Raw genomic sequence first — 144,179 nt, forward strand, 5'->3', positions numbered from 1 at the left:
CTCATTTGCAAAGGCTTTAAAATTGAAGTTGCAGAGTTCAGAGAAACAACAAAATCCTCAAAAGAGAGGTAACAGTTCTAAGCATTTAAAAGATCGCCTATCTGTGCTCACTCTCTGGTGTAGCAAAACGTGTTTATTAAGTCAGTGAATTCCTCTCCTCACTCTCAGCAAATGAACAGTCTCTCCTCAGTCGGAGTGGTGATTTCCCAACTGAGATGGGGACCAGGCATGTAAACTGTAATGTTTGATATCCCAAAACTTCAGCTGGGTGAGGGGGCAGAGCTGATTATAGTTGCCATCAGCAAGGACAAGGTGCTAGAAAAGCCGAAGGTGGATATATCACATTGATGACAACCAACCGTTTGAAGGGAGATAGCTGAAGAAATACTGGAGGCAGTTGTGGTGAGGCTTCAGGAATCACGAGACTCAATGAGGATCTCAGAGGACTGGAAGTTCACGAATGTGACTCCCTTGATTAAGAAGGGAATGAGGCAAAAGACGAAAATTAGCCTAACTTCAGTCGTCGTTAAGATCCTGGAATCCATTGTGACGGATGAGATTTCTAAATACATGAAAATGTATCACAAAATAGGACAAAGTCAGCATTATTGAACCAAGAGGGGCTCATGCATAATACATCTGCTGGACTTCTTTGAGGAAGTAACAAGCAGGTTCGACCAAGGAGAGCATATCAATGTTACCTACCTGGTTTATAAGAATTCCTCAGATAAAGTGCCACATGGAATGTCACTGAATAAGATAAGAGTCCAATGCGTCAGAAAAAAAAGGTATTGGCATCGATAGAAGCGTGGCTGTCTGGCAGAAAGCAGAGAATGGGAATAAAACGGTTCTTCTCAGAATGGCAGCAGGTAACAAGTGGTATTCCACAAGGCTTAGTATTGGGACCACAACCTTTCACTTTGTAGGTGAAATTTCTAGGTGATTGAACTGATGGCATTCTGGTTCAGTTTGCAGACAACACAAGTGTAAGCAGAGGGACAGTTAACATTGAGGAGACAGAAGGCGACAGAAGAATTTGAACAGGTTAGAAGAGTGGCAAATAATTTATAGAAGGAGTACAACGAGGGCAAGTATGAGGCCATGCACTTTGGTAGGAAGAATTGTGGCATGGACTATTTTCTAAATGGGAATAAAAATCAGAAATTTGAAGTGCAAAGTCACTTGGGCGTTCTAGTCCAGGATTTTCTCAAAGTAAACTTACAGGTTGAGTTACTAGTTCGGAAGTCAAATTCCATTATGCCATTTAGTTTGAGAGGATTTGAATATAAAAGCAGGGATGTAGTTCTCAACCTCTACAAGGCTCTAGTCAGATCATGTTTGGAGTATTGCATACAGTTTTGGGCTACATATATCAGGAAGAATTTATTGGCCCTGGAATGTGTTCAGAGGGGGTTCATGAGAAAGGTGCTAGGAATGAAGATCCTTAATTAAATCCTCCTTCATCCTTCTCAACTCTATTGAGTTCGGAAATAATCTTCAGACATTAGAAAGATGAAGAATCCTGAATGGCCGGGCCAGGGTAGATGTTGGAAAGATGTTTCTATTGGTAGAAGAGACGAGGACTCAATGGCAAATCAGTCGAGAAAAGGAAGACCTTTCAGAATTGAGATAATTAAAAACCTCTTCCGCCATAGAAGACTGTGGAGGCCAGGTCATTGTGTATATTTCAGACTGAGATAGAAGTGTTCTTGAGTATCAAAGGGATCAAGGTTTAAAAAGAGAACTTGGGAGAATGGGGTTGAGAGATTACTTAGGCTGTCAAATGCCTTCGGACAGTTCACTGTCCACTGAAACATTTCTTTTAAAATTTTAAAGCCTTTCTTTAGCAATTCAGTGGGTGGAGCAGCCAAACTGTTAAAGTTTCGATAAATCCACTCAATCCCATGAAAGGTAGCTCTGCTCTTTTTGTCGATGGTGTAGGATGCTCCCCAATTACCTTTGTTTTTGCATGCCATGGAGCTGTTTGTCCACTTGTCACTTTTAGCCATGTTTATCACCAAGCCCAACTTCCGAAGTCTAACAAAAAAGTCTTACAAATGTTGTAAGTTTTCCTTCAGTGTGTGACTTAAAATCACCAAGTCATCGATATAAATGACACAGATGGGTAATCCGGCAATGACCTGTTCGGTTCGTCTCTGAAATGTGGATGGCGCATTTTTTATGCCAAATGGCATGCCTGTATTCTGATACAGTCCATTCAGCGTTTAGAAACGCCGAAATTACCTTGGCTCTTTCTGCCAGGTACCTGCCGGTATCCTCTGAATAAGGTGACATTAGGAATAAAAATTGCTTAACCTACCTTCTCAACACAATTTCTAAAATGGAGAATCAATTATGCATCAGTCTTTGTAACTGTATTGACTTTGCAATACTCCACACATAACCATGGGGTATTATTTGATTTTGGTACTATTATAATGAGTTAGCTCCAGTCACTGTATCTCAATTCGATTATTTTATCTTGGAACATACGTTCAATGTCCTTTCGAACCTGTGCTAACTTGAGAAGGTCATGCTTAAAAGGATGTTGCTTAATCGGAAAAGTATCTCCTACATCTATATCATGCATTCTTAGTTTACTACGTTCCAGTTTATTTACGTTTATCTCCCCATGTGAACATAACACCTCTTTCAGGCCATTTTGATTTTCCTCTGGAAGGTATCCCAATAACTTATCCAAACATTTGACAACGTCCATATTGTCCAAGTAATTTGAGGCATGTTGAATTCAGAATCCTCTGAACTTAGCTTTTCCACCTGTGTTGTAATCAAAAACATATTCTCCTCTCGAATTCTGATACTGTCAACATGCCTTTTTTGCATATTCACACGACACAATCTGGGAGATTTCTTTCTATCTGGAGACACTTTCAAGCAGTCCACTTCACTCAATTTCCTTTCAACTTGATAAGGTCCACTAAGTTTTGATTTTAAAAATTCACCGATCACTGGTTGTAACATCAATGCTTTATCCCCATAGCAAAATAGCGATTTTAAATTTTTTTGTCAGCTTTCTGTTTAGTTGTATGCTGTGACAGTTTTTAATGCTGTGTAGCAATTCCCAGCTCCATTTAATCATTCTCTAAAATTTGACGTCTAGTCCAGAATTCTGACTGATCAATTTCTCCGTAATCAATTTTAACGGTTCTCACACTTCATGGCCAAAAACTAATTCATATGGCCTGAACTTGATCCATTCATTTCATGCACCTCTAATCGCGAAAAAAAACACAAGCAGAATTGTCTTATCCCAATCATCTAGAGAGTCTTGATTATAAGCCTTCTCTTTCAGTATCTGTATGTATTGAAAAATCCCTCTGCAATGTTTTTAGCTGTAATATTAAGTAATGTGAGAGACTCTGGAAATAACGTCGGCACATCCATTACAGTTAGAAAATGCTAATTCCCAGTTTCTGTTTACGTTAAAGGACCCATGCAATCAATTTAAACTCTTGCAAATGTTTTTTTTTCAAATTCAGGAAAAGCTATTAAATGTGCGCATATTATTACTGCTTATGGTTTTCCAATTAACTGACATGTATGACACATCAAGCAAAATAGAAATGTATCCTTGTGCAGCCCACTAAAAATGTTTTCCCTTGTATTTTCCTCATTCTTAAATTACCCCTAAATGGTATCTCACACGCCAGTCACAGCCATTCCTTTGTATACCTCACTGGCAAAATGATTTGGTGAGCATCTGCCCATTTCTCATCTGCCTGATTATGTGATGCTTTATATTAGAACATAAAGGTATCCTTTTTAAAATAATACCATTCAGGGATACACTCGGATTCCTTTTCTATGTATGCCTTTTGATACAACTACTTTAAATCTTCATCTTTCTGCTTTAACTCAGTCAACTTATATGAGCTAAAGATGTCTGTATTGTCATCTATGTGCTCCTGGTTAATGCCAACCATCTGACTCAACACTTCTGTGCAAATTTCACTTTAATGTTCTTCTCTATACTCTTTCATGTCTTCTGTTTCAGCTAGTGACTGTGTGTTCTCGTTACTAAACAGTCAGAAAGAACTTTTCGAAATGTTTCCTGAAATAAGTCAGGTACCTGAGTTTCTACTGCCTTTTCAAACATAGTAGATACCACCTCTACCAGTGAATCAACTATATCATTAGCAATGACAAGTTGTATTCCTGGAGCAGATCCTTTGTCCAGTACTCCGACAATGAATTATACACTCTTTTCTAACATTACTGAGCTTTTATTTTGTCTCAACGTGAATTCCCGTAACTTGTTCCTTTTCTGGCAATAGTCCTTCAGAAATATATATCTCCTCATATTCCAGCATCACGGACTGAGAGGATCCCGTGTCGCTTCATATTGTAACCTCTTTACTTGCTGCTCTTCACCTATGTGAATAGGTTCTTCCTCCTTAACCAATTTCCGACCAGCTTGCACATTGAATTTCAATTGGATTTTAACCATCTCTAAAGATTCTGATGTTGTTGCCAGCAAATCTAAATGTTCAGCTACTGCTGCAATTATCTCTCCTTTCTTCATGGAAGGAGGCAGCTCCAACTCCACCTTGTCTGCTAATTCTAGCTGCTTGGCCTTAATCACCTTTTGAAAAACGTCCAAAGTGACTTCTTCCAACACCAGGAAACTTTTGGTATCTGAAAGGGCCATTGCTGTGGCAAAGCACTGTTAAAATCAAATTAAAGCAACATCTGGAACAAAAGACACTAAAACCAATATTCGCTGCCTTTGAGTCCAACAACTTTAATTTTAATTTGGAACGACAGGACAAATCCCACACAGAGTCTCCGACGTGTTGTGGACCAGGCCAAACCACTTCCTTTGTTTAAAGAAGGTAGCATTTACCCTAACTTTGCTCATTGTTTTAAGCAGGTGTAAAGCATGTATTCTAGGAGACAATCAGTTGGTCAAACCACTTAATGATAAACCAAACAGAATTCATTTACAAGATAACTGAGTGAAACACAAAGGACACAAAACACAATACCAAATAACCTATCCTATCTAAAAACCTAACAGACTATTCCAAATTCATGATGCTGTTTATGATACTTGCAACAATCCCTAGAAACATCCTTTGCACTTTATAGATAAATTCAAACAGGTTCTACAGGGTGAAATTCAGGGAGACATTACCAGACTGGGCCAGCCTCTGGGTCCAGCAGCTTTTCGACATTACTGCTACAAAAACTGTAAAGCTAATCTGGGAGAACTGGCCACTCTTCTTTCATTGCATATTGTTTTTTTTTAACTTGAAAGCCTCCTGTCTGAGGAAGTATACATTTACTATTATCAAACTGGACCGAAAACCCTCAAACAACAGAATGTTCGGAGTCTGTGCAGTTTATGACCTCTCTGAAATTAAAGCCAATTTCAGCATAACATTTTTAAAGGAGCAGCATCGTCACAAATGCCTGGATTTCTATGCTTAAGTTGCATTAATTCCAGAAAATAGTTAGGAAGAAATGACAACTATGACGATAAATTAATGATTTCTGCACAGTGAACAGTCAAATAAAGCGAATTGTAAAGGACAAGTGCATCAGCACAATGTTCAGAATAAATGGTAAGAACAGTCAGGCTGTTCAGCATGGTTTACATAATTTATTGTATGGCGCACAGACTGACAGGGAGACGAAAATGTCAAGCATCGGATAGTAAAATTTATCTTTCAGCAAAAATCTGTAGTGAGGTCTTGATTGGATAAGTTAACTTGATTCAATCATCATCACTGTTAAGATGGGAAAGCCAACCAGAGATATCTGGTCCCATCATTGGATTATACAAACCATTTTCTCTCTGAGTGTCTGCGCTTGTAGTAATATTACACTTCATTATTCTCAGAATCCGATCTCATCCCGCTTCATCTACTCAGTTGCTGATCTCTGACGATCGCAGACCAATTGTTTTAGCAGTGATTCCGGGATAACCAATTGAAGGAAATCCCTAACGACATAAGCAACAAAAGCAACGCCACATCACCTCAGAGATGCAGTTAATTCCAGTTACTTAGATTAGTTCCTATCATTGAACAAGCAATTTTGGGTTAAACCCTTCAACTCAAATAATTTTGTACCTCAACAAATTGCAGTATCGACTTGTTCCCTGTGCAGCTTAGCACAGTATAAGGAATGGTGCAAGTGTTGGGAGCGCTGTTGGGAAAGGTTGAAGCATTTTTTTGCAGAAGGATACAGATTTAATTTTTTTTTAGAGTGCATCACCTGTTGTTCTCTTTTTAGTATAAAAAGCGAAAGCAAGATTGAAATCTAGAGAACAGAAAGTCTGCCTGATATCAGTGATGCTGAAAATATGCGAGAACATGATGAAGGAAAAGTATTCTGGTTATGTAAAAAGATATGAAAGAAGGAAGCATCACAGAAATAGTTATGATAAATCATTTCTAACGTTTTGACGGATTATTGTCAAATCTGAGAGGATTGACTATGGATGGACTTGTATTCTTCTTTACAAACGCCTCCAAGTGAAATCGAGTAATGCAAAATAAAATTCTAGAGGATAATAAATCCATATCAAATGGAAGTGTCTCGCTTTTCAGATTACATTTGCTATAGGGCACAAGGAAGGGAAAAGTGGAGAGTTTACGGATTCAGTCTGACATTAGTTATCGAAGTTAAAAATCACACAATACCAGGTAATAGTACAACAGGTTTAATCGGAAGCACACTAGCTTCGGAGCGGCGCTCCTTCATCAGGTGATCGTGGAGGGCTCGATCGTAACACAGAATTTATAGCAAAAATTTGCAGTGTGATGTAACTGAAATTATACATTGAAGAATTGATTGTCTGTTAAGCCTTTTATCTGTTAGAATACAGTGATAGTTTCATTCTTTCATGTGTAAATCACAAAACCCTTTTTTTAAAAAGTAGCATTGTCGGGTTAGCTGTTAACAACTGTGATAGCTAGACATTATGTTGAAGGTGTCAGCCCCCTGTGTTCTCTATCTATGACCTGATGTTTAGATTGATTCTAATCTAAAAAGTGAGATACTTCCTGGTAAGTATATCTCGCTTCATTTATTACATGTATTAACCATTGTGAACGCCGTTGCTATTGATTTTTTTTCTATTTGGCAATGGTGCAAGCAATCGTCCTCACTTGCAATTACAAACTCCATTCCTGTTCCATGAATTTCACACCCTTTACTTACAAACATCTGAGGAGGAACAGAAATGTCCATGAACACGATTGCCCCATATTGTCCTGAGCTGATTTATATCTCAACATTCTTTCACCAAACCTGTCCACTGCCGCCTCCACAATATCCCCAGTCTTCACTGTTGCCTCAGTATTGTTTCTGAATAATCCATCATCTACACCTTTCTGCATGCAGCTCTGTTCTGGTCACGATTCTACTTGACAAAATATTGATCCCAAACTTATTCCTGTCTCTACCTGGACCTATGCCAGGTGCAACGTCTCAAACCAGTTTGATCCTAAAATGAGGCAGTCACAACATTGTGATACCTCTTTCAGCATAACATGTAACTCTTAGGAGAGGACGATAATATCAGTGACCATGAAGTGACAGTCTCGTTTAACTGCTTTGGTTCTAGAACTTGCCAAGCAGGTGTAGATATCATCGGCATGTTCTGCCAAGAAAAGTCCTGCGATACTGGCGCTCAGTGACAGAGGCTATCTCTGCGTGGCTTGAGAGATGGTACAGGAGGGAAGGGTTCAGATCTTTAGAATATTGGGACCAGTTTTTGGGGCGGTGGGACTATTATAGATTGAACAGTCCACAGCTGGGCTGGACAGGATCCAATATCCAAGAGTCTGCTTTTGCTAACGCTATCACAGAGAGTGGCGGGGAGATGGTGGGAATGTAACGAAGAGATTAGTGGACAGCAACGAGGAAGGAAGTAAAGCCTGTAAGAAACTAGGTAATGCAGCCAACATGACTAAGAGGAAGAAATAGTCAGGGAGCAGATGATAAACGCAAAAGGACAAGAGGTCTGAGTTGCATTTGTTTTAATGCGAGAATAATAGCAGGCAAGGCAGATGAACTTAGGGTTTGGGTTGGTACCTGTGAGTATTGCTTTTCCTGAGACTTGGTTGAGGGAAGGGCATGATTGGCAACTAAATATCCCAGGATATCGATGATACAGGCGGAATAGAGAGGGAGGTAAACGGGGTGGAGAAGTTGCATTACTTGTCAGGGAAGATAGCACAGCTATGCTAGAGGAGGGCACTATGGAATACTCGAGCAGTGAGGCTTTTTGCGCAGAGCTCAGGAAAAGGAAGGGTGCAGTAACAATGTTGGAGCTGTACTACAAGACTCCAAACAGCGAGCATGAGATAGAGGTACAAATATATAAACAGATTATAGAAAGACGTCGGAGCAACGGAGTGGAGGTAATAGGTGATTTTAATATTCAACATTGACTGGGATTCACTCAATGTTAGAGGTTGAGATGCAGCAGAACTTATAAGGAGCTTCCACGAGGGTTTTGTAAAGCAGTATGTAAATAGTCCAACTCTGGAAGGGGCGATAAAAGACCTGGTGTTATGAAATGAGCCTGGGCAGTTGGTTGAAGTTCCAGTAGGGCATTACTTTTTGAATAATGATCACAATTCTGTTAGTTAGAGAATATTCATGGACAAAGACGAGAGTTCTAAAATGGGAAACGGTAATTGAGTGGATGAACACTTTCTCTAGTTAGCCTTCTTCCATACGAATAACAGTCTTTGCGGTTTTCCTTAACCCTGTTTGCTAAAGGTGCTTATTTACACCTTTTGGCCCTCTTCAGTCTTCATTTCAGATTGGTCCTACTTTCCCAAGATTCTTTCAAATATTTGTCTGTTTTCAGTCGCTTATCCAGATGTAAGCTTCATTTTTCCTCTTAGCTGATCTCACAGTATGCCTTGTCATCCATGGTTCCCTAATCCTGCAATTTCTATCATTCATTTTCGCAGGGACATGCATGGCCTGCCCTCTAATTGACCTCTCGTCAAAAGACTCCCACATATCAAATGTGGATTTACGTTCAAACAACTGTTCCCCATTCCCCAGTTCCTGGTGAATATTCCAATGCTTGGCTGTCAGTCTTAAAGAGGCTGCTGGAGAAGATGCTGAAGGATAGGATGTAGTCCCATTTGGAAGAAAATGGACTTATCAGTGATAGGCAACATGGTTTTGTGCGAGGAAGGTCTTGTCTTACAATCTTAATAGCATTATTTGAGGAAGTGACAAAGTTGTTTGATGGATGAAGGATGTATATGGATGTCATATATGTGGACTTCAGTAAGGCATTTGATAAGGTTCCCCATGGTACGCTGATGGAGAAAGTGAAGTCACATGATGCCCAGGGTGTACTAGCTGGATGGATAGAGAACTGGCGGGGTAAATGGAGACCGGAAATTGTAGTGGAAGGGAGTTTCTCGAAATGGAGGACTATGATCAGTGGTATTTCACAGGGATCCAAGTTGGGACCACTGTTGTGTGTGATATCCATAAATGATCAGGAGGAAGGTATAGGTGGTCTGGTTAGCAAGTTTGCAGATGACACTAATACTGGTGGAGTAGCAGATAGTGAAGGGGGCCGACAGAGAATTCAGCAAAATATTGATGGATTGGAGAGTTGGGTGAATAAAAGGCAGATGGATTTCAATCTGGGAAAATGTGAGTTAATGCATATTGGGACATCCAATTCAAGAGCGAACTATGTGGTAAATGAAAAAGCCTTCGCGATAGTTGATGAACAGAGAGATCTGGGTGTTCAGATCCATTGTACCCTGAAAGTGGCAAAGCAAGTTGGTAGAGTGCTCAAGAATTCAGACGGTATGTTGTCCTTAATTGAACAGGGCATTGAGTTCAAGAGTTGGCAGGTTCTGTTGCAAGTGTATAGGACGTTAGTTCTGCCACAGTTGGAATGCTGCATACAGTTCTGATTGCCACATTACCAAAAGAATGCAGATGCTTTGGAGAGGATGCAAAGGAGGTTCATCAGAATGTTGCCTCATATAGAGGGCGCTAACTGTGAAGAGAGGTTGAGTAGATTAGGATCATTTTCATTAGAAGAACGAAGATTGGGGGGAATCTGATTGAGGTCTACAAAGTCATGAGAGTTATAGACAAGATGGATAGCAAGAAACTGCATTTTACCCTACATGGGGGACTCAATTACAAGGGGTCACGAGTACAAAGTGAGGGGGGGAACGTTTAAGGAAGATAAGCCTGGAAAGTTTTTTTTTATGCAGAGGGTGGTAGGTGCCTGGAACGTGTCACCAGCAGAGGTGGTAGGGGTGAGCACGATAACGTCAATAAATGCAGCTAGATAGGTACATGAATGGGCAGGGAACAGAGGGATACAAATCCTTAGAAAAACAGGTTACAGGTTTAGATAGAATATCTGTGTCAGTGCAGCTTTGGAGGGCCGAAGGGCTTGTTCCTGTGCTGTATTTTTTTTTCGTTCTTTATTCTTTGTTCTTTTGGCATGGTCGCTGACAGGTGAACAAAGGAAGTTAGAGTTCATGGGTAGGGTGGCGGATTGAGATTTGATTAGTGGAGATAATACAGGGCGCAGCACTCTTTTGTGGACTGAAGGCAATTACTGCCGGAGTAACACATGCATCAGGGTTTGAACCACAGCAATTTCCATGTTGTAGAAATGATTTGGACGTGAGCAATAAAAAAACGTACATCACATTTTGTACTGATTAAATGATGTGAGATTGAGAAGTGTTGCTGTCCGAAAGGACTAGAATATCCTTGATTATGAGTCACCAAAGTAGTAGATCCTGGGGTGTCAATAATGGGGACAATGTTGTCCTTCATTGTAAGGTGGTTCAAGAATGCAAGTAAAGCCATCTTCCTGCATTTGTTGAGCGTGCATGAGAGAGTATCTGGAGCACTTTGTACAGATTTGATCTCCTTTGTAAGGAATGGTCTCCTGACCACAGACAGCAACACAGAAAATATTTACCCTGAGTTGTCAGCTGTTAAAATTCAAGAGACAAAGAACTATCCCAAAAGTCACTATTTAAAATAGAAATTAACAACTTTTGTTTTTTTATTATTCTAACCGAGAAAAATTTCCTAACAAATACTTGCATCTCCTTTTTAAAATTATCTTTTACCGTCCTCTGTAAAATACTGGTCTGATAAAAATCCAGATTAAAATTTACAAAACAAAACTTATAATCACAAAACCAGGCAGCTTTCCGTTCTTCTCTGTATTCTTTTTTTGTGTGGGGCGTGATTCTGCTTCACAGGGCTTTGATGGAAAAAGGTATCTTTCAGAGAAAAGATGTTTATGCAAGAATCCTTGCTGGTGTTGACTGCTTTTTTCCCATTCTTGGCAGCTGTGGGTAACTGTTCAAAATATTGGATATTGTTCAAAACATCGCATCATTTCATTGGTTTCAATCGTGTCAAAATACGAAAGTCAAGAATTATTGGACTTTGGTATCTTGGGGAATAATTTAAACTGATTGGCCGAATTTGAATTTGTTTTTGTTTTCACGCAACACAGCTCATAACTAGCTGTTTGACCAAACGTTAGATTGTAAATCTTCCAGCACCCTGTGAGCGTCTGTAAGTCCTGGCTAGCTTTTCAACTCTCTTAAATGCACACTACACCGCTATACCTTCATAACATCAGTTAAATACAGTCTGATATTAGGGCAAGTCCATCTTACCGAGCCCTGTGTTCACCTCTTCTGTTCGTATCAGTAGGTCATGGTGTAGGAGCAGAGAATATCTTCTTCATACAGAGAGTAAAAAGGGCCAGGAAATCACTATTTGATTGAAAGAGGGAGCCAGATCACTGAAAGTATTTGAAGAGGCGGTAGATGGATTTTGACCCATCAGGGTGTTGAATGGTCTAAAGCCTTGGACTTGAAAGTGGAATTGAGACCGACACCAGATCAGCCATACTCTTAGTGAAGTGCAAGGCAGACTTGGGGGAACAGATGAACGACCTGCTCCTATTTCAGATGTTGCCACATTCTGTTATTGGAAAGTTAGTGGGTGTTATTTTCCTGGAAATTCTGTCACAAGAGGATTTTGTGAGCCATCTCTGAGCAAAGTATGGAGGCTGTATTCACAGTGAAGCTGGGTATACAACATGACTGACAAATAAAGCACAAATTGCAGATATGGGAAGCTCTGTAAAGAGAGAAGAGGGACTTCTTTCATACCCAGCCTGGGTTTTCTAATTGTACTGTTGAATCCACCTCAAACCGTGTTGACAGTCTTGTGGGCTGAATGGTCTCCTCCGTTTCAGTGCACCTGGTTATAGGAGTATAGGCCTCCACTTGCTCCTGCTCAGCAGGTTGGAGGGGTGTAACTGCAACATTGGGAGGCATGGTAGCACAGTGGTTAGCACTGCTGCCGCACAGCGCCAGAGACCCGGGTTCAATTCACGCCTCAGGGGACTCGCTGTGTCGAGATTGCACATTCTCCCCGTGTCTGCGTGGGTTTCCTCTGGGTGCTCTGGTTTCCTCCCACAATACAAAAATGTGCAAGTTAGGTGAATTGGCCATGCGAAATTGCCCATAGTGTTAGGTGAAGGGGTAAATGTAGGGGAATGGGTCTGGGTGGGTTGCGCTTATGGCGGGTCAGTGTGGACTTGTTGGGCCGAAGGGCCTGTTTCCACACTGTAAGTAATCTAATCTATAACTTCTCAACTTCTATACTCAGTTCCCTGACTGATGAAGGCCAGTGTGCTAAATGACTTCTTCACTGCTCTGTCTCCACTTTCAGAGAACCATGCACCTGAACTCCCAGGTCCCTCTGTTCCACTACAATCCTTCAGGAACTACCATTCACCATGAATCTTCTACCTTGATTTGCCTTTCTGAAATACGAGACCTCTCACTTATCTATGTTAAACTCCACTTGTCATTTCCCAGTCCACATCCACGGCCAATCAAGGACTTGCTTCAATTTCTCGTAACCTTCCTCGCTCTCCATAATACTGCCTATTTTAGAGCCATCTGCGAAACAAACCTTGTACATTGTCATCCAAATCATTGATATAGATAACAAGCAGCAATGGGTCCAACACCTACCCATGAAGCACTCCACCAGTCACAGAACTCCAGTCCGACAAGCATCATTCCACTATAGCATCTGTGTCCTACCATCAAAACAATTGCATCTGCAAATTACTAGCTGGTCCTGGAGTCCCTGCGATCTAACTTTCCAGAGCAGCCTACCATGTGGAACCTTACCGAAGGCCTTACTCACATCGAAAGAGACAACATCTACCACCTTACCCTCATGAACCTTCCTGATCGTTTCAAAAAAGAACTGCAACAAATTTGTGAGGCACGATCTCACACGCACAAGGCTCTGCTGACAATTGCAGATCAAACTCTGCGTAAGTTTCGAGGGCAGTGAATGTTGTGTTGTACTTCATTGTAAGATTATTAAAGTACATAAGTAAAGCTGGCTTGTTGCAATTGTAGATCCTTCCTGAGAGAGTATTTGGGGCATCATGCGTATCAAGAAATAATTGCGTTGAAACTTGATGGTTGGAAGCGATTGCTTATTTCCAGTACAGATATTTATATTGAAAGGGTGAGAAAATCGATACTTTATCCAGGATTGATTGATTTGATTTTTTGTCAGGTGTTCCTAAGTACAGTTCAAAGCTTGGTTTGTGAGCAGTGCACACAGATCATAGTAAGAATGGACAGACAGATCATAGGATGAAAATAAACATGGGCAGAGTAAGGCATACAGGTTATGCTGGACAGGTAGTGCACTAGACAAGAAAAACATGAAGAAGATCAAATTCATTTAAATTTTGAGAGTCCATTTATCAGTCTAAATATGGCTTTCCGAATACATTATATGCCTCAATGAACTTTCCCCACATTAACATGCAGTTTGTGTGTGACCCTGCACTGAATGCCATGTTGTATACAATCCCCAACAGCAGTCACAATACCTTCTTTCTGAAACAGTTAGCCATTCCCACGTGTTTCTGACCTTCATAGAGATCTCCTGCTTGGAGATGGAAGATATCTCCTTGAGACTTCACACACAAAAAAGCTTCCCTCTTCATCCGAAAAACCACGTTAACGTCCCACCTGTGTACCACAAACAATGGAGTCACAAGGAAAAACTTGGAGCAGTCCATCTGTGCAGCTTCTGCTCCACTTGTGTGCCATGTTCGAACATCAATTATCTCATTCTATCGATCTGTAAGTGACGCGAGGGGTTGAATGGCCTCCTCCTGTCACTGTGTAAGTGACTCAAGGGACTGAATGACTTCTTTCTCATCCAATTGGACAGAGCTAAGGGCCTGATTGAAATACCCCGGTTCCTGTTTAACAACTAGATATGCTGACGAGTGTGATAATGCAGTAGCTTTAAGAGGTTATTTTGTCCTGGTCTCTTTTAAGAGTGAGATCGAACGAGAGGTACCAAACTGGCTAGTTAACACCCCTTGGGTATTAAAGAGAATTAGAAACCTGGAGCCAATCGGCCATGATCTTATTGAAGGGCAAGGCAGGGTTTCGGGAAGGGGTGAACAATCTGCACCTGTTTCTGATGTTCTCACATTCTGTTATTGGAAAGTTAGTGTGTGTTACTTTCCTGGAGCTACTGTTATAGAGAGAGAGAGAACATAGAACTTAGAACGCGCCATTCTTCCCTCGATGTTGCACCGAACAGTGAACTATTCTAAGCTCATCTCCCTACACTAACCCATCTTCATCCATGTACTTATCCAAGGATTGTTTAAATCTTCCTAATGCGGCTGAGTTAACTTCTTTGGCAGGTAGAGCATTCCACGCCCTTACCACTCTCTGAGTAAAGAACCTGCCTCTGTCATCCATCTTAAATCTATCACCACTCAATTTGTACAAGCTGAAGTCATCATCCTAGGAAAAAGACTTTCACTATCTACCCTATCTAATTCACTGATCGTCTTGTATGTCTCTATCAAATCTCCTCTTAGACTTCTTTCCAATGAGAACAGACCCAAGTCGCTCAGCCTTTCCTCATAAGAGCTTCCCTCCAGACCAGGCAACATCCTGTTAAATCGCCTCTGCACCTTTTCTGATGCATCCACATCCTTCCTGTTCATAATATTCCAAGTGCAGCCACACTAGCATTTTGTATGGTTGCAGCATGACATTGCGGCTCGGGAGCTCAATCCCTCTGCCAATGAAAATTAACACACTGTATGTCATATTAACAGCACTATCAACCTGGATGGCAACTTTCAGGGATCTATGTACATGGGCTCCAAGATCCCACTGCACACCCACGCTACTAAGAATCTTTCCATTGACCCAGTACGCTGCTTTCCAGTTATTCTTCCCAAAGTGCATCACCTCACATTTGGCTGCATCGAACTCCATTTGCCACCTCTCAGCCCAATTCGGCAGTTTATTGAAGTTCCCCTGCAACCTATGGCATTCTTCCACACTGTCCATTATTCCATTGACTTTAGTGTCAACTGCAAATTTACTACCCCATCCACCAATGCCTGTGTCTAAGTCATTTATAAAAAATGACAAACATGAGTGGTCCCAAAACAGATCCTTGTGGCGCACCACGGCCCACCAGTCTCCCGGATGAATATTTTCCATCAACCACCACTCGCTGCCTTCTTTCAGAAAGCCAGTTTCTAATCCAAACTGCTAAATCACCCTCAATCCCATGCCTCTGCATTTTCTCCAACAGCCTACCATGTGGAACCTTTTCAAAGGATTTACTGAAGTCCATGTATACCACGTCAACTGCCCAACCCTCATCTACATGCTTGGTCACCTTCTCAAAAAATTCAATGAGGTTTGAGAGACACAACTTGCCCTTGACGAAACCATGTTGAGTTTCTGAAATCAAATTGTTGCTTGCTGGATGATTATAAATCCTATCTCTTATAATCCTTTCCAAAACCTTTCCGACAACAGAAGAATAGCTCATTGTTCTATAATTACATTGGTCATCTCCACTGCCCTTCTTGAACAAGGACACAACATTTGCAATCCTCCAGTCCTCTGGTACTAAACCTGCAGACAATGACGACACAAATATCAAAGCTAAAGGTTCCGCTATCTCCTCCCTGGATCCCAGAGAATCCTCGTATAAATCACATCCTGCCTAAGGGACTTGTCTACTTTCAGTCCTCCTAGAATTGATAACACCTCTTCGTAACTAACCTCGATCAATTCTAGCCTAATATCTCGTATCTCATTCTTCTCATCTACAATAGTCTCCTTTTCGCGAGTGAAAACCGATGAGAAATATTTATTTAGAGCCTGTCCGATCTCCACATGGTCCACATTCAACTTCGCACTTCTTTCTTTGACTGGCCCTATTCCTACCCTAATCATCCTTTTATTCCTCACATACCTATAGAAAGCTTTAGGGTCCTCCTTTATTCTATTTGCTAAAGTCTGCTCGTGACCTCTCTTTGCTCTTCTTAACTCTCCCTTTGAATCCTTCCTCGCTGATCTGTAACTCTCCATCGCCTCATCTGTACCATCTTGTCTCATCAACACATAAGCCTCCTTCTTCCCCTTAACAAGAGATGCAATTTCTGTTGTAAACATGGTTCCCATACCTTATCACTTTCCCCTGCCTGACAGGGACATGCTAATTAAGGACACGCAACATCTTTTCCTTAAACCAGCTACACATTTCCATTGTCTGCATCCCTTGCATTTTGATGCCACATTCTATGCATCTTAATTCTTACCTATGTGCATTATAATTGCCTTATTTCATATCCAGCCTGGGTTTTCCAATTACATTTTCCAAACCACGCTGAGCCCTGTGTGATTGTCGTAAGGGGCTGAATGGTTTCCTCTGTTCCTGTGCAGCAGGTGATAAGAGTAAGTGGCCTCCAACTGCTCTTGTCCAGCAGTTTTGAGGTCATTAAACACTTTGAATCTTCTCTACCAGGCACTAAGATTCTCACGTTGTAATCTCAGCCTCACTTCTGTGTCTGTATCTCCTTATCAGTGACTCACTCCGTCAAATATGTAACTAACTTAGCTTTTAATCAATGTGAACATAGAGGCGTGACGAACTTCCTGTGAAAAGAATTCCCTCTGCAAAGTTCCTGTTAGAATTTCTCCTCATACGTCTTTGGAATCAGAGAACCATGCAGCATAGAACAGTTCAGTTAGTCCAATCTGTCCAGTCCAACCAGATAACGAAACCTGATCTGCTCCAATTTTCCAGCATTTGGCCAATACCCCTCCTCTTTCAAAAACTTTTTAAATGTGCGATTGTAATCTCCTCCACCGCTTCCTCTGACAGCACTTTCCGTACACACACCATTCTCTGCATGAAATATTTACCCCTTAAGGTCCGTTTAAAATCATTCCCTTCACATTTTCAATCTGTGCGCTCTTGTTCTGGACTCCCCTATCATGGGAAACCATGGCTATTCAGACGATCCATGCCCCAACGATTTTGTGTACCTCTATAATTTCTCCACTCAGCCTCTGGCAGGCCGGGGGAAACCTCCCAACCTATCCAGCCTCCCTCTATAGCTCAAACCCCCCAGCCCTGGAACATCTTTGTAATTATTTTCTGCAGCCAAACAAATTGTACACAGTATTCTTAAAGTGGCCTCATTGACATCCTGTACAGATGCAACATGCTGCTCCAACTTTTATACTCAGTGCTCTGACTGATTAAGGCAGATGTGCCAAATGTGCTCTGCACCACGCTGTCTACCTGTCAAGTATAGATGTACACCTTTCTGAATGTATAGTTCAAGAAACTAGACATCTGTGGTCCAAAGTCTCTTTGTTCTGCAACACGCCCTGGTACCTTACCATTATCCCTGCCCTGATTTGCCTTTCCCAAATTCAAAACCTCATATTTATTCAAATTAAACTTCATCTGTCCCTCCTTGCCCCATGGGCCTGTCTATTTGTGGTCTCGATGTACTCTGAGATACTCGATTATACCACCTTCATGATGTCTTCTGTAACCTTTCCAACCATGCCTCCGATATTCACATCCAAATCCTTTATATCAATGATAAAATGCAGCGAACTTAGACTAATTCTTGCAGCACACTGCTGGACACAAGCGCCCAGTCGAAAAAAATAACTTTTACCTTAAGCTTATTGTGAATATAATAGGCGACCTCCCCCTGTATCCCATTGACATTACTAATCTATCCACCAATTGGAATGTTATGAACACCTTACTTAAGGTCATAGTGATAATGTCTGCCAAAATGCCTTCATCAACCTTCTTTGTCACTTCTTCAAAAAAACTCAATCAAATTAATGAGACATGCAGTTAACTGCACAAAGCCATGTTGACTATATCTAATCAGTCCTTGCCTTTCCAAATGCCTGTCATTGCTGTCCCTCAGAAACCCCTCCAACAAATTACACACCACTGACTTCATGCTCACCGTTTGATAGTTCCCTGGCTTTTTAGGTCACTGTTTCCTTTTCTTGTCCCAATCCTCCACTACTCACAATACATATTAAATGTGAACAGCTTGATGATTTAGCCGATGATGTAGGTCTCAGGCTGGATCAGGATCGGTTTTAGGAACAAGTCAAACTATTTTCTTTAATCTGGTAAAACAGCACGTTTGCGATCCAAAGCAAAGTTAATCAAACTATGATGGAAAGATGTATGATAAGCTGTTTGGATATTGCAAATATATAATCGATACTCCCCGTTCAAAAACACTGACACACACACAGAGAGAGAGAGAGAGAGAGAGAGAGAGAGAGAGAGAGAGAGAGAGAGAGTTTCACTCTCGACAAAAAGAAAATTCGAGAAATTGTACGAAATATTGTTATGCTTCTGAGGTTGTTCTGCTCACACAAGCTGCAAGCAATGGGATCTCTTCCTGGAACAGTTGGATTTGGCTGATTTCCTTTGTTTCACGCAGCAAGGAGAGTCCAATGAAGTCTGTTCAGGAATCCTCCAAGAGTGGTAAAGTTGCATGGGGCCGAGAGTGTACTAAATATACGAATAGAGAATTGGCTGGGCAAAAGGAGACGTGAGTAGTATTGGAAGAAAGTTTCTCAAAGCAGAGTATGGTATCCAACGGTGTTCCCAAGGGATTCATGTTGGACGACTGTTGTTTGTAATTGATCTTGAGGATGATATAGGTGGCCTGATTAGCAAGTTCGCAGATGGCACGAAGATTGGTGGAGTAATAGATACTGAAGGGAATACAGCAGAATATAGATAGATTATAGAGTAGGAGAGAGAAGTGGCAGATGGAGTTCAAATGAGCAAATAAGAGGTTATGCATTTTGGAAGATCCAATTCAAGATCAAACTATACAGTAAATGAAAAGGCCCTGGGGAAAGTAATGTGCAGAGAGATCTGGGTACCAAAGTACCATGAAGCTGGCATTGCAGGTCAATAGAATGGTCAAAAACATATGGCATACTTTCCATCATCAGAAGGCGAATGGAGCAGAAGACTTGGCAGGTCACGTTACCTTTGTATAAAACATTAGTTTGGCCACATTTGGAATGCTGCATACCGTTCTGCTTGCCACATTAACAAGACGATGTGGATTACTTGGAGAGGGTGCAGAGGAGTATCACCAGGATGTTGCCTGGCATGGAGCGCGCTGATTAGGAAGGAAGGTTTAGTAGATTATGACTATTTTCATTGGAAAGTCAAAGGTTGAGGGGGAACCTGAAAGAGGTCTACAAAAGCATGACAAGTATAGTCTGGGTGGATCTCAAGTAGCGTTGTTCCAGAGTAGGGGGCTCATTCACTAGGCATCACGAGTTCAAAGTGAGCAGAGAAATTTTAGAGGATATGTGCATGGAACATCCTTTATGAAGAAGGTGATGGGTGTCCGGTAGGCTTTACCAGTAGATATGGTTGATGCGGTCAAGATGAGACATGTAAGATGTATCCTTCAGATGCAAGAATTAACAGGGAGCAGAGGGATTGAGAAAATAGGCGAGAGGTAGTGATAGAGTATCTGGATCATCGCAAACTTGGAGTGCCGAAGGACCTGTTCGTGTGCTACAATTTTCTTTGTTATAACGGGCAGATGCAGAAAAAGCTGTTCCCATTATCATATTTATTAGGAGGGAAGGACAAAGTGACATAATTTCTAGTTGCATATTTAAGACAGAGATGCAAGGATTGGATCACAAAATGTGTGAATCTGCAGAATTCTTCACCACAGAGGCTGTCAAAGCTTGGTCATTACGTATAATCAAGAAATGTACAATTTTCCTTTTCATTAATGAGCAATTCAAATGTCAACGGTAAAATGTAGTAAAGCGCAATCGAGGATGATTAGGTAAGCCAGGATGTCAATTAATAATGGATCAGATCAGTGACGTGATGGCCTTCTGTTTGCTCACGTATACAATGGTCTTTATGAACGAAATTTATGCTGTATTGAGAACTGTGATCTGTTGCCAGTTATTTAGACAGTTCATAGATTTGTCAAAATTATGCAGAGAGGCCAATCATTTCTGGAGGACAGCTTGAGCAGGAAATCAAGATGAATGGGACTTGAATAACATCAGAATGTAAGTAATGATGTGGGACTAAAACAATTCTGATACAGAACTAGAAAGATCAAATTTGGGAACAAACAAACTTTGTTGGACTTATCTGTTCTTTGCCCACCGGGAGAATATGACCACTTTTCCCCATCTGGATAGATTTTGCTGCTGCTAGCCAATTCCTTGCCCTTTAAGTGTCACCTCACGTCTCTCCATTCCCTCTTTGTCAGTCCTTTGTCCTCGGGCCCTCACAGCGGCTACCATGTTGGAGCGACACCTCCATCATTTCATATCTTTCTCAAAACTCTGCATCTCCGAAACCAAGAAGTAATACTTCTGCATGAAAAGGGGATGGAGGATATGAACATATTTGAATTAATAAAATATAATGAAAGAAGAGGCTGCGGAATGGTCTGTTCCTTTTCCACCTTCCTACCACTTAATGCTGTCTGGCTTGCTGTGTTCTTCCAGACTCTACCTTGTCTACCTTGGATTCCATCATTTAATGTTATTTTATAACAATTGCCGTCTTTTCGCCTTCTCCGCCCTAAATCTGCAACTACACATCGAAATAGTTGCACACGTGTCTATGTTGATGTCATATAAAATGACACACCCGTGAAATATATCGAAGTGCATTAAATGATTATTATAAATTATCACCTGCAGCTCACATGTCGCTTTTAGAAGTCACTGAGTGACACAGATTTCCATGTACACTCTCTTTGACACCTGTAATCTTCCACCTTGGCACATGACATATTTGTCGATTTCACCTGTTTCCTCTTGTTCCCTCCTTCCACCTTATAACAGTTCAAATATCCAATTTGGTACCGCCCTCTTGAACTGCTTTACCTATCCATCTTCCTTCTCAAAATCTTCTCCATCCTCCCTCCAACTTATCACGATCACCCCGCACCTGCATCTACCGACCACATTCGAGGCTACCTTTACCCCAGCCCCAGCCTCATCTCCCATCGTAATTATCTCTGAGCGTACTTGGCCACCACCACCACACTTTCCTGATGAAGGGCTGATGTCGAAAACATGAATTATTCTGCTACTTGGATGCTGGCTGGCCTTTGTGCTTTTGCAGCATCAAACGTTTCGACCATGATCTCCAGCATTTGCTGTCCTCACTTTCTCCTGTGGACTGACAAAGTCATTGCATTCGAAGCTGCTGTATACACAGTGAGACTATCACTTTCAGTTATCTGCTGGATTTTCTCTGTGCCTCAGACATGCAGTTCTACTTTATGTCTCTCTGCTAGGAACTGTTATAATAACACACAAACAAAAAAAGGGAAGATCTGTGGTGGGAATGTAACTGGAGAAGGTACTGCGGGATAATGTGTGTTTATATTTGAAAAAGAATGGGATTAACAGTGAGAGGCAACATGGTTGTATGGTGCAGATAGTACATTACCAACTAAATAGAGGTTTTTGAGGAAGTGACCAAGTTGATAGATGAAGGAGGGGCTGTCGATGTCATATGCATGAACATATGTAAGGCGTTTGACAAGGTTCCTCATGGTAAGGTTCTGGAGAAATTGAAGTTACATGGTGTGCTGAGTGTTCTCGTGAGGTCGGTAAAGAATTGGTTGAGCAACAGGAGACAGGGAGTAGTACTTGAAGGGAGTTTCTTTAAATGGACAAAGGTGACCAGTGGTGTTCCACAGGGATCATTGCTGGACCCATTGTTGTTTGTGATAGACATAAATGATCTGGAAGAGGGCATCGTTGGTCTGATCGGTAAGTTTGCAGGTGGCACGAAGAATTGTGGGCTAGCAGAAAGCATAGTGGACTGTCAAAGAAAACAGGGAGAATATAGATAGTTTGGAGATGAGGTCGGAGAATTGGCAGATGGAGTTCAATCCAGGCAATTATGAACTGATGCATGTTGGAAAGTCTAATTCACAACCTAATTGTATTGTCAACGGAAAAGCCTTAGGTAAAGTTGATGAGCAGAGAGATCTGGGAGTTCAGGTCCACTCCATCCTGAAGATGACTGCACATGTGGATAGAGTGGTCAAGAAGGCATATGGTATACTTGCCTTCATCCGACGGGGTACTGAGTATAAGAACTGGCAGATCATGTTACAATTGTACAAGACTTTGGTTCAGCAGTAATTAGAATACCGTGTACAGTTCTGGTCGCTACACTCCCAAAAGGACGTGGACACTTTGGAGAGGATGCTTCGAGATCAAGAATGTATCAATCTCTGCCTTGAAGACACCCTATGTCCTGGCCTCCACTGCGCTCCATGGCAATCAATTCCACAGGCTGAAGAAATGTCGCCTCATTTCCATTCTAAATTGATTCCGTCTAAAGTGAAGGCTGTGCCTACGGATACTAGTCTCCTCACCTAAGGGAAACAACATCCCGATCCACTCTTTCTAAGTCATGCATTACTGTATAAGTTTCTGTTAAATATTCCCTCAATCTTCTGGACTCTAATGAATACAATTACAGGATCCACAGCCGATCATCACATGTTCGGCCTACCATTCCAGAGATTATCCGTACGAATCTCAGTTCGACATGCTCCAGTGCCAGAATGTCTTCCCTGAGTTGTGGGATCCAAAATTGGACCTTAAATGGGGCTTAACTAGATCTTTATAAATCTAAGAAGCACGTCACTGCTTTTATATTCCAACTCTGTTGAGATAAATGACAATATTACCTTCGCTTTCTTAATCATGGAGTCAACCTGCATATCAAACTATAGAGTAACCTGGACTAGCACTCCCAAATCCCTTTGTACTTTGTCTTTCTGAATTTTCTGACCGTTTAAAAAATAGTCCAAGACCATGCATTTGTTCATGTGGAATTTCATCAATCATTTCCAGGACCACTCTCCTAAACTGTCTAAATCTTTTTGCAGCCTCCCCACCTCCTCTGTAATACCTGCCTGTCCGCCTAACTTTGTATCATCACTGAAATCCGCCAGAATGTTCCCAGTCCCTTCATCCAGATCATTAAAATATAAAGTGAACAGCTGTGGTACCAAAACTGAACCCTGCGGGACCCCAATTGTCACCAGTTGCCATTCCAAAAGAACTTTTATCCCATCTCTCTGCCTTCTGTCGGACAGCCAATCCTCAATACATGCCAGTAGCTCCTTTAGAACACTATGGGCCCTCACCTAACTCAACAGCCTCCAGTGAGGTTATTATCAAAGGCCTTTTGGACATATAGATAGATAACATCCACTGGGTTTTCCTGTTCTAACCTGCTTGATATCGCTTCAAAGAATTCTAACAGTTTTGTCAGGCACGAACTCCCCTTACCAAATGCATGCTGACTTGATCTAATCCGACCCTGCACTTCGAAGAATTTAGAAATTTCATCCTTAATGTTGGATTCTAGAATTTTACCTAAAACTGAGGTTAGGCTAATTGGCCTATAATTTTCCATCTTTTGTCTTGATCCTTTCTTGAACAAGGGGCTTACAACAGCAATTTTCCAATCATCTGCGACTTTCCATGACTCCAGTGATTTTTGAAAGATCACAGTCATCATCTCCGCTATTTATTCAGCCACCTCTCTCAGAACTCTAGGATGCAACCAGTCGGGGCCAGTAGATTTATCAATTTTTAAATCTTTTAGCTTTTCAACTACTTTGTCTTTTGTAATGGCTACCATACTAAACTCTGCCCCCGACTCGTGTTGGGATATTACTCATGTCTTCCACTGTGAAGGCTGACACAAAGCACTTATTAAGTTCTTCAGCGATTTCCTTATCTCCCAGCACTGGATTTCCAGCATCAATTTGGAGTGACCCAATGTCTACTTTTGCCTCTCCTTTGTTTTTTAGCTCAATTGACGAAAGCCCAAGCTTTGCGTGCTTAGTTTCTGAATTAGCCTACCATGGGAAACCTGACCTAACGGTTCGCTGCAAGCCATGTACACTATTCCACCTTCATCAACGTGTTTTGTCATGTCCTCAAAGGATTCAATTTGGTTTTTGAGGTATGACCTGTCCCTCATAAAGCTTTGCTAACGCTAATCAAGTTAGGGGCGGCACAGTGGGTTCGTTGTTAGCATTGATACTTCACAGCATAAGGGTCCAGATTCCATTCCAGCCTCGGGCTCCTGTCTGTGTGGGGTTTGCACGTTCTCCCTGTGTCTGCGTGGGTTTTAACCCATAGTCCAAAGATGCGTAATTTAGGAGAATTGGCCAGCTAACTTGCCCATACTGTTAGGTGCATTAGTCAGAGGAAAATGGGCCTGGGTGGGTTACTCTTCACAGGGTCGGTGTGGACATGTTGGGCCGATGGGCTTGTTTCCACACTGTAGGGAATCTAATCAACAATGGTTTTCCAAGTAGTCATAAATCATGTCTTTCAGAATCCTTTCCAATACTTTGCACACCACTGACATAAGACTGATTGGTTTGTAATTCCCAGGATTACCACTGTTCCCTTTCATAAACAAGAGAAAAACTTTTGCTAACCTTCAATCATCTGGCATTACTCCAGTTAGGTTGCAAAGATCATCGCCACGGTGCAGCAATCTCTTTCCTTGATTTCTGTCATAACCGATGTTTAACCTCTGATCTATTCTGTCGTAATCCTTAAAACCTGCTCTGCTATTCATCAGGATTATGGCTGTTCCAACATAACTCAAATTCACGGCCCTTCCTCTGTGACCATTTTATTCTCTGAGTGGTGAAGAATCTATCTCAGAGTTAAATATAAACAAGGATTTTACCTCCACTTCACGACATACCCCCCCCCCCTCACACACACACACACGCACACACACACACGCACACCGCCTGCCAAAACATTTCTACGACAAGGAATTACAAATATTTATAACCCTTTGAGAGGGAAACCTCCTCCTCTTCTTCGGCTTAAATTGGTCCCCTTTAATTCAAAGACTATACCTGAGGGTCCTCGACTCCCCCATGGTTGGAAACATCCGCTCAGCATTTACACTTTAAGAACCTTTCATACTTCATCTGAGATCACAACTATTCCTCTAAACTCCAGTGAGTGGTTTACTGTAGGTCACACATTTCAAGTTCTCCCCGCGCCTGAGCAATGAAAACCCTTTGTTTAACCAACACCTGTTGGCTCACAAATGATTACACATTTTAAAAATACATTTTGTTGTTTTCTTCAATGTTTACCTCTGAAGCAGAACCAGTCACCATCCTGTCTGACCTTCTGCCTCAATCTGCTTGGAATCAGGGTCCTCAATGTCAGCCAGCCTTTTGCTCACTGCCTGACTTGCAGCACGCCATGAGAAAGGCAAATGATTGTGTGTAAGCTTTCATTCCAGGACGACTGGAGTTCGCAAATCATGAAACAAGACTGAAATTTCATAGGATCTTGGTGAGATTCCCGCTGGAGTAGTTAATGTAGTTTTTATCTCCATACCTCAAAAGTCGCATGATCACCAGAGATGGACTGTTCACCATTACAGCTCAGCCCCCCAATGAGATCATAGCTCATTTAAGCATCCTCAACTTCAAATGCAGTTATGAAGTTGAGGCAGACGATGCAGTGACCCAAGAAAAGGACTGTATTTAGGGAGCACATTCCAGGGAATACATTCTGGAAAGCTATTAGTATAGCATTACGGCTGTACGAAGAGTAAATAATCCTGGGAATACATCCAAGGGAAGTTATTTCAGTGGAATGTGGAATTAAGGGATTACCATGTCATTGGGATTTATTACAGACATCCCCCAATATTCAGTCGGAAATTTAGAAACAAATCTGCAAACAGAGTGCAGTAAACCTGTATATCCCGTCCAGCCTAGGGAATTCATCGATCTTTTCAATATGTTCAGCACATCCCCCTTTCTAATATCAACCTGTTCCAGCGTATCAGTTTGTTCCACAGTGTCCTTAGAAACGTCAAGGACCGTCTCAGTATTAAGACTGAAGCAAAGTATTAAGGACTTCCCGTCATTCCTCTCACTTCAGGCACAAGCTCCTCCACTATCCTTGATCGAATCTCCCCTCACTTTGGCCATCCTCTTATTGCTCTCATGAGTGTAGAATGCCTTAGGATTTTCGCTAATCCTAACCGCTACACCATTATCGTGCCCCCTTCTAGCTCTCCTCTCACATTCTTGTATTCCTTCCTGGCTACCTTGTAACCTTCCAAAGCCCATTCTGATCGTTACCTCCTCAACCTTAAGTAAGCTTCTTTCTTCTTCTGAACTAAATGTTCCATATCACTTGGGACAAACCTGTTCCACGCTATTAGCAGGTGCTTCTGAAACAAATTCTACATTTCTGTTACGCATTTCCCTGAGAACATCTGTTTCCAATTTAGACACACCCAGTTCCTGCTGACTAGAATTGTAACCTCCCTCTCCCCAAACCAAAGACTTTCCCAAACCGTCTGCTCCTATCCCTCTCCATAAGTACAGTCAAGGTCAAGGAGTTGTGATCACCATCGCCACAATGCTCTATCACCGAGAGATCTGAAATGTGCAGTGGTTATTTGCCAAGTACCCAAATAAAAAAACTGGTCTACCCTCCAGTCCGCCTATCTGCATATTACATTAGAAACCCCACCTGGACACACCTGAAAAAATGCTAATCAATTAAGAGTGCTTGAACTAAGGAGGTTTCAACCAAAACCAATTAGCGAAGTTAAAGTCACCCATCACAACAACCCTGTTAATTCTATCCCTTTCCAAAAACTGTTTTCCAATCTGCTCCTCCGTGTCTCTGTTGCTATCGGGGAGCCTGTAAAAAACTCCTCATTAAGTAACTGCTCGCTTCCTGTTTCTCACTTCCACCCATACTCACTCTGTGGACAAACTCTCCTTGACGACTTCCCTTTCTGCAGATCTGATACTATCCCTCATTAGCAATGTCACTCCTCCACCTCTTTTACTTCCACCATGACCCCTATTCCTTTCGAAAAGTCTAAATCCTGGAACACCCCAAAAAAATACCTGCACCTGTGATATCCAAGTGTTTGTAATGGTCACAGTATCATAGTCCTAAGTACTGTTCCATTCTCTGGTATCGTCTCCACTGCTCCTGAGATGTCTTGCATTATAATAGACACAATTCAACCCATCACACCGGTTGGAAGTTTGCTCTGTCAATGGACTTTCCTTCCTCACAATCCATCTGCACACTGCATCTAGCTGTTCATTGCTTAATTCATCATCTGATCTTTCACTTCGGTTCCCTCGCCCATGCCAAACTTTTTAAAATTCTGCCAAAGATCTCTATCAAACCTCCCGCCCAGGATATTGGTGCCCTTCCAGTTCAGCTGCAACTTAACTTTTTTATGGGTCCCACCTTCCCCAAATGTATCCTAATGGTCCACATATCTGAACCTTACTTCCTACACCAGCCACGTGTTCATTTGCACTCATTCTTTATTCCAAGCCTTAGTAGCACGTAGTACTGGAAGCAATCCTCGATTACTGCTCTGCTCATTCTGCCTTCTAGCCTCCAACCTCACTCCCTATATTCTCTTATCAGGTCCTCCTTCTTTTCCAGAACTATGTCTTTGTTACTGATGTGCACTTCGACTTCTGGCTGCTTTCCCTCTCCCTTCAGAATTCTGTAGACTCCATCTAAGGCTTCCCTCATACTCACACCTGAGAGGCAATATGCCACATGGGAATTTTTCTCACGCTCACAGAATCTCCTGTCTGTTTCTCTCATGATTGAATCACTTGCTATTATTGCTCTCCGATCTTCCTACATTTCCTTCTGAGCAAAAGAGCCAAGCTCAGTATCAGAAACCTGCCAGCTATGGAAATCCCTGGTTGGTCACCACATGCACACGCCCCCTAACAGTATCCAAAATAGTATACATCTTATTGAGGTGTCCCTGCTCTGTGTCCCTATTCCTTTTGGCTCTTCTGACGGTCACCCAGGTACCTTCATCCTCTGACGTAGGTGTGACTAACTAGCTCTAACTCCTATCAACTCCTTAGCCTCGTGAATGTTTAAAAGTTCATTTAGCTCCACCTCTAGTTCCCTCATGTAGTCTGTGAGGAGGTGGAATTGGATGGTGACACTTATCTCCCACATCCTGCAACAGCAGCATGCAAACACCCTTGACGCCATCCCCTCTGCTCTAAATAAAACAAGATATGGACGCTTGGCAGTTTGTGAAATGTCCTGTTACAGTAATACAATATCTATAGTGTGGGAGAACTGCAATTGGACACTCATCTAGGTGCAGCTTGAATATTGAACATCCAAGTGCACAATGAGATGCTGTATCCTTTCCTTCTCTACCACAAGTCAATGCACCTTTTGCTGAATTCTCAGTGATTGAATAGAGCTTTGTGGTCGGTGAGATCCATGCCAGTGGCAAACATTTAACAGAACAATCCACTGTCCAAAATGATCAGGGATTATTTCCCCTCACATCCCTGAAATGGAAGTATTTCTCGCAATTCTCATCCTGAACCATGATGAGAGATTCGTTTCCAGCTGATTCTTTGCCAATGGGTTTCTCTTGAAGGTTTAACAACATCAGTCAAACTTGTGGTGCAATGGAAGTGTCCCTGTCTCTGATCCAAGAGGTCTGTGCTCATATCACATCATCAGACCTCGGATGGACAAAACTAAATTTAAACTGAGAGCAATGTGTTAATCGTAATGAAGAATGTTTGCTCTTTGTTCACGGCTCTGTCAGCATGAGGGAAAGGAACAACAGTCTGTGTTTAAACCAATGCAATTCGGCAGAGAATGGTGCATTTGGATCTTTGAAAGGGGCGGGCAGATTATGCCTACATCCTTTCTGTTTTCCCCAATTATTCTGCTGTGTCGTTCCTTCCCGATTACATGCTGCATTGCGTGACTGAGTGAGCTTCCAGATACCCTTCCTTTGTCAAGTCGCAGTTAACAAACCTTGAAAGCAATTTATCGCATTCTCCAACTCAACATTCTCTCAATTTCCATCGATGTATCTCTACCACTGAATGAACGTTCACTAACCTCAAACATTTCTTTGAAGCAGACCTCGAGAATTCGCCCAGTACTCTGGAACTAATGACCACCTTCAACCAGACCAGCTGATATTTTGTTGCTAACATTGGGAATTCACTGCATGCATTTTGGGTGCATTGTTACCATATTAAACCAGTGACAGCATTCGTGAGGCCTTACATATCTGTCTAATACTCTGAGAGGTCCTGGCATCCTGGAAGGTGTCAGTTATTTCTTTAAATTCTGCAATTACTCTCTCTCTCTCTCTCTCTCTCTCTCTCTCTCTCTCTCTCTCTCTCTCTCCTTGTACCCCGCTGCATTTCGCACAGTCTCTTCTGTTGTTTCGGAATTAGTTTCCTTGGTTCCACCTTGCTCGATTTCTATGCATGAAAGATATACAATGTGGCAAAATAGGTGTTCACATCTTGAAAAATGTCAATATTACAGAGGAGGAGATGTTGGCCGGCTTTCCTCAACTTCTGTGTAAAGCTCGAAAACTGATTGCTGGGCCCTCTTCTGAGATGTTGAGATGTTTGTATCATCAATAGCCACAGCTGAGGTACTGGAAAACTGGAGTTTGGCTAACTTGGTGCCATTATTTGATAGAGGTGGTCAGGAAAACCAGGGAAATGTAGACCGGTGAGCCTGGCATAAGTGATCTGCGATTTTTAGGAGAGAATCATGAGGAAAAGAATTTCCATGTATTTGGACAGGCAAGGACTGATAAGGAATAGTCAACATGGATTTGTGCGTGCGATATCATGTCTCATGGACTTGGGTTTTTGAAGAGGGAAAGAAGGTGAATGGGAAAGAATGGAGGAAGCATTAATGTGGACATTAGTAAGTAATTCGATGTCGTACTACGTGGTAGACTGGTTAACAAGGTTAGATCTCTTGAAATAGAGGGAAGACTAACCTTTGGATCTAGAACCTGCTGCAAGGTAGAAGACTGGAGGCCCGTAGCAGTAGTTTGTCAAAAGAATTGGTGCTGGGTCCACTGATTTTTTGTCGTTTATATAAATGATATAGATGCGAACATAGGAGGTAGAGTTAGTGTTTTTTGCAGTTGACAACAAATTGGAGTGTTGTGAACAGCGAAGACGGTTTTCTCAGAATCTAATAAGATCTTGATCAATGGGTTGTGGTGTGATAGATGAAGATTAATTTAGATAACCATGATGACTTGTATTTTGGAAAGGCAAACCAGGGCAGGACTTATGCACTTAAGAATATGATCCTGGGGAGTGTTGCTGAACAAGAGATTTTGCCGTGCTTGTTGAAAATTCCTTGAAAGTGTTCGAAGGTAGAAAGCTTAAATAAGATGACGTTTTGTATGCTTTCCTTTGTTGGTGAGAGCATTGAGTACAAGAGTTGGGAGGTCATGTTTTGGCTGTACAGAACATTGGTTAAGGCACTTCTGCAATATGGTGTGCAATTTTGGTCTCCCTCCTATTGGAAAGATATTGTGAGACTTGAAAAGGTACTGAAAGGTTTTGCAAATATGTCGCCTGGGTTATAATTAATATTTGAGCGAAACAGAGATGTTGAATAAGCTAAGGGCTATTTTTTTCTTTCCTGGAGCGTCCGAGGCTAAGGGGTGACCTTATAAACGTTTACAAAATCATCAGGGACATGGAAAAGGTAAATAAGCAAGGTTTTTTCTTTGGTATGGGAGTGTCAAAACAAGAGGGTAAACGTTTGAAGTAAGAGGTGAGAAATTTAAAAGGGACCTAAGGGTCAATCCTTTCACGCAGAGCTGCCAAAGCACATGGTGCAGGTGAGTACAAATACTTTATTTAAAGGCACCAGGATGGAACGTGAATGAGAAAGGTCGAGAGTGATATCATCCAAACTGGAAAAAAATGACGAGATTAGAATCGGATATCTGAGCAACATTGATGATTTGAACCGTGTTTCCGTGCTACACATCGCTATGAATCTAAATTATGGAAAATGCAATTAGAATGGTGTTAGCTTATTTGGGAGTAAGGGTCTAATAGTATCATTGCTACGTTTTTCATCCAGAACCCAAGTTGAATTCTGGGGAACGTGGGTCTGCCACGCAGTAGGTGGAATAGGAATTCGATAATTTAAAAGAATAGGAATGAAGATTCTAATGATGACTAAGAAACTCTTGTCACTTCTTCCTGAAGATATCCATTTGTTTCACTGCTTCTCTTTTCGGAAATCTGCAATCCATGTGACTAAAACACATCGCTGATATTGTTGTCTTAAAACTTTCTTCTGTGTAATCAAGGAAAATGATAAATGCTGGCTGAGCTAGTGACACCAAATCCTGGGGCAGAATAAAAACAAAAGTTAGTGTCTAGCTTTAGAGTGTCATAAGTTTGATGTCTTCTTTATCTGTGCTGTGTTCCTGTATTACTGTGTTCTTGATGCTGAATCTTTCGACATTTAGTGTCTTCGTGTCCCTCTTTGCATTGTGTGTGTTAAATCGTGTGACAGGGACAGAGTCGTGTAGATATCCCACTTGAAGTGTTGTTGGGAGGGTATTCGTCCAGGCAAATGGAGAACATTCAATCACAGTCCTAACTTGTGTCTTGATGTTGGATAGGCTTTGGTGATTCAGGTGAGTTACTCAGATTCCTTGCCTCTGACCTGTTCCTACAGGTTTTTGTGGTGAGTCCAGTTGAGTGTCTGGTCAATTGCAAGCCCAAAGATGTTCTTAATGGGGTACAGTGATGGTAACACCATTGAATGTCATGGGGCAGTAGCTAGATTGTCTCTTATTGATGATGGTCATTGCCTGGCATTTATGTGGCATGAATTGTATTTTCCCACTTGTCCTCCCAAGCCTGGATATTACCCAGAGTTTGCTGCACCTGAATATTGGCTACTTTGGTATTTGAGGATCAAAAATGGTGCTGAACATTTTCCAATCGTTAACGAACCAACCCCGCCGCCCCCAGTTCTGACATGTTCATGGATATCAGGCTGATCTCAGGAATGGAAAGACTTCCTTATGAGTAGAGGGTGACTAGCTTTGGGCATGTCCTCATTGGAGTTCAGAACAATAAGATGACCCCTTATGAAATATACGGTGTTTAGGGGATTTGGCAAGGTAGATATGGAGAGGTTATTTTCCCTTCTGGCAGAGTCTAGAATAAGGCTAACAAGTTGAAATGCAATCACTATGTCAGATTCAAGCTTACTTCACAGATGGACCTGAAGATTCAGTCCCAGTCCTATTTTGTAATCATGACAGTTGGAGCTTGATGCATCTTCATGCTCATCTGCGTGAGCTTTTATTTGTTTCTTATGTATGCACCATTTGTGAATAACCTCATTCGTTTCAATAATGTTCATCCAATCTGCAGTAAAGTGTGGAATAGATGGAAAGTCTGTAGCTTCAAATTGTTACATATCTCCATCTATGTCATTTCAATAGATGGACAACGTTACATACAGTTTCTTGTTAGGCATAATCAAAACTTGTTTGCCAATGGCTAAATCAGAAGAAATATCACCAATCGACACATTATATCCATTCAAAGCATACCTTTTAAGTCCGTTTGGTATCCTGAGCTATTGTGACAACACAACAGGCATTTCCTGCAAGAGCTTACTTCAGAAAAGACTTCACTGGCAAAACAGATAATAAACAGTTTTCATGAGAAGCAAATCCACAGATGAGCAAGTCTCTCATTGATCATTGTTTATGGACATGCTCTTTTATTGCGCCTTGATGGCAATGGGAAAGGTCAACCATAGCAACTTTGTCTCTGAAGTGCAAGTTGAAAGATCTGTCAGGCTGTACAATCACACAAAGACGCGAACTTTACATCCATCAAGTTAAACACTATCTGTTTGTATCTATATCCTGACACTAAATGAAAAGATTCTTCCAAAACTCATCCAATTATTCCTGTATTTCAGATTCGCAACATTGTGGCTCTGTTGTGGCATAACCTGTCATGGTGGTAAGCTGTAATATTAGGTCGGTCCTTCCTATAAAGCCTGAAAAAGGATCCTGTTAATCGACACAGACCTAAATCTTCCTCAATCTCTGAATTTTTATAGAATCCCAGACCTACGTTCCACCGTTATAAATCTCTATAAAACGTCTTCCATTTCTCCATCTTTACAGATATAGAACTGTCAACAAAAATGCAAACGTGTTTGTTTTTTCATTTTGTTCTATTCACCAGTCCTCCCTCATTTTTTTTCTTTGATACAAATGCTCTCTTAGCATCATTTGTTATTATTATATGGCAATAATGAGATGTTCCCTGTTAAATTAAATTACGTGCTAACATGGTGGAACGTTTAATTATAACCTTTTAAGTTCCTGTCTTGTCAACATCCATTTTGGAATCCTATTCTGACTCACTGGGCCATCATTAATACATCCATGCAGCTGCATCTGAATGGATTTATCTTCCAGCAAAATTGGCAACAGTTTCAAACCGAAAATCCAGATAAAACCATCAAAAAATGTCCTTCATCTGGAATGCACTCCTGCTTTGCTTGCATAAGCATTCATGAGGCACAGGCAACTGGTCTGCAATAAGATTGCCGATATTGCCGTCAGTTGCAGCTATGACCAAATGGAATTGTTCAGCTGAGTGTGGGCTTTTCAGAGAAGTGTACTCGCCATTCCCTGTTTCAAAATTATCATTGCATGTATTCTGGCTCTATTACCATGGAGTATTATTCTTTAACACAGTCGTTGCTATCGCTTCCTTTATGGCAAAGGCATCAATATGTCTCTTTAATTAAACTCCTAAGCAGTCTTACTACCTATTTATGTCTGTGCATGGTCATGGTTTAAAATGACTATCAAGCACCCTTTCTCTGTGGGTAGAATACGGTGATTGTATCATATTTTAGTCCTTCTAGTGCTTTCCTTTCTTGTGTATTCAGTGTGTTTCTTTACTTTTTCCTGCTTTATGTTGGTGTGATTGGTTGTCTGATGGTTTGCTGGTTTTCTTCTGTGAGTTCATTATCTCGCTGTGTTGCTTCTAATGCTGCCAAGGTATCCTTCTAGTCTGCATCCCAGAAGCTGTAATTTAATGCTGTCACCACGACAGCTTTGTCAGTGGCTGTTAAGGGACAATACATCCAACCTAGTAAAAGCCAATCAGAGACACGCACGAGAATTCCTTGAGGCATGACATTCCAAACAAAACTCTGTCAACAAACACTTTGATTTAGATCCCAACTACCTCCACCAAAGAAAAAAAGAGCAGGAAATGGCATCACCCAAACATGAAATGAAATCACCACAGGAAATGACATCACCAACCCACAGAAATTTAAACACATAAACAGCAAATAGGACAAAGCACCAGAGTTTCACTGGAGGCTCACTGAAAGTGTTAATTAGCATAGTGATGAAACGACTGAAAATGAACCTTCCAGCTCACTGAGCAAATGCATATCCAGAAAGTCAACCTGAGCTACAAATTTTCTCAAAACTCACTCGTTTTAATCATTTTCAGGCCTGGCCAACAATGTGCTTTACCTGGATTTAGTGTGGCACTTGATAAGGTCCCAATTGTAAAAATAGTCCAAAAGTTCAGGATGTATGACGTCCAAGGCAATTTGGCAAACTGGATCCAAACTGGCTCACATTAGCTGGCTAGTGGGACAGAAAAAACACAGCCAGTCATTAAGCGCCTGAGGTGCAGGAGAATAGACATTTTGAGGATAAACTCTTGATCAGGAATGTTGATGAAGAGCTAATGCTCAAAACGTTGATTATATTGCTCTTTGGATGCGAGCTTACTGACTGTGCTTTTCCAGCTCCACACTTTTTGACACCGGTCTCCAGCATCTGCTGTCCTTGGGTGGCACGGTGGCTAAGTGGTTAGAATTGCTGCATCACAGCAGAAGGGATGCGCGTTCGATTGCCACCTCGGGCAACTATCTGTGCGCAATTTGCACATTTCCCTCTTGTATGCGTGGGTTTCCTTCCACCATCCAAAGATGTGCAGGTTCAGTGAATTGGCCATGTTAAATTTCCCATAGTGTCAGGTGCGTTTTTTAGATGGAAATGGGTCTGGGTGAGTTAATCTTCGTCGGGTCGATGCGGACTTGTTGGGCCGAAAGGCCTGTTTCCCTATTGTCGAGAATCTAATCTAATCTTATCTCACCTTTTTTTCCTGGCAAATTGGATAGTCGAGGGCTGTTTTCATGACTGGCAGGCTGCAACCAGTTGTGTACCAATGTTTTATGCTGCTGGTTATACAAATGTGGCATATATAACTAGTAAGCTTGCAGGTGACATGAAAATTGGTGGTGCTGTATACAACTGGGAGTAAGGTCTCAGGTCAATTTTCTCAAGCCGATATTGTTTAACTGTTAAACTGGGAATAGCAACGGCAGGTGGAAGTTAATCCTGAGAAATATGAGGCAATGTAAGTTGGGAGGTCTTATAAGAACAAAAAGGCAACCTTCACCAGAACAGACCAAATCAATGGGGGAGGGGGAAACCAAGGACGTTGGGGAATGGATAACGATGGAAAACAACAGGAAACGCAAACACATCTTACCCCCTCAAAGCCCTATACTGAAACTGAGAAAGACTGCTGCATGCTGGCTACACCAGCAGTTTCTCTGAAGCCGAAGTTGTGTGGAGGAGGTCATCAACAAAAAAAAGGCAGAGCACTACGGGGGAGAAGGAGAGGAGTAGCACTCCGCCGACATGCTTAAGCTGGATTCACTGACTCGCCTGTTGAAGACTAATCTCTAACTGGTTAGAGCTCAAGCATAGCCACTGCACCACAGCTCAAGTTAACAAAGAGTCGCGAACTCTGTCATCTCCTCTGCCAAACACAGAATTGGACCTTGGTCACTTAATTCTCACGCCGAGAGAGACACCAGAGCAAGGCAATCCCTCCAGCGAAGAACAGGACAGCTACCACATGAGGTGAAAATCCAATGGTTTGCCCACACTGCGGTGGATGCAGTTAGTCCCCCAGTGATAAGACTGTGGCTGAATGGACTTTGGGAAATTGTAAAGATGTTAAAACGTCTGTTACAATGCAAGTATGAATGTTTGCAGTATTAAAATAACAATGTGATATGTTTCCACTTTGGCTAGCCAGGTCAATGACAAAGCTGATCTCCTTTATCTGCACACGTGTGGAATTACACTCCTCACATGCAACAGAATGCCGTTGAGCCTTCTGTTTGGTCAGGGGGACAGATAGTTGTTCCTCCAGCTTGTGTATTCAGCTGCAAGGAGATAACTTCAGCATCACCGAGGTTAAGGAGGTGGTGGGTGGATGCCTCATTGCAGCAGAGGTACGTACAGGTATATTCCACTGAGATTAATTAAAGTATACGACCCGGCTGTACAGGATGAAGTGTTTGCCATACTTTCCCAGCTTCCACTGCTGCTGGCAATACCTAGGCAGGTCATTCTTGCCAGACACGTCAACTGCATCAGAAATTCTGATGGACGATCCAGAAGAGCTGTCAGCAAACTGAACACTATGGAAAGGAAATGATTTGGATGAGGAGGTTGGGAGTAGGTTAGCAAATTTACCGATTACACAAAACTTGGAGATACCATTGATAACATCGAGGGCAATTGCAGACTGCAGTGCGACATAGACAGGATGCAGAGCTGGGCTGAGAAATGGCAGATGGAGTTCAAACGGACTAACCGTGAAACGATGCATTTTGTAAGGTTGAACTTGAACGCTGAATATAGAATTAAAGACAGGATTCTTGGCAGTGTGGAGGAACAGCGGGATCTCTGTGTTAAAGTGCATAGATCCCTCAAAGTTGCCACCCGAGTGGATAGGGTTGTTTAGAAAGCATGTGATGTTTGGCTTTCATTAACGGGGTATCGAGTTTAAGACCCACGAGGTTTTGCTGCAATTCTACAAAACCCTGTTGAGACCATACTTGGATTATTGTGTCCAATTCTGCTTGCCCTATTGCAGGAAAGATATGGAGGCTTTGGAGAGGGTGCAACGAAGGTTTACCAGGATGCTACCTGGACTGTAAGCCTTGTCTTACGAAGGGAACTTGTCTAAGCATGGACTTTTCTCTCTGGAGAGAAGGAGAAAGAGAGGTGACCTGGTCATTGTATACAAGGTAATGAGAGGCATGGATAGAGTCGGTAGCCAGAGACATTTTCCCAGGTCAGGATTGCCTGGCACGAGGGGTCATAGTTTTAAGGTGTTAGGAGGAAGGTACAGATGAGACGTCGGAGGTAGGTTCTTTACACAGAGAGTTATGATTACACGGAATGCCTTGCCAGCAATTTTGGTGGAAGCAGAGTCTTTCGGGGCATTTAAACAACTGCTGGACATGCACATGTGCAACTGTGTATTGAGAGGTGCATCGGTTAGGTAATTTTATTTTTGATTAGGAATAATCCTTGGCACAACATTGTGAGCCGAAGTGCCCGTTCTGTGCTGTACTTTCGTATGTTCTGCGTTCTACTACACACATTATTTACAGTTGGGGATCAAGCGTAGTGCGTCACATTTTGCGGATGTCACGAACATGAGTTGTAGAGCAGTCTTGAGAGGGCACTGGGAGTCTGTAGAGGATTGTTGGCAGGTTAAATGAGTGGGCAATGCTGGTAAATGTGTGGTCATCCAATTTGGAAGGAATAACAGCAAAAGTGACTATTTGTTAAGCAGTGATAATTTGTAGCATGTGCAGAGGGATCTGGGTGTATGTTGGGTTTCCATGAAATGAGCAACAAGATCACAATATTTTCAAATATCCAGGTTTATTTCTTCTTGTAAGTAGATTACATGGTTGCCAGTTCAGAAACTACAACCGCAGCAGGTTCTAATTGTACATTTTCTTCCTTGACCATCCCGAAACCGTAAATACTGGTCTCTACCTTATGTTAATCTGTTCCATCGTATCTTTCCTTGATATTCTACGGTAAACTCATGGAAGCTGTTCCCCACACCCAAACTACAAAACCTAGGCTACAGACTGGTTTGCATGCACGTTTCTGTTTTTGAAACGATTCCCTCATTTCGAGGGCATTCACAAGTCAGCTGTTTGCAATAACATTTGTATTTTTACCCCTTTTATGCTGTCGTTCAATCACGCAATTTTCAATAAACTCCATAACTCCATGCTTTGATTCTTTCCAAACAGAATCACACAAGCAAAACAAGCTAATAACCATGTGAAGCTTCCCTACGGTATTGAAGAGCAGTAAAATGTCGATCGCTCATCATCAATATTTTCTGAATACAACATTCAAGCAAATAAACAAGAAATACACAATGCAAAGCACAACAATAAAAAAGCCGTATTCATTGAATTACTGATGTCTGCAATGGTCATAGCCCAACTCCACAAAGTGGAAGTCATTGCTTGCTTAATGTGTCCATTTCTTTGTGGATATGTTCAGCCAAGTTGATGATTTCCTCCGATTCAGCACCTATGTGTGTGCAACATTCCTGAACGATAACGGCACAGTTGCCACCTTTTTCAGCTAAGGACCACAGCTGTGCGATTCTCCATAGCGGTGCTCGTAGAGCAACCATTTCAGCATTAATCTTATCATGTGTCCAAGTGGTATCATTGGCTATCTGTTCGAGGAAAACGGACAAATTAGTTAGCTCCCCAAAATTCCTCCGTGCTGAATATGAAGGAAATACCATCATCCAGAACATGGCGCACTCAGCGATGGAGAGTTTGAACACTTTGAAGTGGATTTCAGAGCTGTCAGAAGTATGACGTGCAAGTCGGATCATGAAAGCAAGGTAACAGGAGTCTGTCCATGGAGGAGACAAACAGGCATTTGGCTTGTGTCCAGAATGAAACAATATGCTATTGCATGAGACAAATCGAGTTATAGAGTAAGAAAACCAGCCATGGTCAAAACTTCAGGTTGACGTGAGGTTAGTAAAATCAAGTTGAGTTGGAGGACAAGCGTCATGCGTGACATTGAAACATTGGCTGCAATTACACTGAGCAGCAGACCAACCCTCAGGCCCTTGCCAAATGAGACAAATATGTTGGGAAGGGCAACAAATGGTGATGTAAGGAAGATTTTAAATTTGGTGTTGATGCAAATCTTCAATAACAAAAACATTTGTACCCTGCCGATTCCCACTTGTCTCTGTGTTTTTAATGTCGCCCAAATATATCCCTCTCTCTGCAGAAGATGTGGTATCCATCCATGCCCAATCATTATGGATTCGTCCTGTTAAATCACTCATTATACCACATCAGATATTAGTTAAAATGAATGGTTCTCATGGGTATACAGCCCTTTGAATGTATGGAAATGTGTGAGCAAACCCAGCAATTGAATATCTTGGTACATTTGGCGGAAGTGTGAGACATATATAAAAAGCAACTGACATTGAGTTCACATTTTACGATAAATCCTCCCGCAACAAGGGAGATGAGTATACTTGAGTTCAAAATTGACAGCATCTTAATAATGGATCAGGACCAATGGTTCTCCTGATGTGAAACACATGCATTCAAGCCTACTTGCCTAGTACCTTGACAGCTAATGCCGTTGTAAGCAGGATTTGATATGGGCTTTCCCACTTGGCAATGGCTCTTTGTATGTTTACTTCAGATACACCCAAGTGCCTGTCTCTATATCGTGTCCACCTTCAGGGAATCTCGCCAAGTCGCTGATATCTGTTGAGAGACGGAGTTGACAGATTGGTTAGATCCTGACAATATTTTAATAGTGAGTCATTTAGCAGATGATAAATGGCTGTTCTGAGATCTATTGTACCAGGCAAGGACATGGGCCAAACAGTTATAAAACAAAATGAATCAGGCCAGTAGTCCCTTTTCGGGAAGCACGGATGCTTCAATGGACCACAGGTTAAACTGAAGGCCAAGACAATTCCTCCACATGATACTTGGTCAGACGCTTTTACAGAGTACGATTTATTCGTTCCCACTGACCACTGGGGCTGAAGAGGCCAGTGTAGATTCAACTGAATATTTAGCAGTCTGCACACTTATTGGCATATTGCTCTGATTAAGTGAGTTCCCTGATAAGCCTCTATACTCCTCGGGATTCCCCATTTATGTATGTATTCCTTGCATAAGAATTTGGCAGCATGCTTTTCCATTGATTGTCAAGCAGGGGATGCTTCCACACAATCAGTGAATTTTTTTCAACAATGTCTAAGACATCTGCATATCTTTGGCATTCTGAGAGATATATAGTCCAACTGAACATGTTGGATGTATCCGGAAAGTGCAGGGGGTCTTAGTTGTGGAGTTACTATGGTGGGTCTGGGATTGTTCTTTTCACACAGAGACGACGGCCTGATACCAGGTGTGCATATTTCTTAAAACCTCATCCCCACCAACTCTCTTGGAATCTAGCCATCGTACTTAACGGGACCAGATTTTCCCATGAGTGGGTTTGTTGTGGTGCAATTCATTTATCTATGTCTCTTTGTTTCCTGAACCGTCTTTGCATAGTTTAATTCCTGCTACAATGCACATCAACTTCTTCTTTCGAGAGCATCACCCTCACATGGTCTTCAAATCCTGGAGCCAGCTGAGCTTAAGTTCCCTCAGGCAAACTTCCTTGTGGTATTACTTCTATAGGCTGGTAACAGCCCAGCTCACTTTTTGGATGCCATTCTGAACAAAATAAAATTCATATGTAAGGAGGACAAGATCCGGATATTGCACAGGCTCTTCTGCTGGCCAAGCCATTTCATTTAATTGCTGCAAAATTCCAAACAATGATGTTCGTCTTCAGCTTCACTAGTCTCTTCCCCCTCCCGCCCGCCCCCTCCTAATACTGACGCCTGGAAATCGGGAGCAAAGTAGCTGGATTGATTGGGCTAGCACAGACATGGGGGTGGTTGGGATCGTCTAAAACAATTCGCCAATACATCTATCATGTTCCTGTAACGTGAGAGATTTTATTCATGAACTACATGCTATGGACTGTGTGAGACCACTTAACAGCAACATTCTGATCAAGTACAATGGGGGCAGTTCCCATCACAGCTCGATGTGCAACCTCCAAAGCTCTTGTCATGAAGTTAGTGTGCAAAAATTGTAAAATGGGAGAAAGCATTGTGACATCCCTTTGAGAGATGGTGTTTTTTCCGATGCCTAAAAATGGGTGTCTGAAAAGCAATTTAAAGTGAAGGTGCACAGGATGCACCTGAATTGAAACATTTTGTATCAAAGAGCCAAGCAGCGTACATTTACCCCGAACAATACTTTAAATTCAGCCAATTAATTTAAAAAGGCAGTTGGAGACTAAGGAGCAATTGAATTCAATATTTTCACACACGGAAGCCAGTCAAATTATTCGAAGTTGATATGTAATCACGGGGATTAAAGTTGCAAGCATTTGAAACTGAAGAGAGAGCCAAATTCAAGCTGCAGTGGGAGAATGTCTGCCATCTGAGAGAAATAATAGTCTTTCGCTCAAAATTGTTAAATTCTCTACAAATTCACGTCAACTGTTCCACAGTATTTCCAGTTCAAAATTCCTCAAAGAGAAAGCATCGGGAAAAAATGGGTTTGTGACGTGAGATCAGCAGAAGGTAGATTGGAAGTAAAGCAGAGATAACATAGACCGTGTAAACTTCGAGAGATTAAGTTTGAAATAGTTGTTTTATTATTAATTGGATTTATATCAAGGGGGATTGCGTTTATATGAGAAGCATTTAATTCAGTTTGGGATTAGTTAGTATCGAGGGAAAATTGTTAAGTTTGATATTAATACTGCGAATCTGTTCAATGTTGGACGAAGATAAATACATTGTTATTATCAATTGCAGAGTGAATGAAAGGATTTATTTCATTTACCCAATCCTTTATAACAGTTTGGGGGTTGAGCGGTAGGTTGTAACCCTTGTATCACTCCTTCATCAGGTTACAAAGCAAGGTGATTTTCCCTGGGTGTTTTGCTTTTAATTATCAGAGTGGTGTCAAACTTTCAATCAGCTGCCCAAACACAGGGCCACTGTGTTCAATCGAGCGCAATCGTAGGCAATGAGTTGCTCTTGGTCAAAATGCTCTTGGATGAGTATATTCTTCATGTAGCCGCTCTTCCCGTGCACATGCAGAGTAAACGGTTTCCCGTTGTCAGGGACACGCAAAACTGGACCTGATCACAGAGTCATCTTTAATTTTGAAACATGTGGCTCTGGAATAGCACAGCGGGTTATGCAGAATCCGAGCAGCAGGAGAATCAAAGCTTTGAAAGCGGAACAGCTTCCTTCTGGATATCATTTAACGGCTGAGCCAACTGCGTATAACCATCGATTCTGTTTCGGTTAACACTGAAGAGGGCCAGAAAATATCTAATTTCCTATATTGTCACGGTCTCATTGGCCATTCGAATAGCAGCGATGTTATCCTGACTCATTTAATGTTTTCTCACTGATATCCTTCATCCCAGGTGTACCGCCTGTTCTTGGGCATTATGAACCTTTTTTTAAAAAAGCCTTATGGCCAAGGGAGTGCAGATGAACAAGGAGAATACCCTGATCTGCCCCTGTGTTGCTCTTCCATCTGGAATGCTGCTAGAATATCATCCACGTATTGGATCACCATTGATGCCATTTAAGGCAATTTCGAAAATGAATATGCAAAGCTATGTGGCAGACGTTATGGCGACTGTGGCAGACATGGTACTCTGTACCAACGAGTAAACGTGTACCATTGTTGTACCTCAGGGGCTGGAGGGACTGACCAAAATCCTTTGACATTCTCTATGACCAAAAAGTACTTGTGCTTAGCTGAGAAGAAAAAAAAAACAGGTGGGGAGATCATTCTGATCAATATATTGATTTGATTTCCCATGAACAAGCATCAAAGGTGAATTCCATCTGGGTTTTTGACTAGCCACACTAGACTATTAGATGAGCTATAAATTTTAACTAGGATGCACTGTTGCGCAATTCTCTCAATAACAGGCAAGATGCCAGTAATAGAAGCTGGAGTAATGGGGTCTTGTTTCGTGCCTAGAGGAGCTACTTTGATAAAAACGACGGGTTTCTTCTGCAACGGGGCAGACCATTCTTGTCCCTTTTCCAAATTAGACAATCTTGACATTCCTTCTTTTTCAGCTGTTGTTTCGACTTATAACATCAACATTATGAAAATATTTTTCTGAGTTAACACATCCACCTTCAGTAGAAGCTGTTACTTACGTCCAACCACACAGATGCCAGAATTTCATGTGACTCTAATCGTATTGGCAATGGTTTTGGTTTGTTCTTTTTTAGAATTAATCACTCCCCGCCACCCACCCACTTCAACTTCAGTCCTCTGTTCAACACCAAAAGCAAATTATGTAGACTAAGCAAAGGTCAACATGTAAATTACACACCAATGTCAAAAAAAAAAATCATTTTCATTGTCACCCCATTAGACAGAAACACCATCACCCATTTTATCAAGTAATGCTTTGAGAGAGGAGGCGAAATAGTCTATCTTTTTGTGATAGCCAGGAGCGCGTTCTGTTTTTCAGGGGAAATGCCATTCAGCCCAGATGGTTACGATTCCTTTCTTGGATTAAGTTTAGGATCACCTGCAGCCTTTGTCTTATCCCTGTCGCTCTTTGCCCGGTGTCATTTTCATTCAAATGTGTGGCATTTCCCTGGAAATTTATCTGTCGATGTTACTACTGCCACCGCCCTCGCCTGGATGGTTTTAAAGTTTGAATCCATATTTCTTTCCAAGTGGTCAGACTCCTCAAGGTGTTCGCCATATGTTATGTGGTTGATCTCCTTATCAGGATGATGACTTTCAACACCTTAGCTATGTCAGTTATTAGTCCCACAACAAAAGTGGACTTGAATGGTTCTTAATTGTTAATATCAATTTCGTCCAATGCTCCATCTAAGAAGATAAATATTGTTGTTGTTGGGGATGATTTATTTAGAAGCATACATACTTGTCTGTGACCAGGACTGAGAATCCTGGAGATTGTGTTGCCTACCTGGTTCTTGGGTTGGAATATCTGATCTGGGCTGCGAAGGGACTTGGAGTAGAAGGATAAAGATCTGGTGGTAATGGCCCACGTAGGCACAAAACAACGTGGATAAAACTAGGGAGAATGAACATCTAGAATCTAAATTAAAAAGAAGAAGCAAAAATGTAATGATCTCTGACTTACTATGTGAGCCTTGAGCTTTTTGGCAGAGGGTAAATAATATAAAATGTCTGGCGCAAAGATTGGTGGGGAGAAATGAGTTTGAATTCATGTTGAATTAGCACCAATACTGGGGAAGAAAGGAACTGTTCTGTTCGGATGGTCTTCATCAGAACCATGCTTGGACCAACGACCGAGCAAATCGCATAACCAGGGATGCAGACAAACCTTTCAAATAAATGAGGGGGTGAGTATGGGGGTGGGGTTTGGGGAGGATCAGTTGCATTGGAAATTAGAGTGACCGAATAAAGGAGGAGATAGAAGTGCAGAACCTAGAAAAGGTTAGTAAAATCTCCAGTACACACACAAACAGACCAGTGTGGAAAGTTAGCAATCAAACTTCAAGCCCACTGAACAAACGAATGACAATGTGAAAAGGCACAGTTAATACAGGACTGAAATTGTTATATTTGCATGCACACAGTAGGAGGAATAATTCAATGTGTTTGTGACTCAGATCAAAATTGGCAGGTCTGACGTGGATGGCATCATGGGGAATTGTCTGCAAGGGGATCAGGATTGGGATCTGAATGTTCAAGGATATGCGTCCTATCGAAAATAAAAAGGTGGGCAGACGGGGTGAGGTTGCCTTACTTGTAAGAAATGAAATTAAATTAAAAGTATAAAATTCAACATGGTCAGATGGTGTAGAGTCTGCATGAGTAGAATTGATGCAGCTCAAAGGGAAAACAGAAAGCACAGAGTTAGCATTATGTACAGGTCTCCAAACAGTAGACAGCAGTGGGGGCGCGAGGGACACCAGGAAATAGAAGCAATGTTGCAATGATCATGGGGATTTCAATATGCAGGTGGACTTGGAATATCAATTCGGCAGTGGATTGCAGGAAAAGCAATTTATAGAATGTCGATGAGATGGATTTTTGGAACAACTTGTGGTGGAGCCCATTAGGCAACAGACAATACTGCACTGAGTGCTGTGCAATGAGACTCATTTGATAAGGTAGCTTAAGGTGAAGGAATGCCAAGGAGGCAGTGATCATAATATGACTGAATTTACTCTGCAGTTTGAGAGGGAGAAGATAGACTCAGTGACAACGGCATTACAGCTGAACAAAGGCAATTACAGAGGCACGAGCGAGGAGCTGGGTAGAACTGACGTGGAAAGAGACTAGCAGGAAAAAATATAAACAAACAGCGTAACAGCAATGGCAGGAGTTTCTGGGATTAATTCAGGGGATAGAGCAGAGTCATCCGAAGGAAAAAGGCACATGGTACAAAGAGGATGAGGCAACCATGGCTGACTGGGCAAGTCATAGGTAGCATTAAATCAATAGCAAAAGAATATAATGTAGCGCAGGACAGAGGGAAACCAGAGGATTGAGAACCTTACAAAGGGCCAAGAGAGGGCAACAAAGAACAAATAAGGAGGTGGAAAATGGAATATGAAGGTAGTCTAGCCAGTAATATTAAAGAAGCATGTCAGAGTTTCTTTTGATATTTAATGGGGAATGGAAAGGCAACAGTATCTGTTGGGTCACTGAAAAATGATGCTGGCGAGTTAGTAGTGGGGGACAAGGAAACGGTTGAAGAACTGAATAATTACTTTGCGTCAGTCTTTACTGGGGAATGCACCAGTAATAGGTGGCAGAGCTGAGTATATTGACCATCACCAAGATGAATGTGCTAGGAAAACAGAATGATCTGAACGTGGATAAATCAACTGGAACAGATGGACTACACATCCCAGAGTTCACGGAAAATAGATGAAGAGATAATGGTGGCATTTGTGGTGATCTTTCAGGAATTGTTAAAGTCATGGAGCGTCCAAGAGGACTGGAAAATTGCTAACATGAAGCCCCTGTTTTACTGGGGGAAGGCGGGAGAATAGGATTGAGAAACCTATCAGCCATGATTAATTGGCAGAGCAGACTCAATGGGCTGAATGAAAAAAGTCTGTTCCTATGTCTGATAGTCTGATGCAATTAGGTCATCACAAATCTCTCCATATGCTCCTGCACTACTTCATTTACATTCTGCTGACATTATGCAGTCTTAATCCAGTCTGTTTCAGCAGGGCCATAGTCCTGCAGCCCAACCTTCAATAATAATCTTGGCCATGATTGACATTCCTGGTCATTTTCCTTCCGAAATTGTTTCCAAATATAATAGACAATACTTGTGCTCCATCCGAAGAATGCAAAACGTATGCATCTTTAAGCTGTTTCACTTCATCACATCTTTTCATACCTGCGGTTATGGGTGAGACAGTTCTTTGGACAATCTTTCCACATTTTTAAGATTTGCCGACATATGTGTCATCCATTATAAATACTTACATTTTGTATCAGGACGATCACTTTGTTGTTTTTTGCCCCATGCGGTTTCATTCATATCCCTACAAAGCTCAACCGAGGTGTTCATTCCCGTCCATAAACATTCGAGAGGCAGAGCTGCAATTGACCAGTTCAGCTCTTCTCTCTCGAATTCGTACTTTATCTTGGACGGACATCGACGATGAGAAAAGGGATTAAAATCGGACTGCTCAGGCAAGGTAAGTTCAAATTGTCTTCCAAAAATTGGGTCTTCTCTTTATCTCCGAAATTGTTAAGCAATTTTAAATTCTTAACAGTCAAGCTTTTAATTAATATTTTAAACGGTTAACTTTACGGTAATGCTTAGTTTTCTTTATGGTTTCTTGTTGCTGTCTAATTGTTGTCTTACCCAATAGAGACCAGCGAATGCCTTATTTACCTTTATAATGGGTGGTTTTGCCCGAAACACGTGTGTTATCATGCAAGTACCCTTTTTCTAAAGGAGATTCCAGGCTTTTTTACGGTTTTCTGTCAAGGTTTTCGAGAGCTCAAATTTTTGCTCACTGTATTCCAGGGACTTTTGGCGGGGCCTTCCCTCCTTTTACTGTTGTAGGAAGGTCCTGTTTCTTTTCTCCTGTCGTAATTTGTTATGAATTTCTGTTACAACTGATCTCGAGTCGAAGGCTAAGCAGGTTGCCGCGGTTTGGCGGGGCCAGGGTGTATAGAGGGCAGACTGACATGTCTATTCGGGCACTCGAGCTGTATACAACTCTGAGAATTTCAAAATTGCTTGAAAGATTATTTATGGATTATTAGTTGGACTGAGGGCTGATGAGACTCAATGAGCCGTATGCCATAGTTTGCACTCTCTTTTCGCCAAGTGCAGACATCCAAATGACATGTGCTCAATTTGGAGATCACGGGCATGGTCTGGATCGCATTGGTTGAAGTGGGTCTGAGCTTTGACTATCATCCAAGGACCTGTTCAACAAGAGGAGTCCTTACATTTTGGCGCTGAACACATGTAGGGAGCCTTCTGTGTTGCAACGTTCATCTCTGTGATCCGTTTGACGACACCAAAAATTTGCATTCCTAAGAAATAATGGATAAATCCGGGATCTTTTCAAATATCTTGCTTTATTTGTTCTTGTATGGACACTACATGGTTGCCTGATGAGAACTCTGCCGCTGAAGCTTTTCTCATGCACTTTATTGATATATTTTCACTTGATCCTCCAGAAACTGCAGGTAATGGTGAGTACCTTAAATTAATCTATTCCACGATATCTTTCCCCAACACACAACACTAAGTTTTGCAAACACTTGCCCACACATGAACCACAATACATAGGCAACAGTCGCTTTCTCTCATACTTCTTATCTGCTTCAAACCGATTCTCTTCATGTCCAGAGCATTCACACGTGAGCGTATTGCAATAAGACGTGTAAGTCTAAAATTTGGGTTTGCAGTAGTTTAACACACAACTTTCAATATGCTCCACACCATGCCCAATGTGTTTCCCTTTCAATGACCTGTGATTCCGCCCGCACTCTGTGCTCTGAGCAATGGATGAATGTGAAGGGAAGAGTGTGACAGGGTCACATGAAGGGAGAGAGAAAAGGAGAATAATGCAGAGGGGGAGTGAAAAAAATGTGAGACAAAAGGAGGAGGAGAAACGACAGGGAATATTGTGAGAGTCGGAGGGAGGTATGGAGGGAGTGGGAGAAAGAGAGTGGGTTGAATTCTGCTGAGACCAGACTGGAGTTATTGACTGAGCGTTGAAAACAAGGACCAGGCGAACTAAAACCAGCAGCAGAACCAAGGTGCCAGGAAGCAAAGTTAAATATATACTTTTTGTCTATTTGTGAAGAAGCTGAGTTGGAGCGAGGAGGATTCAACTCCAAATCCTGTTCCTCAGAGATGGAGAGGGGAATAGGGCGGACCTTCTTGCCAAGTACGCCATTGTTCACACCAAGACAAATAAAATAGACTTAACTCTCCTGCGTGGCACATCTTATTGCTGAAACATTGAACTGAAATGAGAAAATTCCGGATAGATTTATTAATGGGTGAAATTGATTGATTGATAAATTTTGCTGAAGGGATATTTCAGCACATGCTTCAGCTGGTGTCTGAACTTAGTCTGGGTCACGGCATAAATCGCGGTGTTTGTGCAGCAACCCAGGAGTTGCAGCATGAAGCCCAATTCCCGCACAAACGGATCTATATACACAGATTCATACCCAATCCACCACATCCGGTAAGATATAGAATAAAGCATTATCGTTGACCATAACAGGATGAAATTGGCTGAGATCACAAACAGTAAAATCATGGATTTTTTTCGGTTTTGCATTTCTGTGTCACACTGAACGTCCGCATTGGTGTGAGCCCATAATCTCCTGCGGGCTTTGCTGGTCACTAAAATGTGTCTGACGGTGAAAACATTGAACAGCAGAATAAGGAGAAATGGGACACACGGGGTTAGAATGTGGTGGAGGAACTCGATTGATGTCCAGACAAGAGAGTAACGAACAACAATTGTTACATCACAAAACCAGGGAGCATTGAACAAGCCATACACACATCTGAGCATAAAATACCAGAAAATGTTCTTTAAACAGCTAAGCCCAGTCACTGTTCCCAAAACCACAGCCACCGTTTTTTCACTGCAATATTTATTTTTCAGGTTTTGGCAACAAATGGCCACAAATCGATCAAAGGTGAAAGTGACGGTGAACCAGACAGAACAGTCAGTGGCTGCATAAAGCAGGACAGCGTGGACATTGCACACACAGATGTGTCTCAGGAAATAAAACTGTTCATCATAAACGATGGGAATGTGTCTCATTATGAGGTCGAGGATAACGACCAGTAGATCCGCAACTGCCATGGACACCAGGTAGCGGCTGACACATGGAGACAATCCACAATCCTTGTAAAGCAGGACGTAGACCGTCACTACGTTAACTGTGAGGAAGGAAGACAAACAAATTATTCATCAGCCTGAAGACAAAGTTACCAGTTTGATTGAGTAACATTGTGAGATTTTCAAAGTAGCTGTAGTATTCAGAGATGTATTGAAATCATGAGAGCTGAAGTAACAAATTACGATGTTTGAAATACTTACAAAAATGCGATCTAAAACACCAGAAACCCTCCCTCCCAAATACAGAGTGGCATATCCATAAATACAGATAATTTCTTGAAAAATCTCGCATACTCGATGACTCGAAAGCAGACACAGGTCACTCTTTAATGTTCCTAATATGCAGATTGAAAACATTACCCCCCACCGAAGGATTTTCACCCAGTACGTTGAGGACAACTGGCGGTTGCCAATTTCTGTCTTTTAGTCCAAATTGTTGTTGATCCTCCACCACAAAAAAATGTAAATGGAGGGAAAACGTATTCACCTCCTTAACTGTCTGAGGAGGCTTCTAAACAATCTCTCCTTCTGCCTAGAATGGGCTCCCTGCCCTCGGGATCTTATCTTTACTGCAATTAACGGATGCCCGGCTGTTCAGAAGTAATGTCAGTTCTAGAATGTTGTATAGAATGTCTGACACAGAATGTTAAAGAGAATGTCGATTTTGGAATGTTATCGGCAGTCTTGGTGACAAAATGTTCTGGATAATGTCGCTGTTCGAATGTGATAGAGTCGTAAGTATCTACAGACAAACGATTTTCCATCCATCATACCTTCCCCAGTCAAAAGCATCCTGTCGAATCATCACCCAGGATCAGGAAAATGCCACATGAAGAACAAAGAGGCAAAATGTGAAAATTGCAGATAAGGAGATCAGTGTCGAGAGCGTGGTCCTGGCAAAGCACAGCCAGGCTGACAGCATGCGAGAAGCAAGAGAATCGACCTGATGTACATCTTATGTTCGAAACGTTGATTCTCCTGCTCCACGGATGTTGACTGACTGGCTGTGCCTTTTCTGTCACCACACTTTCGACACAAGAAGTGGAGAATTTTTGTTGCAATCACAGGAACATAACGATTGAGTTGCATCAGTTGTCCATTCGGCCCTTTTACCCTCCTCAACTATAAAGTCTGATTATGGCTCATCTGATTGCGTCCTGTGCTGCGCATTCCCACTGACTCCTGGATAAACATTGACTTCACTATTATTTATTAGTTTATTTTTCTGTACCCCAAAAGTATCTCAATATTTCTGCTTCCATTCATCGTCTGGCAAGTGAGGTCAAAATGCACATAACACTCTGAGAGAATTAGATAAACCTCCAAATCTCTGCAAAAAAAATGAAGATGCCTCTTGCAAAACAAGTATTCAATCCCGAGTCGTCTCGTCACTTTGTTAGCTCCAGTTTGTGATTGGAAATTCTCCTTGATCACATTTGTAAACCACAAGAGGCTAATATTCTCAGTGAAGTCTTCCTTTTAGACGAGAATAAAGTTTGGATGAGCTTAGTGAAATATTTGCTTAACTATCTGTCATCAGACGCTTCATCAGAACATAATTTCAACGAGCCAACACACACTGCAGCACAGAGAAACTACACAAAGGAGAGAAAAATCACCTATACCGTGTATTCAAAAAAGAATGGGTAACCAATGAAAACAGTCCTCCGATTCCTCTGCAACAAACCCAAACAAGGAGACAAAACACGGCCAGAACCCTACCCACTCTCCCCTACATCAAAGCCATCTCAGAAATGACTGCCAGACTGCTCAGACCTCTGGGCATCGTGGTTGCCCACAAACCCACCAATACGTTAAAACAGCAGCTGATGAACTTGAAAGACCCTATACAGACAACGAGCAAAACAAATGCCATCTACAAAATACCATGCAAGGATTGTATCAACGACTACATTGGACAAACAGGCAGAAAACTAGCCACCAGGATGCATGAACACCAATTAGCCACAAAAAGACATGATCCTCTCTCATTGGTATTCTCACATAAGGATGAGTAAGAACACCACTTCGACTGGGATAACTCATCCAAACACAGACACGCACGAGAATTTCTAGAAGCATGGCATTCAAACCGGAACTGTATCAACAAGCACATCGACTTAGACCCCATGTACCACCCCCTAAGAGAAGGACCAGGAAGTGACTGCACCACAGGAAATAGCAGCATCACAGGAAATGACATCATCAACCCAAAAGAAACCCAAACTTAAAAATAGAAAGCAGGTATTTTCAGCATTGCTTTGCTTGAGGCCCATTGTAGATGTTACCTCGTAGGGTAACGAAACGTCTGGAAATGAACCTTGCAGCTCAGCGAGCAAACCTACATCCAAAATCTCAACCTGAGTTACAAATCTTCTCAAAACTCGCTAATCTCTGTCACTTTTAATAACTTAAGATACTGGATAAGAATTCAACCATTCCGCTCCTCAAGGCTATTTCACCATTCGATAATGACTGAGATGTTTTTTCAACATCATGCTTCTTCTTTCTTCCTGCAACTCCACTGATCTTCTCCTGAGTATATTTTCACAGCTATTTTTAAACAAGATGACAGTCTATAGCTGCAATTTTATTTTGGCTCTTTTCACGCCTTCAATCTGGGCTTCCCTGTGTGGCTGAAGACACGACAAGTTGACAGTGACTATATTCTTCCCGTTTCTCTATCTCTATCACATCTATTCAGATGATCGTGAATTCCAGTGGGTAACTCCGACATGACCTCCTTTTCCCTAACCCAAAATTTCCACGGTCTCCCGCACTCAACCCGCAAACTATATTGAACAGGGCTTTAAGCTGTGACTGACCCATCTCATGCAGTTCTGCCCTCATCCCTTTCCCTCCTGTAAAGATCAATTCATCAACTAATATATCAGTACGCAAAATACTTGTCTGTCTAATATAAAACAGTGATTTGGAGATATGGGAGATCTGAAACAAAACCTCTTCTAATGAATATATACCAGATTTGAAGTGTTCCTGTGCTTTCCTGATGTAGATGCGGCCAGACCCACTGAGTTTCACTGGCAAAATCTGCACTACGTTACCTCATTTCTTGTGTTTACAGGCAAAAGAATTGTCCTGCAGTTGTGACTTCGCTATACAACTCCCGCTAACATTGACTTCTCCTTGCTATTTCTGAGCTCCAATGAAACGTTTTCTTTGTAATCTGGTCGATGTTGGCTGTGGTGAGATTAATAATAGATTTGTCAAGCTGCATCATGAGGTCTATCACCACGCTGCCACTTTTTTGTTCTTCTCAGGAGAAATAGTGAGAATCTCAATGGGTATCCCCGTTGCAGTAACTGAGTGGATAAAGGGCAATGATCTCCTCTGAGCATTCGTCGTGATGGGTGACAAAGCTCTCACCTGGGTGGCAACTTCAGAGCTGGCTGGCATTGTCTGGTGACACGACCTCAACTATTGTTCCTGGGGAAGAGGATGTTCTGCTTGTCACGTCGTCACCTAGGAGGAGCTCCATTTATACCTGCAAACCGGTAGGACATCAATTTCCCCAAAATGGCACATGCAGACTCAATTTTTGGGATTATCGAAGGAAGCTGTGCACAGATTGTACTTGTTTAAGTACACTACGGCCTTTCAAAGTTGGCTCTCGTGCCCGGGAAGCTGGTATATTCCAGGATTGTCAATGATTGGTAAGTTGCTTTGAGAATAGTGTACAGTAAGAAGTGATAGAAACACAAACAGTTTCTGCGAGGTGTCAAACGCCAATTAATTTGTTGAGATGCACTTCGCCTCATGTTGAAAATCTATCCACAAACTCGACTGAAGTTGCACTTCACACACCAAGTGAATAAGGTTACTACGTTGATTGTTTAACTTAAGAGCAGATGGGAAATGTTTCATGAAGCACCATCATCATCACTGCGCATGTTCTCTCTCACCGTCAGAACAGGCACACTTGTGGTGGTGATAAAGTGGTGTACCATCAGGAAAGTAGCTCCCCTGCAAGTCCCCAATGCTGATACCAGGACCAAGAAATCTCATCGATGGATTGATTGATTGTCATGTGTACGGAATACATGAAAAACATTGTTTATGAGCAGTACAGGCACAGATATACAGATCATAGGGTGACAAAAAAGAATCTTAGAAGCATACATTTTGGTCCCACAGTTTGTGCACTAGGCGAGATCAACATCACCACTATCAGAAAAACTTTAGGTTTGAATGTCCATTCATCAGTCTAATATCAGCCAGGAAGAAACGGTTCCTGTACTTGCTCATGCACGTATTCAAGGTTCTGAATTTTCTGCCAGATATAAGAGATTGTAGGAGAGCATTGCCAGGGTGTGTTGTGTCTTTGGTAATTTTGGCAACCTTTCTGCAGCAACGGGCCTTGTAATTTGAGTCCATACATGGGAGGTTGGCTTCCGTGATGGTCTGGGCTCTGCACACCACGTTCAGTAGGTTTTTACGGTCCTGGGCAGAGCAGTTGCCATACCAGGCCTTCACGTATCTGGACAGTATGCTTTCAATGGTACATCTGTCGGATTTGGTGAGCTATTGAATCGAACCAAGCATAGACGTATCCAAGCCCTCCCTGATGAAGGGCTTATGCCCGAAACGTCGATTCTCCTGCTCCTCAAATGCTGCCTGACCGGCTATGCTTTTCCAGCACTACAGTCTTTGAGGGACATGATTTTGTTCACTCTGCTTTATTTTTAATTTTGTAATCCTGTTTACGCATTGCCAGAGGTTTTATTTTTCAGTGGAAGTTGGAATGGGAGGAGCGGCAATGAGCACCAGAGGGTCGACGGGAAAGAACATTTACAATATAAATACTTACCTCATGTATAGCTGGAAAGCATGTCGAGCAGGAAAGGACACCAGACTGTTGGGTCAGTGAGGCTTTATATTGCGGCAGTTGCTTTACCTGAGACGCTACTCAGTCAGTGTCTCACACCAGTCCTCCTCTCCTAACCAAAAAGAAGGTTCTCTGCAACTGATTGGTAAGGTAGCTAGGTTTCTTTTTTTTAGTTTTTCTGTAGTCTCGTTGTAAAATTAGAAGAGTGGAAATGCAGGTTAGGGCAGTTAAGAGTTCCTCCTGCAGAATATGGGAGGTGAGGATCACGACGAGTGTCCTTGCTGACTGCATCTGGAGGAAGTGTACCCAAATCCAGCTCTTCGAACCATGTTAGGGAATTGAAACTGGATGAAGTTCAAATCATTCAGAAGGTGGCGGGGGAGATTCAGAGGAGTTACAGGGAGGTAGTCACACACCTCAAGTAAAAGAAAAAGGTAGATGCGTCACTGTCAGTGGATGGAAATTGAACCAGCGGTCAGTGGAAGCACCCCCTGTGACCGTTCCCACAACAAGCATACTGGTTTGGATATTGTTGGGGGAACAACTAATCAGAAGTAAGAAATGGTGAACTGTTCTCTGGCACTGAGTCCATCTCTGTTGCTCAGAAGGGAAGAAGGAAGAGGAGCAGAGCATTAGTCATTGGGGATTCCATAGTTAGTGGGAAAGATACGCGATTCTGTGGGATTCATTGTTGAAGTGTTGGCTCCCATGTGCCAGGATTTACAATGTCTCTGATCATGATCTTAGGATCCTTTGGGAGGAGTGACGAGCAGCCCCAAGTTGTGGTCCAGATAGGCATCAACGACATAGATTGGGAAAAGATGCGGATTTAAGGCGGAAAACCAAGGAGATAGTTTAGAAGCTTCGATCTAGAACAAACAGAGTTGTTATCTCTGGGTTCTTGCCCGTGCTATGTGCTGTCGAGGCGAGGAAAAGGGAGGCAGATGAGTTGAACACGTGGGTATAGGGATGGTACAGGAGGGAGGTTTTGGATTTCTGGATAATTGGGGCTCTTTCTGGGGTAGTTAGGGCTTCTATAAACCGGATGGTCTTCACCTGAACAAGAGAGGTATCCGTATCCTGTGGGGAAATTTGCTAATCCTACTCCAGAGGGTTTAGGCCAATTCAGCAGGGGGTTGGGATCATAAATTGGCGATAGAGTATGCAGGAGTTTAACAGTAGTCAGGTCAGAAATCAGGTTTAACGGTCTCAAGAGGGCACCAGAAAGGAAGAAGTTGGTTTAAAGTGTGTCTACTTTAACGCCAGGAGCATCTGAATTAAAGTGGGTGAACGGGCAGCAAAGTTCGGTACCTGAGATTCAATGTTGTGGCCATTTTGAAGACATTGGTAGAGGAGGGACAGGAATGCTTGTTGAAGATTCCGGGAATTGCTGGTTCAGTAAGAACAGATTTCATGGCAAAGATGGTGTTGTGGAATTGTTACTCAAGGACAGTATCACAGTTGCAGGAAGGACGTTTGAGGATTGGTGTACTGAGGAATTATGGACTGAGGTGAGAAACAGGAAAGGAGAGGTCACCTTGTTGGAAATTTTCTATCCCTCCAATAGTTCCAGAGATGTAAAGGAGAGAATAGCAAAGAAGATCCATAGTAGGATTGAGAGTAGCAGGATTGTTTTTATGGGGGACTTACCTTTCCAAATATTGACTAGGAATATTGTAGTTCAAGTATTGGTCAATTTTGGTCCAACTTGTGCATGAGATTTTCCTACCGCAGTATGCAGACAGGTCGACAAGGGGCTAGTCCACAATAGATTTGCAACAGGGTAATGACACTGGTCAGATGTTTGATTTGGAGGTAGGTGATCACTTTGGTGATATTTTGTTTATGTTTCCTTTCTTGATGGAAAGGGCTGGGTGTATACCGCAGTGCAATAGTGATTGCTGGGTAAAAGACAATTATGACAGGGTTAGGCAAGATTTGGGATGCATTGGATGGGGAAGTTGAAATGTGGAGCATAAGACTTTCTATAGGAATATCAGGAATAAAAGAATGACCAGAGTAAGGTTCGGGATATTCAAGGACGGTTGTGGGAATCTGTGCGTGGAGTCAGAGGAGATAGTGTTGAGTGATCGCATAAAATGATGTATTTAACATAACTCAATTAGTTTGTTTAATTTGGATAAAGTGAGGACTGCAGATTCTGGAGATCAGAGCTGAAAAATGTGTTGCTGGAAAAGTGCAGCAGGTCAGGGAGCATCCAAGGAACAGGAGAATCGACGTTTCAGGCATAAGCTCTTCATCAGGAATGAGAAAGGTGTCCCAAGCAGGCTAAGAGAAAAGGTAGGGAGGAGAGATTTGGGGAAGGGGCGTTGGGAATGTGATAGGTGGAAGGAGGTTAAGGTGAGGGTGATAAGACGGAGAAGGGGTGAGGGCGGAGAGGTCGGGAAGAAGATTGCAGGTCATGAAGGCAGTGCTGAGTCCAAGGGTTGGGAGTGAGATAAGGTGGGGGAAGGGAAATGAGGAAGCTGGCGAAATCTGCATTCATCCCTTGTGGTTGGAGGTGAGATAAGGTGGGGGGAAGGGAAATGAGGAAGCTGGCGAAATCTGCATTCATCCCTTGTGGTTGGAGGGTTCTGAGGCGGAAGATGAGGCGCTCTTCCTCCAGGCCTCATGTTGCCATGGTCTGGCGATGGAGGAGGCCAAGGACCTGCATGTCCTTGGAGGAATGGGAGTGGGAGATAAAGTGTTCCGCCACAGGGCGGTTGGGTTGGTTGATGCGAGTTCCCCAGAGGTGTTCTCTGAAATGTTCCACAAGTAGGCGGTCTGTCTACCCGAATGTAGAGAGGCCACATCGGGTGTAGCGGATGCAGTAAATAATACGTGGAGGTGCAGGTGAATTTGTGACGGATATGGAAGGATCCCTTGGTGTCTTGGAGGGATATGACGGGGGAGGTCTGGGCGCAAGTTTTGCAATTGCAGGGGAAGGTGCCGGGAGTGGAGGTTGGGTTGGTGGGGAGTGTGGACCTGATGAAGGAGCCGCGGAGATGAATGCAGATTTCTCCAGCTTCCTCATTTCCCCTCCCCCCCACCTTATCTCACTCCCAACCCTCGGACTCAGCACCGCCTTCTTGACCTGCAATCTTCTTCTGACCTCTCCTTCCCAACTCCTCTCCGGCCTATCACCCTCACCTTAACCTCCTTCCACCGATCACATTCCCAAAACCCGTCCCCCAAATCCCGCATCCCTACCTTTTATCTTAGCCTGTTGGCACACCTTCCTCATCCTTCAAAATGTGACACTTACGGGAAAGGGCAGGACACTGCAAGAACACAGCAGTTCAGGGAGGATCCGGAGGTGGAGAAGTCGACGTTTTCAGCATCTGTATCTTCCAACTTCCCATCTGTCTACATTGGATTCCAGCATCTGCATCTCTAGCCTCGTGCCTGTCTACTTTGGATTCCAGCAGCTACAGTTTTTGATTGTCTGGAACATAGCGGAAATGAGCCAAGTTGTATTTTGTTATGAATGAAATACGAATAAAATTCGTCATGAGGCCAGTGAATCTGTAAAACCTTCTCGACTTTTCAATGAGGTTGGTGCAGATTTGAAATGTCCTGAGCTCCACATTACAGGAATTTTCAGTCATTCAATCCCTTGTGTGTCTGTCACTGACCAGATGATCCTCAGACACTTTTAACATTAGTTTTCCTCAAGTATGTGATCAGGATCCATTTCCCAAACAATATATTTTATCAAATGCATGCTCTTACATAATCGTAGGGGAATTTTACATAGACGAATCAAAAATATACACGAATGGTTGTCAACATCCAATCACAATCAGTTATTTTGTTAATTGGACTTGCCTTGCTTTACTACATTCGGTGGAATTCAGCATCTCAAAACTTATGTCATCCTCTGTCATTATCTGGAAAGTTATCTGACTTGCACCTTCATTATTGTTATCAAAGTACTTTTTACTGCAATTTGTCTTTACTATTTCTGTTGATAGCGATTTCATCGTCTCCCACTCAGTTGGCTGGATGGCTTTATTTTGGTGCAGAGTAAAGCCAATAGCACAGGTCCAATCGCTCAACTGACAGAAGTTACCAGTAAGGACTCCTTTTCTCAACCGCATCCCTCTTCCGAGATGTGGTGACCCTCAGGTTTAACGAGCAAAAGTGGTCCTCTGAGATGGTAATGACTTTTCTTCTACCACTGTTGGTATTGTTCTACATTATAATTTTGTTTTCCATTGAAAACCTGGGCTTTCTGGCTATTCAAAGATATTTTCCCCACAATGCACACACCTTTCCTCTCCCCAATAATACTTGACTTCCTTATTTTTCATGCATCTGTGCCCCAAACGTATTCAATGTTTCAGTCTCCATGGTCTCGAGGGAAGAGATTTCCAAACACTCAAAACATTCTCACAAACGAAAATAAACCTCATTTTTGCAATTAGTAAGAGCATGCATATGAAAACAAAAGACATGAAATGTGCCCGCTTTCTGTACTTTCAATCAACTTTGTAGGATGGATGTGATGTTACAGCTGTACATAGTCTGACTGAGAACACCCCCGGAGGACTGTTTTGAGATGCATTTATCTGCTTACCTGAGAAAGAAAGTAACTCCATCGGACGCCCTTCAGAGATGTTTCACTTCACTTATTCATGGGATGAAGGGCTCATAATACGTAGTTTTATTAGGTGACACCTGGATTGATAAGTGTTGGCATTGCATCAGACAAGATCGTGAGGTATGTGGATCAGATAGGTAGTCGATGTGTGTCTGGCTAGTCCAAAGTTGTAATCATTGTGATTTACCCCTTTGAATTGGAAGCTTAGTTCAGGAATAAACCAGTCACTGGGAGACCACTAAAGATCTTTGCCTGACTTGTTCCTATCATTGAACCTTAAATGTGGAACATTTTCAAGGAGCAGATACGACGTGTCCTTGATATGTATGTACCGATCAGGCAGGAAAGAAATGGTCGTGTGAGGGAGCCTTGGTTGACGAGGGAGGTTGAATGTCTAGTAAAGAGGAAGAAGGAGACTTACATAAGGTTGAGGAAACAGGGTTCAGACAGAGCAGTGGAGGGATACAGGATAGCCAGAAGGGACCTGAAGAAAGGGATTAGGAGAGCTAAGAGAGGGCATGAAAAATCCTTGGCGGATAGGATCAAGGATAACCCCAAAGCATTTTATGCGTATGTGAGAAACCTGAGAATGACGAGAACGAGGGTAGGTCCGATCAAGGACAGTAGTGGGAGACTGTGTATTGAGTCGGAAGAGATAGGAGAGGTCTTGAACAAGTACTTCTCTTCAGTATTTACGAACGAGAGGGACCGTATTGTTGAAGAGGAGAGTGTGAAACGGACTGAGAAGCTAGAAGAGATACCTGTTAGGAAGGAAGATGTGTTGGACATTTTGAACAACTTGAGGATAGACAAGTCCCCTGGGCCTGACGGGATATGTCCTAGGATAATGTGGGAAGCAAGAGAGGAAATTGCAGTACCATTGGCAATGATCTTCTCGTCTTCACTGGCAACGGGGGTGGTACCAGGGGACTGGAGAGTAGCGAATGTTGTGCCCCTGTTCAAAAAAGGGAATAGGGATAACCCCGGGAATTACAGGCCAGTTAGTCTTACTTCTGTGGTAGGCAAAGTAATGGAAAGGGTACTGAGGGATAGGATTTACGAGTATCTGGAAAGACACTGCTTGATTAGGGACAGCCAGCACGGATTTGTGAAGGGTAGGTCTTGCCTTACAAGTCTTATTGAATTCTTCGAGGAGGTGACCAAGCATGTGGATGAGGGTAGAGCAGTGGATGTAGTGTACATGGATTTTAGTAAGGCATTTGATAAGGTTCCCCATGGTAGGCTTATGCAGAAAGCCAGGAGGCATGGGATAGAGGGAAATTTGGCCAATTGGATACAAAACTGGCTAACCGGTCGAAGGCAGAGAGTGGTGGTAGATGGTAAATATTCAGCCTGGAGCTCAGTTACAAGTGGAGTTCCGCAGGGATCAGTTCTGGGTCCTCTGCTGTTTGTAATTTTTATTAATGACTTAGATGAGGGAGTCGAAGGTTGATCAGTAAATTTGCAGATGATACGAAGATAAGTGGAGTTGTGGACAGTGAGGAGGGCTGTTGTCGGCTGCAGAGTGACTTAGATATGATGCAGAGCTGGGCTGAGGAGTGGCAGATGGAGTTCAACCCTGCCAAGTGTGAGGTTGTCCATTTTGGAAGAACAAATAAGAATGCGGAATACAGGGTTAATGGTTGGGTTCTTAGTCAGGTGGAGGAACAGAGGGATCTTGGGGTCTATGTACATAGATCTTTGAAGGTTGCCACTCAGGTGAATAGAGCTTGTAAGAAGGCCGATGGAGTATTATCGTTCATTAGAAGAGGGATTGAATTCAAGAGTCGTGAAGTGATGTTGCAGCTGTACAGGTCTTTGGTTAGGCCACAGTTGGAGTACTGTGTGCAGTTCTGGTCGCCTCACTTTAGGAAAGATGTGGAAGCTTTGGAGAGGGTGCAGAGAAGATTTACCAGGATGTTGCCTGGAATGGAGAGTAGGTCGTACGAGAATAGGTTGAGAGTTCTCAGCCTTTTCTCATTGGAACGGCGAAGGATGAGGGGTGACTTGATAGAGGTTTATAAGATGATCAGAGGAATAGATAGAGTAGACAGTCAGAAACTTTTACCCCGGGTACAACAGAGTGTTACAAGGGGACATAAAGTTAAGGTGAAGTGTGGAATGTATAGGGGAGATGTCAGGGGTGGGTTCTTTACCCAGAGAGTGGTGGGGGCATTGAATGCGCTGCCCGTGGGAGTGGTAGAGTCAGAATCATTGGCGACCTTTAAGCAGCATTTGGATAGGTACATGGATGGGTGCTTAATCTAGGTTAGAGGTTCGGCACAACATCGTGGGCCGAAGGGCCTGTTCTGCGCTGCATTGTTCTATGTTCTTATTGTTCTATGATCGAGTCTGAGACCAAAATCATTGGCCATATTACTGACCTGGCTACATTTAAAACTGTTCTGACCAGTGGAGGAGTCGGACTAGAAAATGAAACCGTTAATCTTGGTCAGAATAAGGATGAGGAGAAATTCACAAAGTGGGACATTACTTTCCCAGAAGTTTGTTATTCCTGCATCTTTAAATTATATTTTGTGTCCTTTATTCATTCACTGAATAAGGGAATCCCTATACATGCATTACATATTGCCCATCTCTAATTGCCCAGAAGACAGTTAAGAGTCAACTGCATTTTGTGGGTCTGGGGTCATATAGAGGCCAGATTATATAAGGAGGGAATTTTTATCCCTGAAAGAGCATTAATGAACCAGATGAGTTTGACTTGACAATCAACAGTAGATACACAGTCATTGTGATGCTCTTGAATTTCAGATATTTGTTGGCTTCAAATTCCACCATCTGCCATGGGGAGATTCACACCCGGATTTTCAGAACATTATCTGGATTCATGGGTTTACCGTCCAGTGATAATTACACATAGCCATCATCTCCCCCTTGGGCAAGGCAGACTTTGTTTGACTTTTGATCGACAAAGGTATCAGGCACAATGGGATATTGACGGAAATGTGCAGCTGGGACCAGAATGAGATGAGCCATGATCTTATTTGCTGTTGGGTAGTTGCAAAGGTTTGAATGGACCATTCGTGCCCCTGAATCCTCTTCTCCGACGTCCCATTCAGCCCTTTGAGATCAACAGTACTTCAATGGTTAGGTATAGTTTGGGAAAATATACAAGCAAAATCCAGACTGGATTGGGAAGTAACACCCTCCCCACCCCAATACCTGTTTCCAGACTTCCCCACTCTGCAACTTCTGCTCCAGTTGTGGGTCATGTTCCAGACCCAGATTCACTGTGACTTCATCTCTCATACCTCACTTAAGGGTAGCTCAACCAAATCTTCTGCTCTCCCTGTATCCGCTTTGCACAACACGACATTAAGGATAATAACCAGTTACTTTCCAATAACAGAACTTAAGAGCATAATGAATTGGAACAGAATTAAGCTGCTCCATCCTTCAATCCTGCCCCGTCTGACTTTTCTGCTCAAACCATCCTGATGACAACTATAAAATAGCTGTTTAATTTACCTCTCATTTCTCTGGTCTCGGCAATAAATTACCCTGTCCCTGCTTTCACTGTTGGCAATTGACTTTGCTTTTATTTTCCTTTCAATTATCGATTGAATTATTTCAGCAGTCTTGATGTGTCTTATCAGTTTGCTTTCAAATTCTCTGTTCGATTTCCTTATCATTTTCTTAGTCTTCCTTATCTGGGTCTTAATTTCTCTCTGTACCCATCGCTTTCCACAATATCTGGCATTTTTCTAAGGCACTTGTTTGATCGAGCACAATCTTTAACTTCGTTTGTGAATCATCACTGAGTCACTTTTCCCTTTTCCTGTTTGAACCTTGGAGGGATTTATCTGTATTGTTTCCCTTACAGTGTTACTATAAATACAAGGCATTGCCTGTTTTCCATCAAAACTATTTCATGTAGGTTTCCAACGCACTCAAGCCAGCTTGTCCCTCATACTTTCAAGGCTTGCATGACTGAGGTTTATAACCGTAATTCCCCAAAAAAAACAAAATCCGTTTTGCATTCAAACATCAATTAAATTCAAAATATTATGATCACTATTCTCAAAAACTCCTTTACAGTGAGGTTTTAAATTTAGTTTTCTGATCACACAACAGCAATTCCAAAATAGCCTGTACGTATTATTGAAGCAAACCATCTCATATATGCCCATGAAATCTAATTTTCCCAGCATTAGCCTTCGCATCCGGAGTAGTGTGCACAAATTTTCTCTTCACTGAAGAAAGCATACGGTTAAATTGGAAACAGCTCAGTTCACTCAACTGATTCTTGCAATGGAAGCGTCAACTTTCAAGAGGGGATGATCATTTTGATTGAAAACTCATTGGAGTTTATAATAAAGAAAGATGATCTTATTTTTGCAATGAAAACCGACAGGAGTCAACAACATAAGCCATCTAGAATGAAATTGGAGTAGTCTGATCCACTTCTCGAGCCTGTAATGCAGGGCGATGCGACTTCACCCCGAGAGCTTGATACATAATTATAGGAAGTCAAATAGACTTTCGAGCATTTAACACTGCACCCCGAGTAAGCCATGCAGCACCTGTATCCTGTTACACAACAGCAGGATGGGGCAATTCACCCTCGAAACGTCTGTAGCACTCAAACTGGAAAAGCGATTGAGATTGCTACACTGGAATAAGAGGAGACCATTCACGCCTGATGTGCGGGAACTAGAGTCAGAAAAGAAACATTTTGACACTTTTATGGGAAAGAAGCAGGTAATTCATCAACGTGTTTCTTGCATGCAAATTGAAGAGGACTAATCTCTTCCTCAATCCTATTTCAGGGACGCAGGAGGATACGGTTCAGCATTTCAAGATTGTTTTCGATGAATTATAAAGGGGCCGTTCAGCCACTCAAACTGTTCAACAATAAAAGTAGGAGGACAAGCGGATCGTGAGCCTCTTAGTCAAGAGCAGGAGCAAGAAATTCAGACCATCTAGATCCTAATCTGAGAGCATCAGGACGACATTCAGCCCATCGAGTTTCTAAACCAGGAACAGAATGAGTTCAGAACAACATAATTAAGTCTAGTTTGGATAGATGGATGGCTTCTTGAATCTGCTCTCTGCGTTTCCACCTTACCATACATCAAAGAAGTTTCAGAAATGACAGACAGACTACTAACACCCCTCGGAATCCTAGTCGCTCACAAACCCACCAACACTCTCAAACAAAAACTAACAAACTGAAAAGACCCAGTGCAACCCATGGATAAAATCAACGTCGTCTGCAAAATTCCATGCAAGGACTGACACAAACACTACGTAGGACAAACAGGAAGAATGTTCACCACCAGGATACACGAACACCATCTAGCCACAAAAACACACGACCCTCTCTCCCCCGTAGCCCAACACAGATGAAAACACCACCAATTCGACTGGAACAACACATCTATCCTGGGACAGGCTAAGCAAAGACATGCCAGAGAACTCCTAGAGGCCTGGCACTCCAATCACAACGCCATAAACAAACACATAGGTCTCGATACCATCTGTCAACTCTGCAGAAAACGATCAGGAAAAGACATCACCACAAATCCCAGGAACCCCATCCAGGACAAAGATATAAATAGAAAGCAGGAGACAACAGCTTCGCTTCACTTGGAGGTCACCACTGATGATGTTACCTAGCCAGGTAATGAAACGTCTGGATATCAAACCTACAGGTCAGCGAGCAAACCTACACCCTCAACCTCAACCAGACCTACAAACCTTCACAAACCTTGCAAAAAGTTTCATTGTGCAATTTTGTGAATAAATTTCTGATTGTTTTAAAATCTCGTCGTCAAATCAGCTAACATACTCCAGGTAATTTTCACTGTACACTGACCGCGACAAATTGCAAAGTTATTGTCTGAGTTGCCTGTTAAAGAGCGTTTTTAGTGGTCAGGCTTAGTCAATAACATGCTGTAGCGATGCAAGGCAAAGGTGAGGTCTCAACTGGACTAATGTGTACAGTATTGGTACCCTAACAATAAGATGGGTGTAGTTGCTTTGCAGACAGTCAGAAGGCATTCATTTGATTTCAATGATAAGGAGTTTGTCTTATGAAGAGAGATTAAACAGTTCAATCTCTGGAGTTAAGAAGAATGAGAGGAGATTTCTTTAACGTTTGTAAGGTGCTAAAGCTGACTGACAGTGTAGATGTGGGGTGGATATTTCCTCATATGGGACAAGAGGTCATCCTTTTAGGATGACGCAGAGCAGAATTAAAACAGGAGTGACAAAACGTGCTTCACTCAAAAAGTACTAATTTCTAAAATTTATTACCCCAGTGTGCAGTCGATACTGGGAACTTGAGTAAACGATGGGTTATGGAGAGCGAGCAGGAAAGTGGACTGAGGCCGAGATGACATCGGCTATGAAGAGTTGGCTTTAATAGTTGAATTGTCACTCTTCCTCGACTGATGCTTCTTACTCTTATTCAGCGCTTCAAATGTGCTAAACAGGAATGGTAGAAAATTAGTTATTAAACAGGAAACAGGCTCTCGGGAGAAGTCAGTCTTGATAAGATTGATAGATCGTAACCAATGGAGTAACATGGTGTTCAGTACTGAGCACTCACTATTTGTAATATGTATCAGTGATTTGAAAGTTTGGATTGGTATTGTAACTGTGTTTGATTATGACACGAAGATAAAGACGAACTGAAATTATCAAAAGAATGCAGAGAGTCTGCAAATGGATATAGTCAGGTAAATTCAATGGATAATCGTTTGAGCGGAGGGATGGAATGTGATATATAACATTATCACAGGCAGAATAAAAGACAGTAATGTACGGAAGTTAAGAGGTATTATAGGGTTTAGTGATACAGTGTCCCGGAGGGTACACTCTTACCCATTCAGGCATCAGATGTGTTGCTCCCTCACCCTGATGGTCAGCTCCCTGATGGTCCCAGTGGCCTCATTGCTCTCAGTGCACACGGGACATTTTGATGCGATTGGTTGGTGGTGGGGAGTGGTGACAGGTAGGGTGTTTTGACAAGAGTATCAATCGGACACACCATCCTTTCCTTCTGCAGAGGACCTGAAACGATGTGAATGGCTGGCTGCTTCTATTGGAAGAGGCTGTGGCTGCTGCAAGGATTGTGGGTATTCATCAATACAACAAAAGTCGTTTGATCTTTTTTTCCCTTTTGTCACAAGTTATTTCAGGTTTCATCAGTTATGTTTAGCTCCAAACAAACATTTGTAAAATAAAACATAATCTCCTTCAATTATTCTTTCAACTTACACTTGCTGTCTTCGTCAGTCGGGGAAATTATCTGTGTCTTCTTTTGCGAAGGCAGAACTAATATAGTCGTTGAAGAGCTCTGACATTACCTTGCTTTCTATTATCAATTTGCGCCATTTCATCTGTAAACATTAAGAATCTTGGAGACTTTGTTTAAACTATTTCTATTAGATTTAAAATAGTGATGGAAAAGGATTGTACAGATCTAAATGTTGAAGTTCTCAATTAGAGAAAGGCCAATTTTGATGGTTTTAGGCAAGAACTTTCAAAAGCTGATTGGGGGCAGATGTTCTTAGTTAAAGGGACAGCTGGAAAATGGGAAGCCTTCAGAAATGAGAAAACGAGACTCCAGATAAAATATATTTCTGTTAGGGTGAAAGGAAAGGTTGGTAGGTACAGGGTTTGGCTAAGAAAAGGAGGGAAGCATATACCCGGTATAAACAGGATAGATTGAGTGAATCCTTAGAAGAGTAGAAAGGCAGTAGGAGTTCAGAACTAGAGGGCAAAGGTTTAGGGTGAAAGGGAAAAGATATAAAAGAGACCTAAGGGGCAACTTTTTTCACGCTGAGGGTGGTACGTGTATGGAATGAGCTGCCAGAGGATGTGGTGGAGGCTGGTACAGTTGCAACGTTTAAGAGGATTTGCATGGACATATGAATAGGAAGGGTTTGGAGAGATATGGGCTGGGTGCTGGCAGGTGGGACTAGATTGGGTTGGGATATCTGGTTGACATGGACAGGTTAGACCGAAGGGTCTGTTTCCATGCTGTACATCTCTATGACTCTATGACTCTATAGGTAAGAGGGAAATCAGGAGGGTAAAAAGCGGACACGAGATAGTTTTGGCAAATAAAATTAAGGAGAATCGAAAAGTTTATTTTTTACAAATATATTAAGGACAACGGGTAACTAGGGAGAGAATATGGCCCTTCAAAGATCAGCAAGGTGGCCTTTGTGTTGACCTGCAGAAAATGGGGGAGACACTAAACGTGTATTCTGTAACAGTACGTACTGTGGAAAAGGTTATGAAAGGCATAGAATGTCGGGAAATGGATGGTGACATCTTGAAAAAATTCAATGTTACAGAGTACGCAGTGCTGGATATCTTGTAACGCATAAAAATGGATAAATCCCCAGGACCTGATCAAGTTTAGCTTAGAACTCTGTGGTAAGCTAGACAAGTGATTGCTGGTCCTCTTGTTGGGATATTTGTACCATCAATAGTCACAGGTGAGGTGCCGGAAGACTGGAGGTTGGCTAACGTGGTGCCACTGTTTAAGAAGGGTGGTAAGGACAAGTCAGGGAAATATAGAGCAGTGAGCCTGAAATCGGTGGTAGGAGGGAATTCTGAGGGACAGGATGTGCATGTATTTGGAAAGGCAAGGACTGATTAGAGATAGTCAACATGGCTTTGTGCGTGGGAAATCATGTCTCACAAACTTGATTGAGTTTTCTGAAGAAGAAACAAAGAGGACTGATGAGGGCAGAGCGGTAGATGTGATCTATATGAAGTTCAGTAAGGCGTTCGACAAGGTTCTCAATGGGAGACTGGTTAGCAAGGTTAGATTTCACAGAATACAGGGAGAACTACCCATTTGGGTACAGAGCTGGCTCAAAGGTAGAAGACAGATGGTAGTGGTGGAGCATTTTTTTTTCAAACTGGAGGCCTGTGACTATCAGAGTGCCACAAGGATCGGGACTGGGTCCTCTACTTTTTCCATTTATATAAATGATTTGGGTGCGAGCATACGAGGTACAGTTAGTAAGTTTGCAGATGACATGGATATTGGAGGTGTGGTCGACAGCGAAGAAAGTTACCTCATGTAAAAAAAGGATATTGATCACTTTGGGCCAATGGGCTGAGAAGTGGCAAATGGAGTTTAATTCAGATAAATGTGAGGTGCTGCATTTTGGGAAAGCAAATCTAAGCTGGACTTATACACTTAAAGGTAACGTCCTCGGGAGTGTTGCTGAACAAAAAGACCTTGGAGTGCAGGTTCAAAGCTCCTTGAAAGTGGAGTCGCAGGTAGATAGGATAGTGAAGAAGACGCTTGGTATGCTGTCCTTTATTATTCAGAATATATTGAGTACTAGAGTTGGGAGGTCATGTTGCAGCTGTACAGGACATTGGTTAGGCTACTGTTGGAATATTGCGTGCAATTATGGTCTCCTTCCTATTGGAAAGATGTTCGGAAACGTAAAAGTGTTCAGAAAAAGTTACAAGCATTTTGCCAGGTTTGGAGGATTTGAGCTATAGGGAGAGGCTGAACAGGCTGGGGCTGTACAAAATTATGAGGGTCATGGATTGAGTGAATAAATAAAGTCTTTTCCATGGGGTTGGGGAGTCCAGAACTAGAGGGCATAGGTGAGAGATGAAAGATATAAAAGAGACCTAAAGGGCCACTTTTTCACACGGAGGGTGGTGCGTGTATGGAATGAGCTGCCACAGGAGGTGGTGGAGGCTGATATATTTGCAACATTTAAGAGGCATTTGGATGGGTAAATGAAAAAGAAGGGTTTGGAGGGATATGGGCGGGGTGCTGGCAGGTGGGACTAGATTGGATTGGGATATCTGGACGGCATGGACAGGTTGGACCGAACAGTGTGTTTCCATGCTGTACACCTCTATGACTCTATAATCATTTATTTTCACATTGGTTACGACACAGAGTAACTCCCTCTCCCCCCACCCCCCGCTAATTTATGCCAGCAACACAGAAAAGATTTACCTCTTGTGGAAATCTGTGAAAATTCGGGAAACCAACAACTAGTTAAAGTAAAAATGAGCAATTTTGTTTCTTAAATTATAACAGGGAGTAATTAAGTTATGACAACATGTAACTCCTTCCTGTAACCTGTCGTTTATTTTACCTTCGACAATACTAGCCCAAATAACCATCACTCCCCCCCCCCCCCCCCCCCACTGCGATTTACTACAATTCATATTTGAAAACTAGCGAGTTATCGAATATTCTCTTGGTATCTTCCTCTGTAGATGTTCTTGTTGTTAGAGACTTCTGTTTCACAGGTCACTGATTGTTAAAGGGACCTTTAATAGGGTTATTTTTAGGGCCGATTGGACATGCTGGTGGATTGGCAGTTCTCCCCCAAATGTTCAATTTTTCAAAGTCTTATACCCTCAAATCATTAGATTGTGACATTGGGCTTTAATATTGTCAGTATACTCAATACAAACTTAATTGGAGTTTGGTATTTTTGTGTGGTATAATTTAAACTGATCGGCCTAACTTGATTTTCTTTGTCTCCAGGCAACCGGTTACATAAATTGCTGGACCATCAGGTCACATTTTTTCTTATTCAGGACACTTCGTACTGTCATGTAGTTCTGCTAGCTTTTAATTTTCTTAAAGGTACAGTACACTGACTTCTTCATAACACCTCTCATATTCAGAAAAAAAATGAGCCATCATAACGAAAAAATGGCCTCAATTCTTCTATTCTTTAAACACAGTACACTAACATACCGATAATTTTAATCTAAGTTCACCTTAACGTCATCCCGTATATCTGTGCATATATATATTAAATAAGTACAAAACTTATCTTCTATCAGTAAAATGTTGTCAGTTAAATCCACAATAACACATCTGTGATTATATTCTTATGACCCACAACATGTACAATTTCAAAATTAAAAGTATGTCATGTAAAACTTCAATGAAATAGTCGTATTTTCCTGTCTTTAAAGCTTTCTAAGAATGTAAGCAAATTGTGATCCATGTACGTAACCATCTCTAACACATTGTTCGTGACATGCATATTAAAATGTAAGGCCTGTACCAAACTCAATACTTCGTTTTGATCATGGAGAATTTCCTTTGGTGGATGTTGATCTTCTTTGAAAAGTAACCAACTGGCAGTTCAATCCCATCTTCATCTTTCTGTAGGAGTACGGCTCCAATTGCTATGTCACTAGCATCGATGGTGACTTTAAAAAGTTTTGAAGAGTTTGTTGTAGTTCGCACTGGTTTGGTAGATAATATTCAAATGTCCGAATGCGCCCTGACATTGTTCTGTCCACCAAAGCTTTGTGTTATTCTTTAGCAAAGTTGTTAACGTGATACTACACCGCTAAAGATTGGAACAAACGACTGATAAAATCCTCAGTGTCCTAAGAACAGAAGCAATTATTTCTTAGACGTTGGTAGTAGAAGCTCATCAATGGCCTTCGTCTTTACATTCTGTGGGTTCAACCTTCTATAACCGAGTTATGTCCTCAGAACTTCACCACTGTTTTTGCGATTTTGATTTTATTAAAGTTTATCACTAGTTTTGCTTCTCATAGTCATTTAAAGAGGTCTGCCAACTGTATCATGTGATCTTTCCAGGACATACGAAAGATCACTGCAATCGTCCAAATAGACTGCACAGTTTGTTAACACAGCCACAACACTGTTCATGAGTCTTAGGAATGTGCCAGGTCCCTTTTTCATACCAAAGGGCATCACTGTAAACTGATATATGCCATTGGTGGTTACAAACACAAAACTTTCTGTTGCCATCTCCGATAAAGGTACTTACCAGTAAACACGCATTAAGTCCAACTTGGATTTTTAACTGGCTTATTTGACTTTCTTGATACAGTCCTCCAATCTACGAATTGGATAGGAGTCCAAATTTATAATGGTGTTGACCTTCTGATAATCCACGCAGAATCGTTGAGTTCCTACCTGTTTAGGAACTAAGACGATTGATGGACTCCACTCGCTCTTGCTTGGTTCGATGATACCCTCGTCAAACATGGCCTCTACATCCATTTGTATCTGTCTGGTTTTGAAAGAATTAAGCTGATAGAGGTTTTTTTAAAAATCAGAACAGTATTCACTACGTCTATTACATGTACATTCGTGCTCCGCATCTGATTCTGACATATGTGCTCATACAACAGTAACAAATTTTCCAACAGTGTTCTCTGCTCCTAAGACAGATGGCTTACTAACCTGCCCCATTCCTCAAGGACGTCTTCACTTTAAAAAAAATTTTGAGGCATATCAAAATCCATATCATCTGGATTTGATTTCTCATTCTGCGGAGAAGTAACTAATACCTGTTTCTCCAGTTCTTTCTTTCTAGTATAATGCGGTTTCAACATGTTAACATGACATATCGGATACATTTTCTTTTCTATCTGGCATTTTTACTAGTTCGTTCAACTGACTCAACTTTTTCTCAGTTTAATAGGGATCATTAAACATGGCTTTGAAGGGATCTCTTATCACTGGTAACAGTACTAACACGACGACCCTTCTGGAAAACCTCTGAATCTCAGAGCTTTTATCTGCCACCTGCTTCATTTTACACTGTGCCCTGTTTCGGTGCAGTTTATCGAAATCACCTACTCTGTTTAATCTCCTCCTTACCTTCAATGTATAATCTAAAATTAGAGATCTCCGACTTTGGTGTTGTCAACTTTTCTTCAATTAATTTCAAAGGACCTCTCACTTCATGCCCGAATATTACCTCAAAGGGTGTGAAATGAGTAGACTCGTTTGGATCATCTCTAATGGCAAACAATACGAATGAGCTACCTTTATCCCAATCATTTGAGTCATTCAGACAGTATGCTGTCAACAAGGTCTTCAAGGTCTGATGCCAACTCTCTAAAGCTTCCTGGGATTCAGGATGATATGCAATGCACTTAAAGTGCTATTTTCCTCAGATATCCCTTCTCTTTAAGCAGCCGAGCATTACAATGTGAACGTTTGACCGACTGAATCTCTCTGGGTAGCCCCAAAATATGGCATTGTATCTTGTTCAGAACACATGGTGCTGTAAGTTAGTTCCGCTAGCTTTTAAATTTCTTAAAGATGCTGGAAACCTACATCTTCATAACACACACTTCTTGAAGGTCCTACAGTCAACCTTTTTTTGTATCTTTGCAAAATTCCTTCTCCCGCTTTATTTCCACCATATTAATCAACTACTTGCAACTCCTTTGCGAATTCTACGCTGCTTCTATGCTTCAGGATTGCTCTTGTTATGAAGATAAAAACGTGTATGGTATTTTTAAGAGAGATCGTGTGCTCTTCAGAAATGAGAGATTTGGAAAATACATGTGTTTGTGAGGAACTGACAGAGACACAGATAACACTGTGAATTGAAAGCATGTAACATTTGGTATTAGATTTATTAACATGAAATGGGTTGTTTTTTATACCCCAGATACTAAAAAACTAATTGAATTTAAATGCGATTGTATGGACAACATTGAACCAAAAAGATGGCAGGGATAACTAAGTTTATGAAGTAGGGTACTTTGATAATTGCTCAGAGCTAACTGCCGCCTTAAATACAACTAACATGGAAAGCTCTTAAAGAAATCTCTGATCAGCACAATATATTTAAAAGGGACCAGTGAATTCGATAGCGGGAAATACTTGCGGTACAAGTTAAGAAGGAGACCTATATGCACGAATAAATATCAGGAAGAAGAGGGATGAACACTGCAGGTAAAAGTGAAGACCATCTGTGTGGACTTTATGAAATTAAGTGCGAATTTACTTTTATTGTTAATTGTGTTATTTGGATATTGTCTTAACTGAATTGTGGTCACCTAAGGGATAATGGTTAAGTAGGAGAAGGAGTGCTAATTTTGTTAATAATTTCCTTAGTGTTCACTGTCAGGGTTAAATAAGTAAATGTTTACTTTTTATTTATACATTGGAAATCAGGGATTTTCTTTCATTTCGCACAGAAGGTAAGGAGAGGCAGTATTCTCTGGCTGTGTTCGGTTAATGAGTGTTGTGGAAGAATCGGTAAATGTTTTATAAAGAATTTCCAGGAGATACAGAAAATCCTTCACAAACTTAAACATTAATCTTGCAAAAGCGAAATGGAAAGAACCAGCAAAATGTCTTCCCTGATTCCCTACAATCTCTTTGTTCATCTGCAGTTTATACGAGTTGATAGTACCACACTTGTAGGATAAAATTAGCATCACCAATCATGCTGGCTTGCATTGTCTTTCTAAACTAATCATCGTCTGTCACATTGGTTCCCTTCTTCACACTTAACCTATCACATTACAAAACCATCATCTTCAGCAATAGCTTACCTCCCAGTGATTTAACTAACCTATTATTATCTGTGACTGGAGCCCTGTAACATGATACCGGGCATACTTTGCAAATCTAAGTTAACTACATAACTGTCAGAATAACTTCCATATTATCAGAGTGGTTTGACAACCACGACATAACACGAATTTCTCTAACCACATAATATGTGTCCTCTTTGCAGCTAATCTCATCCTCTTCTTTTTTTGTTGGCCATTGTTGGGTGACTTATGTGTTTGCGTTCTTTCATCCAAAAGAAATGCATAGCTGCTGTAATGCATGCACTCATTCGTTAGATTCTGTGGTGTCTTTTAATTAAATTATCGAGTCTATCACAAGAAACTCATGCCTCATACATTTGCAGTTTCATTTCTTGTGAGTTAGCATTTTGACTCGGATTGAATCACGATTAGAGTGGAAGTGGAAATGCACAGCAGTTCAGGCAGCATGCGAGGAGCAGGAAAATCGATGTGTCCGGCCCAAAACGTCGATTTTCCTGCTCCTAGCATGCTTCATGAACTGTTGTGCATTTCCAGCACAACTCTAATCTTGACTCCTATATCCAGCATCTGCAGTCTTCATTTTTACCTAGGATTGAACCATGTCAACTTCCTGTCCATGTGAACAATTCTGTTTTATTACAGTCACATTTCACCTCACCACTTCTCACGACAAGACTATTAATCGCCACTCATCATTATACAGAAGGTAATCTAAGGTAGCCTGCTCCCAAGTTGGGTCCTCAGTGTCATGATAGAAACATCCATCTTGTACAAAGTCCAGCAATTCATTGTCACTGTATTATTATGCATGTAGTTTTCCAGTTGACAAATTTTTTGAACTGGTGATCACTGTAGGATATTTATTGTATGTATTTCAAATTTCCACTCATCTTCTAACTTACCATTACTGTTTGGAAACCTATGAAGAACCTGATAAATATTTTCTGCCCCTTTTTGCTTCTGAAGTGCACCAGACTGATGCCACATCGAAATCTCCTGCTGTAAAATATTTATTCACAATTTCATTGATTACATCTTGTTTCGCTGCCTTTTGCTTTCTCATATCCTTTCTTTCATTTACATCTGTGTTTCCCTGACTCCCGTCCCCCAGCTCTAGTTCCCCTCTCTCACCTACTATGATTTAAATCCCTTCCAAGAAATAGTCACCTGCAAGGATGTCGGTGCTGTTGCTGATGTGGTGCAACCTGTCAATTCTGTACAGATCTGATTTTCTGCAGGATTAGTACCAGTACTCAAGAATCTAAATCCCTATCCCTATTCAATTGAAGCAAGTGGATAAAGGGGGTGCAGTGGTAGTTTGGCGCACTGACCTCTACACCGCTGAAGCCAGATGCCAACTCAAAGCCTCCTCCTCCTACCGTCCCTCGAACTTGACCCCATCCCATCACCAAACCATCATCTCCCAGACCATACGGAACCGCATCATCACAGGAGATCTCCCACCTATAGCTTTCAACCTCATGGTCTGGGAACCCCGCAATGCCCAGTTCTACTTCCTTCCCAAGATCCACAAACCTGACCACCCTGGCCGACCCATTGTCTCAGCATGCTCCTGCCCCACTGAACTCATCTCTACTTACCTCGACACTGTCCTATTCCCCCTTAGAACGGAAACTCCCCACATACATTCGACACATCACCCATGCCCTCCACCTCCTCCAAGACTTCCGTTTCCCCGGCCACAACGCCTCATCTTCACCATGGATATACAATCCCTCTACACCTCCATCCACCATGTCCAGGGCCTCCAAGCCCTCAGTGTCTTCTTCTCCCAACATCCCCAACAGTACCCTTCCACCGACGCTCTCATTCGTTTGGCTGAACTGGTCCTCACCCTCAACATTTTCTCCTTCGAATCCTCCCACTTCCTCATGACCAAAGAGGTAGTCATGAGCACCCATACGGGCCCCAGCTATGCCTGTCTCTTTGTTAGCTTCGTAGAACAGCCCATCGTCCGTAGTTACACCAGCAACACTCCTCACCTCTTCCTCCGCTACATTGATGACTGCATTGGCACCACCTCGTGCTCCCGTGAGGAGGTTGAGCAATTCATCAATTTCACCAGCACATTCCACCCTGACCTTAAATTTACCTGGACCATCTCTGACACATGCCTCCCCTTCCTGGACCTCTCCATCTTCATTAATGACGACCGACTTGACACTGACATTTTTTACAAACCCACTTACTCCAGCAGCACCTGGATTACACCTCTTCCCACCCTACCTCCTGCAAATTTCCCAATTTCTCTGCCCCTGCCGTATCTGCTCCCAGGAGGACCAGTTCCACCACAGAACACACCAAATGGTCTCCTTCTTTCGAGACCGCAATTTCCCTTCCCACGTTCTTAAAGATGCCCTCCAACGCATCTCGCCCACATCCTGCACCTCCGCCCACAACCCCTCCCCCGAACCGTACAAGGACAGAATGCCCCTGTTGCTCACCTTCCACCCTACCAAATTTCACATAAACCAACCCATCCCACAACATTTCTGCCACCTCGATAAAGACCCCACCACCAGGGATATATTTCCCTCCACACCCCTTTCGACCTTACGCAAAGACCATTCCCTCCATGACTACCTGGTCAGGTCCATGCCACCCTACAACCCACCCTTCCGTCCTGGCACCTTCCCCTGCCACTGCAGGAATTGCAAAGCCTGCGCCCACACCACCTCCTTCACCGACATCCAAGGCCCTAAATGAGCCTTCCACATCCATCAAAGTTTTACCTGCACATCCATCAATATCATTTATTGTATCCGTTGCTTCCAATGTCGTCTGCACTCCATTGGAGAGAATGGAATATCCGAGCAGAGCGCTTTAGGGAACATCTCTGGGACACCTGCACCAATCAACTACATTGCCCTGTGGCCCAACATTTCAACTCCCCCTCCAACTCAACCAAGGACAATGAGGTCCTGGTCGTCCTTCACCTCTGCTCCCTCACCACCCGACATCTGGAGGAAGAACGCCTTATCTCCTGCATCAGAACACTTCAACCGCAGGGCATCAATATGCACTTCACCAGATTCCTCATTTTCCCTTCTCCACCACCTCATCCCAGTTCCGTACTTCCAGATTTGCACTGTCCCCATTACTTGTCCTACCTGCCTGTCTTCCTTTCCACCGATCCACTCCACCCTCCTCTCTGACCTATCACCTTGATCCCCACCCACATTAATCAATTGTGCTCTTTGCTACCTTCCCCCACCCTCTTCTCTGACCTCTCAAGTCCATCCCCACCCCCATTCACCTATTGTACTCTATGCTACATTCTCCCCACCCCCACACTCCTCTCATTTATCTCTCCAACCTGCAGGCACTCTGCATCTATTCCTGATGAAGGGCTTTTGCCTGAAACGACGATTTTCCTGCTCTTTAGATGCTGCCTGAACTGCTGTGCTTTTGCATCATCACTCGAATCTAAGCAAAATCCAATGTCTCGGAACGATACTGGTGGACAGATAGATTTTCATTAAAGATTTTCATTAAACAGACAATCAATTACCTGAGAACATGTTGTGGAAAGGCAGAGATAAAAGGAATGTGTGGTAATAATTGGAGGAGTGTCACGGTGGACGGTTCAAATTCCAAGGATTAAAACATTGAATGAAGGTATTGCCAGATAAGTGGAAATGCTTACCTGAATTAAATTATGAAACTGCCTTACAGAAACAGCACTGTAATTTTGGCCAATATATTTGCATTGTACTTGAACAAGATGACTGGCTGATATTTGGAAATTCACAGCCGATGTTTTGTGTGATAGTAAACGTGGCTTTCATGTCATGTGTCGTGTGTGTGTGAGAGAGAGAGTCGTCGGGAGGCCTTATATGGTAAAATCATTTTTTGAGGGAGGCGACACATGGAGGAAATCGGTTTAAATTTGAAAACTGTCAGGCGTTCAGGTAATCTACAGAGACAGCCTGAGAGACATGCCATAGACAGATGAGATAATGTTTGAGAAAATATTTAAATTATGGCATTTCCACACACAACAACAATACAGTTCAGTGTGTGCTGGAATGACAAATGTATGGAATTTTGTTCTGAATTCAGATACAATGCATCGCGTTTCAACTCAGATTTGCTTCGGCAGATTTGAACTAAGAGGCAGATTATTGAAATTATTGAGACTGCATTCTAATTCAAGATTCACGCAGCAGTTGGATTAAGCCAATGAAGGATATTATGGTGATGTTAGTGTTGAAAATTAGGAATGGTCAGGAAATAGTGTCTGGAATGAGGTCATGGCCAACGGCATCACCACAGCTGTGACTCGACTGTTTCAGATTCAGATATTGGCTGGCGATGAGATGGAGCAAGAGGAAGTAAATGCAGTTTGCAAACAGTGACCTCCATGATCCCACTATTTAAATAATACGGGCAGTGACACAATGAATTGTAGTTCGCAGCTGAAACAGAACAAGGTGACCATACAGACCCACAAAGGATGCCGCCAGAAGCAAAATGGTAGAGAGAGTATAAAGAATTTCCCTGTTGCTGTTAGTAATGGTATGAAGAGTGTATATCTGAATTCGGAGTCTCAGCAGGAAACATGATGAAGGCAGCGAGTATAGAGTAAATGAGGAGAACAGGAACACATTAATACATGGTTATAGAAATAATAAATTGACAGTTAGACTTACCAGGGACACCAACGATAGCCAGGATAGGATAATAAAAATATTGAATAAGGTAAAGCGCATATCGGATCCGCCCTGATATTGGCAAAAGATCATAATACGTAGAAATATACCAAGCATCCCAGGATAAGCTCCTGTGCATTATTGGAACATGGCAGTCTAACGTTCTCAGATTTTCTCTCTCCTCCCCCTCTCTCTGGAGCTGCTGATCCCTGTCAGTGCCGTCGGTGATGCTCCCACTCACACGATAGAATAATTCATTGATCGGAGCGCATTTATAATTGAAGGTGGCAACCCTCCACTGGGATAATTAGAATCCATGGAGACTGACATTAATCACAGTTACCACAGACGTTAAGTTAACACCTTCCTGAAATCACTTTGCCGATCACAATAAAAGGGAATATTTACTCAGACTGGAAAGAATGTATAAGGGTTGCTGAGTGTTTTACCATTTTTCTTCCTTTTTTTTGGTACTTTGTTTCCTTGTTTATGGGAGTAGTGCCAGAACACTGCAGGATTGCATGTGGTCCACGCTGTTCAGAAAAGGAGCCAGGGATAAAAATAACTGGCCAGTTGCGTAAAATGACTGTGGGGCTATTTCTAGAGTACATCAGTCAGATTAACAATATGTGTTATCCATTGACTTTGACTAATGCTGATCCTAATAGTCATTACCTTGTTTTCAAATCCCTTAATAACCATAAGATATTATTCAGAGCGTTGCGAAAGCTGCTCAGGAACAAATGGAAGAAACTCTGTCCCCATGTGCCTGTTACAGTGGATGTCATTCAGCCCACTTTCACTTCTTAAACCTTGAAGTGGTGGAAAGCTGGAACGCTGGCAAATTTTGCAAAGGGAATTATTCAAAACATAGAGAAGTGTTACTGTAGCTGCACACGGCGTTACCGAGCGGACATCCAGAGTAACTTACATTGTTTGCATTTCTGTAGCTGAGAAGGGAGGGAGCTCCATCAGATACAATTTGCCACCTCCTCAACATCCATGGATTGCTGTGTCATTTTATGCCTCAGGACAGTTGTGCAAGTACAGGAGGAGGCTATACAACCTCGTTAGTCTGATGAACAGGAACAGCAGGACGGCATTCAGCCTCTCAAGCCTGTTTCAGAGGGGTAGGAGGAGGCGTTTCAGATTCGTGACCCTGATACACAGGAACAGAAAGATATTATACAATCATTCGAATCTTTTGCACGGGAACAGAAGGAGGCCATTCAAACTATAGAGCACATTACGGAGAAACAGTGGAGGCCATTTCATCTCTCGTAGCTGTTGTATTGGAACATGAAGAGACAATTTGGCTTCTCGACACTGTTACAATGAACACGAATAAGCCATTCAACTATTGAAATCTGTCATACAAAAGCACAGGTAGTCTTCTTGGTTGTTCAATCACTGAGATAAAACAAACAAATATATCATTCAAATATTAATGGAGTTTTCCAGGAACAGGAGAAAGGTCTTCAGTCAATACAAATAGTCAGGCGCATGCAGGAGCCAATTAATCCCTCAATTCCAAACCATCGGGAGGGTTTGTGGCACGGTTGCTCAGTAATTAGAGGTGCTGCCTCATAGTGCCAGGGATCCAAGTTTGATTCCAGCCTCAGCCAACTGTTTGTGTGGAGTTTCCAAGGATGTTCAGGTTCAGTGAATTGTCCTTGCCAAATTGTGCATTGAATTCAGGGAAGTGGAGTTTGGGAGCATGAGTCAGGGGTTAAATATAGTGGAACAAGTCTGTATGCATTACTTTTAGGAGGGTCAGTATGGACTTGTTTGTGGAAAGGCCCTGTTTCCACACTTCAGGGATTCGATAATGCTACGATATCATGTTCAGCATCGTAAATGACAGCTTTGAGTACAAATCCTGTATCCGAGGGATTGCTTACTTATGCAGCTGAGAATAACAATTCCCCATTTGTTTAAATATCCCTGAAGGCAAACCTTCACAATCAGTACAAGTGGTGCTGCCCATTTCACAAACTGGACTGATTCTTTCGTCTTCCAGCATTCTGCATCTGCTTTCATCTGTCAGCCAAATGGCTTTGAACGGGCATTGGCGAAAAGTGGAGTGGTTTCCAGGACAACATGTAGGTTGATCTTAGCTCATTTTATAGTCACTAGGCCTCCCAGAAAATTTCCAAGCGTTTTATTATGACTTCATGCAACAGTTAATTTCAAATCGTAAAATATCCAGCCTATCTATGTTAATCTGTTGCAATGATTCTCATCCCATTAGGTTTGGGCCCAAGCCGTTTACGACAATCAACAGTAACTGAAACAGCGGCTTCTCGTAATAGACCAGAACTGAAGTTGTTCCCTTCTTTTGCAAATATTCCTCTGTGTAGGTTCTCAGTCTGGAAGAGGTTTTATGCAAACTTCAGTGTTGGAGTGTACAGTGAATTTTGTTAATGACTGATTCTATGGTCACTCAAACAGCCTTGATAATGTTGATCTCCATTAGGACTGGGTGACCATTTAACCAGACATTTATTTTTCTTGTTTCTGATGTGGATATTGTGAAGCAATTGAACTGCTCCAAAACAGATGCCTGTTTACATTCCATGGTGTGCACTATCCTGGATACTGGCCATTGTGTTTTCATAATCAATGTAAATACAGTGGGACTCCTTTGCGGTCTTGAGTTTGCACAACGGCAGCAACTGCAATGGCTTTCTAGCCCAGATCATATGGAAAATTCAAACAGTTTAGACAGAGCTTGGTTCTGTTTTGGGATTTATGTGAGCGATGACCTAAGTTTCCTCATTTCGGAGTGAGGCTATACAATTGCCTTCACTCAAGTTGTGTTCCCCAAGCACATTCAGACTGGCGAATGTGTCCATCTTCATCAGAATACTCTGCAACTCAAATGATGTACTTGCCACATTTGCAATGGTAGAGACAGTTGTGTTGCCTGTCTGAGTCCAGTTGTTCTTCAGATAGTATGTGCATCTGCGTGGTTACATCATGTAACTGATATAACACCAGAGAGGTCAGTATCTGTCAAAATATCGCACTTTACTTACATGTAGAGTGTCAGTAACACTGATCCAGCTTTGTCAGAGCCAGTTCTGAGAGTGAACAGAACGTGTGACATTCCTTTTTTATGCTTGTCAGGCAGAGACTTCTGATTGGACCTGATTAACACCCCAATCAGAGAACTCAGATTCTACGATTTCAACATGGCAGACCTCATGACCATCGCAACACTGTGAGACAGGTTAAGAAGTCTGAATGACGAACTACACATGCAACAGGTAGCCGGAGGAATAAAAACTGCGCCTGCAATGCGGCTGAAGCCTTATTCCAGCGCCACTTTCTAGTTAGTGTTCAAATAAAAAGATAAATAAAAAAAAAACAAGTACAGTTTGCCAATCATAGTGTTCATTAGATTAGGTTTCTCCTGTGAACAGCACAGTGGCTGTGTCACAAGTACGATGATTGCAACTCAGCGAATAGTCCCTTCTCTGGGACAACTCACCAGTCCCTTCTCTAGGACAAAAAGTAAAGCGCCATTATTTGAAAAGAAATAGTTTAACTTGAACAGGAATGTCAAAATGTATCTGGCTCCATTTATTCTACGAAGAAAGGGCAAATTTTCAACACTTTTCAGAGGATAATCCTGTGTTTATGTTGTCTGCGTGTTTGCTGTGAATTTTCCTTTCATTGATTTAGTTCCATTAAAAGTAATTATAATAAATAGAAGGGAGAGAAATTCCTGGCGCTTTTCATGAAATGGAAATGAATCAATTTTCTGACAAATGTTCATGACATGAACGAGTTCATGGTCTTTATATTACCGAAGGAACAAAATTTCCAGGCTCTTTCCTGAGAAATACAGTCAAGAGTAGACGCATACTGGAAATAGACAAGCATACAGACGGAACCCTGAAGCATTTGTAAGTAGACGTCGAGCAAGTGATAGTGTCGATGTACTATAAATTCTGAAACCCAGGTAATGACCTGCTAATCTGGGTTCGAATCTTGCTACAGCAAATATTGGAGTTTGAATTTAATGAACATTGACCATCTGGTTCAGTCATGTCCTTTCAAGAAGGAAATTGCCATCTTTACCTCGCCTGACCAAGAAACCATGGCAATGCGGTTGACTTTTGAATGCTCCCTGGGGATGTAGGCTTGGGTAATGAATGCCGATCGAACCAAAGATGCTCACATCCCCAAAATGAATAAAAAGAAATGTGACGAAAGTAGGTTTTGAACTCAACAAGCAAAGCACAATGATTTAATCAATCTGGCCCTTCGTTACAGCGACTGTCTGTAGATGGCAATTCTGCTGAAAATCAGGATAAACAGAAATTGAACAAAATTTCTCAAAACAGTTGATTGGAATTGTTTTATTTCTTTTCCAACATCAAATATTGGCAACTGAATTCAATGCAAAATTGGGTGACAAAAGCAGTAAAAAAAAATCTGCTTCATTTTTTCACAGAAAGGCAAGCACAGTACGCCTTGCAAGGATAATAAGTCAGCAGCATAGTTTCTCAAAATTAGAGTGGGGCTGTAAAAGCACAGCAGGTCAGGCAACATCCGAGGAGCAGGAAAATCAGCGATTGAGCAAAAGCTTTACTGATCAGGCTTGACTGATGATGGAATTTTGCCCAAAACGTCACTTCGTCTGCTATTTGGATGCGGCCTGACTTGCTGTGCTTTTCCAGCACTACTCTAAACTTGAATCTAATCTCCACCATCTGCAGTACCCACTTTGTGAATCAGAGTGGTGCTGGAAAAGCACAGAGGATCAGGCAGCATCCGTGGAGCAGGGAAATAGATGTTTTGGGCAACAGACCTTCATCAGGAATGAGGCAGGGAGCCTGCAGGGTGGAGAGATCAATGAGAGAAGGCTGGGGCTGGGGAGAAGGTATTGAAGAGTAGAATAGATGGATGGAGGTGCGGATGAAAATGATAGGTCGGAAAGAAGGGTGGAGCAGAAAGGTGGGAAGGAATATCGGCAGATAGGACAGGTCATGAGGATGATGTTGAGCTGGCAGGTTGAAACTGGGGTAAGGTGAGGGGAGAGGAAATGAGGAAACTGGAGAAGTCCACATTGATGCCCTGGGGATGAAGTGTTCCGAGGCAGAAGACAAGGCATCCTTCCTCCAGGCGTCAGTTGTGAGGGAATGGAAATGGAGGAGGTCCAGGACCTGCATGTCTTCGGCAGAGTGGGAGGGGGAGTTGAAAGGTTCGGCCACGCAGCGGTGGTTGATTGGTGCGGTTGTCCCGGAGATGTTCCCTAAAGTGATCTGCGAGAAGGCATCCAGTGTGCCCAATGGAAAGGAGACAACATCGGGAGCAACGGATACAACAAATGATATTGTTGAATGTGCAGGTGAAACTTTGTTGGATGTGGAAGGCTCCTTTAGGCCCTTGGGATGGAGCTGAAGGGGGAGATAGAACATGGAACAATACAGCGCAGAACAGGCCCTTCGGCCCTCGATGTTACGTTGACCTGTCGACTTTTCTCAGTTCGTCCTCCTACACTATCCCAAAACCATCCATGATCTTATCTAAGGATTGTTTAAATCTCCCTAATGTGGTGGAGTTGACTATCTTAGCAGCTAGGGCATTCCACGCCCTTACTACTCTCTGTGTAAACAACTTGCCTCTGACATCAGTCTTAAATCTATCACCCCTCAATTTGTAGTTATGCCATCTCATACAAGCTGACGTCATAATCCTAGGAAAATGTCTTTCTGTGTCTACCCTATCTAATCCTCTGATCATCTTGTATGTCTCTATCAAATCCCCCTTTAGCCTTATTCTTTCCAATGAGAAAAGACCCAAGTCTCTCAGTCTTTCCTCATAAGACCTTCCCTCCAGACCAGGCATCATCCTGGTAAATCTCTTCTGCACCTTTTCCAAAGCTTCCACATCCTTTTTGTAATGGGGCGAACAGAACTGTGCACAATTCTTTAAGTGTGGCCGCATCAGCGTTTTGTAGCATGATATTGCATTTCAGGAACTCAATCCCTCGACCAATGAAACCTAAAACACCTTATGCCTTCTTTGCAGCACTATCCACCTGGGTGGCAACTTTCAGGGATCTATGGACATGGACTCCAAGATCCCTCTGCACATCCACACTACCAATAATGTTTCCATTAACAAAGTACTCTGCCATCCTGTTATTCTTCCCAAAATGCATCATCTCACATTTAGCTGCTTTGAACTCCATTTTCCACCTCTCAGCCCATTTCTGCAGTTTATCCAAATCCCCCTGCAACCTGTAACATTCTTCCAAACTGTCCACTACTCCACCGACTTTAGTGTTGTCTGCAAATTTACTAATCCATCCACCTCTGTGTGCATCTAAGTCATTTATTAAAAAATGACAAAGGGCAGTGGTTCCAAAACGGATCCTTGTGAAACACCACTAGTAACTGGACTGCAGAATGAGTATTTTCCAACAACCACCACTCGCTGCCTTCTTTCAGGAAGTAAGTTTCCAATCCAAACTGCTAAATCATCCTCAATTCCATGCCTCTGCATTTTCTCCATCAGCCGACAATGTGGAACCTTATCAAAAGCTTCACTGAAGTCCAAGTGTACCACGTCAACTGCCCTACCCTCAGCAACACGCTTGGTCACCTTCTCAAAATACTCAATGAGGTTTGTGAGACACGACTTGCCCTTGACGAAACCACGTTGACTGACTGAAATCAAAGTTTTGCTTCCTAGATGATTATAAATCTTAACTCATATAATCCTTTCCAAAACCTTTCCCACAACAGAAGTAATGCTCACTGGCCTACAACTACCTGGGTCATCTCTGCAACACTTGAACAAGGACACAACATTTGCAATCTTCCAGTCCTCAGGTAATAAACCTGTAGACAATGACGACTCAAATATCAAAGCCAAAGTCTCCGCTATCTCCTCCCTAGCTTCCCAGAGATACCTCGGATAAATCCCATCCGGTTCATGGGACTTGCTGCTTTCAGTCCTTCTAGAATTGATAAAACGTGTGCGTAACTAACCTTAATGCTTTCTAGTCTAATATCTCATACCTCATTTTCTCCTCTACAATATTCTCCTCTTCCTGAGTAAACACCGATGAGAGATGTTCATTCAGCACCTCTCTGATCTCGACAGGGTCCACGCTAAACTTCCTATTTCTGTCCTTGCCTGGCCCTATTCCTACCCAAATCGAACTTTCATTCCTCACATACCTATAGAAAGCTTTCGGGTTCTACTTTATGTGGGCGCAGGATTTGCAATTCCTGTGGTAGCAGGGGAAGGTGCCTGTAGGGGAGGGTGGTTGATGGGGAGCTTGGAACTGACCAAGTAGTCACGGAGGGAATGGCCTTTGTGGAAAGCAGAAAGAGGTGGGAGGGAAATATATCCCTGGTGGTGGGGTCCGTTTGGACGTGGTGGAAATGTTTTTGGATGATGCTGTTTATGCGGAGGTTGATAGGGTGCAAGGTGAGGATCGGGAGGATTCTGTCCATGTTACAGTTGGAGGGGTTTGGGGTTTGAGGACGGAGGTGTGGGCCATGAATGAGATGCTTTGGAGGGCATCCTCAACCATGTGGGAAGGGAAGTTATGGTCCTTAAAGAAGAAGGCAACTTGATGTGTATTGTGGTGGAACTGGTCCTCCTGGGAGCAGATACGGCGGAGATGGAGGAATTGGGAATACAATATCGCGTTTTTGCAGGAGATAGTCTGGGAAGTGGTGCAAGCCAGGTAGGTGTGGGTGTGCCCACTTTCGCTTAGCATAGTTTCTCAGGCTGGTTTCATACAATGAGTGCGTAATCTGAGAACTATTTGAACTGTCGTTGCTCATGATTAGTATTCAACAGGACAGAGTGTTGATCGTGTGTAGTTTCGGTTCTTTCTGCAAAGAAATTATATTTCTTTACGTGGTTAATTGTGAAACTCATTGCATTGTCCTGATCCTCAAATCGGGAATTCACTTTTTTTGTATTCTTACATGAAAAAATACTGGCATCATCATTCAGTTTGTGGCCATTTTGCTTTCGAAGCTTGGAACACATTCTATTCCAAGTAAGCATTACCAGAAAACAACTGTTGGTTAAATATATTTGTTCCAATAAATGTATTGCACAAAACAATTCAAATCAATGTATTTTTTGGAGCAGGACAAGACTGTTAAATTGAATATTGAGAACATGCCTACAGTATCAAATTCAAATGTATAGCCAATTCAATTGTCTGTTGTTTGTTATGTGCTATCTCTTCTTGCAATAATTGGAGCTCTGTGTAACGTACTTTAGTCTGGAAATAGCTGTGAATATTCTTGTTTTGCTACGTGACATGCCTAGTTTTGTCCACTCGACAGATGTTCTATCATCTACTTAATGAGAAAATGTTTATTCTTCACTGGTATAAAGTATTTTCTTTAAGTGGACAATTTATTTTCATTTACAGCATTTTATTCTCTTTAACATTATTATTTCAAATATTCTAATCTTGGCCATTTTGGACAGTTTTTCAATTTTGTCTTTTCAAGCCTCGTTAAGCTTTTTAATTTAGATTTCACGTATGACTTGCCTTTTTCAACTGTTTAGTACCCTCCTGCAACAGCTATTAAGTCAGTATTTATTGATCATAAATGAATGAACTGTGTATGCCTTAAATCAGGGACAAAGATGCATTTTGCAAGTCAGCAAGGCTGGCAGTATCCCTGGAGAGAAATCAGAGTTAATATTTCGGGTTAAGTGACCCTTCCTCAGAGGTTCAATTTCGGTTTTTGGCAACAGACACTCTGTTGTTCAAGTGTGAATTAAGTTCAATTGATGCATTTACTACAGCAAAATGTACAAAACATCAAATTAATACTATCGCAAAAATGGAGTTTATTTATGAAACTGGAAATCATTTTTCTTATCTAACCTGGAACTATTAACGCAGTAGTAATTAAGGTCCTGTTCTGTAACTGCAATCAGAACTGTCGGTATAATATCACATTTTCATATGGGTTTCTGTTGCTGTGCCATTGCCTGTTGACTGCAGCAGAACAATTGGAACAGAAGATTCGATGATGGAAAACTTTGAATTTTGAGATCTTTTTGATTAATACTCTGCATTCATACATTAAATAGACTGTGTTAAGATTACCAGCAACTAACCTGAGACAACCTTATTCACTGATCATGACTCTCAGACATTTTTGGAAAATAATTAAGGGCAAATATCTCAGACTGTTCAAAATGGTCTTGCGTTGCAGCCATTCCATTTGACAATAGTGCATATAGCAGGTCACGAAAACGCGATTGCTGGTACATTACCGAGACGTGAATGAGATGTGGGAGCGTTCAGTGGCGGCTGGACCACGGCCTAAATTCGCATGTGGTTGTGCATGTTTCCATGCGTACAGTTATTATAGTGAGTTTGCGCGTTTTAAACAACTAACCAGCTTGTTTTTGAAGGTTTTAAAAATGAAGCCATCTTTTGACATTGATGGCTCATGTTTACTTGAGTAAGCAGGTGTCGCAAAGCTGGCCCTTTTTCTCAAAACTGTTCCTTTTCTCAAGGAAAATGTGAACTTGATTTTTTTTTCCTGGGGTTCATTAAATCGTCCCAATTCCCAGGTGACTCGTTTGGTACAAAAATGAAAAACGGATTTTGAGAGACCGATTGTTTACATGTAAACAGATTTGACTTCAGGCCAAACCGGTCATGTTTTAGAAGTGATCTGCATAATGAAATGAGAATGGTCGGCTCACTAGTGGAGCCGTTCCGCCCAGACCTAGGTAGGCGTTCCGTTGGGTGGAAACAGGCTGCACACGTACGCATGTATATATGTATGTATGTATCTATCTATCTATCTATCTATCTATCTCTACCTCTCTCTCTCTGTCTCTTTCTCTTTCTCTGTCTCTGTCTCTATCTGTATCTGTCTCTCTCTGTATCTGTCTCTGTCTGTCTCTCTGTCTCTCTCCTTCTGCACTTCTAACTTCAACCTGTAAATATTTGTTCTATTTTCACGATTTATTCGCGGTGTTTGCTTATTCAGACTTTTGTGTATGTGCGGTACAGTGCAATTAAGTTCAGTTTGGATAGGCCATGTGGTGTACGGGTTCTTTATTATGCTCCATGTGTTTCATTGTATAAGTTTATAAATAGATCTCTGTTTGTTTTAAAACCTAGTAGTCAAGCTAGCTTACTTACTCCGGGTAATTTTCACTATACACCTGCTGAAACAAAAAGTACAAAGTTATTGTCTAGGCTACCTGCTTAAGAATGTTTTGAATGGTCTGGCCCCGTCCATAACAAGGCAAAGATCAAAGTCGGCTGAGTGAGAAAGAGTGATGAGAAGTAAATCCATGTGTTTAAGTATATTCAACCATTGCCTAATGTTGATGAGGAGAATGCAGAAGACTTTTTCATGACATTTGAGACAGTGCCTAAGCTCATAAAGTGACCAGTGATCATGTGGGTTTTGCTGATCTGTAAATGGTGGTAGGTTGTGCTAGTGAGATATTTGCATCGCTCTCAGAGAAGGTATCTGTAGACTATGAGGAGGTGAAGAAAGCAATCTTAAGCACATATGATCTTGCGCCAGAAAACTACAAACAGCGTTTCAGGAATCTAAGGAGGAACCCTGAGTCAAAGTAAATTGAGTTAAAAAGAATCAGTCAAAGCAGTTTTGATAGGTGGATAAGGAGATTGAAGAGAGATCAAACATATGACATTGTTCACAAGATGATTTTTTGGAGGATGTAAAAAGTTCGCTTCCTGATGTAATGAGAACTAATGTGGAAGAGCAGAGAGTTTTAAACAAGAATAGCAGTTTAAGTTAGCAAAGATTGATGAAAACTTGGCTTCCAATATCAATTTCAATCCGAAAGGCATAGAAACCAGAACGGATTGCCAGATGGAAGGTGAGTTCAGAAGGAAGTGCCAGATCTTCTGAAAGCATTTACTTCTGAAGATAAGGAGCACGCGCAGAGAGCACGAGCAACGGGTAAGAATATTAACAGATTCGGCATCATGTCAATTTTTGATAATGAGAGATGAGGATATATGTAACTCAGAAGGACTATTACCAGAGAAAATGCAGGTAATTTTCATTCATACTGAACCAACAAGAGCTCCATTAAAGAGAGTGAGGTTGGAGTATCTGGTGAACAGTGGAGTCGTGGTGGTAGGAGTACTGGAGCAACTATCGGCTCCAGGAATACGATTCATCCTTTCTAATAATATAGCTGGATCAAAGGTATGACTGTTGTCTACTGTGTTTGAAAATCCAGTGAAAAAGCGGGCAACTGGGGTATTACAGGAAGTATACCCTGAGACTTTCTTCGACTATGTGATTACAAGGTCACCAAGCCATCCATTGAAACAGGAGGAGAATTCAACGAATACAGGTAAGGAGTTGATGTAGAATTAACAGAGGTCATGATTGATCGAATGTTTGAAACAAAACAAGAACAGGTGGAGGACAAAGTGGTTATACTTAATTCAGACAAATTAACTGATATACAAATTAACAAAGATGTGTTCTGAACAACTGAAGCAAATTGACTGAAAAACGTACACAAAGGAGAAATCTGAGCGCATCCCACAATGATAGTACCTTTAAAAATTATGTTGTGATCACGAAATAGATACCATCACACATCCAAATCGATCGGAATGGGCAGAAGTTCAGGAAGTTGCATTTCCAGTGAGTAATAGAAAGGAGTTTTGTGGTTAGCACATGAATTACCAATGTGAGGTCACATAGGGAAAAGAAATCTCAAGCAAAAACGCAAAAACATTTTTTTTTTAATTGGCCTAGACTGCATAAGGATGCAATTGAATCCGACGGGACATGTCAGAAGTGTTAAGTAATTGGAAAACTTAAGAAATGATAAAACCGGCATCCATATTGCCAAAACCTGCATTTGGGAAAACTTTTACAAGGTTATTAATTGAATTTGGAAGATACCTACTTCAAACAAAATGCATTCATCAGTATTCATGAACGATAATGGACATTCCACTGGATTTTCCGAAGCCACACTATTACACAGTATCTCAGCAAAAACGATTCTGAAACAGCTATTCAAATTTTGAGCTCAATACGAACTACCCAGAGATATAGAGTCCGATCAATGGTCAAATTTTACATCAAACTAATTTAAGGGAATTTGTCAATTGCTGGGGAATAAAACTATTTAAATTAACTGCATACCCTGCAGAATTGCAGGAACCATTAGAAAGGTGCCATTAAATTTAACAATGATGTTGACGGCTAATAGTCAAGATCATCCAAATTATTAGGGTAAAAGGATTCCATTCGTAGATTTTGGCATGAGGGGCATACCAAATGAATCGACCAACTTCAATCCATTTGAATTATTGTTTGCCAAGATGTGAAAGGACCACTGAAATCAATTAAAGTGAAGTTAGTGAGTCAGAATTTGGAAACACATATTTGGATTACAGAAACAATTTTAGAGAACGATAAAATACAATGGGCGAGTTGGGTAGGCAGTATCTAAAATATAATAGCATACGTTGAAACAGGAAGCTGGCAAGAAATTAGAAACTCGCAATTTTGCGAATGGAGAAAAAGTGTCAGATTTACGTCCAGTGCTAGGAAAACCTTTTCGAACAAGTTTTGGTAGACTATATCAAGTCAAAAGGAAATTAAGTGATTTGAATTATTTGATAAGAACTATAGACATAAAGAAGTATTGCAGAGTGTGTCATGCGCTTCTGCAGCAGAGAGCGGCGGGAGCTGGGCGGAAGTTCAGGCGGAGCCCAAAGCTGGTCAGGAAGGTAAGTGTGGGTGTGTTCTCAATTACAGTGGGTGTGTTCTCAACCCCCAGGCCCTACAAAGTAGGGTCACCCTCCCTCCTCCTCTAACCTAAATTAAGAGTCCACAGACTTGCCAGAAAAAGAGGGTCTAAGGAAGATTGGATCGAAGAGTGAGGCTTCAGCTCAGGAGTCTTTGACAAGGAGGTTGAGTGAAGTGATTACGCCACAGTTGAAGAGGGTGAAGACATGACTGCCCAGCTGGTTCAGTGTGCTACGTACTTGATGTGGGAGGTCAACGACTCTCGTGTGTCTGGCTCGTATATGTGTGGAAAGTATGAGCACATTCAACTTTTGACCAAGCATATTGCAGCACTGATGAAAGAACTCGAGGACCTTAGGCTCATCCGAGAGAACGAGATCTTTCTGGACAAGACCTTCAGCGAGGTTATTAGACCAATCATGCCAGAAGAGAGCAGAAGAGAGCAGACGATGAGGAAGGCAGAGAGGCTAGAGGTGGAAGAGACCCCGGGAGAAGTACCTGTCAGGAACAAGTTGAAACTTTTGGATACAGTAGAGACTGATGACACTGGTTCGTCAGTTCGCAAGGCGGCCAGGTCTGTCAATCAAAAGTTGGCGCAGAGGCAGAGTAGAAGTGTCGGACATCGCACACAGAGCCGTGGTAATAGGGGACTCCATCGTGAGAGCAACTGACCGGGGTTTTTGTGGCAGCAGACGGGATTTAAGGATGGTGTGTTGCCTTCCTGGTGCCAGGGTGAAAGACATCGCGGACAGAGTGCAGGAAATCCTCAAAGACGAGGGTGAAGAGCCAGAGGTGGTGATACATGTCAGCACAAATGATGCCAGGAAGAAGAGGAGGAACATACTACAGCGGGACTTCGGAGAACTCGGAAGAATGTTGAAAAGCAGGACGTCCAAGGTGGTTATCTCCGGTCTGCTTCCAGTTCCTCGGGCTGGTGTGGCCAGAAACAGGGAGATAATGGACTTGAACGTGTGGTTGGGGAACTGGTGCAGGATGCAAGGATTTAAGTTCTTGGATCACTGGGGTATATTTTGTGGTAAGCATACATGAGAGACGGTTTGCACCTTAATAGGTTAGGGAAGAGCATTCTGGCAGGCAGGTTTTCTACTGCAACACCGCTCTGTTCCACTCTGTTTATGAAAGGAAGCAGTTATAAAATAACAGATCAGCTACATTAAAAAAAAAGTCGGGTGGGCAAGTTTCTAGATACCTTAACAGAAAGTATGATACTTATTATCCGGTGTGAGGCTACTCCGGTTTTAATATCCTGTTTTCAAATCCTTTCATAACCTTGAGACAGAGCACTGAGACTGCTGCTCAGGAACAGGCCAAAGCAATTCTGTCCCTATGGGCCTCTTACAGAAGGAAAGGAGAAGGCCATTCAGTCCATATTAGCCTGTTGCTACTTGAAAAGGTGCAATGCTGCAATATTAGCACATTTTGCCAACAAAATCATTCAAAATAAAAGGATGTGTCACTGCAGCTGTATGAGGTGTCACTGAGAGGACACCTGGTGTACATTGTGTTATTTGTGTATCAGTAACTGAGAAGGGATGGACCTCCATCAGATACAGTTTAACCCCTGCTCATAATCCAGGGGTTGCTGTGTCATTTAATGTCTCGTGGCTGTTATACAGGGACGGGAGGAGGCCATTCAGCCTCTCGAGCCTGTTACAGAGGGGCAGGAAATGTTTATTTAACATTTCAAGTCTGTTACACATAAATATTAGTTTTAAACTATGTGTGGAATAGGAAAGACCTGATGTAAACATTAAAGTTCTAACTTTGAACAAGGCCAATTTTGAAAGTGTTAGGAGAGCCCTCTGAAAGGCTGATTGGAATGCCCTCTTCACATGTAAAGGGATAGTCGGAAAATTCAAGGCCATCAAAACTTGGATCCAGAGAGTCCAACGCCAACTTGTTCCTATTAGTGAGATGGGGAAGTCTGCTGGGTGCAGGGAGTGCTGGATCGCTAGATATATTGATTCTCTGGTCATGGTAAGGAAGGAGGCATATGTCAGGTAAATAGAGCTGAAATCTAGTGAATCCCTAGAGTAGTATAAGGGCAGTAAGTGTATAGTCAACAGTGAAATCGGGCCAGAAAAATGTGAACGCGCGTTGGCTTTAGAAATAGGGTTAATGAGGTATTGACGAAACTCTACAAACCTTTTAGTGGCAAAAGATTAACTCGGGAGAAAATAGGGCACCTTAAAGATCAGTAAGGCTACCTATGTGTGGAACCACAAGAGATGGGAAAGATATAGAACAAATATTTCTCCTCAGTATTTAATGTGAAGGAAGTTACAATAGTGAGAAAATGAAGAAATGCATAGTGATATCTTGAAAAGTATCTATATTACAAGTAGGTGTTGGACATTGTAAAACACAAAAAGGTGAACAAATCCTTGGGACCTGATCAGTTGTATCCCAGAATATTGTGGGAAGCTAGGAAAGGGATTGCTCAGCCTTTTGCCGATATATCTGTATCATTGATTTCCACAGGTGAGGTGTCAAAAGACTGGAGAGCTGCTAACATAGTGTCATTATTTAAGAAAGGAACGAAAAACTAGGTAACTATAGACTGATGAGCCTGACGTCAATGGTGATTAAATTGTTGGAGGGGACTTTGAGGGAAAGGATGTATACGCATTTGGAAAGACAAGGACTGATGAGGGCCTTATACATTGGAGATCACGCCTGACTGACTCGGTGGAATTTTTTGACGAAGTGATGAAGATGATTGATGAAGGCAGGAGAGTGGATGTTGTCTTTATGGAATTCAGTAAGAAAACCAAAATGTTCTACATGGTAGACTGGTTAGCAAGGTTCGACTGCCTGGGATCCAGGGAGATCTCAACTGTTAGATCCAAAATTTTCTTGAATATTGGAGACTGGGCACGACAGTGGACATTTGTTCATTGAACTTGGAGATCTGCGACCAGTGGTGTGCCACAAACGTCAATAGTGAGTCCACTGCCTCTTGTCACTTATACAAATCATTTGCATTTGAGTATATGAAGTATGATCAGTAAGTTTGTAGATAATTCCAAATTTGGTGGTGTAGTCAACAGTGAAGAATGATATCTCAGAACAAAGTGGAAACTTGATTAGGTGAGTGGAGGGGTGGCAGATGGAGTTAAATTTAGATAAATGTGAGGTGTTGTATTTTGGCAAGACAAATCAGGGCAAGACATGCAGGTAGGGTCCTGTCGAAAGTTGCCAATCAAAGAGAACGCCATTGAAATTATAAAATCCCAACAGTGAGGAAACAGGATTTTCGGCCCATCGAGGCAACAACGTCCCTCTAAACAGTATCCCACTGAACAAACCCCTCACCTATCCCTCTGAGTCTGCATTTCCCATGGCTAATCCACCTCGCCTACACATCCCAGGGTACTTGGAGCAATTTAGCATGGCCAATCTACACTTGCCTGTATATCTTTGTACTTTGGGAGGAAAATGTATCACCTGGAAGAAACTCACGCAGACACGGGGAGAATGGGCAAACTCCACACAGGCAGTCATTCAAGGATAGAATTAAACCCAGATCGTTGTGCTCTGAAATAGCAATGCTAGTTACTGAGCTATTGTGTCACCTGGTGGTGCAGGTTCTCCGTTTCTTCAAAGTGCCGTCACAGGTAGACAGTGTAGTGAAGAAGGCATTTGGTGATCTTCCCTTTATTGGTGCGTGCTTTGAGTCAATGCATTTGCATGACATGTTGCATCTGTACAGGAAATTGGTTTGGCCACATTTGTAATACTGCCTTTAATTCTGGTCACCCTGCTGTCAGAAAGAAGTTGTCAAACTTGAAAGGGTGCAGAAGAAATTTAAAAGAATGTTGCAGGTTTTGGAGTGTTTGAGCTACAGGGAGAGTTTGAATAGTCTGGGAGTATTTTCAAGTGTTGGGGCTGAGGGGTGATCTGAAAGAAGTTTATAAAATCATGAGGGGCATAGATAAGGTAAACAGTCAACGTCTTTTCCCCAGCATAGGCAAGTCGAAAATTACAGGACATAGGTTTAAGGTGAGAGGAGAAAGATTTATAAAGGGAAATGAGATACAACACTTTCAAAGAGAGACTGCTGTGTGTATGGATTGAGCACCCAAAAGAGGTGGTGGAGGCAGACAGATTTTCACCATTTAAAAGGCATTTGAATGGGTACATGCATGGGAAGGGTTTAGAGGGATATGGGTTAAGTGCTGGCAAGGGGACCGAGATAAATTTAGGATATTTGGTCAGAATGGACAACTGGATCGAAGGGTCTTTTTCCATGCTCCACATCACTGAGACTCTGATGACTCTTGAGTGTATAACACAGGAACAGGAAGAGGCTATTCAGGTTCTGAATTCTGTCAGACAGCTTGTTTGCTCAATTACTAAGAGTCAAATACAAAAATACATCATTCAGATTTTGGTGGTGTTTTACAGAAACAGGAGAAAGGCTTTTAGTCAAGAGAAGCTGGAAGGAATGTGAAGAGGCCATTCAGTCCCTCAACTTCATACCACAGGGGCAGCAGGTGAGCACAGAGCTTTTGGAGCCTGTTACTCAGGAGCAAGAGGAGGACATCTACTTTCACAAACTTGGGATCAGGAGGCATCACTCAGTTGCTCAAGACTGGGACACAGGAACAGGAGGCAGTCACTCAACTGCTCCAGACTGGGACTCAGGGACAGGAGGCAGTCACTCAACTGCTCTAGACTGGGACATGGGAACAGTAGGCTGTCACTCAACTGCTCTAGACTGGGACACAGGAACAGGAGGGAGTCACTCAACTGCTCGAGACTGGGACACAGGAACAGGAGGCAGCCATTCAATTGCTCGAAACAAGGGCACGGGGATATCTGGAGGCTAGTGAGGCCCGAGGATCCTGTTTCGCAGGAACAGGAGGAGGTGACTCTCTCCCCACCAGTTTGGGACACTGGAAGAGAAGGGGAATTTGCCTTTTACAAACAGGAATAGATGAATAAGTTGCTTTCGTGGTCCACACAATCCTGCCCCACCATTCACTAAGACCATGGCTGATCTGATTGTGATTTCCTCATTCCATTTTACGGAGACTCCCTTCTGCAGCCTCTGCTCTATTTGTTGGTCATGTTGCAGACTGTAACAACAGTCACTATCACTCATCCAGAGGGTCGGGTCTAATCAGATGAGTCAGGATTTCAAGGGTCCAATCACAAGATTGAAAACACAAAATAAAGGCATTGCCAGATGTTTTGTTCTCTCACATTCGCAATCCAACTCACATAACCAGTCCATCCATTGTACGTTTAGGATGGAGCACTGTGTAGATCCGGCTAGCAAACTGCTGAATGCAACCCAGCAATGTCTAGAGTAGAACTGTGTGCAGCCCATACCAATGCTTGATCGATAATCCTGGGCTAAATGTCCAGCCTGAGGAGCTGTGCAGACCGCACTGGTTCATTCATATATAAACCCAGGCTGTTGCATTGTTCGGTAACACTGCGTTAGATCACTGCCCAGTGTGGGGAAACTTGCAGCCGATGCTGGCAGTGACAGGATGTGCAGCTCCCATCCATTTACATCTCTATATCTCCACTGTGCCTTGACAAAGGGTGCTGTAGGTGTCAAAATCATTGCAAAGGAGAGATGTAAATGGAAACAGTTTAAATACTAATAGTTATGATTCAGGTGCATACCACTCCAGTATTTAAAGATAAAATTACTGAGCTAATGTCCAGTGAGGTTTTGTGGATGGTGCAAAGAAGTTAGAGGTGGATGGTAATGTTACAGGGATTGCACTATAAGCCTTCAAATAATCAATGCGAATTGGAGGAACAAATATGCAGGGAGACTGGAGAGACTTGCAGGATCAATAGGATGGTCATAATAGGTGATTTTAATTATACTAACATAGACTGAGACTTCCAGAGGGTTGAGAACTTCAATTGAACGTAATATCTTAAGTGTGTTCAAGAAAGTTTTCATAAGCAGCATATAGAGGGTCTTACTCGGGAAGGGTCAAACTCACCTACTGTTGTGGCATAGGGCAGGATAGGTGACGGAGGTAAAGTGGGGGAGCATTTTGGGGACCGTTGACTAGAATTGTATGAATTTTAAAATAGTTATGGGAGGGACAGAATTGGTCCAGAGAATCAAGTTCTCAACTGGGGCGAGGCATATTTTGTTGAAATTAAACAGGGACTTGAAAACATTGATTGGAGTTGCTTGTTTCCAGGCAAAAAAGATCTCTGGTAAGTGGGAGGCCCTTAAAAGTCACGGTCGATATGTTCCTGTGAGGGTGAAGGGAAAGTGAGGCAGGAAGAGAGAACCCTGGATGACAAGAGATAATCAGGCCCTGACCAGCAAAAACGGTGGCGTGGCTCAGGTTCAGGCAGCTGGAATCAATGGGATCTCTGCAGAGACGCAAGGGATACAGGAGTTTACTGAAGAAGGAAATCAGGAGGGCGAAAAGGAGGTATGAGATAGCCTTGGCTGAGAAAATGAGGGTGGATCCAAAGATGTGCTTTCAGTATAGTAAAGAAAAAGAACGACTAGAGAGAAAATAGGACTCCTTAAAATCCAAAGTGGGCATTCATGTGTAAAACCACAAGAGATGGGCGAGGTCCTCAAATTCCCCTCTGTGTTAACCATGAAGAAAGACATGAAGATCTGTGAGCTTTTGGGGGTGGGGGGGGGGGGGTGCGGTTAGTTGTCATATCTTGGAACCGTTCATATCACAGTGGAGGTGCTGTTGGACATAGAAGAATGCATAAAGTCAAATAAATACAAATAAATCTCTTGGTCCTGACCAGATATATCCAAAAGCACTGCAAGAGGCTAGAGAAGACAGTTCAGGGGCGAAGGTCCCGGAAGACTGGGCAGTAGCAAATATTGTGCCCTTATTCAAGAAGGGCTGCAAAGAAAAAACCTAGGAAAGACCAGTCAGCTTCACATCTGTTTTCGTTAAATCATTTGAGAATGTTCTGAGACATAAGATATGCATGCATTTGGAAAGACAGAGTTTGACTTGAACAGTCAGCATAGCTGTGTGCATGACAGATCATGCCTCTCAAATTTTGTTCGAGTTTTTTGAGGAAGTGACCAGGAAGGTTCACGAGGGCAGTGTGGTGGACATACTCTATATGGATTTCAGTAAAGCCTTTCATAAGGTTCCACATGGTCGGCTGCTCGGGCAGGTTAGATCGCATGGACTCCAAAATAATCTGGCAAATTGGCGACGCAATTGGCTTGGCGTTAGGAAGCAAATGGCTATGGTGCAGGGATGCTTGTCGGCCTGGAGGCCTGTGACTAGTGGAGTGCCTCAGGGGTCGGTACTGGGCCCATTGCTGTTTGTTATCTATATCAAAGATTTGGACCAGAGTGCACAACGCAAGGTTAGTAAGTTTGCAGATGACACTAAAATAGGAGGCATCCAGTGAGGAACATTATCAGAAATTGCAGCAGTACCTTGATCGGCAGGGGAAGTGGGCTGAGAAATAGCAGGTGGAGATTAATATAGATAAGTGTGACGTCTTGCATTTTGGAAAGTCAAATTCAGGTAGGAGTTTAATGATGAATGAGAGTGCCTTAAGCAGTGTAGTGGAACAAAAGGACATTAGAGATCAGGTGCACGGTTGTCTGAAATTTGAGTCACAGATACACAGGACAGTGAAGAACGTTGTTGGCACACTGGCCTTCATCAGCGCATTGAGTAAAGAAGTTGGGACATTATGTTGGAATTATACAGGATGTTGGTAAGGCTGCAGTTGGAGCATTGGGTTCAGTTTTGTTCTCCTTGCTGTAGAAACGATATTATTGAATTAGAAAGAGTGTAATAGAAATTTCAGAGATGTTTCCTGGGCTAAAGAGTTTAAGGTATAGGGAGATTATGGACAGGTTCGAACTTATTTCTTTACAGCTTAGGAAACCGAAGGGGTTCTTATAGAAGTGTAGATCTTATCAAATTATGAGAGACGTGCATAGGGGTGAATACTTCAAGTTTTTTTTGCAATTTTGGGGAATCGAGGACTAGAGAACATCCGTTAATGCTTCGAGAGGAATAAAATAATAATTAACCCGTAGGGGCAGCTCTTTCACACAGATAATGGTCCACATATGGACTGAGTTGTCAGTGGAAGTGGTTGAGGAGTGTGCAATAACAACATTGAAAAGGCACTTGGACAAATACACAGATAGGAAAGGATGAGAGGATACAGAGCAAGGGCAGAGAAATTGGATGAGTATAGATGGACATTTTGTTCGGCATGGAACATCTGGACCGAAGGGCCTGTTTCTGTCTGGAGAACCGTATGACTGCAAATACGAGTGTTTTGGGATAGAGACAGGGAGGGGGAGACCGAGAAAAAATGTCATGGAAAGATATGATCACTAGTTTCAGAATGCTGAAATGAAGACATTTCGACAGTATCATGTAACACGGGTCAGTATTATCAAGAATTATGAGTGAATGGTATATTAGTGTGAGTCCAGGCGATGGAGAGTTTTGAATAAGCATTTGTCCTGTAGCTTTGCAACTGGGAGGGAGAACTGCAGAGTCTTCGACACATTGAGCTGTACAAAACAGTAATTTATCTCAATTTCATTTTCATTGAGTGTGACAGAGGGATTGTCTGTACGAACCTGAGCTGGTTTCCTGGTTCTCTCTTACAGACCTCACCTCATTACCTACCTACCCCACCCTATGGTGTCCCTCTCATTCAATACCAGCCCTAATCTCCCACCCATCATGACTGCAGGTACACACAGTCGCCCGGGTGCCCCTGGATATTCAGTGATCCATGGCACTGGTGCCATCTTTAAAAGGTCAAGGGTATACTGTTGAGCTTTCTCAGGTTGGTGCTATACTGCACAGATTACCCCGAGCATGGCATAAGGGGAAATTACACCACGGTTTGTTGACAGAACATGGTGGGCATAGTGGATCGGCTAGTACAGAGGGAGATCATTCCCTTCCCAGAGGGGGCCATACCACCAGACCCACCGATCATGGTCTGTGCTCACCACCCAGCTCAGTGCAGTATCTGTGGTCTGAAGAAATACCCAGCAATACAGGACATGCATCAATAATCTTCCCCATTCTGTCAGGGTAAGGGTCACCGTATTCTCTCTGTTCACTCACAGTCACTGTATATCTGTTACAGCACCGACCCCCAAACAAGGCTCATACTCCAACACGCTCACTGCAGCGCCTTCTCTCTCTCTCTCTCCCGTTTGTAATACCCACCACCAGCCCCCCCCACGCCCCCCCCACCACCCCCGGCTACAGTTATAGAATTCTGGAGAATGCCGATTATGGAAAATTCCAGATAATGTTCCAAATAATTCCCAGTTTCAAGAAAATGGCAGTGCCGCATTGTATAACACATAAGAGGAAGGAGTAGAGATGTACGTTTTTTTCAAATCGTACACAATTCAAACCACGCTGATGTGATTCAGCCCTTCAAACTTACTCTAGCATTTCATAAGGTCCGGCTGATCTGATGGTTTTCTCAGCTCCATGTTAAAGGAAATTTTAGTCCTTCAACTCCCTGGGTTCCTGTCACTGACCAGACGACACTCAGGCACTTTTACCCCAGTTTTCTACAAGCGCCTGTTCGAGGGCATTTCCCATGGAATTCACTCTCCTAACAATATATTCCATCAGCTATATACTTTCATGCAACGGTCAGCATGCTTTACACACACGAAAAAAAATCTACATTTTTTTTGTTATAGATGTCCAATCACACTTAGTAATTCTTTTTATTTCATTTGACTCACCTTAAATATTTTAAATCAAAGGCAGCTTCTAAGAACATCTTCTAATAAAATACAATTTCGAGCAGAGAACGTTTTTACCCTCAGCCGTTATCTTGACCGTTATATGAATTGTACCCTTTTCATTGTTATGAAAGTTTCTCTTGCCCTTTACCTGTGACTGCTTCTGTCTGTAACAGTTGCTCTGTCGCTCCTCAGTTGGCTGGACGGCAGGTTTGTGATGTAGAGGGAGGCCAAATGCGCAGGTTCAGTTCCTCATACTGACTGAGGTTACCATGAAGGGGATGCTCTCTCAACGTCACCCCATCACCCGAAATGTGGTGATCCTCACTGTAAACCAGCATGAGTGGTCTCTCTAATGAAAGTTCTTCCGGACTCTATTCTATCAATGTTAGCATTTTAATTTAAAAAATAGTAATTTTATTGAAAAAGAGATTTTTAATATCATAATAACCCAATAACAACATAACTTAAATAACTGATCAAAATTGCACTCATGTGCATGTACATACAAAACAAGTTAAAAACACTAAATAGACAGAGAAAAAAACAAAAATAAACAATAAATAATGAATAAATAGTACAGGTCAGCATAACAAAACAATAGCTCTCGTTCTTCAAGAGCATTAACTGATACAAATTTTTATGTTCAAAATTCTTCCTCGCTGGATCTTAGATTCATTAGGCCATATCGTCATGGCTACATACAAGCCCTTCTTAATGTGACAGATAAACCTGTATCGTGGTAATCCAAAAAGGGCTGCCATGTCTTATATAAATCTCTGTTTTTTGTTGCACCACACTGGTGAGAAAGTCCAAAGTGATATTCTCCATGAAGAACCTACGACGACCCAACAGACCAGGGGTTTTCAGACATGCAACACAACAGAACATTTTTCCTAGCACAGAAAGTAAGGATATATATTTTCCTCATGTGCATCTCTGTAAAGTACCCTGGACAAACCCAGAAAAAGAAAAACTGGGTCCATCTCCAATTCAGTCCCTTCGACCCACTCTATCAAACCTAACACAGTGCTCCAATATAGATGAAGACTGAATCAGGACAAGAAGCAATGAGTAACAGTGCCTGTAGTCATTCTGCATTTAGTACATGCTGAAGATATCCCACTTTGCATTTTGAGAGACAATCTGGGGTCAGATAGACCCTATGAAGAATTTCCAACTGCATAGAATGGGTCCTATTACAGATCAAAATCCTTCGAACATTTTCACAAATATCCTCCCATGTCTCCGAGGTGTTCTGAACCCCAATTATCTCTCGCAGACATCACAAAGCTGCACAGACTCGTCTGAGGGGACACTCTCCAACTAATGATAAAGGGTCCTGACAGAGAGTGCATTCTGAGCACTATGCACCCGCTTATCTCTATCGGGTCTGTAAGAGTCTGGTAGTCGTGTGTTTTTTTAAAAATCAAATCTCTGATCTGAAAACAAATACAAACAGAAGAGTTCTCTACTCGGCAGTCCATACTTACGAATTATTTGATCAAATGATGTCATTCTTTCTCCCTGAAATAAAATGTCATGGCTCTGTAGATGGCACTGCAGCCTCACAGCACTAGGATCCAAAGATGTGCAGGTTAGATGAATTAGCTATTGATAAATTACCCATAGTCTTCAGGGATGTGTAGGTTGGGGCATTAGCCAGGGTAAATATAGGATGGTAGGGGAATGGGTCTGGGTGGGTCGAAGTCAAGTTGTTGGGTCCAAGGACCTGTTTCCACACTGTAGGGATTCTATTAATTCTAATTCATTGAAGCAAGGTACACCCATGGCTTCCCACAGTTTAAACATGGAATCCATTATCCCCGTTTGCCAGCTTGGTATACCCATTATAGGGGTAAGAAACAAGGTTTTGGCTGTATTGCCCTCGATCTGACTCATTGTCATTCATGATTTAACTTTATTGATAATTATTGACTTATGACAATTCTACATAAATGCTACATAAATCTAGCCGTATTGACGCCGAGTCCTCAGCGACCCAGACACGAACATAGGATAAATAAAGAGCTTAATTAATAGTATTTAATCTGGAAGATCTACTCCCCACTACCTGTGGGGTAGTTGCAATTTGGTTAGCTTGATAAAGAGTCGCTTATGGTGCCAAATAAAAGAGCTAAACCAGCCATAAAGTCTCCTAAATATCTGTCTGGGGAACATCAAAGGAAGCATTCACACGGGTTCTAGTAAATGAGGAAGGACATTCATTTTAAGAACAGCTATCCGACCTAGCCAGGATATTGGAAGTGCCTCAGATCTTTGAAAGTCTTTTTTAATTTTGTCAAACACATGGACATAGTTCACGTTAAATAAATGATCAAAGACAGATGCAATCAATATACTAAAATAGGGAAACCACGCCAGTGACCATTTAAAAGGAAACCAGGATTTGCTTTCAATATCATTATTTCCCTGAGTTCTCCCATAGGCATGGCCACAAACTTTGTAAAATTAATCTTATAGCCCGAAAAGGCGATAAGCAAATTAATGAATTGCATCACGTGAGCTGCCGAAACTGCGGGATTTGACAAAAACATGAGACCCTCATCTGCATACAACATAATCTTATGTGACTACTATCTTAATTCTGCGGCAGGTATGTTGGGGTAATATTCCCAATTGTGCAGGATGCCACCGTGTCTAAGATTGTTGCAGGGATAGGGAAGAGATCAACACTCGTGTGGCATTTGTGCGTGTTAAAGAAGAAAATAAAATCCCTGCTTGTGAGGTAGATCTGCCTCCAGGTATCCACCAGCTCTAACCCACTAATTGCTTACATTATAACGAGGCTAATTGGGGACCATTGGATATTCTGTCCACCGTGGGGCCATAAATCAGTTGAAATCTCCTTCTACAATAATGTGCCATGATGCAAGATAACTTACTTTGGATAATGCATCTTTCAGGAATTTATGACAGTGCGCCAGGGGGCAATAAACATTCAAAATATTGTATTATTTCCTATAATTCAAGACTTTGGGAATGATGATCCTTCCGTGAGTGTCTAATACAATCTAGTAATTGAAATGGAAGATTTTTCTTCACTAGTATGGCTTCTCCCCTACTCCTAGTATTAAAAGATGTGAAATAAACTCGATCAAACCCACCCTGCCATAACGTCAAATGCTCCTTGTCATCAAGGTGCATCTCCTGCTATAGAACAAAATCCACCCTCTCTGTTTTAAGACGAGAAAGTACATTTTTCTTCCTGACTGGCAGATTGCCCCCCCTTAATGTTCCAGGTACAACATTTAAGCACATCATTATCCATAACACACTGTAGCAACATTTCAACTCTAGAGTTTCACATCGAATTACACAACGCTGATCATTAATGAATAAAAGTCCCATTGGGCCTAAAAAACTGTACGAACTAAAACTACTACAACTAACTAGCTCTCAAAACTTTCCAAAGCTAAACACATAAAAATCCAAAGAACGAAATAAAATCCAAAAAGGCAATGACACTCGATTGGGGAATTTACCCCCACCCCCATCCCCACCGTCCACTGGGGATGCTTACATACCTCAAAAATTTTTTCTTCTGCCCGCTACCAATATGGAATCCAGGACAATTAACAACAAAAATCGGGCATGATCTACTCTTCGGTCGGCACTTAGTCATCACAACTACCTTTGTAACTCCCTCCAGCTGAGCTGCACCCCAGGGACAAGCAAAGAAAGAAAAAAAGTAGTAATTCTAATGAAGAAGTTAAAAATAAGTACTCTACCCATTCCCGGCTATAATTTAACACTGGTTAATGGCAGAAAAATCCAACAAAATTTCTTTAAGAGAGAAACATGATTATCTAAATATCCAGATTCCTTTAAAATGTTCACAAAGTTTTCGCTTTCTCTGGAAAGTCAGACGAATTCATGGATCCATTGAAAGCAATACGGAGCACCACTGAGTCGCGTAACGAATATTGAATCCAGAGTTCCCTTACTCTTCTCTTGATATCATCAAAAGATTTTCTTTCCTGAATCACCGCCGTTGAAAAGTCCTGAAAGAACATAATACTGGAGCCCTCGTGAATTAAAGCCATCAGATCTTTCCCCTGGGTTCTGGAAGATTCCATTAGTCTTTGTTTGTCCCCACAACTGTGTAATCGAACAAGGACAGGATGAAGGAGTTGGTCTGAGTCTGACTTCCGTGAAGTAACCCGATGAACTGTCTCACTTTTCACCTGTCTCTCCTCAGTTTTGAAGTGAAGGAATCGCTGCAGCCAGTTCTTGAAAAAACTCTGCGGCTGACCACCTTCTGTCCACTCCAGCAAACCGACGATGTTAATATCCTTCATCCGACCCCTGTTCTCGAGGTCGTCATCTTGTTCAGTTAAGGTGCAGACCTGCTTTTCAATGGCGACGATCCTCTCCCGAGAGGAATCGATCACGGTCTCTGCCCTTGCAGTTCGGCGCTTGACATCGTCTGTTTTGTTTCCAAGGCTGTCAAGTTGCTGCTCATGTTTTTGGAGCACGGCTGAGAGTGGCTCTAGCCACTGCAGTGGCTTCAACCCTTCTTCAATCATGACTTCAATCATTTCGCATAACTTGGTGAACTCAGTGACTAAAGCCTGATGAGTAACTGGGTCCATGGAACCAGCAGAGTGGGTTGCAGTTACAGCCTCAGGCAAGCTCAATGCTTCTGACGGTTGCACCGTGTGTTGGGACTTACTCAATCCTTTCCCATGTTTTGTCATTTCCACTTGATAAAATAAAGATTAATAAAGATTCTATTGCTCTTTTAGTGTTGAATTTTAATTAAATGCCAGGGATGGGGTGGGTTAGAGAACTACTTTGCCCGTGTGTTGATGCAGAGCCCAGCAAACCAGACCTTCTGGATCGCCGCCATCTTGTATTCCCTCTTAACATTTTCTCGATATTTTCATTTCATTTTACATTATATTCCTGGAGATTCTGAAGCTGTGTTATTTGATACCACTGAATACATTTCCTCCCACACTGCACATTGCTGCCCATTCCTCGATAATCCTTGACTCTGTTGTTATTTATGAACCTTCCATCTGCGCCTCAAAAATATTCAATATCTCTGCCTCCAATGGTCTGTGGGGAAGAGTGTTACAAAGATTCACAGCACTTTGAGAAAACAATTATAAAAATTATGATCTGAGTGTGAGATTAGTTTTTTGCGTCTCCTTATGTGAGAAAGGATATAATTACATTGGAAGCAGTTCATAGATATTTCATTTCACGCCATCCTGGGGTGAAGGGCCTATATTATGAAGGCCTTAACAGGTTACTCTTGGAATGAGAATGAAACATACAAGACCTTGATAAGAGTGGATTAGGTATGTACCCACTGGGTGTTTGTATAGGCCAAATTTATCGTCATTGTCATAGAACCTGTACAGTGTGGAGGCAGGACATTCCGTCCATTAAGTCCACACTGACCCACCAAACAGCATCCCACCTGCACGTGTCCCCCGGCATTTCTCATAACTAACCCTCCTAACCTACACATCCCTGGGCACTATGGGCAATCCACTTTAAACTGCACATCTTTGGACTGTGGCAGGAAACTGGAGCACTGGGAGGAAACCCACACAGGCATGGGGAGAATGTTCAAACATAGGAGGTCGCCCGAGGTTTGAATTGAACCCAGCTCCTTGGTAATGTGAGGAAGCAGTGCTACCAACAGATCCACCATACTCCTCCGTTAGTTCTGTTCATAACTTGTGGCTGACTAAAGAAATCTGCCTGACTTGTTCTTATCACTGAACCTATCCCAGTCTGAGACCTTTATCATCGGCCATATCACCAACCTGATTACATTTAAAATTTGTTGTGAGCAGTGGAAGAGTGGGACGAGAAAAGGAAAGAGTGACACCCTCCTTCCTCAGTCACAACTGGAGTGAGAAAAAAAATCACAAAGTCGGAATTCATTCAAGTGAGATTTCTCTTTCCCAGAAGTTTGGGATGGCTGAATCTTTATATTATATCGAGGCTGGTTTCGTCTGATTTTCCATAGACAGGTGAATCAGGGATAATTGTGCAAGGAGTTAACATTGCTGCTGGGACCACAATGAGATGAGCCACGACTTTATTTACTGGTTGAGTAGTGTCAAAGGGCCGAATGGCCCACTCGTGTTCCTCAGCCCTATGTTCTGATGTTCCAATCAGCCCTTCAGACCTGCTACACAAGGGCAGATCAAGGCTACTCCGATGGTTAGGTGCAGTTTTGGCAATGTACTTGGAAAATCCAGACTGGGTCAGGAAGTGACACTCACCCCAATCTCTGTTTCCAGGCTTCCCCTCTCCGCAACGTCTGCTCCAGATGTGGGTCGCATTCCAGACCCAGATTTGCTGTGAATGCAAACCCCATACCCCACCCAGCGCTAACGTAAACAAATCCTCTGCTCACCCGAATATAGCATTACACAACACAACTTCCGGAAAAATAACCAGTTATTTTGCAAAAGCATAACAAGTGAAATTAATAAATAGGTACAAGAGTCGGCTATTTGGCCCCTCAAGATTGCCCTGCCATTTATTACGAACATGGCTGATCTACTCCAGTTCTAACTCCAATTTCTTGCCAACTCCTTGCATCCCTCCACAACTCTCTGGGTTAGGGAATCCCAGACATTCACTACCTTCTGAGAGAAGACTTCACTTTGCATCTCAGATAGAAATCGATGTTCCATATTCGTTATCTGTGTCATCGAGTTAGAGACTCCACTCAGGAATGGTAACAACTTCTCAACATCAACCTTCTAAAAGTCCCTTCTGTGTCTTGTATTTTTCAGCAGTTTCGCTCCTCAGTCATTTAAACCCCAATGAATAATCGCCTCTCCATTTTACAGATTCTCAATAACACCACCGTTTCACCCCTGGAAACCGGCCAATGAACCAACCTAGTTACTTGCTGCATCAGCATGCTGACTTTATGTTTCATACACAGGAAGACGCTAATCCCTTTGTAGTGTTCCTTTTCTGTAAGTCCTCTCCATTAAATAACAGCCTGCCTTTTGCTTCTCAGTGTCATCCTCGAACTCGGATGTATACTCAGCTCCCTTCTTCAGATTATCAGTATGGAGTGTACATAACTAATGCCATCGGACTGATAGCTGTGCTTCTCCAGCAGTTATACCTTTATCATGAAAATCCATTCATCCTGCCTCTCCGATTTCTATATGTTAAGCAATGATCATCCCAAGTTAATATATTCTCCATCATTCTAGGAGCTTCTGTCTTGTGTAATAACTTTTATTTTGTAATACCTTGTGGAAAAACTCTGGAAAGCCTTGTTTCTAACAGATCCCCTTTATGAAGCCCGCTTGTTACATTCCCAGGCATCTCCAGAAATACTTTGCTTGATTTTACAGGGCAAACTATAAATTCCGTTTCACAAAACCACTCTGAACCTGCGTGTCCATGTGAGCCAGGTTTTCCAAATTAAGCTTGTCCCATCTGCTTTCATTTGGCCCATATACCTCTAAATGTTTCCCATCCATATGTTTGTCCAAATGTGTTTTAAATGTTTTAGCTGTACATGCATCTACCACTCTTCCTCTGGCAGCTCATTCCATACCCACACCACCCTCTGTGTAAAAACACTGCCCCTGCGTCCCTTGTAAATTTTCCCTCTTTCACCTTAAACCAATGCCTTCTACAAGCTGAACTCCCCCATCCTGTGGAAAAGACCTTGGCTATTCACCCTATCCATACCTCTCATGATTTTAGAAACTTCCATAATATCATCCCTCAACCTTCAGTACTCCATCCAATACTAACTTCAAGAAGAAGCATTTGAAGATAAATACTGCAAATTTGAAACTATAGTAAACATGACAGGCAAACAATACTCAGCCCAAACTTCATACTGTGATTTTTTTTTTCTCCCTATTACAATAATAAGGCAGCATGAAACGCTTACGAGTGCCAATAAAAGTCAAGCACCTGATATCCTTTGTCTAAAGGGGGCGATGATCTCGACAGTGAAAACGTATTTATGGCCAGACATTTAAAATGCCACATCGTCAACATTCTCCCTCCTGGCCTGCCTATGACCTTGTGTGATCGTGTCTTCTTTATTTTGCACTCAATAGAAAGAACCCCTTTCTCAATTCACACCTTAATTTAAACCCATTTTATATCATATTCTCATTCACCACTGTTAAAAGCCGGTTTATCTTTTCCACCCCCTCTTTTCCCTGTCACCTATCTCCCACCTCTGGAAAGCTATTAAAAATCCAAGTTTCCAATTCTTTTCAGTTGTGAAGAAGTGTCAGACTGGGCTTGAAATGCGAACGCTGTTTCTCTGTCTCTGCAGATGCTTACAGACCTGCTGAATTTCTCCAGAAATGAATAGGCATGGAACACATTTTCAAAGCAAATAACTTTGGATCCTGGTAATAAAAATACTAAAGTTGCTTGAGAAACTGGAAGCTTTGTCGACGGTCACTGTACCTGAAAGATAAACACTGCATTCATTCCAGAAGATGTTGCAATTTCTTCAGCAATTTCTGTTTTTGGACAATTTCCAAAGAAGTATGTCAAAGATGCTCAAACGTCCTGTCCAACATGGAGTACCGTACACTTGGACCTGAACAATAACGCATGGTTCACAAGTTCCTTGACTCTGAAACTGCATAAGTCTGGCATCACTGACACTACAGAGCTCTTAATCATGGTCAGGGAGAAAAACAGAGGGAAACACATTCATTTCAAATACAGAAGTTGACATTGTGGAAGAGAAACGATTTAGTTCATTACTTTAAATGGATTGAGTTAAAGTAACAAATTAGAGGTGTGACACCAGGGAGAGGCCCTCAGCAGAATGAGAATATGAAAATGCATGTGTTACCGCATCATAATCCAGGTTAGGTCGTGAATACAGGGCAGATGAGTGAATGGGTCTCAGTGTGAACTGGGGGACAGTCAGTAGAATTGAATTGTAGATATTGCAACTCAAACTGGGTTATGATTTGATGCTGCAGCAACAGCAGAAGCAGAACTGTATTCAACGACAATCTGTAACATTTTCCCGACGATAATTCATCAGTTTACCATTACCAACAAGCCGATCAATGTTTCAGTGATGAGTATCGTTGAACATGCCGGGCTCTAAATCATGTGGACCTAAACCTGTTGACAACCCATTAAAGCTCCCACACTTAATTGGTTACATTCCAACCAGCAGAACTAATGTCTGATGGAGAGGGGAAATGTTCCCAAGACGAACAGAACAGATCTCAGCTCTGTCCATCCTGTCAAATCCAAACATAAATGTCAATGGACTATTAAACAATTTACTGGAGGAGAGGACTCCACAAATATCCTCATCCTAGATATCGGAACAGCTCTGTACGTCAGTGAAAACAAGGATGTGGTGTCTGCACTATCCTCAGCCAGACGTGTTGAGTGGATGATCCACCTCACACTCATCATGATTCCAACAGAATCGCAGATGCCAGTCTTCAAGTAATTCGATTTGCTGTATAGTCATGAAGAAACAGCTGAACACAATAGATACGACAAAGGCAATGGGCCCTGACACCATTCCTGCAGCAGGACTGAAGACTTGTGCTGCACAACAAGCCGTGTCCCTGGGAAGCTCTTTCATTCCAGCTCCAACTCTGACATTTCCCTGGCAATGAGGAAAATTACTCAACTATGTCCAGTCCCTGAATAGGAGAATAATTACAATCTGACCAATTACCAAATCCTGAGTCCCATCACGACAGTCACATTGGTGAGAATACTTTTCGATAGAGCTGTCAAGTAGCACCGAAATAATCAGGTCAGTGTGGTTTCTGATAGGTCCGCCTGTGGAGATGGTGCTGTCGTGGACATATCATTGGATTACGAATCCAGACCAGGCCAATGCTCTGGCAGCTGGTGGAAGGTAAATATAATTAATAAAGTATCGAAACCTAAAATCTGGTGTCAGTAACAGTGATCTCGTGTCTAATGTTGATTGTAAACATCGATCTCCTTCACCAATATACTTTCAGGAAGTGAATCTCCCGTGCTTTCCTGATCTGGCCAAAAAGTGACTCCAGACGCACAGAGATGATCTCTGAATCGGCCAAGTGAGACACTCAATTGTATCAAACTACTCTGAGGTCTTAAGTGATAAAACCTGACAGAACACCCGGCATCAACCTCGTTATCAGAAAAGGGAATGGGAAACACAGTCCTGTTGACCCTGCATAGACATCCTTCCTAACATCTGAGAGCTTGTGACAAAATTTACAGAGCTTTCCCACAGACTGCACAGAAACATCGAGAGAGGAGGAGGTCCTTCAGCACATTGAGCTTTCCACATGCTATTTCATGACCGAACATCTTCTCAATGCAGTTTTCCCCACACAATGTTCATATTCCAAAATATGTTTAAACATTATGGACTATAGTGCCTTCGGCCCATTAATATATAGGGAGTTCTCTGATAGTGCTTGTTTATTAAGTGCGATTTGACTGCTATGCGATTCGTGAAACATTTTCTATAAAGTGAACTATCATCCCTGCTTCTAATCTGTCACCCTGTCAGAGTTTAATATATCTCACTGAGATCTCCACTCATTTTCCTAAAGCCCATGGAATACAGGCCCAGTCACCCCAAACTCTGCTTCCACAACTAACTGTCATCCCAGATATCAGTCTGTCATCCTTCACTGCACTCCCTCATTGTCAGATTTGTCCTTTATTAGGTAGGGACACTAAAACTGCACACAATACTGCACAATGTTCGAGATGGGGTCCCACCAAGGCGCTGTTCAGTTGCAGTAAATGACCCTTACTCCTGTATTCTAAATCCTTTGGGTTGCGGCATGTCCTCGTTCCGTTGTCTCTCCCTTAGTCATCTGTTGATGAAATTGCGAGGGTATCCGTTTTTGGCGAATACCTTGTATCGGTGTTCCTCTTCCTCATTTTGTAGTTCTGGTGTGCTGCAGTGTGTTGTGGCCCTTTTGAATAGTGTCCTGATGCAACTTCGTTTGTGTGTGTTGGGGTGGTTGCTTTCATAGTTTAGGACTTGGACTGTGTGTGTTGCTTTCCTGTAAACCTTTGTGGTGAATTCTCCGTTCGGTGTTCTCTGTACAATCACGTCTCGGAATGGGAGTTGGTTGTCCTTTTCTTCCTCTCTCGTGAATCGGATTTCTGTGAGTGTGGCGTTGATGATCTGGTGTGTGTTCTCTATTTCTGTGTTTTTAATTATTACAAAGATGTCATCGACGTATCTGACCCAGAGTTTGTGTTGAAGCTGTGGGAAGACTGTTTGTTCTAACAAACAGCCACACTACCATACATCAGGAGCATTTCTGAACTGACAGCCAGTCTACTGCGACCACTGGGACTCATAACAGCACACAAACCAACAGCCACGCTCAGACAACAACTCGCCAGAACAAAGGACCCGATACCCAACATGAGCAAAACTAATGTAGTGTACAAAATCCCATGCAAGGTCTGCACAAAACACGACATCGGACAAACAGGAAGACAGCTAACGATCCGTACACACGAACACCATCTAGCCACGAAACGACACGACCAGCTATCCTTAGTGGCCACACACACAGACGACAAGCAACATGAATTCGACTGGGACAACACTATCATTATAGGGCAAGCCAAACAGAGAACAGCCAGGGAATTCCTAGAGGCATGGCAATCATCCACAGACTCTTTCTAAACACACATCGACCTGGACCCAATATACCGGCCATTACAGCAGACAGCTCGAACTGACAACCGGAAGCGGCAGAGACAGGCCACGATAAATGCCGGAGGAAACAGCACAGACGCGCTTCACAGGAGGCTCCTAAGCACTGAGGATGTCACCGAGACAGGGGACGAAACGTTTGCAAGACAAATTCCAAGCTCGGTGAACAGAACCACAAGAATGTTACAGCTCCCTACTTGCTGGGTCTATGTACACTGTATACAGCGTGCCAATGCCATTCCCAGTATTGACCTCCGTGTTCAGAACTCACTGCCCTACATGGACTCGGAAGGCTGCGCAGAAATAAACAAAAATGCAGCTTAAGTTCATTTATAGATCAACAATTTTCAACCAATCCCTTTTCAAATGATACGCTGCCATTCAATTGATCCCATCAATGGACACAACCTCTCATCTCTGCCATTGCTCTCCATCTGTCAGGTATTTGCCCAGTCACTCCAATTTTCGCAATCAACTTGGAGCCTTTTTTACATCTTCCTCATCCACTCACAAGCTGAAATCGTTTAGAGCTGTCAGCAGTCTTGGGAATATTGCAATTGAGCCCCTCAACCAAAGATATGATGTGTATTGGGATTAGTTGGATGCCAAATCTCGATCCTTGTTTAAACCTCCAAGAATTCCATTCAAAAAACATGGTTTTGTTCAGACTCACTGTTTCCTGCCAACTCTCCCATTCTAAAACCATGACCATATATTAGCCCCAGTCCCATAGGATTCGAATTTGCACAATAGGCTTGGGACTTTATCAAAAATCTTTCTGAACATCCAGTCGTATTGCGTTGATACCTTCTCCATAATTTTGCTAAAAGCCATTTTCTCAAACATGATTCCTATTTCATAAACCTCTATTGACTTTGTTTATGCCATTAATTTCAGTCCAATATTTTCTCTAAAACGTTTCAGTTACTAATTTCTTTCTATTCCCTTTTTCTCTCCAGACTAAAGTTCCCTAGTATTGCGAGGAAATTTTATTTTCGCTTTTTTTTCTTCTTCTGTGAAGACATAACCGAAGTATTTGCTCCATTGATCTGCTATTTCCCTGCCCTCAATTCTCTGGTATCAGACTGTAAGAATGCTGCACCTTTTTCTCTTAATTCTGCCATTGGCGTATTTTTAGAAGATATTACAAGTTCACTCATATACTCTGTGATAAAATATTCTTCAGAAACCCATCAATTCCTATCTTGAGCTACTGAATGATTGACCTTCCACAGCCATACAATCACAGAAGCACAGACTCTGTACTATCAGAAATACAGCACGGTCAACATTTGCCCCACTTTCCAACACAAAACCCGTTGCTGTGAATCTTATTGCATTTCAAGTGCACAACCATGTATTTTCTAATGGCTTTGAGGTTACCATGACAATTCCCCTCTCACGAAGTACATCCCAGAACCAAACAAACTTTGCTTGAAAAACAGTCCTCAAATCCTCACTAAGCCTCAAACCCCTTCACGTTAAAAGTGTGTTCCTTTGATTAAAAGACCAGCTGCTGTCTAACCACTCCGTCCATATCCCTCGTAATCTTATCCTCCTGATTCATGTCCCCCTTAGCCTTCTCTTCTCCAAAGTAAACAATCCGAGCTTATCCAGGCTCTCTCCATAGCTGAGATGCTCCATGCCAGGGAACATCCTGGTGAATCTCCTCTGCAACCCCTCCAGTACAATCACACCTTTCCTGTAATGTAGCTCCAAGAATTACACACAGTTTTCCATCTTGGCTAATGAAAGTTCCGCATAGCTCTTATATTCTATGCTTCGATATGTGAAGGCTATGTTTACGCTCCTGTACGCTTTATCAAATTGTGTGTTACCCTGTCCAACCACATTCAGAGATGTGTGGAGAAGCACCCTCTCAGCTTCCTATTGTGCTGCCATTCATTGAGTCCTTGCCTGCCTGGTTCCTTCTTCCAAAGTGCATCACCTCATATTTATCAGGGTTACATTCCATCTGCCATTGATCCACCCATCTGAACATTTTCTCTGTATTGATGTGACCATCTCACCATTCCATCTGTATCTTCCTGCAACATAAGGCCTTCCTCCTCACTGTCATCTACCCGGCCAATCTTTGTATCAAACACAAACTTACTTAAGACGCTCCCCACCCCTCGTTAATATTCACAGCTGCATCCTTTATGATAAGGTTTTAAATTAGAAAACATCAGCTTGTCGTCCAACAGGTTTATTCGGAGGCACGAGCTTTCGAATCGCTGCTTCTTCATCAGGTGGTTGTGCGCTTTGATGAAGCACTTCGAAAGCTAATGCCACCGAATAAACCTTTTGGACTATAACCTGGTTTTATGCAATTTTTACCTTTGTCCACCCCAGTCCAACACCAACACCTCCGAATCCCAAATATTAAGAGACACAGCACTGATCCCCGTGGTACACTATTGGACCCAAGCCTCCAATCGCACAAACAGTCTTCTACCACCACCCTCTGTCTCCTACCACTAAAGATGATTTAGTTGCAACTTGGCAAGTCATTAATGAGTCGTACCTGTTCCCTGGTTATTCTGTTCCGCTGGAGACACTTGTAGAATATCTGGAGATTCTCCCGAATCTTGCCTACCAGTCGATTTCTATGTCCCTGTATTAGTCAGTCCCCTCCAAATGATGAATTTCCTCTTTATTGCAGTCTTAACTGGTCTGTCCCAGATCCTGCCATTATTTGCCTTGAATGTAGAATAGACAGCGAGGGAAGCGTTCTGTTAATTTCCAATTTGTCAGATGTTTTGTGAATTATCTAAATTTAACCGTGACCCACCTCTCATTCTTTGAAACTCTAGAGAACACAGGCCGAGTTTTCTCATCAGGCAATGTCACCATCTGAGGGATTAATCTGGAGAATGTCCACTGCACTTGGTCCACTGTGGTCAGTATATTCTTTCTGAGATTCGGTCACCAAAACTGTACACAATACTCCAGGTACAGTCCCACCAACACGCTGTGAAACTGCTTCAACATGACTTTACATCAATGTTCTGACTCCCTGAAATGAAGGTGAACCAAACTTTAACTTTCCACTTACATATATTCCTCCAAATACCCTTCACATTCATTGCATTTACGAACTCACTGAAATCTTATAGAAACCCTTCCGAAAATCCAATATATGCCACTTCTACTGTTTCCCCATTATCTGTGCTGTAAGAAACAACTTCAAACTATTCCAAAGTTTATCAAGTACGATGTCTCTTTCAGAAATGCATGCTGATTCTCTCCATTGTTGCTGGTAATTTCTAAATAGCAAAAATGTCACCCTGTGTAATTGATTCCAACAGTTTCCCTACAAATGTCAAGTTACCTGCTCTACAGTTCTCCACAATATGTCTTTTTTCCCTTTGCAGCTGTTTGGATCCCTTCCATTCATCTATAGTTTATCCACAATACTTTCCAATCTCTGCAGAATGTCCAGGAAAATAAAACACAGTCATCGACAGTGCAATTAATACTACTACTGGTGGTTAATTTCCGACATTTTGATATGAAGTACATCTGTTCATCAGACTTAGAACATCAGAACATGCTCAATCCAGCTACATGTTCAAGTACGACCTTGTTACTGATATGAATTGACTTTGTTATTCGCTCCAGAAGTTCGATATGATCACTTGGTATTACTGGTTGATTTTCTGAATCTTCCTCCGTGAAGACAGATGCAATGTAACTGGTTGTTTTGTTGGCCATTTCCCTGTTCTCCACAAGGACCTCTCCTCTCCCGATGACAAATTTCCACATTTGTCCTTGCTTTTATTTTGTTTCCTTTGACATGTAGATCGCAGATTGATGTAGTCTTCGTGTTCCTGCTTGTTAGCATGTATGTTCGCTTTTTAATTTCAATTTCAGTTTCATGGCCTTCCTTTTTTGTATCGTTAATTTCTGAGAATTCTCAGCTTTCCACAATAGCTGGAATTCTTCTGAAGTCACTTCCTACGATTAACATATTTTCTAATTTGTTATGTTAACCATCACTGATTAGATAGAGTGAATGCACCCAGTCTTTTTTCCCAGGGTTGGGCAATCACAGATTAGAGAGCATCAGGTTAAGGTCAGAGGGGACAAAATTAAAGGGAACTTAAGGAACAACTTTTTAACACAAGAGCTGTTCTGCATACGGAATGAGAAGTGGTTGAGGCGGAAACATTAACAATATTTAAAAAGCATTTGAACCAATACATGGATAGTAAAAGATTAGAAAGATACGGGACAATGGCAGACAAATGGGTTTAGCGTGAATGGGCATTTTGGTTGCAATGCACCAGTTTGGGCTGAAGGGCCTGTCTCCATGTTGTCTGCCTCTATGACTCTAACAACCATTGCTTATCTCCCACTGAATGCTATATTGTACTTTCCCAAATTACTAAAGATATCTTGACACTCTAGCCTCCAGTCTTCCATGATGTTTGACTAGAATATTCAAGCATTCCATATTGTATGCAGACACCTTGTAAAATTCACCTTATAAATGCCATTATTCCTGAAAAGCTGCTTCAGACCAAGGTTAATAATTCATCCTTCTGACCACACAACACCAAATCCGAAATAACCTGCTCTCTAGTTTGCTTCACAACAAACTCTTCAACCCACCTCATATACACTTACGGAATGTATTTTTCACAGCTTCAGCAGTCACTAAGTTAACGCTGTTAAACATTCAATAAGACTGCAGTATCCACAATACTTGCCTATCTAATTTCCAGAGCATACGATGCTCCGATTTTCTGCCACCGTTTTGGATTCGATATATAACACCCCAATATTTGCTTCTCCTTGCTATCTGTAAACTCTACCTAAACTGATTCTGTGGAAGGTGAGGGACAGGTCTGTGTCGTTATTAGTAATAGACCTGGACAAGACATTCAGGGAGACTCACCTCGACGCTGAGAAGATCTGAAGAAATGTCCCACAATACTGGACAAGCAACAATATCCTCCGCGCTCTGTTAGGATAAGAGTTACCATATACTCTCTGCTTCCTCACACTCACTGTATATCTGTTGTAGCACCTTACCACGAACAAGGTTCACGCTCTGTCTCCAAATAAGGCTCAGGCACTACCACTCTCACTATTGAATTCAGCAACTAATAATACTATAAAATTCACCTTATTCAAAACCGTGGACTGACTCATTCCAGAAACCTCACAACTCCCCCCACCTACACCAGCACAAACAGCAGGATCACCCATTTCCACTCTCGCTCCATCCCTTTCTCCCATTCCAGGACAAACCGCCTGGAAGAGGAAAGAAAGGTCCAAGCCGGGGAGTGGAGTGCCCGATATCCGTTCCCTCACTCCCCTCACCCCGCCATGTGGGGAGGAATCTTAAAGAGCTGGGAGAGGACCAGGACGCCTCGTGTGGAGAACCTGAAAAATCCACGTCCTACTGACCAGAAAAGTAGCAATGTTCAGTGAAAGACAATTCTCAGTTTAAACCCACTGGCAGATCCCACAACAGTCACAATAGTCCTTTCGCTTCCAAAAAGAAACCATAGATACCTCACTGCACAGAGACGCAAACACAGAAATACACAGACGAACACACATAATACTTACAAGGAGATAGGCATACACACACGTATAAACATACAGAGACATATACAGTCACATACAGATGGACATAAATAAAGATAGCAACACAGGCTGAAACACAGACAGACAGATGTAGACACGGAAACACACAGATAACAAGCACACAGACACACACACGCAGGCACACACACACACACACATACTGACACACACAAAGAGAGGCACAGACACACACACACACATACAGACACACAAAAACATGGGCACAGACACACACACACATACAGATACACGCACTAACACTTACTCACATACAGGCGTAGAGGCACGGACAATAGTGTCATTCAGATACAAATCGATATGTTTTTAAGTCGTAATGGGATCAAGGATTCCAGGGAGAAGGCAGAAGAATATGGTTGAGGTACATATAAGAAACTATTGAACGGAATTTCCGACTTTATAGGCTGAATGGCCTCAATCTGCTCATTTCCTTAATGCTTCTGCGGTATTATGCTGTCAGGCATTCTCTTCCTGAGACAGCAGCAGAGGCTGGGTGCGATACATATTTGATTGGAAAGGGTCAGTGGGAAGGTGCGATAGGTTTGGAGTCCAGAATGGTTTATCTTTATTCCTAATTATTCTGTCCTTATGTCTGAAAAGAGGTGGTGATTTGATGTTCAGATAACATAGTTTTAAAATAACAGTTGTTCCACAATGAAATAAGGTCGTCCCTTTCACTTTAGTCTTGTGCTACCTGTGGTGTCCTCATCCTCAGGGAGGAGTGAAAACTCGGTTATAGAAGATTTTCCAAGCTGAGATCTTTACTGGACAGAAGGGTCAGTGTTTATTGGGAACAGACAGGAAATGGATGGTCAGGCACACTCGGATCAGCCATGAGTATTCTGAATGGTGCAGCCGAATGGGCAACTTCTGCCCCTACCCCATGTGTTCCCTCAATCCACCCCTCGATGCTGTTACAGGGTTGGGGATCACTCTATTAAGTCAGACAGAATCGTTACAATGAGACAGGAGGAGACTATTCTGCCCCTCTAAGGAATTACACAGGAATATAGAATGAAGTAATTCAGCTCTTTCAGTACACTACACAGTCTAGGAGGAGGCCTTTCAACCCACCTGAGCAGTTACACAGGAACAGGGAAGCTGTCGCCAACAGGAAATAGAGATTAGAGATAAATGTATATTTTCAGGCTGCAAAGCTGTAACTGATGGAGTGCCTCAGACATCACTGTGGGGTCATCAATGATCAATAATCTTTATGAAAGATCTGGAGGAAGGGGAGGGAATGGCTTGGAGCTCAATTAGCTCGTACACCAAGATGGCCATTCAAGGTGTCGTCAAATGGAGGTAGAGAGTCTGCAATATGATACAGGCAGGGAAGGCTAGTGAGCAGAAATAACATAAGGTAAGTTATCTATTTTGGCGTGAAAGATGAAACAATGGTAAACAATTTAAATGGAGAGAGATTGCCGAACTCTGTGATACAGGAGGTTTCCATGTTCTTGCGACATGAATCATATGAAGTCAGATGTAGCAAGTGATTTGGAAGGTAAGTGGAATAATGCTGTTTTTGGCAAAAAAAACATCAGGTTTAATTGCAGGAATGTTTTACTGCATCTGTACAGGGCATTTCTGAGACCACACCTAATACACTGTGTGCAGGTTTGATCCCCTAAACTAAAATAAAAAGATATAATTCTTTTCGAAGATTTTCAAAGAGGTTTCCCTTTACTCATTCCTGGAATGCCGGCCTTTTGTTATGAGGGATTATCAGCTTTGACTTTAGCTGAGAAATAGTATTGAACCATCCATGACTTTCTGAACAGTGTCTCAGCTGGATGCATATTATCTCCTGTCAGGGAGACTAAAGCTAAAGAATAAATTTTAAGGAAAAGATAAATTGATATTAACACACATACTATGAAGACACCAAACAATATTTACAAATTACACAAACACACATAAGCATGTCATCAAATTCTAAAGTGGGAACATTTTTTGGAATTGAAAGGAATTGTGTGCAACAAGAGCAATGACTCACCTGCATATAATCCATAATCAGGTTATCCAGAGAATGTTCCAGGAAATCGCACATGGTCCAGTATGGGGTTCAGTTGACATAATTGTTTGTTCCAACACAGAAAGGGAGAATAATATTCTCTGCCTGAGAAGCAGCAGCCGATTGATCCCTCTCTCTTACTTTGTTCCGTCTGATAGCAAAGTGTGAGACCAGAAGACCCCTGAGTTATCTTTACCACTTGTGAAGGATTCCTGGTGAGGATTCTTTGGAATGTCTCCACTGCCTGAAACGAAGGGAATTCAGCCAAATCCAACTGTTCCAGAAAGAAATCCCACTACCAGTAGCTTGTGTGAGCAGAGTAACTTCAAAAGCAGAAAAACATTTGGGGCACTCTGTCATTTTACCATTTGTTATGAGTTCAACTTTCTGTGTCTCACATTTTTCTCGAAAAGGACCTACTCTGAGATCTATGTCATTGGCCACATCACTAAACTGGTTGCATTTAAGATTGGTGTAACCAGTGGAGGAGTGGGACTGGAAAAGGAAAGAGTGACCTTCCAAAATTTGTTGGAACACAAATGAGAAATTCTCAAATGGCTGTTCAAGTGGAAATTCCCTTTCCCAGAGGATTGTGGTTTCTGGATGTTTGCATTTATTCAAAGTTGTTTTTGGTATGTAGTAAAATGGCATACAGACAGAAACATGCTGCTGAGACCAAAAGCACATGGAGCGGTGATAAAGTATCTAATGGCCGACTCCTGCTGCTCAGTCCTATGTTGCTATGTTCTATTCCACCCCTCACAGCGCCTGCAAGGCGCAGGTGGAGGCCACTTGTCCCAGATACCTGGTCAACAGTAACACAGGATCTCATTCAGTCCCTCAAGACTGTCACACATGGTTTGGTGTAGGTTGGAAAATGTTATTTGGTTCAAAAGATGCCTCTGCTCACATTACAGAGTGTTTCATCTCTGCAACTTGTGATTCATTTGTTGGTCATATTCTCGACCCAGATTCACTGTGAATACAGTCCCCATACCTCAACAAGAGATGACTGACAAAATATTTCACTCTCTCTGATTGCAAAGTTCAATAAAAGAGCATTCAGGAAAATTACAAACATTAAATTTGCAATTACTGAATATGAGGACAAAAGGAACAGGATCAGGTAATTCGGATGATCAAGCCATAGTATACCATCATGTGTGATCTACTGTTGACATTAACTCCTCTTTAATGCCCAATTCTTCACCCCTTAGCTCTCTGACAGATCAAAAATCCATCTAACTCCTCCTTAAATGCTTTCAGCAATGTAGCTCCCCTAGCTCGCTAGCCCAGATAATTTCTAACAGTGATTACTTTCTGTGAGAGGAAAACACTCCCTACACATACATTGTCATCTATTGATATGAACAAGAAGAGAACACAGGGGCTCAGGAAAGAGTGAATGGCTATGATACCAATGCAGTATTTGACTGAAGATGGCATTGGGATGACCTATGTACTTCAGCTGAATGGGAATCAGGTGCAACTTTCCCACTGGACGGGGTCTTTCAGAACACAATAAGGATTGGGGTCAGTCGCCAACAATCCTATCAGTCCCGGGACATCTCTGCAGGAGATCCTCACATTAGCCTCCTCAGCACAAACATCTTCAGTTGCTCCATCAATGTCTTTTCCCATCATAAGATCGGAAATGGGTATGATGATTGAAGATCACACAATGTTCAGAACATTTTGTCCTCCATCAGCTCCTGAACCATTCTGTGTCCATGTGCAGCAAGACCCGGACTGCATTCCAGTTTGTGCTGTTAAAGTGTGGTAACATTTATGTAACAGCACGGTCAGATACTGCCCATTTCCGCAGTTAAAAGAGGAGCTCATTGAGCATCTCAAGCTGGTTGCACACGGGTATGAGCTAGCATTCAGGAACAGGAAATGTGACAGCACATTCAATACTCCTGCCTGTTAGACAGGAAGAAGAGTGGTCTGTTCAGTGCATCCAGCTGTTAAACAGGAACAGGCAGAGCCCAATCAGACCCTTAAACCTGTTCCATGAGACCAGGAGGAGGCTATTCATCCCCACGAGACAGTTATACAGGAACAAGAGGTGATCATTGATATTCCAACATGAATAACCAATGAAACCGAGACTGCACTGATAGAGGACTCCATGATATTAATCATGGTTCCATTGTTTGTAGAACGTGTGCTGCTTTAACAGAGTTTACTGGCAATGAGGAGAGAGGCCAAATGATTTGTGCCAAGTCTCAAGGAGGCAAATTCCATCTCCGAGAAGACACATCCATATTCTCCATGGGGGTCAGAATCTGGTGGGAAAAGTTAACTGTTTTAGCATGAACATATTGTGGCTGCTGTAGGGATTGCGGAGAACGAGACTTTCAGTGTAGGACCACACACCTAATGCACTGTATTAATGTGGGGAGGGTTTATTCGAAGACTGGTCCGCTGTCTCTCTCATGCGAAATGGGGATTGGGTGTGGAGTGAGGGGAATATTCTCAGATGCTCTTAAACTATTGACAGTCATGTAATCCGAGGAAAAAAGAAGCCATGGAATTGTTCACCGTATCAGTGTCTATTTAGAACATCGTGAGTGACTGGCCCTCCGCCATGGTTCAATGCAATAGCATTTCATTCTCTCACAGCGCCAGAGATTAATCATTATTCTATCCTCATGGCACCACCATCCCAGGGATTAGTCTGGTGAAACCCCATTGCACTCTCTCTGTGGCAAGGCGATTATTCCTTATAAAGGAGAGAAAGTCTGTCCACAATATCCCAAATGCTGCCTCAACAACACTCTTAGCAATGATCACAATAACTCTTTTTCCTCTTAGACATCTCCGTTTCTTTCCTGTAGCGTAAAAACACTTTCATTCTCTCGACACTGCTGGAAAGAGTTAACTCTTTTTTAATGACGGTATTGTTGTTGCTGATGTGATTATGGATAACATGACGTTCATTGCAGGATCACGCACCAGTTGAACTGTACTAATGTTGGAAGAGTTTATTCAAAAGCCTGAACTCTCTCTCTATCTCTCTCTCTCCCTCTCTCTCTCCTCTCTTTCGCCGCTCTCTCAGTCAAAATAGTGAGTGGGGGTGGTTAGGTGGAAAGTTCTCAGTGGCTCTTAAACTATCGAGAATCTGAGTGAAAAAAAGCCATGGAACTTATCACCGTATCAGCGTCTGTTTAGAACATCATGAGTGATTGTCCATCCCCCTTCAGGTTCAATGCAATCACCTCTTATTCTCTCACTGAGCTTCACTCACTGCTCATGGTGCCATCATCTCAGGAATTAGTCTGGTGAAACTTGGGAGAAAGTCTTTCCACAGTACCCCAAAGACTGCCACAACAGCACTCTCCTGGATGATCACAAAGCACCTTTTCTCTCACTTAGACATTGCCATTTCATTCCTGTGCCACAAAAAGCCATTCCTTCTCTCTGAACTACGACTGACATGGAATTTATAAGTCCCTTACATCTGTACGTCAGCATCAATAAAGCGAGCACCAGAGGTGCCTATGGAGCTCTGCGTCACTCTCAGAGAGAGTTTCAATGAGATTGAATACACCTAAAATAGGGGATGATCACGTACCTGAGTGGAAATGAGGTATAGCAATACAGAAAACAGGCAGAGAAAGGGAGCTATCTTTACTTCTGTTCTTCTCTCACAGGATGTATGTAGCCCTGGTCAGGGCAGCATTTTTATGCAGTTCTTGAACTGAGTGGCTGGTTCAGCTGTTCCACAGTACCGTAAAGAGTAAATCGCATAGCTGTGGGCTTGTCTTCCTGCTTAATTAAAACCAGCAACAGAGAAAAGATTTATCCAATGCAGTAATCTGTCATAATTCTCGAGTCAAAAACTATTTAAAGTAAAAATTAACAACTTTATTTCTTAAAGTATAACAGAGAATAATAAAGAAATGACTATTTACAACTTCTTCCTCTAACCTGTCTTTTACCTTCCCCCTCCACAATACTAGTCCGATAAGACTCCTTATTAAGATTTACAGAACAAAACTTCTTATCTCAAAATCAGGAAGGTTTCGGTTCTTCTCCATATTCCTGTCTTCTTTTCTTCTTGGGGACTCTGCTTCACCAGTTACAAATCAATAAAGGTACCAATAGGAGAGCTATTTTTCAGGCAGTCTTTGCATGGTGGTAGCTTGGCAGTTCTCCTCTCAACTGTTCAATATTCTATGGTCTTGTACTGCCAAACTATTGGGGATTGTATCATTTGCTTTTAAGATTGACAATATAATAAATTCATACTTGGTTGGAGGTGGGTATTTTGGGTTATAATTTAAAATGTTTGCTGAATTTTGTTTTGTTTCCAGACAATGAGCTAATCGGGTTGTTCGACCAAATGTTACATTATATCTATTTTTCAGAACACTTGGTGATGTCAGATAGTTATCGCTGGCTTTTAATTCTCTCAATGGTACAGTACACCGACGTGTTCATAACAGAAGTCACACCGAAACCTGACGAAGGAAGCATGACATATTGACTTCCCTGAAGGTCTTGAGGCAAGCAGATTGGATTTTATAACAAATGATAATGATTGCTTTTAAACACCCCAATTTCCTTCATGAGATATCAACAGACCATTATTCTGTGGCTCTAGATTATCAGTCAATGGCTTGACCACCATAAACTGTCTTCCTGTATGTGCAAATAACAAGTTAAACATTGTCAAGAGCAATTATTTAGTGACGGACATGTTGTTAGAAGGAACGTGAAACTATTGCATTCGGATTGAACAAAGGCACAAATGGTTTATTCAGATATTGCACTGAGTGAGGACGAGACTAGGATATCATGATGGTGGCATTGGACAGGATTGGTGAGTGGGGAGGACATGGAGATGTAAATCTGTGAAGGACAAAATGGATTATGGAGTTTGAGAACAGTCTGGTTTCTTCTCGCATATCAGTGAGTAATTTATATATAGTAGTTTGATAGTTATACTATATAAGGAAAGGAATTTTTGTTTGGAACTGAAGGCATTGACTTGCACTTTCCAACATTTATATACAATGAGCAGAAATTCAGGTTAACCCGGTTTAGTAGACCAATATGATGACTTGAAAGCTGAAAAATGTGTTGCTGGAAAAGCGCAGCAGATCAGCCAGCATCCAAGGAGCAGGAGAATCGACTTTTCGGGCATAAGCAATTCTTCAGGAACTTATGCCCGAAACATCGATTGTCCTGTACCTTCGATGCTGCCTGACCTGCTGCGCTTTTCCAGCAACATATTTCTCAGCTCTGATCCCCAGCATCTGCAGTCCTCACCTTTTCCTATTAACTATAATAACTTGCCAGGAACACCAACTATAGCGATGATGGGATAGTAACCACCTTAAATAATCCAAAGGATATCCTGAATCCGCCATGCTAATGATATCCAAGGCCGAGAAAGCCAGTAAAGACCCAAGGAGAAACTCCTGTCCATTGTTGGAACATTCCAGTCTAATGTTCTCAGATTCTGATCTCTCCTCCCCGTCTCTCTTTCTTTCTAGCTGCTGATCCCTGTTCGTGTTGTCAGTGATGCTCCTCTTCATACTCTGGGATAGCACATTGAACAGAGCCCATTTATCTTTCAACAATGAAAACTCTCCATTGTGATAATTAGGATCCACGCAGATTGACATTAATCACAGTCATTGAGCAAATAGCTTCAGTTAACCCCGTTGAATTCAATATTGATTTTATTAAAATTCAAAAAAAACGTTTAAAGTTACACATTTGGCATGGGATATGTGTGTGTGTTGGGGGGTGAATAGAGGGAAGAAATATTTGAGATGGTAGATTGATTGATTCAATCTGCCTTTGATATGCGAGTAATGTCAAAGGATTGCCAGAGCTTAAAAAAGATTCTCCGTTTATAAATCAAAACGTATAGTCTGTAACTACTGATCAGTGATTATAACGTCAGTAAAATATGGACAGAACTTTTCTAGTCCATAATCTGACAGAACAATGTGCATACAATAACATGAGTGATAACAGACAAATGGCATGGATATGTTAACAGAGAATATGATGTGACACACAATTCAGATGGTTATTCGAGGATCAGAGAGGGCAGGTGAGGGTCATGCTGTTCATGGTATCGATGTCAATCAACTATGATGAAGTAATTTTCACTGGATTTCTATTGCCGTATGATTATGATATTGGGGACATGGCTGCTGAGACTGGAGGGAGTGAATATGATATTTCCCAGCCATCAGTATTGGAATTTTATTCTTCATAAATCATATGAAGATCAAATTTCGGGATACAACTCCAATGAGGAATGAGGAGAGCCAATATGAACCATACAGCCAGAAGACATTGGAGCAGAAATTTGGCCATTAGGCCCATTGAGCCTGCTCCGTCATTCAATGATGGCTGTTAAGCTTCGCAACCGCATTCTCCCGCTTTCGACATGTAATCCTTGATCCCCTTTAAAATCAAGAACATATCTGTCTCACTCTTATATATACTCAATGACCTGGCTTCGACAGCCTTCTATGGCGGTGAATTCCATAAATTCAGTACTCTCTGGCTGAAGAGTTTCGTCTGTATCTCTGTTCTGAAAGGTCTTCTCTTTACTCTGTCCCCTCGGGTTCGAGTCTCTCCTACCATTGGCATTACTTTCCCAAAATCCAGTCTGTCCAGGCCATTCAGTATCCTGTAAATTTCGAGTAGACCTCCTCACATCTTCTGAACTATATCATATATAGACCCAGAGCCCTCAGATGTTCTTCATATGTTAAGCTTTTCATTCCTGGAACAATTCTCGTGAATCTACTTGGAAAACGCTCCAGGGCCAGTGCATCCTTCCTGAGATATGGGACCCAAAACTGTGCACAATAATCCAAATTTGGCCTGACCAAAGCCTTATACAGCCTCAGAAGTACATCCCTGCTTTTATATTCAAGCCATCTTGAAATAAATGCCATCATTGCATTTGCCTTCCTAACTATTAACAACCTGCAAGATTACCTTTCATGACTCCTGGACTGGAACTCACTCGGCTTTTTGCACTTTTGACTTCTGAACCTGCTCGCTATTTGGAAAATAATCCATGCCAGTATTCTTCCTGGCAAAGTGCATGATGTCACACTTACCCACGTTAAACTCCATCTGCCACATGTTTGCTCACTCCCCTAACCTGTACAAATCCCTCAGTAGGAGAAAGTGAAGACTGCAGATGCTGGAGATCAGAGTGAAAAAGTGTGATGCTAGAAAAGCACAGCCAGTCAGGCGGCATCCGAACAGCGGAGATTCGAAGTTTCCGGCATAGAGTCTTCAACAGGAACGAGACAGTGAGGGGGAAGGGGGCTGAGAGCTAAATGGGAGGGGCTGGGGCTGGGAGGAAGGTAGCTTAGACAGCGATAGCTAGATGAAGGTGAGTGGTGATAGTGAAAGGAGAGATTGGAAGGTGGAGTGGATACATGGAAAGGAAGATGGACAGATTGGACAGTTCAAGAGGGTGGTACTGAACTAGAGGGTTAGATCTGGGATAAGGTGGTGGGAGGGAAGATGAGGAAATTGGCGAAATTGCCTTTGATATTGTGTGGTCGGAGGGTCCCTCGGTGGAAGATGATGCGTTCTTTCTCCAGACGACTGCTGGCTAGGAATTGGCCATGGAGGAGGCCAAAAACATGCATGTCCTTGTTGTAGTGGGAGGTAGGTTGAAGTATTCAAGGATAGGGAAGTGGGGTTTTTGGGTGTGTGTGTCCAAGTGTGTTAACAGAACCGTTCTGCAAGTTGATGTCCTGTCTCCCCAATGGAGAGGAGATCTGGTGCAATGAACAGAGTAGATGTGGTGTTTGGATGCACAGGATGTTCTTTGCCTGGTGTGGAAGGATCCTTTGGAGCCTTGGATGGAGGCGAGGAGGGAGTGTTGACATAGGTTTCATACCTCTTGTAGTGGCAAAGAAGGTGTCAGGAGTGGAAAGTGGCTGGGTGTGGTTGGGGGGCGTGAACCTCACGAGGGAGTTGTGAAGGTAATGGTCTCTGCTGATATGGGTGGGGAGGGAATTATACCTCTGGAGGTGGGGTCTGACTGTTGGTGGCAGAAATGGCGGAGGATGATGCATTGTATCCTGTGGTTGGTGGGATGGAAGGCGAGCACCAGAGGGTTCTCTCCTTGTTGTAGTTGGAAGGGTGGAGATCAAGGGTGGAGGTGTGGGAAGTTGAGGAGATGCGCTAGAGCACCCGCCTGAAGCCGAACCACCTCTTCAATGCTACCTGTCCCTCTATCTATATTTGCACTGTTTGAAAACTTAGCCAGAATCCCCTCAGTTCCTTTATGTAAATCATTAATGCATAAAGGGAAAAGTTGTGGTCCCAACATTGAGTCTTCTGGAACACCACTTGTCACTAGCTGCCATCCTGAGAAGGACTCTTTTATCCCAACTCTCTGCTTTCTGTCAGACAGCCATGCTACTATCCATGTTCGTACATTGCTTCTAACACCATGGACCCTTATCTTTCTCAACAGCTTCCTGTGTGGCACCTTGTCAAAGGATTCTTGAAGATGAAGCGGATAACATCTGTTGTTCTTCTTGGTCTAATCTGCTCGTTATTCCCTGAATGAATTCTAACAGGTTTGTCAGGCCTGACATCCTCTTGATGAAACCATACTGACTCTATTCTATTTTACCAAAGACCTCAAAGCATTCAGAAATCTCATCCTTCACGATGGATTCCAGGTGGTTACCCACAACTAAGGTAAGGCTAATCAGTCTGTAATTTTCTATTTTCTGTTTAACTCCCTTATTAAACGGGGTGTGACATGAGCAATTTCCAGCCTCTTGGCCCTTTCCTGATTTTAGTCATTCCTGAAAGATTACTACTTATACTTGCACTACCTCTTTAGCTATCCCCCTTACAAGGCTGAGGTGTAGTCAATCTGGTCTACGTGATTTATCCACATTCAGGCCATTCAGTTTTCCAACATGTTATTCTTGATGATGGCCACCATACTCAGCTCTGCCCTCTCACCCTCTTCAACTGTTGTGAAATTATTCATGTCTTCCACCATGAAGACTGATGCAACGTTCCTCATTCATTTCATTGTTTCCCACTACTGTCTCTCTAGCATCATATTCCAATGTCCAACATTGCCTTTACCTCTCTTTTGCACTTTATATATGTAAAGAACTTCTTACAATCTCCTTTATATTGCTGGTTCTCTTACCCCTATATTTAATCTTCACCCTCCTTATTTTTTTGCCCTCTTTTGGTCTTTATAAATTTTCCAATTCTCTAGTTTCCCACTGCCTTTCACCACATTATATGCTTGCTCTTTTGCTTGCATGCAATCCCTGGCTTCCCTCGTCAGTCCTGGTTGCCTTATCCTCCCTGTATCATGCCTCTATTCCTCAGCATGAATCTCTGCAGTGTCTCGTGAATTAATCTTGGAATCACCTGCCATTGCTGTTCCACTGTCTTTACCCCTCTCCACATATCGGAGATTGCTGCCAGTTCAGGTCCATCCTATCCTTCTTGTTTAGGTCCTACCGACTCGGGAATCCCAATGATCCACATATCAGAAGTGTTGCCTCCTCTGCCAGCTGTCTGGCCATGTATTTAAATGTGCTACCTGACTATTCCTAACCTCACTCGCACGTGACATATTTCAGTGTCTCCAAAATTCAAATATCCTTTCTATAGAACTCTAGTAAGGCCTTTTCTTTAAAGTGGATAGACTTGATAATAAGTTTGGGAGAAGATATGTAGCTCGGGTGCTCGTTGTTGTGGTTCTGTTCGCCGAGCTGGGAATTTGTCTTGCAAACATTTCGTCCCCTGTCTAGGTGACATCCTCAGTGCTTGGGAGCCTCCTTTGAAGCGCTTCTGTGCTGTTTCCTCCGGCATTTATAGTGGCCTGTCTCTGCTGCTTCCGGTTGTCATTTCGAGCTGTCCGCTGTAGTGGCCGGTATATTGGGTCCAGGTCGATGTGTTTGTTGATAGAGTCTGTGAATGAGTGCCATGCCTCTAGGAATTTCCTGGCTGTTCTCTGTTTGGCTTGCCCTATAATGGTAGTGTTGTCCCAGTCGAATTCATGTTGCTTGTCATCTGCATGTGTGGCAACTAAGGATAGCTGGTCGTGTCGTTTCGTGGCTAGTTGGTGATCATGGATACGGATCATTAACTGTTCCTGTTGTCCGATGTAGTGTTTTGTGCAGTCCTTGCATGGGATTTTGTACACTACATTAGTTTTGCTCATGTTGGGTGTCGGGTCCTTCGTTCTGGTGAGTTGCTGTCTGAGCGTGGCTGTTGGTTTGTGTGCTGTTATGAGTCCCTTCCAAACCAATGAACATCTTGATGTGGAAATATAACGCCGTTGCTTCACTGTTGCTGTGTAAAAACGCTGGAATTCCCTCCTTAATAGCATTGCGGGTCAACACACAGCAGGTGGACTGCAGGGGTTCACGAAGGCAGCTCAGCACCGCTTCCTCAAGGGGGCAACGAGGGACGGACAAGAAATGGTGGGGCCATCCAGCAATGCCCGCATCCAAAAAAAGATTTTTTAAAAAATATTTCCAAGTTGAGCATCTCAATGGGATAGGTTATCTGATTTGAACATGAACAGGAAAGCAGTGTTTCTTGTACAGAACATTGCAGACTTTTTTTTATTAGAAGAGTGTTCAGTGTTCGATGACTTATTGTTGCTATGTGCTGAGATAAATTGCATCTGTTTTGTTTAATTCATCAGTACTGGTATAACAGGATCTATCACTGGAAAATGCCAAACTGAAAATGATAATCATCGGAGAGACGATGTACTCCCGCCAGATGAGACTCACAGATCACTGTTTATATTCAACGTTTAATGGACTACTGGCTGACACTGAATACTCCAACCATCCATATCATAGGGGTTACCATTGAATAGAACGTGAAGTAAAATCACATTACAAATACAAGGCTTACAAAGCACGTCAGAGACTTACAATTCTGCACTAAATAATAGACCCTACTACCTAAAGAGCATGAGATACAATAATAGGTTTAGGCCATTCAGCCCATTCCTTCACTCTGAAACTGCCATTTTGTCATTCTCTGTATGACTAGTGGAACCATCTTCTACACACTGACTGTATCAATCTTTGCAGTGATCAATCAGTTTCTATCGGATATCTCACCTCCCATTCTTCTAAATTCCATCGAGTACACACACTGCCGTGCACATGGCAAATCACCATCCGCAGGATGGATCACCTCCAACACCAGCAGATCTTCCCCCAGAGATAGTGCCCAAAACAACTTCCAAATGCCGTCTGAACATAGCCCATTATATTTTCAGCAGTATGTCTCCTCTCCTGTATTCTAGATCCCTTGAAATGAATGCTAACATTGCATTTGCTTTCCTAACTGTCAACTGAACCTGCACATTAACCATAAGAGAGGATGAGTGCTTCAAAATCCTTTTGTGCTTCAGATTCAAAAGTTCCTATTCGAACATAGTGTCTGCCTCTATTCCACCAATCAAAGTGCATAATCTCACGCAATCCTATATTTTGCCCACAACCCTAAACTGTCCAAGCTTTAATGCAGCCTCCCCACTTCATGAATATCGGCTGCCGATCCAACGATCGCTGAATCATCTCCAAACTGAGCAAAACTGCCCTCAGTTCCTTTCTTCAGGTGGTTCATGTAAATGGCACTTCCTGACTCCCTAAGGACTGTCCACCATTGAAAAGGCACAGCACTCAAGGTGGTTGACTCCATTCAGGTTAAATCAGTGGCTTGACTGGAATTATACCTTTAAAATCTTCACTCCCTGCACCACTGACATCCAGTAGGAGCACACCCTGCCCCGTATTTGTTGTGAATTCACCCCGTTATGGTGACACAGGACTTGATGGTGCACAATCCCAATCTAATGATATCACTCTATCTCAACACTAACTGTGTGTTGCTCACAACAACCAATGTCACTGTGTGTTGATGATGATGGAGAGAGCTGGGGGAGGGAATGTCTATGATGAATGACTGTGTGACTGTCAATGTGAACCCTGCCCTGACAGCATCGGATGTACGTGTGCCTGTTATCACCACAGCAGACATGATCAGTCTTCCTGCAGGTCAAATCAAGGAAAATGACAGGCCTGTAGAGTGTTCCTGGCTGAGCACTCAGGTCCTGTGAGGACCAACTGACAGAGGTATTTAAAAACAACTTCAACTTTTCCCTCCTGAAGCCGAAATCCCAACCCACTTCAAGAAGACTACCATCATCCTTGTAAGTGAGAAATCACATGCAACGTTACTTATTGACTCCCGCACAGTGGCTCTGACTTCAATAAACATGAAGTGCTTTGAGATGCTGGTTATGGACAACACCACCTTCCGTCTCCCAACCTGACCTGCTGCTCTATAATAGACAATAGATGCAGGAGTAGGCCATTCAGCGCTTCGAGCCTGCACTCGTGATCACTGATGTAATAGGTCCACAACGGATGTCATATACCGAACCCTGCCCTCATCCTGGGACACCTGGGCAACAAGGACACCTACACCTGCCTCCTGGTCATTGATTGCAACTCCACCTTCAACATAGTTATCCCCTCCAGACTTATCTCAATACTCTGTGACTTTGATCACGGCTCCACCCTCTGCAACTGGATAACCTGGTTTTGGACACACAGACCACAATCTGTGAAGATAGGTATCTGCACATTCTCCACAATAGAACTCAACACTGGAACTCCTGGAGGATGTGTTCTCAGCCCCTATTGTACTCTCCGTGCACCCACAGCAGTGTCCTCAGCCCCCTACTGTACTCCTTGTACACACATGGCTGTGCCCTCAGCACCCTACTATACTCCCTGTACACCCACGGCTGTGCCCTCAGCCCTGTACTGTATTCCCTGCACTCCCACGGCTGTGTCCTCATCTCAGCCCCAGACCCTACTCCCTCTACTCCCATATCTCTGTCTTCACCCCCTACTGTACGCCCTTTACACACGCGGCTGTGTTGCCAAATTCCAAACAACGCCAGCTACAAGTTCGCTGATAAAATCACCAAATCAGGAGGGATATCAAACAAAGATGAGTCAGAATACAGAAAGGAGATTGAGGGCTTAGTGACATGGTGTAATGATAATAACCTCTCTCTCAAATTCGGCAATAGTAAGGAACTGATCATTGAGTTCAGAAAGAAAGGAGAGGAATCCACCGTCATCTACATCAATGGTTGAGGACGTGCAGAGCATCAACTCCCTCAGAGTGACTATAACTGACAACCTACCCTGGTTTTCTTGCATAGGTGTGACAGGCAAGAAGGTTCAATAACGCCTCTTCTTCCTCAGGAGGCTCAGTAAATTCAGCATGTACTACTTCGACACATACACCACTGAGAGCATACTGTCTGGGTGTGTCACGGTTTCATACAGCAATGCTCTTCCCAGGACCATAGGAAACTACAGAAGGTTAGTTGCACAGCCAATCTCCCAACCATTGAGTCTCTTTACATGGCTCGTTGCCGCAGAAAGGCTGCCAACATCTAGAACAAAGAACATAGAACATAGAACAGTACAGCACAGAACAGGCCCTTCAGCCCACGATGTTGTGTCGAAAATTGATCCTCATGTATGGACCCTCAAATTTCTGTGACCATATGCATGTCCAGCAGTCTCTTAAATGTCCTCAATGACCTTGCTTCCACAACTGCTGCTGGCAACGCATTCAATGATGTCACAACTCTTGTGTAAAGAACGCGCCTCTGACTTCCCCTCTATAGTTTCCTCCTATCAGCTTAAAACTGTGACCCCTCGTGTTAGCCATCTCTGCCCTGGGAAATAGTCTCTGGTTATCGACTCGATGCCTCTCATTATCTTGTATAATCAGTCAGGTCCCATCTCCTCCTCCTTTTCTCCAATGAAAAAAGTCCGAGCTCTGTCAACCTCTCTTCATAAATTAAACCCTCCAGTCCAGCCAGCATCCTGGTAAACCTCCTCTGAACCCTCTCCAAAGCACCAACATCTTTCCTATTATAGGGCGACCAGAACTGGACACAGTATTCCATGTGCGGTCTACCGAAAGTTTTATAGATCCGCAACAAGATCTCAGGACTCTTAAACTCAATCACCCTGTTATTGAAAGCCAAAACACCATCTGCTTTCTAAACAACTCTGTCCACTTCGGTGGCCATGTTAAGGGAACTATGTACCTGCACACCAACATCCCTCTGTTCCTCCACACGGCCAAGAATCCTATCCTTAATTCTGTACTCAGTTTTCAAATTCGACCTTCCAAAATGCATCACCTCGCATTTATCCAGGTTGAACTCCATCTGTCACCTCTCAGCCCATCTCTGCATCCTGTCAATGTCCCACTGCAGCCTAGAACAGCCCTCTATACTGTCAACGACACCTCCAACCTTTGTGTCATCTGCAAACTTGCTGACCCATCCTTCAATCCCCTCATCCATGTCATTAATAAAAATTACAAACAGTAGAGGCCCAAGGACAGAGCCCTGTGGAACACCACTCACCACAGACTTCCAGGCAGAATATTTTCCTTCTACTACCACTCACTGTCTTCTGTTGGCCATCCAATTCTGTATCCAGGCAGTTAAGTTCCCCTGTATCCCATTCCTCCGGACCTTCTGAATGACCCGACCATGGGGAACCTTATCAAATGCCTTGCAGAAGTCGATATACACTACATCCACAGCTCGACCCTCATCAACGTTTCTAGTCACATCCTCAAAGAACTCGATAAGGTTTGTGAGGCATGACCTGCCCCTTACAAAGCCGTGTTAACTGCATTTAAACAAGCCATGCTCTTCCAGATGGTCATAATTCCTATCCTTCAGAATCCTTTCTGACACCTTGCAGAAGACAGACGTGAGACTTACTGGTCTGTAATTGCCGGGAATTTCCCTATTTCCTTTCTTGAAGAGAGGAATTACATTTGCCTCCCTCCAGTCCTCAGGTACGACTCCGGTGGAGAGCGAGGATGAAAAGATCTTCGCAAGTGGCCAAGTAATTGCTTTTCTCGTTTCCCAAAGCAGCCGAGGACAAATCTAGTCCGGGCCTGGCGACTTATCAATCTTAATGGTTGACAAAATTTTCAGCACATCAGCTTCCTCTATCTCTATCCATTCCAGCATACACACCTGCTCTTCAAAGGTTTCATTCACTACAAAGTTCGTTTCTTTCGTAAAGACAGAAGCAAAAAACACATTTAGGGCATCCCCTACCTCCTCCGACTCCACACAGAAGTTCCCTATGCTATCCCTGATCGGCGCGACTCTTTCTTTGACCATTCTCTTATGCCTCACATAAGTGTAAAATGCCTTTGTGTTCTTCCTAATCCATTCTGCCTAGCCTTTCTTGTGCCCCCTCCTGGCTCTCCTCAGACCATTTTTGAGCTCCTTCCTCCCCTGCCTGTAATCCTCTAGAGCTGAGCTTGACCCTAGAATCCTCCACCTTACGTAATCTACCTTCTTCCTTTTGACGAGAAGCTCCACCGCTATCGCAGATTACTGAGGGAAGGGAGACAGGAAATAGCTGGGGCATTAATAGATATCTTTGTAGCATCCTTGAACACAACTGATGTCCCGGAGGACTGGAAAGTTGTTGTTTAAGAAGGGTAGCATGAATAATCCAGTTAATTATAGACCAGTGAGCCTGTCATCAGGGGTAGGGAGCTACTAGAGAAGATACTGAGGGATAGGGTCTTTTCTCATTTGGATGAAAATGGTCTTATCAGTGATAGACAAGATGGTTATGTGCAGGGAAGGTCATGTCTTACCAACTTAATAGAATTCTTTGAGAAAGTGACAAAGTTGATTGATGAGGGAGGGACTGCAGATGTCATGTACATGGACTTCAGGAAGGCGTTTGGTAAGTTTTTCCATGGTCGGGTTATGGAGAAAGTGAAGTCACATTGTGTCCAGGGTGTGCTAGCTACATGGATAAAGAACTGGCTCGGCAACAGGGTACAGAGCGTAGTAGAAGGCAGTTTTTCAAACTGGAGAACTGTGACCAGTGGTGCTCCATTTAAGATGTTTCCAGAAAGGTACATGAATGGGCAGGAAGCAAAGGGATAAAGAACCTGAGAAAATATGCGACGTAATTAGATAGAGGATCTGGATTGGCGCAGAATTTGACCGATGAATGGCCTGTTGTACTGGAATTTTCTTAGTTCTAACATTACCAGAAACCCATCACATGCCTGTAAAGATCTCCCACAACCTTTTCCATCAGGCTAAAAGATACAGAAGCTTGAAAACACAGATCAGCTGGTTCAGTAACGGCTTTTTCCTGGCTGTTATTAGACCGATGAATGGACTCTCTATTCTCAGATAATGTTGATCTTGTTCATGTTGATCTCACCTAGGGCATGCTATGTGCAGCGTAACCTATATGCCTCTAAGAAATGTTTTACAGCCATCGTTCTGTACATCCTTGCTTACTATAATCTGCCGGGACATCTTGGTACAGATCAAAATAAATCCTCACCTCCCCCCCTCCCAGCTCCCTCCAGTGCTCACTCCCAGCTCTCTCATGTCCTCACCCCCAGCTTCTCCCATACACCCCAGCTCCCAGTGACCCCCATCCCCAGCTCCCCGTTTCCTTTGTTTCTCACTGTGTCTCTCACACTGTCTGTTTCCCTCTGTTTTCCTTTTCCCTGCCTTCTGCTTCTTTCCCTGAAATTTTTATCTTCCCTGCTCCCTCTCTATGTGACGGTTTGTTTCCTTGTTTTGTTTCCGTTCTCTCTTTGACTGACTGTCCATCTGTTTCCCTCCCTGTGTTCTCTCTCTCCTTCCCTTCGTATCTGTCTCTTTCTCCCTCGTTGTGATGGTGATGCCTTCTCTATTCGTTTGAAGCCAGTGATGGCTCATTGGTTCGATGATGGCAATGCAATTAACTCAACTGGGTTTTGATATCAAAGACATCATTTAAAATTATCGGTTAAATTTCAATTGTAGTCAATACAGCAACCGCAACATGGGTATCCATTTAACAGCCAATTGTTACATCTAACTATTTTAGAACAACCCGTCTCCCAATGTTTCGTACACGGCAACTGAAAACATTCTATTCACGTGCATAATGGTCTGACGTGGTAACTGCTCTGCCCAGGAGCATAAGAAACTACAGACGGTTGTGTGCACAGCCCAGCTAATCAGGGAAGACCACCTTCTGTCATTTATACTTGTCATTGTCGCAGAAAGGATGGCAACATCAAAGATCTTTCCCAAACCAATCATGATATCCTACAACCGCTTCCAACAGGGAGTAGACACAGAGGCTTGAAAACATGGGCCAGCATGCTCAGGAACACTTCCTTCCCTGCTATAATTAGACGGATGAATTGACATCTCTATCTTTTCAAATAATATTAATCTTGCTAATGTCGATTTTGCTTTGCTCACCTCCTGTGAAGCTGTAACCATGTATGCCTCACTGTGTGTAAGTACTCCACGATCTCTGTTTCTTGTTTACTATGATGTGTCTGCTCTACTCACAAACCAAACCTTTCCATTGTACATTTGAATAAAATAAATCAAATCAAATCAGATCAATCACGTGGACTGCATTGGCTCAAGGTCTTCTCCAGGGCAACTGTGAAAGTGAACTAATGCTGGCCCAGTGAGAGATACCCATATCCCGTTAACAAATATAAGAAGATGACCACACTCAGGGAATAATGACAGGGGGAATCAAATCGCTTAAAACATGGTCTTACACAAATAGCGTGGTTTCCCCCGCTATCTGAAAGAAACCGAGCGCTAGCTGATATGGTGTAAAGTGCAGTAGCACTAATTTCTATGCGAAAAGCTTCGCCTTTCTGCATAAAAGTGAAAATCCTCTTCGGATGTCTTTTGGTTAGCGAAACAAGGCCCAAATGGAAATCATTCAGGAAGGGAAGTGCCGAAAAGCAAACTTTTGAAAAGCGGGGAATACCTGTAAACACATGGGCATGATATTCAGGAAGATGGGAAAGGCGAAAAATAAATGAGGTGAATCTCACATTTTATTTCCAGCCCAGCTAATCATCATTCTCTTTGTTTCCTCTTTTTCTTCGATATCTCTCTTTCTCTATTGATTCCTCCTTCTCTTCAAAGCAAACTTCCCTGTCAACGGTATTAATCACACTCCTTTCCAGCTGCTTTCAGTTTAGGAAAGTTCCCCATCACTTTCTGTTCGTTTCTTTGCATTGCCTTGTTTGATTTCAGATTTTCAGCATCTTCCTTTATTTGATTTCACCTTCAATTTTGTTATTTCGTGGGACATTGGCATCTCTGCCAAGGGCAGCACTTGGTGGCCATCACTAATTGCCCTGACTCTGAGGCCATTCCACAAGCCAATATAAAGTAAAGCACATTGTCATGAGTGTGAAGTCTCACTCAACCCAGATCGGGTAATAACATTAGTTTTCTTTACCGAAGGTGATCAGTGAAACAGGAAGGCTTTCAGACAAAATGTTGCTTTCATGGTTGTCTTTGTGAAATTCACTTCTATTCCAATTCTTATCAGTTTTATTGAAGTTCTGTCATCAACTGTGGTGGAACTGAAACAAATTACTTGAAACGATATCTTTTGTTTAATAGGCTTTGTTTCTGAATTACATCCAGCGACATTCCTATATTCATATATTGTCCGAATCATGAAGTAACGTCTGAGACAAGAACATTTTTCTGTTTGAAATATTTGTAATCGGAAAAGTGGTCAGATTAGAGCTTGAAACATTAAGTCTGAATTTTACCAACGTATAGGCAATAGATTGTTCAGCAACAACACTGATGCAGAGATGAAGATTGGTGATATTAGGAGCTGGTAGTGGACAGGTTTGGTGACAGAAAGAACAGAAGACATAAATCAGTTCAGGGCAAAAAGAGATCTCGAGGTTTTGAACACTTTTGTTCGCAGATGTTTGTGAGGGAGTGGTCTGCAATTCATGGGTAATGAATGGAGACTGCAATTGAAACTGAGGACAATAGTTTTTTTCTCTGACAAATATAGATAACAGAAATTGCAACGAGGTTCAAACTTGTTTATGGGATTAATGAATGGTCAGAGGTAGAGAACACCAACAATAGCGAGAATAGTTAGTAGCACACCCTCCACCCCACCCAGAATAACCATCAGCACTGCTGATATCCGATATGGTAGAAATTCCCAGCAGGGGGAAATCTTGAAAAGACTCAAGAGAAACCTCCTCTCCAATGTTGTAATGTTCGAGTCCACTATTCTCAGATTCAGATCTGCCCTCTCTCTGTCTACACAGCTGTTGATCTATGTTACTGTTGGAATTGATGCATCTGCTCCTACACTGGGAGAGCGCACTGAATGAAGCCCTTCACCAATAGGAGAGGGAAACCCTCCAGTGACACAGTTACATTGCATGGAGACTGACATTAATCATAGTCACTGAGCAACCAGTCCCAGCTTTCAATACAGCACATTTAGTTAACAAGATAGCTGGACTGGACTACGTGTTGACATCGCTAGCTATTGGTCAAGTCTCCCATCACCAATTGCTCTAGTGAAGTCAGTTGTGAGGGAGAATGATGGATGTTATCTTTTCGTAGGCTAGATTATCCTGCTCTGTTGTTCGTTTACTATGCTGTAACCATCTCTCCCCAAATCCATCCACCCCCACAAAAGAATCACAATCAGGATGTTGTTACTGTGCTGATCTCTCCTCCACGGGAGCAAACGCTAGCAAACAGACTGTCACAGGGCACAGTTGCCCTGAACATAGACAGGATGTTTGGACTTCTCTGAATGTTCCTCTCACTGCTGTAATAAGGCAACTTTGGAACTTACAGAGGGAATATGCTTCTGTAATTTATTTATCCAAATTGATAAACTTCTAAATGCAGTTTTATTTGCTGTAAAACTGTATTTTTTCCGCAATTTGGCCTCAGTCCAAAACCAAGAGTGATAATTACAATGAACTTATTCATTAAGACTTATAAATCAATGAGTCAGGCTCGAATGAACATGGCAATGTATGGGAGATAGGACAGAATGGGGATAGTGGCTGTGGAGACTGCATGGGGAGTACAATGATATTCCCACTCTTTCTGACAAACAGAATTAAATCTAATGCACAACAAGGAAACAGCCAACATTTGGGAGATGCGATGCTGAATGACAATGTGAACTAAACAGGATAATTTTAAATGTGATAAAGTGAACTATATTTTATATACACACCATTTAATCATTGGGAATACAGATTGAGTAGGATCACTGGACCATAACATTAACTTTGATTTCTCTTCACAGATACTGCCAGACCTGCTGAGCTTGCCCCGTAAGTTCTCTTGGTTTTTTTTTGTTTGAGATTGATCATACTGTTCATATCTGGCAGGATACTTAAAATTAAAAGCAGGTACTAATAACAAAATGTGAGGCTATGGGGACAGTACAGCAGACGAAAGTAGAGATACAGTCGTTCCAAGCTGGAAGAGAAAATGGGCTGAGTTGCCCACACTTTTGCTGTAAATAATTCTGTGATACGTAATCAAAACCTTTGGAGAGGGGGTAGACATGCTAGTTCAACGAAGGACACGTCGTGCTCCACCATCAATAATTTATTCCTGTTATCTCATGAAATTTCAGCTGCCTCTGAAATGTCTTTTCAAACAAAGTGTTGTTCCTGAGATTTACAGGATATTCAGAAAAATATTCTTTTTTCCTTTGAATCTTAAAGAAGAAACAGATGTCAGCCGTAACACAGGTGTCACAGACACACCAACTATAATAGAAACAGGAAAGGACTCCATTGTCCATATATAACCAAATTCAGCATGGAACCCTATCAAGAAACATGAAATATCGTGATATGGAAGCATGAAACACAAATAAAAATGATGGAGAAGTGCAACAGATGAGGAAGTGAATGCAGAGAGAAACGGAGTTAACATATCGAATATGATGTGACACTGTTCTGAAAAAGTCATATTGGAATCAAAGGTTAATTCTGTGTATCTCTGCTCAGAGGGTGCCAGACCTGCTGAGTTTCACTCAATCGATTTCTTTTTCTTTCTGAACTGTGACAAATTGACTGATCTGAACGATATAAGCAAAACTGCTATCTCAGTTGAATCTTGAGTAATTTGTAAGCAAAAGAGAAAGTGCTGGAAAATCTCAGCAGGTCTGGCAGCATCTGGAAGGAGAGAAAAGAGCTGACGTTTTGAGTCTAAATGCCTCTGTGCAGAGAAATCAGAATTAAAGTTTCTCGTTCAGCGGCCCTTCCTCAGAACGGATGGTAGCCCTGAAAATGTTGATTTATATACAGAAGACGCTGAATTGCTGTTAATGGAGACTAATCGTAGCTAACAATAGAGGGTGAGTAATGGAAGGTTAAGTGAGTATTAGGCCTGGTGTATGGGTAGGGGGCATTGAGGAGTTCAGTCCCTAAAATTATTGAACATTATTTTGAGGCTGAAGGGCTGCAGGGTCCGCCCGCGAAAAATGAGGTGTTGTTCTTCCAGCTTGCGTTGAAATGTCCTGGAACACTGCAGCAGATCTGACGCAGAGATATTGGTCAGAGAAGAGGATGGGGTATTAAACTGGCAGGCAACTGGAAACTCAGGGTTTTTTGCATCGGTACAGCTTGGATATACTGTGAAGTGTTCACCCAGTCTACCTTTAGTTTCCCCAATGTAGAGCAGATCACAATGTGAGCAGCGAATGTAGTAGACCAGATTGTGGGAAATGTTGATAGGATGCTGCTTCACCTGGTAGGTATGTTTGGCCCTTGGATAGTGAGGAGAGACGATGTGAATGGGAATGTGTTACACCTCCGGCAGGAGAAAGTGCAGTGGACCCGTGGTGGGGGGTGGGGGAGGTGGGGGGAGGTGTGGGCAGTGAATAGCGAGCTGACCAGGGTGTCCTGGAGGAAATAGTCACTTCAGAAGGCGGAAAAGGGAGAGGAGGCAAATATGTCTGTGGTGGTGGCATCTCGCTGGAGGTGGGGGAATGCAGACGGATGATCTTCTCCATTTGAATGCTGGTGGGATGGTAGGTAAGGACAGGGAGAACTCTAACCCTGTTGCAGGAGGTAGGAGAGAGGGTGAGGGTAGAAGCGCAGCAGGTGCGTCAGAACTGGTTGAGTGCCCTGTCGACAAAAGTGCTGGGGAATTCTCGGTTGAGGAAGAAGGTGGACATTTCAGAGGAAACATTTTTGAAGTTGACATCATCAGAAGCAATGCGGTTGAGAGGGTGGAACTGGGAGATTGGAATGGAGTCTTTGCAGGAAACAGGGTGAGAGGGTGTATACTCCAGGTAGCTGTGGGAGTCGTTGCTTAAATAGTGGATATCAGTGACCCGTCTATCCTCAGAAATAGAAGCAGAGGTGTCAAGGAAAGAAAGGGAGGAGTCAGAGATAGACCGGGTTAAAGTGTGGGAGGAGTGCAAATTGGAAACGATGAACCTTACAATTCTGGAGAAGAGACAGGAGGAGCAGCTATGATATCATCTATATATCGGATAAACAGTTGTGGATGGGTGCTGGAATAGAACTGGAACAAGGAATGGTCTACACACCCCATGCAGGAACAGGTATAACCGGAGCCCAGCTGTGCATCCATGCACCCCCTCTGTATGGCAGGAGCAGACTGAAACAATGGGTCTGCCCAGGCAGTCCTGTTTGTGGATTTTCAGGAGGACATAAAAGCGAGCTCTGCTTTCAGAGGGCCATCAGATTCGGGACTGTTATGTGGGGGCGAGTGAGTGGGAATCTCCAGATGAAATGTTGTCAGATTTAGTTAATAACATGGCCTATTGTGCCATGGCAGGGTTATGGAACAGCAGGTGATGTGTGGAGGTATCTGAGAGCTGGCACTCAGCCTCTGAAATGGAGAGGTGAGTCCACCATACGACAGCAGCACCACCCTTATCGGCACAGGCTGAATGATGCGTACAGCGTACAGTCTGCTTAGAGGGTGATAGGTTGGATAGGGTGACAGGAATGCAGAGAAATTATAATAACCAGTATCACATTGAAAGTTCTCAAAGAACAGATTGAGTTAGAATAAACGCCAGAGGAATTGATCTAGGTGGAGGGAGAGTGTGGGAGCTGGGGGAATGGTCTGTGGGATGGGGAATGGACTCTTTCCCAAAGAAATGAACACTGAGGAGAAGACGGTGGAAGAGGAGTTCAACATTATGTCGTTCCTGAAATTCATTTAATTGGGGGCACAGAGGGATAAAGCTGAGATCTTTTCTGAGTACAGAACATTCAGCATTAGAGCGTGGAAGTTTCAGGAGGGCTGGTGAATACACCTCAGGAGGTGGGCTTGGGGGAGGGGATGGACTCAGAGCGCAGGGCATGGATGGGGTGGCAGGTGCCAGAGGCTCATAGACATCTCTAAGTTATTCCATCTTGTGGGCCTCATTATCTGGCGAGCATGGCGAATGAGCTGGAGAATGAAGTAGAATTGGGGAATGGTGCAGCCTTGAGCCAATGTGATGAGATGCTGTTGGACAGAGAAAATGTTGATCTCAGTGGCACTGACAACGCACGATCAGTCTTCATAAAGTAACTGATTGATAATGATCTGAATGGTTCTCTTATTGTAACGCCCTCATTTCATTGGGGTGACACTCAACCAGCAAGGTCTTACTTTTCTGAGACTTTAGACCAAACTCTGAAAACAAATGATGTTATTAATAAGACAAGTCCATCCATAGTTTTGGAAGGTACCAGCAAAGGCAGAGTTTATTTGTTATTCCCAATAGCTCTAGGGAAGATGTCATTGTTCATTGAGGAAATTACCAGCACAGAATTTCACCTGATTCCCGTTAACCACAGTTTGCTGAGGGTTAATGATGCTACATGAGTCAAATATTACTTTGATGCAAGGGATGTTACTCTGATCTCATCTCTAATGACATTGGAAAATCAGTTAAAATGGTAAAGAGCAAAATGATAGAACACGGCTTATTTGAACAATGTGGTCACTGTCCTCACAACGTTTAAGGACAAACTGATGCATGGACGTCTGATTATGAGGAGAGGTTTGTCCTATTTGTGATGAGGCTGTTTGGTTAAGCGTTGTGACACAGAGACAGAAAAAAAGTTCCACTCTCTATGGGGAACAAAACCACCCTGTTCACGGTGTGTTGGACAGTGACACACGTACACTAGTGTCTGTTCCTATTGGATATTGATCATCTCAATGTCATCA

The sequence above is a fragment of the Chiloscyllium punctatum genome, chromosome 46 (genome assembly GCF_047496795.1).
Source record: "Chiloscyllium punctatum isolate Juve2018m chromosome 46, sChiPun1.3, whole genome shotgun sequence".
NCBI lineage: Eukaryota > Metazoa > Chordata > Chondrichthyes > Orectolobiformes > Hemiscylliidae > Chiloscyllium > Chiloscyllium punctatum.